Genomic DNA, 144,179 nt, shown 5'->3' on the forward strand with positions numbered 1-144,179 from the left:
CTTGAGGACACGGGGAAGGGGAAGGGTAAGCTGGTATGAAGTGAGAGAGTGGCATGGACTTATATATACTACCAAATGTAAAATAGATAGCTAGTGGGAAGCAGCAGCATAGCACAGGGAGATTAGCTCAATGCTTTGTGACCACCTAGAGGGGTGGGAGAGGAAGGGTGGGAGGGATGCACAAGAAGGATGGGATATGGGGATATATGTATACATATAGCTGATTCACCTTGTACAGCAGAAACAAACACAACATTGTAAAGCAATTATACTCCAATAAAGATGTTGGAAAAAAAAAGATGTTTAAAAAAATGCTGTAATTTTTCACCAACTTACATGAGAAACCATAGTGATGTTTACAAGACCTGTAGTAACTTGAACTACTGAGGATTTCTTGATCTAAGAATAGTACATTCTAGGCTTCCTACCACTGACAAGTCTGATGGTTGTTTATTAGGTTGGCACATGATATACTTTAAAGGGATGATTTTCTCTGCTGTTGAAGTTGAGGTACAAACGATGTAATTTGTTGTAGATTTTTTTGGAGAAAACTTAAAAATTTAGAAATGTAAAAATAATTTAAATGTTCTTACCACACAAAACAAACAAATCTTAATATCTTTTGTTACTGAATTAGGTTATTTGGATCCCCACTTGGGCCCTGTCCCAGCCGAGGCCCCTGCCTTGGCAGGGAAAATTCTTTTCTGTTTGGGTTCAGGCAGCCAAAAACTGAAGCTGAGATGAAAGAAGCACAAGCTTTATTCAATGGTCAGAGAATGGAGAAGTGGGAACTTAGTTCACAAATCAACTTCACACTCAGGGGATGATTAAGGCAAGAAAGGGAGGCATATGCATTGGTTTTCTGGGAATACGTGGGGTTCTACCTGGAGTGCCACCTCTTTTCTGCCCTTATACAAGGTCCTTTGGAATCTGGGTCAGAAGCCAGTCAAACCATCATGGTGTGGACAGGCTGAGATCTTAATCTGATTGGTTGGGGAGTCAACATCATCAACCTTCTAGTTACAGCCGCTCTGCGGTCTATGTGCTTGTGGTCAGCACACAGTTAACTTCTTCCACCTGGTGGGGGTTTCAGTATCTGCAAAACAGCTCAAAGGAGATGGCTCAGGATATTTTCTATAAACCTTGAGGAGGAACTAAAGGTCCTTGACTTTGTTTAATGGCTAAACTATTATTATTTTGTTTTGCTTGACTGTTTTCCTTTATTTCTGTATTTTCTCATTTTTCTGCTTATATGTATTTTTTGTACCTTGGAGGCCACGAGCCACAACTACTGAAGCCTGCATGCCTAGAGCCTGTGCTCTGCAACAAGAGAAGCCACTGCAATGAGAAGCCCGCACACCACAACGAAGAGTAGACCCCGCTCACCACAAGTAGAGAAAGCCCATGTGTAGCAATGAAGACCCAAGGCAGCCAAAAATAAACAAATAAATTTATATTAAAAAAACAGCTGCTATGATTTTGGTGTATAATCCTAGTTTTGTAATTAACCTTTTTAGATTTAGTATCCCAATTATGCTAGCTTGAATAAGTAGGTTTCCCTCTTTCTTCTCTGAAACAGTTTGTGTAAAATAGATAATACCTTTCTTCTTGTTAAGTCTGCAACAACTGGTCCATTAAACTCTATGGGCCTGGTGAACTTTTGGAGTGTCAGGTGAAATATCTGACTACTGATTTCATGATTTTTCATGGTTATAGATCCTACTTAATATGCTTTCTATATCTTCTTAAGTCAATTCTGGCAATTTATTATATTAATAGAAAATTGTCCATAATCTGTTCATAATTTTATTAGTATCACTTATCATTGTATTCTCCTAGATTTTTTCAATTTCTCTCTGATCTATTGTTATGCACCCCCCCTTTAGAACATTTTAAAAATAAAGTAGAAGACATAATATAACAAACCCTAAGTTTTAACAGTTATATTTTGCCCATCTTGTTATATTTATCATTATCTTCCTCACTTTTCCCTTATTTTCTCTTCTTTTTCTTTCCTTATTTCTTCTGGAATATTTTAATGGAAATCCTGGAAATTGTGATCATTTCATATGCATGTTTAATTGATAACTCTGGGTTTTTTTTTCACAGCCACCACATCATTATCATACTTAACAAAGTTAAAAATAATTCCTGAATTTTTTCTTGTTTCTGGTTGAATTATTGTCATCGTTTCTAGGTCTTTTTGTTCCTAGTGTTATTTAGTTTAGCTTTTTTCCCTCTTCTTAATGTATCTTGCTGTTTTATTACTCTGTTTGCTATTTAATTAAATTCTCGTTTAACATTTACTATTTACTTTCTTCTATTTTTCTTTTGATTTATTCCTTGTCCTGTTTCTAGCTTCCTTATTTAAATGCCTAAGAATTTTTTCTTTCCATTTCTTGTTTTAAAATATATGCACTTGAGCCTATAAATCTCCTAAATTCTAATTCAGCTGCTCTCTGTATGTTTCAGTATGATAGCACTTTTGGAATCAGTCAGTTTTAAAGATTTTTCTTTTTCATTAGGCTTTCTTCTTTAACCACAAATTATTTTGAAGTGAGTTATTTTGTGCATCAAATGTATGGATATTTTAGTTCTTTTCTATTGTTTATGTCTAATATTATTTAATTATTGATATGAATTCTCCTAATTTTAAGAGACTGTTTTTGGAGTCTAATAGGAGAAAAGTTCATGTAACTGTTTTCTGTGTGCTTAAAAAAGAATGCATATTCTCTGATTATTAAAAATAATATTAATATATATGTTAGCTCAAACTTGCTATTTATATTTCTCAAAATCCCAATACCCTTACCATTTTTCAGCTACTTAATCCTTTTCTGAGCAAGATCTGCCAAAATCTATCATAATATCTGTAGGTTTGCATTTCCTTCCTTATAATGCTAAATTTTAAAATTTATATATTTTGAGTCTTTCTTGTTATATTATTGCATTTCTAGTGAGATTTTTACCTATTTAAGGCTATTTTTCTACTTTCTTGATGCTTTTAATTTTATATCCTATATTATCTGGTTTAAATAATGCTGTATTAGATGTCTTTTGATTAGTATTCACCTGGTAACTTTTATATTTCTTTATTTTCAACATTTCTATGTAATTTTGTTTCATATGTGTCTCTCTAAATTACATATAGCTAAATTTTAAAAATTTAATATGAGTGTATATCTTTGAATAAGTAGGTTCAACTTATATTTATGAGATTATTCTGAAATATTTATAACATTTTATATTTTCCACATTTTCCCTTACTTTTTTTTCCTTTCCTACCTGTTTTCATAAAGTTGTTCTGTTTTTGTTTCCCTTTTTCCCTCTATTGACTTGGAAATTCTATTGTCTATTTCTGTTCTTTGAAAGATTAACACAATAATCTAAATACATATTTAAACATACATTTTCTATTAAAACCTAAACTTACTCAACATCTCTATCTTCCTTCTAAATAAGAAAAGAACATTACATCCTCTCATTCCCTCTGATATCCTCTAATATCCATGTAATTATTTAGTTCTTTAGTTCTCTGTCAATGGTATTGTTATTATTGTGATTATTATTATTTATACAACCAATGCTTACTTAGATGTATCAAGATATTTTCCAGGGCTTCCCTGGTGGCGCAGTGGTTGAGAATCTGCCTGCCAATGCAGGGGACACGGGTTCGAGCCCTGGTCTGGGAAGATCCCACATGCCGCGGAGCAACTGGGCCCGTGAGCCACAATTACTGAGCCTGCGCGTCTGGAGTCTGTGCTCCGCAACAAGAGAGGCCGTGATAGTGAGAGGCCCACGCACCATGATGAAGAGTGGCCCCCGCTTGCCACAACTAGAGAAAGCCCTCGCACAGAAACGAAGACCCAACACAGCCATAAATAAATAAAAATTAAAAAAAAAAAAAGATATTTTCCAGATTTATTGGCACAACCAGGATTCTTGCATCACACTTCTTCTTTCTAGGTTCCTTTTTCTTTTTGCTGAAATTCATCTCTCAATAATTCTTTCAATAAGAGTCAATTTCAACATTGAATTTTTTCAATAACAATTCTGTTCAATAATATCAGTAGTAAGATTTCTTAGTCCTCAAATAGCTAAAAATGTGCTTTCTTTAGGATTCCCTCTTAAATGATAATTTTTCTGAGTATCAAATTTTATGTTTACATTTATTTTCTCTCAGTACTCTGAAGCAATAATTGCATTGTTGTCTGGCTTCTATTGCTATGGCTGAGGAGTGGGCTATTGATCTGGTTGATATATCCTGCAGGTAATCTGAAATCTTCCATATTTCTCAACTTCTTTTTCATTTTTCACATCTCATTGTCTTTGCATCCTGGGAGATTTCTTTTGTTCTATCTTCCAATTCATAAACTCTCTCTTTGGTTCTTTAAAAATTACTATTTAACCCATCCATTATATTTTTAAGTTTTGTGGCTATATTTTATTCCTAAGATTTCCAATAAGTTCATTTTCATATATGACTCTTCTGCTTTCATTAACTCTTAATCTTGTTTTATGGATGATAATTTTATCTTTCAGGGATTGTTGTTTGGGGGGTAGGGGGTGGTTGGTTGGTTTTTTGACAGTTTTAAACTTTAAGGCCCTTCCAGATTATTTTGTTAGCTCTCTTTCTTTGGTTGTGAATTTTCTTATTTATGGATTCTATTGACTACTTTTTATGACACCAAGTATCCTTGTGTTTTTTTTTGTTTGAGAGATCATCTTCAGTGCAGGGTTTCTCCTATATTTGGCCTGCATGTAGGGCAGAGTCATCCTTGCCTCACCAGTTGTCTGGCCTCAAACCAAGTCACGTATTGCAGTCTTGTCTTGGGATTCCCACTTATTCAGGTGGCCCAGTTATAGCCACTATATATTGTACAAGCTCGAATTCCAGTCTCACACAGAAAGCTGTTTCAACTACCAGGCTTGGGCAGAAGTAAGTTTCAGATGGGTAAGTAAGTGTATTTCCTTTGTCTTTCAACACAGAACACAGGTGATATTTGAAAGCAAAGAAAATAATACTTGTCCTCCATAATGAAGAAGAAAACTTTATCTCCATCCTCATCATGACTGAGGCATATTTACATCTTGTTCTTATGAAGACATTGAAGTCCTCATCCTCTTTCTGATCCCAGCCTCCTGAGAACTACATACCTTCAGGCTCTGATTACCTTTGTAGTTTCCCTGCCTTTGTCCATCGTGGTTGTTTCAGTTATCTTTGAATGTGATTATATATATATATATAATTTAATATATATATTAAATTTAATATTAATTAAATATTTAATATTTCATCTCTCATTCCTGTCCATTTAGAACAGAAAGTGGAGATTTCTGCATGTACTTATTCTGTCATACTGACCCAGAAATGTTGTTTCTATTTTTAAAATTATTACTAAGGTGAACAACAAAAACTAAAAATTTAAGGACTTGAACTCAATTCTCTGACCCTGAGGTAGGAGGGGAAGTTGAATCATTTTTTTCAGTTCTCTCATTATGCTTTATATCATTATATGGACAACTATGATAATAACTGTCATGATAGCAACATCTATTTTCAAAGTATGCAGCTTCTTTAAAGCACTTGAGATTCACCATTCCTGGAGGAATAAATAGAGTTTGTGTTATTATCTCCATTTTTCAAATGAGAAAAATTAACTGAGCCACACAGCTAGTTAAATGCTCAATCCAGGATGGAGTCATACCTTTTATATATGAAAGCAATATTTAAGGTCATTCCAAGATATATATTCCATATCAAGTACTCATTTCACTAGATAAATGATTTCCAAACTTTTAGAAAATATTTATTGACAAAATGCATACTGACAAAATGTTTTAATACCTTTAAATGAATTCACACTATATTAAATACTATAGCATCAACAAATATTTGAAAAATAGTTGTAAATGTTATGCATTCAGTCCATAGGCTGTGCTTGGTATGAATAAGAATTCACAAACCTTGGTGGTAACTGCATAGCACCCAGGATTTGATCCAGTCTATGTCATTCATGGAACATCCTCATTCCCTTAAATTTTCATCAATAATATTATAATACATAATGAAACTCTACCTGAACTTCTCAAAGAGTTAGAAGAGTCCTGATATAATATGATAGTGATGGAATGCCATATGGATCATTCAATGGGAATATATATAGATATATAGATATTTCCTACTGACCTTCTTATAATTCTTAGAAAATAATAAAAACAAAGTAAAACTAAGATAAAAAGAAGAAAAACATTAGACAAGAAAGGAGATAATACAAAATATTCAATCTACCATCACTTTTCTAAAGCTGATAAATTTTCAACTGTACTAATTATTAAAAGATGTTAGAGAAATTTTTCTTTTCAATGAAGCCTGCCCCTGAACTTATCTCACAGAAAGGAAGATCTTGCTGATAAAGGCCAGTACTTCCTTTCGTGAGTATATAACATGGTTATATGGTCTGGCTGTCATATTTTTCTTAACTACTTATAGAATAAATCTTCACAAGCAGTTTGGTTGCAGCAAAATATAATTACTAGCCAGAACTATTTCCACACAAACTTTTAATGAAATGCATAGCTCTCTTCTCTCTTTAAGAATAAAACAGAGATAAAATATTTTTATTATTCATTACAACTAGCATTATTTTATTTAAATAAAATTAACTTTTCTGATTATAAAAATAATACATGCATATTGTGGGAAAAGATAGAAATGATAGGAGGAAAAAATTAAGTAGAAAATAGCAACATTGGGACTTCCCTGGTAGCACAGTTGTTAAGAATCTGCCTACCAATGCAGGTGACACGGGTTCGAGCCCTGGTCTGGGAAGATCTCACATGCTGTGGAGCAACTAAGCCTGTGCACCACAACTACTGAGCCTGCATGCCACAACTACTGAAGACCGTGTGCCTCAAGCCCATGCTCTGCAACAAAAGAAGCCACTGTAATGAGAAGCCAGCACACTGCAAAGAAGAGTAACCCCCACTCTCTGCAACTAGAGGAAAGCCTGTGCACAGCAACAAAGACCCAACATGGCCAAAAATAAATTTATTTTAAAAAAAGAAAATAGCAACATTAACCACTCTCAACATTTTGTTTTTCATATCTGAGAGAATAATATCACATACTCAGAACAAATGAACAGAGGCATGTTACAGGAGAAGATCTAAGTAAACAGTAGTCATCTGTGGAGTCTCTGTGGAGGGGTTGATCGGGAGGGGATTTTTTATTTCTTGCTTTAATCATTTATAAACAATTTTTATGTTTTAATAAGAAAAAAATTAAATTCAGTAATAAAACCATATTGTGAGGACTAAATGGAAAAAAGTATTTTCTCTTTATATATAACCTTATTTACAACATTCTTATATTCTTATATTTTCTGTCCTAAATTCACATAGAATTGTAGAAGCTATGAGTTGAGAGATTATTGTGTCTAATCTTCTTTCTATAGATGAGGAAATTAAGGTAAAGAGAAGTTAAATAACTTGACAGCAAGGTCATATCTCTAATCCCTTTGACCTACATGTTACAAGTTAATATTAATTTACTTTGAATAGTTTAAATGCATGTGCATTTTACTGATCCACTTTGACATTAGTCTGGATATGGCATAAGCAGTATTCTCAGTCATTAAGAGCTTTTCCCAATAGACTAATCCAAAGTAATTCCCCCTTGTTATTCTCTTTCATAGCATTCTGTTCTTTCCCTTTATAGCACTTACTATAAATTTTAATTCTATATTTACTTGTGCTTATTTATTGTTTTTCTCCCCTACCAGACTCTAAACTCCTCAAAGACTAGCCTTAACATTCATTCTATTTTCCATAATAAACCTAGTGCCTAACACAGAATCTGGTATGCAATGGGTGTTCAATAACATAGAGTCCGAAGGTCATGAAGTCATTTACTGTGGTTTCTCTTTGCTGACTCTTTTCATGAGCACTCAAGTTACCTTCAAGTTAATGAGTGCTTGTTAAGTTCTAGAATTTAGACAATGTAAGAAGCATATCATATGTATATGTACTTTAATCTCATAAATTAGTTATATTATTATCTCTATCATACAGATGAAAAAGACTGAGGCTGAGAGAGGTTAGGTAAATGTCAAAAGGTCAAAAACCAAGCAAGTAACAGACACAGGTTCAATCTCAGGTTTGATTCCAGGGTGTAAGTTCTGAACCATTATGCTATCTGCTTACTAATTTCCTGGCTTCAGTTGATGTTCAAGATACAGTAATAGAAATAGCATATCTTTACCTCAATTTAAAATTTTTCTGGGTTTCTGGGTTAAGACAGAAAGATTGAACATATGCATATAATTTTGCTCCCTCTCAAAACGCTACTAAAATGACAGTAGAGAGATTTGTTTAAGGCATAAAGCCATAAGGACCGTGAGAATAAAGGAGGAGAAAGCAGCAAGTAAATTTTGGAAGCTGTACTGCAAAAGGACGGCTGTAACCGATTTAGCAAAACTAAGAAAACTGAATCCTAAACTGGTAGTAGGGAAAGCCAAGAGTCAGTCTGATTTATACTGTACAGATTGGTGGCAGTGGGGATGATGAGAGGGGTGGCTGAAATAAAGATAACTAGTTCAGAGCTTTTCAAGAAATTGCTAGGTCCCAAGATCCCTCCCTCCCCCTAACCTTGACACAGCCAACAACTGCTCTTCCCCCACCTGAGCAGACTGCAGTTTCATTCCCTGGAGAGTCTCTGGACTGGGAAGACTCGGGCACAATTAAAAACAGAAGTATCCTACTGAAAGGGTGGATTTAAATAAACATACATCTGGATGGTGAACCCATCTCCCACCCCAGCCCTCTTCCCCTCCTCAGGTTCCAGAAGAGTGGAACCTTTACATGAAGCTCTGGGCAAAAGATTGGAAGAGCCTTCTCTGAGCAATCTGAGCAGCCCAAGGGGAAAGGATACTGACATGGGAATTCCCCCAGTGAAAGGTTCCCTAACAGCTCGTCTTACATAGACATGCACAGTCAACAAGCTTCAGTCATGTACTCAGAGAGTCTTAGCAGTTTTTAATCCTACATATTTAAAGATTATCAGAAAATGTGGAAGTTAAAGTCCAATACAAACAGAAGAAACGCAATCTGAAGGAAACAGAAATTGTACTGTGAGAAGAAAATTTTCAAAGAAGAAGAAATTGGATTGGTTTCCATCTTCTCATCAGCAATATTGGAAGATAGAAGGTTTCCAATTACTTTAAAATTCTGAAGAAAAACTATATACAACTCAGAATTCTATCCCCAGTCAACTATCAGTCAAGTGAAAAGGGTAAAATAAAGATGTTTTCAGGGGAATTCTCTGGCGGTCCAGTCGTTAGGACTCTGCACTTTCACTGCTGAGGGCCCAGGTTCAATCCCTGGTTGGGGAACTAAGATCCCACAAGCTGCCTGGTGCTGCCAAAAAAAAAAAAAGAAAGATGTTTTCAGACATGCTCGGTTTCAAGCAATTTACCTCCCATAAATTCAGCCCCAGATAATGTACTCCACCAAAATGAGGGGGTTATCCATTAAAAAAAGACATGGGATCCAAAGAAACAGGAGAGGCTAAGGAAATACCAAGATAATCATGAGTGGACAGCTCAAAGTGGCACCTGTGTACCTGGAATGAAGGACAATCAGTTCACCCTGGAGTGTGTCAGATGGCCATGAGAGATGCCTTCAGGAAAATGCAAACCACTAGGAAACTTGATGTATCTGAACATCTTGAAGGGAGTTTTAGAGAATCAAAGTTTGGGGTTTAATAAATGGTAAGTTTTAGAAAAGCAAGCAAACAAAAAAATGACAAGTTTTATCCCCAAGAAAAATTTCAATATTGTGCAGAAAATGAAAAGTAGTCAAAGTTTATTACATGGCTCAACTATGAATAGCATTCTCATAACCCTAGTGTACTGAATATTGAGCTAAATAAAATTAAAATATAACTCTATTGGGACATGGGGGGAGGAGTAGTGAAGAGAAGTAAGTTCTTTCTACCACAGTAAGAAGTCAATATAATGCTTAAGATTTGAAAACTCAAGGAGTAATACAAACACATTATTTTAAAATATGTAAGTAAACATAAAATGAATCAGCAAAAGGGGAAGATCATTGCCTCCAGGGGAAGAACTAGGGTGCAGGACTGCTGTTGTGTGTTGTAGAGCTTTTAGTCACTCTACACTATTGCATATACAACTTAAAAAACAAAAATCAACAAAGCGTTTTTGAATGTAGATAAATGTTTTTAAATAGTAAAATTGATTCATGACCTACCTCCCCCACCCCCCTCTTTCCCTCTCAAATTATGAACCTTATGGCTGCCCATACAGTCAATCACTTGGAGAAGAGGGCTTGTCTATATCAAGTTGAATTACTCTGGTAAATTAGTACAACCCTTTTTGACAATAAAGAAGATAATTTCCTTTCTAGCTCTCTGTATAAATAGGTCCAAACCCTGCTGCAAATGGAAATTCCAGTTTCATCATGAAACAACCTCCTTAATGGTTTATCTTTCACCCCATGTAACCCTGTATTTCTTTTTACTGATTGTTTCCATAAAAGCTCTGTGTAATGGTGTGTTTTGATTTATGAAACTTCTTCTAGCCTTTATTTCATTTATATTTTTTCTTACTTTGTTATTCTCCTTGGCAGATGCTTGTGTTAATATTTCACCCATGCAAGGGTGTTCAGCCAAAGATAGTCCTCAGTCAGACAGTGGCCTGAGACAGATGGTGAGGCCCAATTGGTGCCTTGGAGAACTCAGATTACATTTCCAGGGTGTTCTCATGTAACAGCTTTGATCAAAACACTGAGAAATATAAACCCTCACGTCCTCCTCAGCACAAAAACAGCTAAGACCTTGTTGTCTTGAATCAAAGAAAAACAATTTCCCTGTAAGATTTCATATGCAGTAAATACCTACATTTGCGTGAGAGCTGCAGAGACACAGGATGGCATGGGTCAGACAGAAAGGAGACCTCTGCAGGGGGTGGGAAAGGATTCCAGGGGGGCATGTTTTCCGATGTGCCTGTTATACCTTCCATACCTACAAGAGTGCTTGGCACATAGTAAGGGCTCAATAAATATTTCTTGAATAAATATGCTGATACTCTCTGGCATGTCCTTTGCTTTTCTCAGATTGACACATTCCTGCTCATCCTTAACATCCAGTTTACTTATCTCTTGTACAACTTTCTTTGACCCACTCAAACTCTTTTCTCTATATGCATTTGCATTTTGAACAGATTTCTGTTGCTTGTTCTTATAACGCAGAATTGCAGTTATTTGATTGCCTGTCTATCCCCCCTGCAAGGCTTCTAATTCCTTGAGAGCTTAAAGCTTTGTCTTATTTATCTTTGTATCCATGCTGCCTAGCATGGTGCCTGAATATTTATTCATTCATTCATTCAACAGAATTGGAGTGCCCACTATGTTCCAGGCACTACAATGGGCTCTGGGGATGAAGCAGTGAACAAGACATAGACCTTCCATGCCCCCAGGCTTACATTCTATTAATGGTTGAAGACAATTCGGATCAGGGTGATAAGTGCAATGATGAAGGTCATGAGTGTGTTATGAGAGAACACGGGAAGGGCATCACACTCAAAATTTGAGAGATCAGGAAAAGCCTACAAGAGGAAGCTTCCCAGAAAAACAAAGAATACCTGAAGAATAGATAGAAGTTAGCTAGGAAGGGTGGAAATCAGTGCTTCAGGAAGTATAGCAAGTTTGGGGAATGGAAGAAAGGACAAAGGAACAGAGAAAAATAAGAAAGGAAAGAAGAGAGAAAGGAAGAAACAGATGAAAGAAAAGAAGGGAAGAATGGAAGAAGTGATGAAAGGAGAAAGGAAGGGATACCGTATTATCTCATTTGCTTTGTAATATTTTTTGTTCCAACGGTGGTCACCTGCTACCCTTCTCATTTGGGGGATAAGTTTTTATCCCCAGTCACAGAATAACAGGCTAGTTTAGATGGGAAAAAGGCTTTCAATACCTAGTTCTATCCCTCTTATTCTACAAATATGAAAACTGAGACCTATAGAAGTTAGTAATAGCAATATTCTGCTTTTATCTCTCATCTTACAAAGCATTTTCATCCCTATCCAGTTTGAGCCCAATAGCCCTGTGAAGCAGCATCATTCTTTTTACATATCAGGAAACTGAGGTTCAAGTAGAATTAGTGGTACAGCTGAAAGCAAAGTCTCCTGGTGTCATATCCAGTGCTCATTGCGTCACACCTCAGTTCCTCTACCAAAGTCACACTGTCAGGAACAGAGACAGCAGTAGACTTGACTCCTTATCCAAAACTCCTTCCAGAAAGCAAAAGTGTCCTGACACCTGATGTGGACTGATCGCTGCTAATTATCACAGCATGTCCCAATTACAAGAACACTTGTGCTGAGTGACTCATTCCCCAATAGCCATGGGGACACTGTAATGATGGGGGTTTACTTGCTATACTCACAGAGGTATGTACAAGGATGTTCACTGAATAATTCTGTGCCCTCAAAATTTTTAAAAAGCATATTTCAGAATATTATATACTATGTTAACATTTCTATAAATTAAAATAATTACATAATATTGAATACATATGTATAAGCAAAAGTGTAAAAGTATGGACTGAATAAATACCAAATTCATGATAATGGTTTCCTTTAGGAAAGAAAAGGAATAAGATAAGAGAGGTAACATAGGGACTTCTGTTTTATTGTGATTTTTTTCTTCTTAAAAATTTTTTAAAAAATCTGAATCCAAAACTTAAAAATATTTTATAATTCTTTGTTCATTTCTGCATCAAATTTATTTTTCAAAGCATTTTAATAAGCCTGAAATTTCACATATAAGTTTCAAATACTTCTCCTTCCACTCCAGACAATGCTCCCAGTTTCCTCGTCTGTTAAAGGAAGAAAAGGTAGGTTAGATCACTTCTAAGATCCCTTTCAGCCTTGATACTCGAGCTTCCTTCAAAATCTCAAGGCTTTGAAAAGATTATAGATGAATGACCTTTTGTCTGAGTAAATTCTGGAAAGGGGCTAGGAATATACTGTCAGCTATTTCAAGGGAAGTAAGCCCTGAAACTTTTTTGTTTTAAACTATGAAAGCTTTTTTTCTTTTCACAGTAGCCTTAGACCAGAGGCATTCCCCAGTTAGTGTCTTATCTATTTATATTCTGGGAACCCTGTCTAAATTAAGCTTCCACACAAGGTTTATGTATGATGGGGTCTGGCCATTCTGTTTTTCTCCCCCCATCTCAAGCCAAAAGCCTTGTCATGAAACTTTATTATCACTAATTCTTGTATAAAACACTAGGCTTGAAGGCTTGGTGACCATATATTTACCACAAAAAGAGAACTTGTGATCTGACACAGGTTTGATGATGGGACAGAATGTTTGCAATCAGGATGGTCCCAGCAAATCCTCAGTCTTGTGGGAGAATGAAAGAACCAGTTAATAGGTTGGATGGGAAGACTGGCAGAACCAAGGATTTTATACATAATCATGCTGTCCTTCAAGTGCACACAAACCCTTCCAAAGTAATATGAGGGATGGGCTTCCCTGGTGGCGCAGTGGTTGAGAATCTGCCTGCCAATGCAGGGGACGCGGGTTCGAGCCCTGGTCTGGGAAGATCCCACATGCCACGGAGCAACTAGGCCCGTGAGCCACAATTGCTGAGCCTGCGCGTCTGGAGCCTGTGCTCCGCAATAAGAGAGGCCGTGATGGTGAGAGGCCCGCGCACCGCGATGAAGAGTGGCCCCCGCTTGCCACAACTAGAGAAGGCCCTCGCACAGAAACGAAGACCCAACACAGCCATACATACATACATACATACATAAAAAGAATGTAAGCAGACAAGAATAGCATTAAAAAAAAAATTAAAAAAAACAAAAAAAAAACAAAGTAATATGAGGGAGAAGTTTCAACCAAGAGAGAATACATCAGCAAAAGGACTGATGATGAGTATTCAATATATTTCATTGTAGAGTTAAGAATAAAACAAGGGTTAAGAAATGGATAGAAGAATAGTATGTGAACAAAATAGAAGCAAGGCAACCAAGATAATGGGAGGAGATGAGATAAAGGGGAAAATAGAAAGAAGATTTTGACTCTGAGAAAAAAAGATACCATTTTAAATTGAAAGTATATTATTAGTTTTAAAAAGAGGAATTAAAGGTACTAGAAAAGATTTTAAAATGAAGATAGGAACTTCCCTGGTGGTCCAGTGGTTAAGAATCCACCTTCCAATGCAGGGGATGTGGGTTTGATCCCTGGTCAGGGAACTAGGATCCCACATACCATGGAGCAACTAAGCCCTCACACTCTAGAGCCCATGTGCCACAACTAGAGAAAAACTCATGCACCACAATGAAGAGCCCACACACCACAATGAAAAATCTCACATGCTGCAAAGAAGATCCCACCAACCGCAACTAAGACCCAACGTAGCCAAATAAATAAATATTTTTTTTAAAAAAACAAAGATAACTATTGCATGCACACCCATGTTCATTGCAGCATTATTTACAACAGTCAAGACATGGAAATAACCTAAGTGTCCATCAATGGATGAATGGATAAAGAAGATATGGTATATACATGCAGTGGAATACTACTTGGTCATAAAAAAGGAAGGAAATGTTGCCATTTGCAACAACATGGATGGACCTTAATGACAATATGCTAAGTGAAACAAGTCAGACAAAGAAAGACAAATATTATCTCACTCATGTGTGGAATCTTAAAACAAACAAACTCATATTACAGAGAAAACAGACTGGTGGTTGCCAGAGGTAGGGGATGAGGGGTGGGCAAAATGGGTGAAGCAGGTCAAAATGTACAAACTTCCAGTTATAAAATAAATAAGTCAATGTATGTATAAGTCAATGGGGTGCAATGTACATCATGGTGACTCTAGTTAATAATACTGTATTGGATATTTGAAAGTTGCTGAAAGAGTAAATCTTAAAAGTTCTCATCAGAAGAAAAAAATTGTAACTTTGTGGTGATGAATATTAACTAGACTTATTATGGTGATCATTTCACAATATTTACAAATATTGAATCATTATGTTGTACACCTGAAACTAATATGTTACATGTCAATTTCAAAAAAAAAAGAAACAAAAATAACTATTACAACTAATAATACAAATTTTCCTAAATACCAAAAGAAATGTTTTCAAATAGTAAAGAAACATAGTAAATATAATACATACAATAATTTTAGCATTGAATAACTGGCAGAGTTAAAAAGGAATGATTTCCAGGAAATATTATTAAGTGAAAAAAGCAAAACACTAAAGAGTATGCATATTATGCTACCTTTTGTGTTAGAAGAGGGAGATTAAAAAAAAACACAATTGTTTGCAAAAAGAAATACAGGAAAAATAACCAAAAAACAATGAAATTGATTACAGATCTTCCTCGATTTACAATGGGGTTACATCACAATAAACCCATCATAAATTGCAGTTAACACACCTAAACTACCAAACAAAATAGCTTAGCCTTGCCTACTTTAAACATGCTCAGAACACTTACATTATCCTACAGTTTGGCAAAATCATCTAACACAAAGCTTATTTTGTGTTAGAGCTATTAAATAAAGTTTGAATATCTCATAATTTATTGAATACTGTACTGAAAGTGAAAAACGATAATTGTAAGTGTATCAGTTGTTTCCCCTTGTGATCACAGGGCTGACTGTGAGCTGCAGCTCACTGTCACTGCCCAGAATCATGAGAGTTCATACTGCATATCACTACCTGGAAAAAGATCAAAATTCAAAATTTGAAGTACAGTTTCTACTGAATACATACCGATTTCACACCATCAAAAAGTCTTAAATGGAAAGGTTGTAAATTGGGGACATACAAAGAGTGGAGAGAAATGAGGAGGAATGGATAGGAAGGGGACTGATGCTTCTCTGAGTATGGTTTTGACTTCTGGAAGCATGTTAATCTTCTACATATTCAAATAATGAAATTAAATCAACAAGAACTGGGGGAGACCTAAAACCAGATATGAACAGAAACAAATGAACTCAATTGCATTTCAAATGAATGAGAGAACATGGAAAGCAGATTTCAAACTCTATTTTTAGGTTTGTTTTTCATAGGGATATGGATGCAAGAATTCTGAATCTTATATTTATTGTAGGATTGAGTTGAGAGTCAATGTTAGTATGTTTGAGGAAGCCAGAGTTCTCACTGTGTAAGAAAAGAGGTACAATTACAGATGGGGGAAAGAGAGGAAGATCCCTGGGGTGCTGAATTGTTATAAGCATGAACTCATGATTTCTAAAACATGCCTGTAACACTAAACATCCCTAATGCTCAAATCTTTGTTTATAGTAGCAGCGGTATCACCAAGTTGGAGGGAAAGGTGGATGTTGAAAAGGTGGCTTGTTGTGGTCCAGAGTAGGCTGCCCAGAAATGTGCCTCAATGGCATATTGATTATTTTGAATTAAAGTTATTTAAATGGTCAACACAAGAGGGACACTCTGACCCTCCTACCTTTTTCCCTAAAAGCAGGAGATAAATCTCTCATGTAAAAGGTGCACTCCCAGCGTCTGGAGGTAGAAGGGCACCCTAATCACCAAAGATAGGGAATTAGGGCCAAGAAGCCTATATAAACAAACTTGTTACTTCTCTAGTTTACTACTCCAAGCCCAAACTCTGTTCAGATTCTTCACTTATTGGGCACCCAAAACCTAAGTTTCTTTCTCCTGGCAATTCCTCACAAACTTATTGTTTCTTTGTCTAAAAAGTATAAAAGCTGCCTGCTTTGGCCACTTCTTAGGTCCCATTTCTATAGCACCTCCATGTGCATCAATTAAAATGTGTTTCTTTTTCTCCTATTAATCTGTATTGTGTCAATTTTTTTATTAGTCCAGCCACAAGAACTCAAGAAGGGTAGAGGGGAAAATTTCTCCCTCCCCAACAGGCTTATGATAGGCAAAAAAATTTAACAGGGATCTACATTTCACATTATTAATGTAAATTCCAGAATGTGTTACATATGTGAAAGGTAAATCCATAAAGCAAATAAGAAAAAATTTAAGAAAATATTTTACAAACTTAGTGAAGGATTTTTTAAACAAGAACTAGAAAGCAGGAACTTCCCTGGTGGTGCAGTGGTTAAGAATCCGCCTGCCAATGCAGGGGACACGGGTTCCATCCCTGGTCCAGAAAGATCCCACATGCCACAGAGCAACTAAGCCCCTGCACCACAACTACTGAGCCTGAGCTCTAGAGCCTGTGAGCCACAACTACTGAGCCCACGCACCACAATTACTGAAGCCCACGTGCCTAGAGTCCATGCTCTGCAAAAAGAGAAGCCACCGCAATGAGAAGCCCTCACATTGCAACAAAGAGTAGCCCCCACTCGCCACAACTAGAGAAAGCCCATGCAGAGCAACAAAGACCCAACACCGCCAAAAAAAAAAAAAAAATTAAAAAAAGAAAGAACTAGAAAGCAAAAACCATAAGGAGAAAAGTTGATGAGATTTGACTATATCAAATAAAGGATTTCTGTTCAACAAAGCATACCATACCATGCAGTGGTATGGTGACAGATTAGAAAATGTTTGCAACATATAAAACCAATAAGGAATTAATTTCTAGGTTGTACCAGGAACACCTGAAAACATATAGGAAAAGGAAAAGACATCCATTTTTTAAGGTAAGTAACATAAATAAATAATCTGATTCACAAAATGGAAAAAACAAATGACTAGCAAATATATGCCCCTCAAGACAAGGTCTTTTTCTTCCTTCAACACACAAGATTTTCTTGTTCTGGCCATTGAGTCCCTGCTCCAGTCATTGCCTCAGTCTTTAATGCTTTTCTCCTAAAACTTCCTATGACTGACTCCTTCTTGCTCTTCAGATTTTAGTTTAAATGTTATCTTTTCAGAGAGGTCTTTCTGAAACCAAGAGGGGCCCTGTGAGGCTCCCGGGCATGGAGGCCTTTTTGCCCCCCATTTCTTGTAGGCAAGGCTCCAGCCTCCATGACCTTCTCTGAGTTCCAAAGGGCAGATTCAAACAATTGCTAATGAAGGGAGGATCAGCCACGAAACCACCTGAGGCAAGATTAAAGGGACAAGAGAAGCTCATCAAGATTAAGAGACCCACCACCTGAGACCCTGCACACACCCTAATCTTGTCAGCAACCCCACCCTTTTGAAACTTTGCAGAAGAAAGAAGAATGCAAGACTGTCACTGCTTTGATCCTTATCGAATACCCCTGACCAAGACTATAACACTTCTCCCTATTCCCCAGGGAGGGGGGCAGAGTTCTTGAGGCACTAGCCTACTGGGTTCCCTCTTTGCCTGGCAAAGAAATAAAGCCACTCTTTCTTTCTCCTCCAGAACTCTGTCTCCATATTTCTGTTTGGCACTGGTGCACAGAGAGCCAAGATTTTGGCATCATTTCCATTCTGCTCCACTTACCATAGCCATCCCACTACCTGCCCTATCATTCTTTATTACACCAACCTGTTTTATTTTCATCATATATTTATTATTCAGTGGCATATTCTTCTTTATATTTTAATTCCTCTCTCTAACTCGATAGTAAGACCCATAGAGTAGGAAATTTGTCTGTCTTGTTCAACCTTGTGCCAATATTTAGCACATAGTTGGTGTTCAATTAATATTTGTTGAGTTAATAAATATATTAATATATGAAAAATGTAATGCAATCCCTGTTGCTGGCTTAATGAGTTTTCCAGACAAGAATGTTCAGTCATAATTAAATGACTAATTAATGGAATCTTGCTAAGTAGTGTCAAGCATCAGATGGAGAACTGGACAGGGTGACCATTTAATAGGATCCTTCTAAAAATAATATATTATGAGTCAAAGAAACACAGTTCCCTTGGATACCTTGTTTTGACCACAGTGGCTAGGGCTCATTATTTTAGTCCAATGGATTAAGCCAATTGAAATTCAGTCTTCTTTAGGACTGTGCACTTTCTAAACACCATCAGGCAGAGGGGCCCTGATGTGAATTCCATCAACAGGAGGTGGTGTTTGTGTGGAATATTCCACCAGGCAGAAATACTCTACTCATGAATCTTTGTGACTCAACATCACAGACAGTTGCTTCCCACTTTAAATCCTGGGGAGTGACAGTCACCACACTATAGTGGAAAACCCCTACATTTTGCTAACAAGATCCCATGTGAAAAAATCCAGTCAATTTCTTATGATCATATCTCATGAGGAAGCAAGATCTCATGGTACCACATATGCCATTTCAGTTAAGGCACGGAGACCCTGATTTAACAAATTGTTGAATTTATCTCAACAGAGTAATTACATGCTTGGAAAATCTGTCATATGGCTTCTCAACATGCCATGTGATTTCTAATGATCCAGTTTTGTAATCTTCACTTGCCCAGTATAACATGAGCTTCATCCCTGTGGATTTGCAGGGATGTCTATTTATGAGGTTTGGTTTGGTTTGGTTTGGTTTGACCTTAGGTGAAGAGTTAAATTAAATATAATCCTAATTCTTAACACATTATCATCATCAGTCCAGGCAAAACACCTCTCTTGCTCTATTTTACCTCTTTACTCTTTGCCTTCATTTCTGACCCCCAAAGTCACTAACTATAATGTATTTTATATAATATTCTGAACTAGGGATATATCCTCATGAAATTTGTGGTGTTGTATGTTTATGTACTTTTAATATAATTTCAATCTGTTTCTAATATCACTTCAACACCATTTTAAAGGTATATCTATTTCTGCATGAATATCTAATTCAAAGCTTCTATTTCAGTCTGTACTCACTTATTTTAATTACCCATGCTTTTGTGCAAATGTTACTGCTATTGTCAATGGAATCTTATATTCTACATTATTTTCAAGTTTGTTATTACTAGCCTGGAGAAACAGTGTTGATTTTTTTATAAGTTGACCTTGTAACCAATAATTTTGCTAAATATTATTAGTTCTAATATATTTCCATGTTGAATATGTCAACCAAAAAATTAATCAGTAGTCAATCTAAGAAAGGAATGGAAAATTTTATTTGAACCAACCTGATTATAACCTGAGAGACAGTCTTTCAGAAATCTCTGAGGACTGCTCTACCCATTAGAGGTCAAATCACAGTTATATACATATTTGAGACAAAAGGTTATACATCAAATGTATTGACAGTTTATACAATTCATATCTGCACATACAAAGTGACCCCTTATAAGCTTAAGAAGAAATGTTATCTCCTAAGGCGGTCTGGTTAATGCAGATACACAATACGCACTAAAGGGGAGGAAGGAGGCCCAAAAAAGCAGAGAAAATTTTTATTTAAATTTTTCTTGTCTTGCCATAAAATATGGATTTTATTTCATCAGATAGATTGGTTTTATCTCTTTCTTTTCAGTCCTTATGTCTCTTGTGCCTTTTTCTTGTTTTAGCACTTTTATGCTAAAACATAGTAGTGAACAAGGCTATTCGTTGCAGTAAAAGCCTGGAAAGAATCCAAATATCTATCAATAAGGAACTATTTGGATAAACGATAGCACACCCACACAATTTTATACAGTACTATACAACTATAAAAGGAAATGAGGAAGACCTCTTATTTTGCTATGGAATAATCTCTGAGATATATTGTTGAATGAAAAAACAAGGTTCAGAACAGAGTATATAGAAACACCCTGTTTCTTTTATCTAAGGAATAGAGAAGAGATAGATACAAATGAGAGAGAGAGAATTTGCTCCTATAAATTGTTTAAAAAGATTAAAGAAGACAATTTAGGTGATTTGAAACTTTGAAACTTCAGAAAGTGGGCAGTCTTCATTCCCAAAGGTCCAGAGCACTACGAAATAGAGCAGGAGGCAGGAAGATTTTATAGGATAAAGAATAAGGAGCAAGACAAATAGAAATAGAAAATGAATAAAGAACAAGGAAATAAGTATAGAGCCCAAAGTTGGCTTGGCATTTGGCGATTGGTTGACTAGACATGATGGGTTTCTGGTCAACTGGAGCATTTACAGGGATGTGAAAGTTACCCAAGTTTTGGTTTGCTGATGTGTACCCGCCACCCTGGGCAGGAACGACACTATTTTGGGCCTAGAAATTTATTTCAACCAAACACTCCAGGATTTGGTACAACCTAGAGTAGAGCCAGAGCCTTAACTCTATGCTTCTAGGAGAATTTCTTTTTTTTTTTTTTTATTTTTTTTTTTTATAATTTTTTTTTTTTTTTTTAATGATATTCTTGTCTGCTTACATTCTTTTTATGTATGTATGTATGTATGTATGTATGTATGTATGGCTGTGTTGGGTCTTCGTTTCTGTGCGAGGGCTTTCTCTAGTTGTGGCAAGCGGGGGCCACTCTTCATCGCGGTGCGTGGGCCTCTCACTATCGCGGCCTCTCGTTGCCGCGCACAGGCTCCAGACGCGCAGGCTCAGTAATTGTGGCTCACGGGCCCAGTTGCTCCGCGGCATGTGGGATCTTCCCAGACCAGGGCTCGAACCCGCGTTCTCTGCATTGGCAGGCAGATTCTCAACCACTGCGCCACCAGGGAAGCCCTAGGAGAATTTCTTGACCTGACATCCCAGCTCAGTAATTATTGTCTGTATTCATTCTGGCTAGTGCCATATCTATTGAATCCAGTTTTCAACTATTATATTTTCATACTCAATATTAAAAAGCAAAATTCAACTGAGTAAATCTTAAGATCTAATTAAGCGATTCATGAATTTAGGCAGCATCCCATCTAGCAACTAAAAGGGCACTAGCAACTAGAAGCAGTTGTACAAATGGAAGGTTTTTGTAGGAAGAAGGGTGGGGCAAGGGAGCCATTAGCAAAAGAAAAGAAAGGATTATTTTTAGGCCGGGACATTTTCTTTTTTGTGGGGAGGGAATTTGGCAAAGGTTTTACCCTTCAGACGCCTCTTCTCCCTCTGGGGGATGGAGAGGACCCATGTAGCAGATTACTTCGTTGGTGCTGACCAGAAAATTCCAGACTGATTGGTTAAGATTACATTCCTGGTGAAGGTTGAAACTGCAATTAGGTCAGGTATTAAATCTAGGCTTTAGCACAAGTGGTGCCATTTGGGGCCTGTGGTTTTTCTCTTTAACACCGGCATATCCACTTGGGTCTTCTTCGTTGCTTTCTGTCCCTGCTCAATATTACCAATATCATCTTCTATTTCTTTTAAGAGATTTATTAAGCTTAAATTAAAAGCCTTACTCCAGTCCCCTGGAGGTCCAGTGGTTAAGGACTAGGCGCTTTCACTACCATGGCCCAGGTTCAATTTCTTGTCAGGGAACTAAGATCCCGCAAGCCGCGAGGCACGGCCAAAAATTAAATAAATAAAGCCTTAGTCCATGTTTTACATCAATTCTGTTTTCTCTAGCAAAGGTCATTTGGGTGGTATTCTTTCTCTCAAACAGACTGGACTCCCATTATCTCGATATTTTTGCCTCTGAGTTCATTTTCCCCTGGTGATATACCCAAAGTGAGGCGCTGTGGCCCAGACTCTTGCTTGTACTAACCCTGAGGAGTTGGGGGAAGAATCTATTCCACTTTTTGTACCTTCACCAGGTGACCCTGACCTAACCTCTAGGTTGTTGGAGAGGTTACATAAATCTCTCAAAAATCTCCCCGAAAGATCTTTTTTCTCTCTGCATTGTAATTGTCCAATCCTGGAGGTGTGATTTTGTGATTTATAATAAGAAATACATATTTGGTCTTCATCCTTCTTGGCACAAAGCTCTTAAAATTCTTGGAATTTCCTAAATGAGAAGAGTGATAAAAGTGAAAGGAATGTCTTTTGTTATTCATAACAAGCCCCTTTCAGCCACACCTGAGTTTATCTTAATGTGATGACTCTTGGAGGATGGGGGCTGGTTATCAGAAGAACCAACCAGTGATTAGAGGGATTCAGCCCCATCCCTTGACCTCCGGGGAAAGGAGATGGTATGGAGATTGAGTTCATTCACCAATGGTAAATGATTTAATCATTCATGACTACATAATGAAGCCTCCGCAAAAACTATAACCAAAGTTCAGAGCTTTTGGGTTGGAGAACACGTCGAAGTGCTGGGAAGGCCACCCTGAGTAGGCAATGAAATCTCCATGTCCTTTCCTACAAAACCTTGCCTTATGTACCTCTTCCGTCTGATAGTTGTATCCTTGTATAACAAACCAGTAATCCAATACATAAAATCTTTTCCTGAGTTCTGTGAGCCATTCTAACAAATTATTGAACCTGAGAAGGCTGTCACTATTGAAGGAACTCCTAATTTATAGCTGGTCAGTCAAAAGTACAGGTGACAATCTGGGGCTTGTGATTGGCATCTGAAGGGGGATGAGGGAAGTCTTGTGGGACTGAGCCCTTTAACTTGTAGGACCTGATGTTAACTCTAGGGTAGATAGGGTCATAAGTAAAGCAGCACGAGTATAATAGTAGAGAAAAACAGTGTTGTTTGTTTGTTTGTTCTTTTAGGAGGAGATGGGAGGGAGTAGGGAACAAACAGAGGCTCAATAATCTGACTGCATCATTGTCATCTGCTCCACACCACGGCCAATCACCCTGCTGACTCTTGAAGTCCTGGACTAGAGCTGCTACATTTCTGTTCTATATTACAACAGAGCCATCAGTGATCCACTGTGGGCAATGGATAAAAGAGCATAACTCAAAATTTCCCTCCCCTGTCCTACTGGAGCCTGGTCTTCTACCCCACGCTGAGCTTTCCTTCCCATACCAGGTCATAATCACTTTGTATTTCCCCAAGTGTTTCTCATGGATTTTGCTCCAGTACTTCAAATCCTAGTGCTTTTCTCTCATTTCTGTGATATGACTATGGTTCAGTTAGAAAAAGAGCCAACAGTCCTGTTAATTCACTATCATGTCTAGAACCAAAAGTAGCTTTTGTTCCTTATCAGCACTAGTTGAAGTCTCATTTGACCTTTGATTTTTGGAACATTATAATCCTGTTTCTTCCATCTACTAGCAATTTGATCATGAGCAAATTAACTCTCTACACTCTCTGATTTTTTGTCCCATCTCATGTAAGATAACATGCCAAATCTTCTGTAAAATGTGTTGTACAAAGTAAATAGAGAGTAATTTAGAAGCAGCATAGTGTTAGCCTTTGCTGCTTAACAAACTATCCCAAATCTTAGGGGTTTAAGACAACCTGTTAAAAAAAAATTCAACTGAATAAATTTAAAAGATCTTATTGGCTGTATTCAATGATTCATGAACCAGGCAGCTCTGAGAAGCTGTACAAAATGCAAGACTTCTTTATTTGGAAGGAAGCAGGAACAAGGTAGTTATACTAGGCAAAAAACATATTGGTTGTGGTGATGTCACTTTCCTTTAGGGGATCAGGCAATTCCTGATTAACTGGTTTAAGATTCTATTTCTGGAAGAGCTGAAAATATGTCTCGGTTGGTGACGTGGGGCTTAACATAAGTGACTCCATTTGGGGCCTGTTTTGCTTTTAACAAACCACAATTTATTTAGCTCATGATTTTGTGGGTTGGCAATTTGGGCTGGGCTCAGATGGGTGGTTCTGGGAATTGGCTACTGTCAGCTAGAATAAAGGAGTATGGGGAATTAAACTGCTGGGAATTAAATAGGTACTGCCAGACCCAGCAGCTCTGTGGAACAGCATGGGCCTGTCCTAGAAAACACAGAGACATGTTTGTCTGGGCCAGCAAGTGAGAGAGAGAAGGGGTGGGGGCGGGGAAACAAAACACTGGGACACGTGTTTCTCATCAACCAGCAGGCTAACTCCGGCTTATTCACTTGGCGGCAAGAAAGGTTCTTAGAATGAGAGAGGAAGCATGTGTGGTCTAGGCTTGGAACTGGTACAGTGTTTCTTCTGTTGCATGTGATTGACAGAAGCAAGTCATAAAATCAGTCCAAACTCAAGGGGTAGAGAAGTAGACTCCACCTCTTGACGGGAAGAACCATGAAGTCACAGTCCAAGGCCTTGGACACAGAGAAAAGCAATCTGCACCCACTCTTGCAATTCACCACAATTGGTTAACACAATCTCTGGAGACTAATTGCCTGGGTTTGAATGCTGGCTCTGTCTCTTAGTGGTTGTGTGACCTTGAACATTATTCGACCTCTCTGTGCCTCAGTTCCCTCATCTGTTAGATGAGGATAATTATAACGTGTATCTCATAGGGTTACTGTGAATTAAATGAGTCGATGCTTTTAAAGTGCTTAAAGCAGTGCCTGCCACAGGAGGCCTATATGTGCTTCCTTTTGTTTTGTTTTGAAGTTTGTCTTCCCCTTGTCTCTCTCTACTTCCTTGCCTGTGCTCATCATGTTTCCTCTTAGACAAGAGATCAATCTCTATCACCCTTCTTCCCCCCCATCAAAATTCCACCCATCCCTCAAAGCTCTGCTCAGATACTTCTTTCCCTCAGCACTCTCCCTTTTTCCTTTTAATTGGCATTACTGCTTGCCCCTCTGCATTCCAACATCACTCTTTGATAGCAGTTGTCACATTCTGCCTTGCATGGATTATATGTTTATTCATCCCCCCAAAATAATGAGCTCCTCCATGTTCCAGGAATGGGATAAAGGGTGATGAACAAGATATACAAAGTCCCTGGGCTTACTGGACTACAGTAGAGAAGACAATTGTGTATACGTTTGTGTATTCTAGATTATACCTCCTTATGGTGGGGATGAAGTCAAATTCATTTCTTCATCTTTCACATACTCTAGCTACAGTAGGGACTCAAAAGCTGTTAATTGCATCAAAATATATTGAATTGAATTAAATTGACTCAGATGATATCAAATTGACAATGTTTTATTTGGGTCACTAGTTAACTCTCTTTTTGGTTGCTTGTGCCCAGGTAGCAAGCTAGATTGCATTTAATGTTTCAATAATGTCCTTTCCCAAAACATCTCCTCAAGCTCTCCCTCTTCAGACGCTGAAATCAAGACAGACATTTTCTCCAGCTAAAACCAAAAGGGTTAGCTTCCAGAGCAAGTGTCACTTGTGGCTTTTCATAGAGTCTGTGTGAACAAACCCCTTATGCTACTTCCCTTAAGATGAAATTTTGTCCGTGACTCAGTGCTATAATAGACCGTGTAGTTAGAGCTCTGACTTGGAAAATACCCTTGTGCCCTGAATCACAGAGAATTTTGATGGTACTAAGCTTGTAGGAGCCTCTACTATGGAGTGGTTTGAGAAGTCAGTGTGGTGTAAGATAAAAACAAACTAAATCACAAAATAAATATAAAGAAATTCATAACGTTCTGATTTTTCCTATGACAGCAATTTTTTAAAACAGAAATTATCAAATTCTTTCAGAAGATTTTTTCTCATTTTTTAATGGGTGGGGCTGGGAGGGCCCTAAGCAAACATATGGTCTACATATTTAATACTCCAGAGTGGAGCCAGCTGTTGTTATTACTCATATTTAACAAAACTGAGATGAAGAAATAAGGTAAGGGAGGTAAGGGATTTAACAAAGACCACAAGGTCAGTTATTAGCAGAGCTGAAACTCTAGACTTGCTTCTTGCACACTTCCCAATAGAGCATTCTGCACAAATACCAATGTGTGTGTGTGTGTGTGTGTTTGTGTGTGTGTCTGGGTGGGGGTTATGTGTTGGGATCAGAAGTAGAAAGTATCTGCAAAAAAACAAAGAAAAAATAAAACAAAAGAAACCCAAGGAAGGCTGGAATTCTGAAGGTCTGGGTTGATCTGTTATCTCCCTGTGGACACAGTTGCTATGGGGAATAAAAATTCCCAGGAGAGTTGGATCAAGGTCTCTGGGACTTGGAATCTCAAAGTGAAGCACCATCCAGAGTACCCTGGGCCAGAGAGGGAGCCAGTTCTCGCCTAACCACCATGGAGCAAGAATCAGGGTTGCTTTTTGGGGTGGGGAGGCGGCAAGAGTGTCAATCCATCTGTCGTGTCTGGTAGCGGGGTTGGGGAGAGAGTGTGAAAGAAATAGCAAGTAGAGCAGATTTTCAGTTTCACAGATGGATGGTAAAAGAAATCAGAATGCAGTCTTATAAATCTTAGAAGCTTGATGTCTGCAGCCCAAGCTGGGGGAATATGGATCCGCCAGAGTAATAGTCTTAATCAGAATAATGTCCTTTCACCAGTTATTCATTATCAGGATGTCAGGAACAGGATTCAGCTGAACAAAGTCCCGTACGCCTTTTGTTCCTGCGTACCGTCAGTGTTTATTTTCCAAAATTTTCATTTCAACACCGCCACCTAGTGTCCAGTTATCTCATTTACCAGGCCTCAGGTTATCCGTTGAAGGAAACACTATTCAACTCTTAGAAAGGTTAATATTCTCTGCCTTAGAAAGATGTCTATGACACCTTGTTGAATGAAGAAAAGAAAATTTAAATTGTACTATATAGCTATGTACTATATAGTTCCATACATGTAGATCTGTGTGTATATATGTGTGCAAAGTTTAATTATATATCCATATGCATAAAAATCTAGAAAAATATTCTCCAAATTATTGATGGTATCTCTGGTTGGTAGGATGTGAGGAAAATTTTTGTGATTTCCTTATGTTTACTTCATCAGTTTTCCATACAGTAATAGATCATCTGTGTTAATAAGAGGAAAATTTATTTTAAAAGACCAAATGAGCCCCAGGATGAAAATCCACCCAAAAAAGGTTATTTTCCGGAGTTAAATAAATTCAACAGAATTTACTGAGCAGCAACTACTTACAATGCATACTTTTGATCTGAAAGTATACCTCTAAAGTAAGATAACATCCTTCTACCTTTTAATAAGTGTTTACTATGTGTTAGGCACCATGCTGAGTTTTTCGCATTCTGAATCTTAATCCTGAAGGTGAAACTACTAAAGTGAGAGTGCTGAGGCTCAGAGAGATTAAGTAATTTACCCAAAGTCACAAAAAATATATGAGATTCAAATCCAGGTGTTTCTCCAAAACCTGAATACTGAACCACAGCACAATTCCGTTCCAAGTTTCTAAGGAATTCCCCCACATTATCCAAAAGAGAGGTTTTTTATTTTGTTTTTTTGAATGCTTACTAAGTGTCAGGCACCATTCTTTTTCTTTTTTTAAATATTTATTTATTTATTTGGTTGCGCTGGGTCTTATTTGTGGTAGGCGGACTCCTTAGTTGCAGCACATGGGCTCCTTAGTTGTGGCAGGCAAACTCTTAGTTGCCGCATGCATGTGGGATCTAGTTCCCGAACCAGGGATCGAACACAGGCCCCCTGCACTGGGAGCACAGAGTCTTAACCACTGCGACACCAGGGAAGTCCCTCAGGCACCATTCTTTAACCCTCATAGAAATCTATGAAGTACATATTTTTTAGAGTACAACCACATTATAAGTAAACAAAAGCCCATCTTTATATGATAACTTTACCAAAGGTCACAGAGATAATAAACACAACAAGTAGTGTGCTGAGCACTTGCTATATGCCAGGACTTGTTCTAAGAGCTTAACATGTGTTGACAGTTTAATCCCATGAGGTAACAGGCATGATTATCCTTCTTATTTTGCAGATGAAGAAAAGGCTCAAAGAGGTTAAGTAACTTGCCTACGATTTAAGCCAGTAAATAAGACAGCTGGGATTTGAACACAGGTCTAACTAACTACAAAACCCAGGCCCTTCCCTCAATCTGATTCTTCTCTGGGCTCAGGGTACTGATCAACACATATTTCAGATAAATAATTTGAAGATGAGGCTGCCATCATCCCCATTTTACAGAAGAGGATCAGGGCCCAGAGACCTGAACAGAATAATTGTCCATGGTCACTCAGTTAGTTGATAAGAATGGAACCAGGATACCTGACACTCAGCCCTCTTGTACCCCTATACCACTTGACCCCTGGATGCAAGTGTATATTAACCACAAATTGTTGGTGTATGTTTTCTAGTGCTGTGTAACAAACTACCACAAACCTGGGGACTTAAAACAACACAAACTTACTGTCATATGGTTCTGGAGATCAGAAAGCTGAAATGGTCCTCACTGAACTAAAATTAAGGTATGGGCAGGGCTGTGTTCCTTTGTGGAGTCTCTAGTTTTCTTGGCTTTTTCCAGTATCTAGAATCTACCCACCTTCCTTGTTTCATGGTGCCCCACCATCTTCAAAGTCAGCAATGGCCAGTCAAGTCTTTTTCATGTTGTATCACTCTGATTCTGCTTTCATTGTCACATCTCCTTCTCTGACTCTCCTGCTTCCCCCTTTCACTTATAAGGAGCCCCTGTGATTACACTGGACCCACCCAATAACCCAGGATATTCTCTCCATCTCAAGATCCTTAACTTGATCACATCTGTAAAGTTTCTTTTACTATGTAAGGTCACATATCCATGGGTTCCAAGGATTAGGACTTGGACATCTTTGGGAGGCCATTATTCTGCTTAACATGGCATACTGACCTTTAGGATTTTTACTTATTTAACATTATAATTTAAAAAATTTATACCTATATTAGTTTGTCTTCATTAAGTTAATAATGAGTCCTTGAAGGAGGCTGCTATTTGGAGTGTCAAGTTCTCCTCTCACAAAGAGCAGACAAAAATTTCCTTACTTGTTTGGCAGGAGGCTCCTAACCCTCTAGGAGAATTCTAAAGTTGGAAGGTCCTATCCCACAGCCACACTTCTGGACTGTATGATGTTTACCACCATACCAGTGTCCACAGGGAACTGTCTGTGTCATCCTTGTTGTGCAGCACTTCCTTCACAACCCACTACGGTTTCCCCTTCTGAGAAGTACCAAGACAGGTCACAGCTGGAAGGTGGAAGGTAGAACCCAGGTGGGTCATATAGAATAGGAGCAATGCAAGATGAAATAGATTTGAATAGAAGGAATCAATGGCCATAAAAAGACTATTGGAGAGAGACCTTCGAGATGACAGAGGAGTAAGATGTGGCGATCACCTTCTTCCCCACAAATACATCAGAAATACATCTACATATGGAACAACTCCTACAGAACACCTACCGAATGCTGGCAGAAGACCTCAGACTTCCCAAAAGGCAAGAAACTCCCCACGTACCTGGGTAGGGCAAAAGAAAAAAGAAAAAACAGAGACAAAAGAATAGGGACGGGACCTGCCCCTCTGGGAGGGAACTGTGGAGGAGGAAAAGTCTCCACACACTAGGAAACCCCTTCACTGGTGGAGGCAGGGGGCAGGGGTGGTGGTGGTGGGGAAGCTTCGGAGCCACGGAGGAGAGCACAGCAACAGGGGTGCAGAGGGCAAAGTGGAGAGAGTCCCGCACAGAGGATCGGTGCCAACCAGCACTCACCAGCCTGAGATGCTTGTCTGCTCACCTGCCAGGGTGGGTGGGAGCTGAGAGCTGAGGCTCGGGCTTTGGAGTTCAGATCCCAGGGAGAGGACTGGGGTTGGCTGCATGAACACAGCCTGCAGGGGGCTAGTGTGCCACAGCTAGCCATGAGGGAGCCCGGGAAAAGGTCTGGAACTGCCTAAGAGGCAAGAGACCATTGTTTCAGGGTGCACGAGGAGAACGGATTCAGAGCACCACCTAAACGAGCTTCAGAGATGGTCACGAGCCGTGGCTATAAGCGCAGACACCAGAGACGGGCATGAAATGCTAAGGCTGCTGCTGCAGCCACCAAGAAGCCTCTGTGCAAGCATAGGTCACTATCCACACCTCCCCTCCTGGGAGCCTGTGCAGCCCGCCACTGCCAGCGTCCCATGATCCAGGGACAACTTTCCCAGGAGAACACACAGCACTCCTCAGGCTATTGCAATATTGTGCTGGTTTCTGCCGTCACAGGCTTGCCCCATATTCCATACCCCTCCCTCCCCCCGGCCTGAGTGAGCCAGAGCCCCCGAATCAGCTGCTCCTTTAACCCCATCCTTTCTGGGTGGGAACAGATGCCCTCAGGCGACCTACATGCAGAGGTGGGGCCAAATCCAAAGCTGAACCCCAGGAGCTGTGTGAACAAAGAAGAGAAAGGGAAATTTCTCCCAGCAGCCTCAGGAGCAGCGGATTAAATCTCCACAATCAACTTGATTTACCCTGCATCTATGGGATACCAAAATAGAGAATGAATCATCCCAAAAGTGAGGCAGTGGACTTTGGGAGCAACTGTAGACTTGGAGTTTGCTTTCTGCATCTAATTTGTTTTGGTTTTATGTTTATCTTAGTTTAGTATTTAGAGTTTATTATCATTGGTAGATTTCTTTATTGATTTGGTTGTTCTCTTCCTTTTTCTTTTTTATATATAAATATATATATATTTTCCTTTTTCGCTATTTGTGAATGTGTATATGTACGCTTCTTTGTGTGATTTTGTCTGTATAGCTTTGCTTTTACCATTTGTCCAAGCGTTCTGTCCATTTGGGTTTTTTTTTTTTTAGTATAGTTTTTAGCGCTCGTTATCATGGGTGGATTTGTTTTTTGGTTTGGTTGCTCTCTTCTTTCTTTCTTTCTTTTCTTTTTTCTTTTTTGAATTACTTTTTAATATTTTTATTTTTAATAATTTTTCTTAATTTTTCTTTTAATAATTTTCTTTTCTTTTCTTTCTTTCTCTCCCTCTCTCTCTTTCTCTCTCTCTCTTTCTTTCTCTCCTTCTTTCTTTCTTTTTTTCAGTCTTGGTGTTCCAGCCGGGTGTCAGCCCTGTGCCTCTGAGGTGAGAGAGCCAAGTTCAGGACATTGATCCACCAGAGACCTCCTGGCTCCACGTAATATCAAACAGCAAAAGCTCTCCCAGACATCTCCATCTCAATGCTCAGACCCAGCTCCACTCGACGACCAGCAAGCTACAGTGATGGACACCCTATGCCAAACAACTAGCAAGACAGGAACACAACACCACCCATTAGCAGAGAGGCTGCCTAAAATCATAATAAGGTCACAGAGACCCCAAAACACACCCCCAGATGCGATCCTGCCCACCAGAAAGACAAGATCCAGCCCCACCCACCAGACCACAGGCACTAGCCCCCTCCACCAGGAAGCTACACAACTCACTGAACAACACTTAGCCACCAGGGACAGACACCAAAAACAACAGGAACTATGAACCTGCAGACTGTGAAAAGGAGACCCCAAACACAGTAAGTTAAGCAAAATGAGAAGACAGAGAAACACAGCAGATGATGGAGCAAGGTAAAAACCCACCAGGCCAAACAAATGAAGAGGAAATAGGCAGTCTACCTGTAAAAGAATTCAGAGTAATGATAGTAAAGATGATCCAAAATCTTGGAAATAGAATGGAGAAAATACAAGAAACGTTTAACAAGGACTTTTAGAAGAACTAAAGAGCAAACAAACAATGATGAACAACACAGTAAATGAAATTAAAAATTCTCTAGAAGGAATCAATAGCAGAATAACTGAGGTAGAAGACCGGATAAGTGACCTGGAAGATAAAATAGTGGAAATAACTATCACAGAGCAGAAGAAAGAAAAAAGAATGAAAAGAATTGAGGACAGTCTTAGAGACCTTCTGGGACAACATTAAACACACCAACATTCGAATTACAGGGGTCCCAGAAGAAGAAGAGGAAAAGAAAGGGACTGAGAAAATATTTGAAGAGATTATAGTTGAAAACTTCCCTAATATGGGAAAGGAAATAGTTAATCAAGTCCTGGAAGCACAGAGAGTCCCACACAGGATAAATCCAAGGACAAACATGTCAAGACACATATTAATCAAACTATCAAAAATTAAATACCACGAAAAAATATTAAAAGCAGCAAGGGAAAAACAACAAATAACATACAAGGGAATCCCCATAAGGTTAACAGCTGATCTTTCAGCAGAAACTCTGCAAGCCAGAAGGGAGTGGCAGGACATATTTAAAGTGATGTAAGGGAAAAACCTACAACCAAGATTACTCTATCCAGCGAAGATCTCATTCAGATTTGACAGAGAAATTAAAACCTTTACAGAAAAGCAAAAGCTAAGAGAATTCAGCACCACCAAACCAGCTTTACAACAAATGCTAAAGAAACTTCTCTAGGCAGGAAACATGAGAGAAGCAAAAGACCTACAATAACAAACCCAAAATAACTAAGAAAATGGTAATAGGAACATACATATCGATAATTACCTTAAATGTAAATGGATTAAATGCTCCAACCAAAAGACATAGACTGGCTGAATGGACACAAAAACAAGACCCATATATATGGTGTCTACAAGAGACCCACTTCAGACCTAGGGACACATACAGACTGAAAGTGAGGGGATGGAAAAAGATATTCCATGCAAATGGAAATCAAAAGAAAGCTGGAGTAGCAATTCTCATATCAGAAAAAATAGACTTTAAAACAAAGACTATTACAAGAGACAAAGAAGGACACTACATAATGATCAAGGGATCAATCCAAGAAGAAGATATAACAATTGTAAGTATTTATGTACGCAACATAGGAGTACCTCAATACATAAGGCAAATGTTAATAACCATAAAAGGGGAAATGCACAGTAACACAATCACAGTAGGGGACTTTAACACCCCACTTTCACCAATGGACAGATCATCCAAAATGAAAATAAATAAGGAAACACAAGCTTTAAATGACACATGTGACAAGATGGACTTAACTGATATTTATAGGACATTCCATCCAAAAACAACAGAATACACTTTCTTCTTTAGTGCTCATGGAACATTCTCCAGGACAGTTCATATCTTGGGTCACAAATCAAGCCTCAGTAAATATAAGAAAATTGAAATCATATCAAGCATCTTTTCTGACCACAACAATATGACACTAGATATCAATTACAAGAAAAAAACTGTAAAAGAACCAAACACATGGAGGCCAACAGTACACTACTGAATTACCAAGAGATCACTGAAGAAATCAAAGAGGAAATCAAAAAATACCTAGAAACAAATGACAATGAAAACACGACGACCCAAAACCTGTGGGGTGCAGCAAAAGCAGTTCTAAGGGGGAAGTTTATAGCAATACAATCCTACCTCAAGAAACAAGAAAAATCTCAAATAAACAACCTAACCTTACACCTTAAGCATTTAGAAAAAAAGAAGAAAACAAACCCCAAAGTTAGCAGAAGGAAAGAAATCATAAAGACCAGATCAGAAATAAATGAAAAAGAAATGAAGGAAACAATAGCAAAGATCAATAAAACTAAAAGCTGGTTCTTTGAGAAGTTAAACAAAATTGATAAACCATTAGCCAGACTCATCAAGAAAAAAAGGGAGTAGACTCAACTCAATAGAATTAGAAATGAAAAAGGAGAAGTAACAACTGGCACTGCAGAAATACAAAGGATCAGGAGAGATTACTACAGGCAACTATATGCCAATAAAATGGACAACCTGGAAAAAATGGACAAATTCTTAGAAAAGTACCTTCCAAGACTGAACCAGGAAGAAATAGAAAATATGAACAGACCAATCACAAGCACTGAAATTGAGACTGTGATTAAAAATCTTCTGACAAACTAAAGCCCAGGACCAGATGGCTTCACAGGCAAATTCTATCAAACACTTAGAGAAGAGCTAACACCTATCCTTCTCAAACTTTTCCAAAATATAGCAGAGGGAGGAACACTCCCAAACTCATTCTACAAGGCCTCCATCACCCTGATACCAAAACCAAAGATGTCACAAAGAAAAAAAACTACAGACCAATATCACTGATGAACATAGATACAAATATCCTCAACAAAATACTAGCAAGCAGTATCCAACAGCACATTAAAAGGATCATACACCATGATCAAGTGGGGTTTAGCCCAGGAATGCAAGGATTCTTCAATATACGCAAATCAATCAATGTGATACACCATATTAACAAATTGAATGATAAAAACCATATGATAATCTCAATAGATGCAGAAAAAGCTTTTGACAAAATTCAACACCCATTTTTGATAAAAACTCTCCAGAAAGTAGTCATAGAGGGAACCTACCTCAACATAATAAAGGCCATATATGACAAACCCACAGCCAACATCGTTCTCAACAGTGAAAACCTGAAACCATTTCCTCTAAGATCAGGAACAAGACAAGGTTGTCCACTCTCACCACTAGTATTCAACATAGTTTTGAAAGTTTAACCATGGCAATCAGAGAAGAAAAAGAAATAAAAGTAATCCAAATCGGAAAAGAAGAGTAAAACTGTCACTGTTTGCATCCTAAAGATTTGGTAAAGAAGCAGGATGCAAAATTCGTGCACAGAAATCTCTTGCATACTTATACACTAACGATGAAAAATCTGAAAGAGAAATTAAGGAAACACTCCCATTTACCATTGCAACAAAAAGAATAAAATACCTAGGAATAAACCTACCTAAGGAGACAAAAGACCTGTATGCAGAAAACTATAAGGCACTGATGAAAGAAATTAAAGATGATACAAACAGGTGGAGAGATATACCATATTCTTGGAGTGGAAGAATCAACATTGTGAAAATGACTATACTCCCCAAAGCAATCTACAGATTCAATGCAATCCTTATCAAACTACCAATGGCATTTTTCACAGAAGTAGAACAAAACATTTCACAATTTGTATGGAAACACAAAAGACCCCAAATAGCCAAAGCAATCCTGAGAAAGAAAAACAGCTGGAGGAATCAGGCTCCTGGACTTCAGACTATACTGCAAAGCTACAGTAATCAAGATAGTATGGTACTGGCACAAAACCAGAAATATAGATCAATGGAACAGGATAGAAAGCCCAGAGATAAACCCACACACATATGGTCACCTTATCTTTGATAAAGGAGGCAAGAATATACAATGGAGAAAAGACAGCCTCTTCAATAAGTGGTGCTGGGAAAACTGGACAGCTACATGTAAAAGAATGAAATTAGAACACTCCCTGACACCATACACAAAAATAAACTCAAAATGGATTAAAGACCTAAATGTAAGGCCAGACACTATCAAACTCTTAGAGGAAAACATAGGCAGAACACTCTATGACATAAATCACAGCAAGATCCTTTTTGACCCACCTCCTAGAGAAATGAAAATAAAAACAAAAATAAACAAATTGGATCTAATGAAACTTAAAAGCTTTTGCACAGCAAAGGAAACCATAAACAAGACGAAAAGACAGCCCTCAGAATGGGAGAAAATATATACAAATGAAGCAACTGACAAAGGATTAATCTCCAAAATTTACAAGCAGCTCATGCAGCTCAATACCAAAAAAACAAAGAACCCAATCCAAAAATGGGCAAAAGACCTAAATAGACATTTCTCCAAAGAAGATATACAGATTGCCAACAGACACATGAAAGGATACTCAACATCACTTATTATTAGAGAAATGCAAATCAAAACTACAATGAGGTACCACCTCACACAAGTCAGAATGGCCGTCATCAAAAAATCTACAAACAATAAATGCTGGAGAGGATGTGGAGAAAGGGGAACCCTCTTGCACTGTTGGTGGGAATGTAAATTGATACAGCCACTATGGAGAACAGTATGGAGGTTCCTTAAAAAACTAAAAATAGAACTACCATATGACACAGCAATCCCACTACTGGGCATATACCCTGAGAAAACCATTAATTCGAAAAGAGTCATGTACCACAATGTTCATTGCAGCTCTATTTACAATAGCCAGGACATGGAAGCAACCTAAGTGTCCATCACAGATGAATGGATAAAGAAGATGTGGCACATATATACAATGAAATATTACTCAGCCATAAAAAGAAACGAAATTGAGTTATTTGCCGTGCGGTGGATGGACCTAGAGTCTGTCATACAGAGTGAAGTAAGTCAGAAAGAGAAAAACAAATACCGTATGCTAACACACATATATATGGAATCTAAAACAAAAAAAAAATCTAAACCAAAAAAAATCCTTCTGAAGAACCTAGGGGCAGGACAGGAATAAAGACGCAGATGTAGAGAATGGACTTGAGGACATGGGGAGGGGGAAGGGGAAGCTGGGACGAAGTGAGAGAGTGGCATGGGCTTATATATACTACTAAATGTAAATAGATAGCTAGTGGGAAGCAGCCACATAGCACAGGGAGATCAGCTCGGTGCTTTGTGACCATGTACAGGGTTGGGATAGGGAGGGTGGGAGGGAGACGCAAGAGGGAGGGGATATGGGTATATATATATATATGTATAGCTGATTCACTTTGTTATGAAGCAGAAACTAACACACCATTGTAAAACAATTATACTCCAATAAAAATGTTAAAAAAAAAAAAGACTATTAGACAACCAGGTAATCAATACTCCCTGGCAAGATATAGAGTATTTCCGTTATCCTAGAAAGTTCCTTCATGCCCCTTCCAATAACCCTTGTGCTGCCTTGAGGCAGCCACCGTTCCAATTTCTATTCCCATAAATTAGCTTTTGAACTTCTTATAAATGGAATCATACAATATGTACTCTTTTGTTACTGACTTCTTTCACTCATATAATATTTTTTATTCATGTTATTATATTTATCAGTAGTGTATACTATTTTATTTCTGAGTGGTAGTACATTTGCAAATATATCAAAATTTATGAATCCTTTCTCCTGTTGATGGATCAATTGTTTCCAACATTTTTCTATTATGATTAAAGCTGCAGTAATCATTCTTGTTAATGGAAGGCCACTGGACTGACAATCTCTTATCTCAAAGGGCCCCAGGTAGTAGTACCCCACATTTTAGTTAGCACAGTAGGGAAGTATGTAAGTAATGGGGGAGACCTGGTACATATGCCACTTGAACAGTTGTATCTGAGGTCAGATACTTACAAGAAAACTTCTTGAACTGGTCCTTAGACTTCTTGAAGGTAGGGAAGTAACAGAAATACAGTAGGACATTCTGAATGGAGGAATGCAGTTGCTTGTGCTACACATTTGATAGGTGAATCATTTGCTGTGTTGGTAGGAGATATAGTAATAGAAGAATACTTCCTATACCTGGCGATATTTTCCATTTGCCTGTCAGTCTGGAGACCACTGAATATGGACTTGGAGGGCTTTCGACTCCTCCAAAACCAAAAAACAAACTGAGGGTCAATTGCTAAAATCATGGCATTTAGAGTAAATTATCAATGACAAACAATTTGACAAAAGAAAAGTTGGTTGATGGAGTGCATGAAGTGACACATTGCAAAGGATCTACCATCAGGACAATTTGGAATAGAAATGCAGGATAAGAAGGCTAGCCTACCTGGTACAAAAGTTGAATGAAAGCACCCCTCAACCATTTGGAATTGCTGAAGCCCCTGTGTTTTCAGGTAATTCAGGGAATGGGGAGAGCCCCTAAAAAGAGAACTTCTTACTAATAGGGTTATGAGTTCTAGAATAATTCATTAGTAAAATAAATGAGACATAACTGTGCCCCCATTTTATGGAGCAGTTTATATTTGTGACATTAATAATGACAAGTTACTTTGCACTTCCTTTATTTTTGGATCTTCCTCCTTTACTGTCAACAGCAGAAACAGCTGGGTGTCTTAAGATAACAAAGAAGGTAGTGAGATTATGAAACTTGAAATAGCCAGTGTATGAAGAGAGTGACTGAAAGCCCAGGTAGGCAGAACCAGCCCCCTCAGAGGACAGTGGGCCCCAAATATTGCCAGAGGGGCAGTACCTCATGTGCTCAGCACTTGACGCGCATTCTCTCACCTAATCTTCACATTTTCAGATGAGAAAACAGAGACACACAAATGAAATCACTTGCCTGAGGCTCACTCAGCAATAGGAAGAGCCAGGATTGTACCCAGCTGTGCTCACAATCACTATGCCAGCTGCTTTGTGATCCCAAGGCTGATGGTTTCCTCCAGAAGAGCTCTCTGGTCAGGTTTGCCAATCTATTTGTGAACTCCAATTCACCCAGGAGTTTTTTGGTTTGGTTGCTTTTTGGTTAATGGTTTTTTTAAGCTGTAGATGAAGAACTCCGTCTCTCTCAGGGTTTAATATAGCAGCACATTAACTATTCTGGCTGGCATTTCTAATAGTTCCCTGGGTAGCTAGGCCTGTGTCTGGGAAGCAGCCAAAAACTGAAGCTCAGAACTTATTTTCAAATTCCCAAGGACTAAAAACACTCTCTGGCAGGCTTGAATGCTACCAAATCAAGTACTGTCAAATGGTTGTTCTTGAGTGTCAATGCTTAAAGCTCATAATTCTCCATGTATCTAAATAATAATTATTTAATTATATTAGGGGCAAGTACTTCTTGCACTTCTTCTTTTTGTACTTAACGCTTACTTCATTATCCAAGCTTCAGCTCAAGTCCATCTCCTCCTCCTAGTAGATGGAATCCACAGGGTTCTCTCCCTTCTCGGAGCGCTCGTAGCCCTTCCTCTCTTGTCCCACTCAGTTGAAAACACATGAATTATTCCCAACTGCATTATCTATCACTGTTGAAACAGCAAAATTAGTAACGAGGGAAGAAAATTAAAAGGATAACCAAATTGAAAGGTATTGTTTTCAATTGTTATAAATTGGTCCCCAAATAGGCCTGTGGCCTTAGAATGTTCTTTAACCTTCTAAAAGGGACATTTCTCCACTTGCTACGTTAAAAGGTGAGGCAGATGATGAAGTGAAGGGGATAGAAACTATGATGTGCTTCAGTTCAACTTACTGAGCTTAATGGTAGGATAGTCAGCTGGAGAAATGTACATGTTAGAAGGTTAAAGAACATTCTAAGGCCACAGGCCTATTTGAGGGCCAAATTGATTTGTCTGTCTTTGATGATGCCCCCAGTTACTTTTCTTGAACTCATCCTAGTACCAGGGGCCTAGGACTCACACCTTCCCCAGTTTCTTCTCCCTGCCCCCTGCATCCCTGTTTGGGGGGTCTATGTGAGTGTCCTCCCATAATCTAGCCAGCCTTCCTCTAAAGGATTAGCATGTGGTCACTGAACTCCAGGCAATTTGAGAGTTCCCTGCTCTCTGCAAATAGATCTCCCAGACAGTGTCCTTTGGCCTAGCCTAGATTCCTCCTGCACTGCTCTCCACAAGGAGATGTGGACTTGAACCATGTTTCTACATCATGACCAAAGAGTTCTCAGGACTGTGCTCACCAGCCAAATTTAGCTCTCAACTAAGCCAAATCCCCCTGCTCTGGCATGTCTCACACTTTAGTTATCAGATCAGGTATTAAGACTTGACCCTCCCCCTCCTACTGAATGCTCTAAATTGATGGGAGACCAAATAAATTTTGTATACCAACTGTATCCAAGTAAAGTCACTATATACAGGCATATCTTGGAGATATTACGGATTTGATTCCAGTCCTCTGCAATAGAGCAAATATCACAATAAAGCAAGTCACACAATTTTTTCTGGTTTCCCAGTGCATATAAAAGTTACATGTAGTCAGTTAAGTATGCAATAGTATTGTGTCTAAGAAAACAATGTATATAGCTTAATTTTAAAGTACTTTATTGCTAAAAAGTGCTAAGCATCATCAGAGGCTTCAGCAAGTCTTAATCTGTTTGCTGGTGGAGGGTCTTGCCTCAGTGTTGATGGCTGCCAACTGATCAGGGTGGTGGTTGCTAAAGTTTGGGGTGGCCATGGCAATTTCTTAATGTAAGGCAACAATGAAGTTTGCTGCATCACTTTACTCTTACTTTCATGAATGATTTCTCTGTAGCATGCAATGCTGTTTGATAGCATTTTACCCACAGTAAAACTTGTTTCAAAAAGACCTCTAATAAGAGCGTCAGCCTGTCCTTTGAAGCTTTGAAGCCAGGCAATGATTTCTCCTCTCTAGCTATGGAAAGTCCTAGATGGCATCTTCTTCCAGCAGAAGGCTCTTTCATCTACATTGAAAATCTGTTTAGAGGAGCCACATTCATGAATTATCTTAGCTAATCTTTTGGATAACTTGCTGCAGCTTCTACATCAGCACTTACTGAGTCACCTTGCACTTTCATGTTATGGAGATGGCTTCTTGTCTTAAACCTCATGAACCAACCTCTGTCAACTGCAAACTTTTCTTCTGCAGCTTCCGAACCTGTATCAGCCTTCACAGAATTGAAGAGAGTTAGGGCTTTGCTCTGGATTGGTCTTTGGTTTAAGGGAATGTTGTGACTGGTTTGATCTATCCAGGCCACCAAAATTTTCAGCATATCAGCAATAAGGCTGTTTCGCTTTTTTATCATTCATGTGTTCACTGGAGTAGCACATAATTTCCTTCAAGAACTTTTCCTCTGCAGTCGTGACTTGGCTGTTTGGCTCAAGAAGCTTAGTTTTTTCAGCTTTCAACATGCCTTCCTCACTAAGCTTAATCATTTCTAGCTTTTGATTTAAAGTGAGAGACATGTGACTCTTCCTTTCGCTTGAACACTTAGAGGCCACTGTAGGGTTATTAATAGACCAAATTTCAATATTATTGTGTCTCAGGGAATAGTGAGGCTTAGGGAGAGAGACAGGAGAATGGCTGGTTGGTGGAATAGTCAGAATACTCACAACATTTATCAACTAAATTCACTATCTTATATGGGCACAGTTCATGGCACCTGAAACAATTACAACAGTAATACCAAAGATCACTGATCACAGATCACCATGACAAATATATAATAACAAAAAAATTGAAATATCGTGAGAATTACCAAAATGTGACACAGAAACATGAAGTAAGCAAATGCTGTTGGAAAAAATGGTGCTAATATACTTGCTCAATGTAGGGTTGCCACAAACCTTCAACTTGTAAAAAAACGTGATATCAGCAAAACACAGTAAAGCAAGTACAATAAAATGGGGTATGCCTGTACACTTAATCCAACAGCTGGACTAGGAAACTGAAGTTCTACAGAAATGTCTCTGGATGTGTGTCAGGGGTGAGGGCAGATTCCCTGAAACTGCTGCAATCAATCTTATCAACAACTGCAATTTCTGGAAAAATAAGATGTTGGGGGGAGTGGTCTGCGTAGGAGTTGGTGATGGTGGTGTGTGTGTCTGTGTGTGTCCTATCATGTAAAGGTACCTGTACTGGACTCTTTATGAAGACCAAGGTGGATAAGGTCCCACATGGGACCACAAGACCAAAGTCAGAATATGCATCTGAAAGAATGTGAAACACTCAGGGAAAAGTGGAAAAGCACTGTCACCAAGCAGAAAGAAGGCAACATCTGAGGTCAACGAAAGTGGGACTCCAAGCTCCGGCTACTAGCACTGCAAGTCCTCTACGTCTCACCTGGTAATAGAGTCTGGCCTCCCCATTGGGCAGGCTGTGAAGAATAGCTCACTGAGTGATGATTATATGGCACCAGCTGAATGCTTGTTATGGTAAGTTGGAGCCAATAATTGTTCAAATGGCCCATGTTTTTTATTCGTATCATTTCTCTCCCCTTTCCAATTTTCTTCTCCAGAAGTGTCTGCACTTTAAGATTGCTAAAGAGGGCAATATTTAAACCAGGAATAAAGTGTATGAAGAAAGCATTGGGGGAAGAAACTTTGGGACGTTAAATCCTACAGGTAAAATTTTGCTATCCTAAAGAGGCTTTACTCCTCTCGATATTCCACATATATATAGCCAGACTTCTCAAAACACTCTTTATAAAAATACTATTGAAAAAAAAAATACTATTGAAGAACTGCATGTTCAGCATTACCTAATTTCCTCATAAATCTCTTGTCTTTTAATAAGCTAAGTGGCTATTTGCTGAATTTCCCTGATTTATTGGTATCTTTTGAGGGCTGAGGATATATCCAGATACTAAGTGATTAAATGTGGATGAAAATGGTACATCACCATAATAATGACAGAAAAGAGAATCGTGACTAGGCATACAGAAGACCTCACAGAGATGCATGTCGACAGCTTCTTAAAAGGGCAGGCTCCAGAGCCGCAGAGAAAACTGCACGATCAAGCTAGTTTTTACAGGAAAATCTTCCCAGTTCCTCTCATTGGAGGTGCATTCCACAGGGACTACGGCCCCCTCAGAACTCAGTTTCAAGAAGCAGTGGGAACTTCAGGCCGCCGACTAAACTGAAGGGAATCCTGGATCCTGTATTCACTTTAGCCACCAAACTATGACCTGCAAAGGATATTTCAACTTTTCTGGCACCTGCATTCTTCAACAGTTAATCAAAGGCAATCCCTGCTGAGGACAGTCATCATAATACCCTCTTTTAAAACAAAACACTTTAACAGAACGTTATGGAGGCACTAAAAAATGAAAGATTATGTCACAGGTCTTTTTTATAATTGTTAAAGCGCCACCTGCTGGAAATACTGATCTTACATACCAATTCTCTGTGAGACACTGGTATCAGAAAGATGAGAAATGTTAACTACTCATCCACAAAAGAGAACCTAGATTCAAAATGCAAATAACAAAAATGGCTCCAGCAAAGCCCTCTCTTCTTACAGTGTTACCACAGTCCAATTGCACAATTTATTACCCCTATACAACACTAGGGAATGACCTAGCAACTCTATTATATTATTCAGCAGGATTTTTTTTTTTAATGGCACGAGTATCTACAAAAAATATAGAAAAATCAATATTGCTCTAATAGGCTGAGAAAGAATTTATAGGAGGTTTTCAACTTAAGAACGTGTTGTGTTTCAAAAGCTTGTGTGTCGGGCTTCCCTGGTGGCCAGTGGTTAAGGATCCACCTGCCAATGCAGGGGACATGTGTTTGAGCCCTGGTCCGGGAACCCATATTCCACGGAGCAACTAAGTCCGTGTGCCACAACTACTGAGCCTGTGCTCTAGAGCCCGTGAGCCACAACTACTGAGCCCGTGCACCACAACTACTGAAGCCCACACACCTAGAGCCCGTGCTCCTCAACAAGAGAAGCCACCGCAGTGAGAAGCCTGTGCACCGCAACGAAGAGTGGCCCCCACTCGCCGCAACTAGAGGAAAGCCCGTGTGCAGCAACAAAGACCCAATGCAGCCATAAATAAATAAATAAATAAATAAATAAATAAATAAAAAAGAAGTTTGTGTGTAAGCCAGATGTTTGAAAACATATATTCCGTGAAAGTGGTATTATGCAGGCTGGTTAAACTGACAGTCTTCACAACTTCCTTAAACCTTGCACAGCCTTGCAGTACTATTATTTAGTTACTGAATGTCATTCATAGCATTGCTTGTTTGGAACATTATTCTGAGTTTTAATTTGGGATGCCCAGATTGGAACTCCTCTGCCCCTTTCCAAAGGGAGCAAGCAAGGGGAAACACCAGGATTAAGGGTGATGGGTAGAAAGGGAGCAGGGTAGGACAACTTACTCCCTACAGACATGTATCTGCATAAAAGGCCTTACTTTAGATCAATCTCCCCTTAAACGTTCTGAACTGAGACCAAAGACAAAGTTCATTTAATAATCACTCAAGAAGTAAGATGAGCAAAGGACTAGAAAGATGCTAAAAGGCTGTTGACCTGGAAGAGCTCAACCCGTGGTGAGGAGAGGCAGGTAAACAGCAACACCTCAATTCAATAAGTGCTACGAGGAAGGGCCCTGTGAACCTAGAGGAGGTGGGGGACCCAGCCCAGATGGCCTAAAAAAGGCTTCATAGTAGAGATGACATTTGAGCTTAGCCTTGACAGACATGTGGGATATTGTCACCTGAGATTCTCTACTTCACCACTATCCCTATATATACAAGTTTATTATTAAGCAAGATATTTTAAGAAATAATCAGTGTATTAATCAAACTGGAAGTCTTCCCCAAAAGGCGAAACATTTTAACATAATCTTTTTCCATTCACTGACAGTTGTTAATGGTAAGGAGTGAAAGACAAACATCAGTTTTAATTGGCTGCAGGAAGTGAAAGGTTATTTCACTCAAAAAGGTTTTTTAAAAAACCCATTAATGTAATTCAAAATTTTTAAATGTTTATTCCAGCAAATGATCTGGGAGCTTACTCTGATTTCCCCTCCATTCTGGCAGAGCCCCAAATAGATTGGTTTGCTTCGCCTTAAGAAGACATGATTCTGAAAAGTTGGATATGAGGAAATCTTGAATATATTAAGTCATTTAAAATCCACAAGGGGAATTAAGTAATCAAAAAAAACCACACAGGGCTTCCCTGGTGGCGCAGTGGTTGAGAATCTGCCTGCTAATGCAGGGGACACGGGTTCGAGCCCTGGTCTGGGAGGATCCCACATGCCGCGGAGCGGCTGGGCCCGTGAGCCACAATTGCTGAGCCTGCGCGTCTGGAGCCTGTGCCCCGCAACGGGAGGGGCCGCGATGGAGAGAGGCCCGCGCACCGCGATGAAGAGCGGTCCCCGCACCGCGATGAAGAGTGGCCCCCGCTTGCCGCAACTGGAGAAAGCCCTCGCACGAACCGAAGACCCAATACAGACAAAAATAAATTAATTAATTAATTAAAAAAAAAAAAAAAAACCACACAGTAAATATATTTCCATGAAATCAAAATCTTTTAATAATATGAACACTTATGCTCAATTTCTTTATTATATTTTTACCTAAAAAAGTTTACATACAGAGTTTTTGTAAAGTGTCATACTAGTAGTTGATATCATAATGATGCTACATATTAATACTCTGTATTGAAGAAGTATCATAAAAATCTCATGGCACATTATTTGCTAAGAAGTAGCATAATAACAATTGGGAGAAGGTTCCTAGGTTTACTGTACTCTACGGCTTCTATGGTACTCACAGTTGTATCCCAGGATTTCTCAAGTACTGCCCCACCCATGTTCCCAACATGTGCAATCAGTCACCAGACCTCACCTAGTGGCCTAAAGGCCACGAGGCTTGTACAAGGACAATAACTGCCTCAGCGGGACAAAACTCAGATGCCTCCAAATGAGGAAACCTACTCCAAAACCATCCTGGGCTGCCCCTCCTCCTGACTACCCAGCCCAGCCTGGACAGCCTGCTTTCAGGCTCTGTCCTGAGGCTGGCTCACACCCAGGTATCTATCCAATCCTGCTTTCCTACTTCTACCTCTAAGACCCCAGTGTGGGCCCCACTCCTTGTCTCCCTGACACTAATATGTATTGGCCCTCAAACACACAGAAACACAATTCTGGCCTTGGCTTCTGCCCTATTTTGGAATTTCTATTTTTGATACATTATTTTGTATTCCTTTGTAAAATCTAACCACTGGATCCAATCCAATGTTACTGAGTATTCACTCTGAGTCTGATAATTTTCCAAGTATCCCAAGGCAGTAGGCTCTGCTTTATCCAGGTGACAGCTTCCAGCTTCCCAGGAAACCCCAGGTGTACGTGTGTGCCTTCTTCTCCAGCTACAAGACTGCAGAGTGGGCCTCCTGGAGGTTCTCCTCAAGCTTCAGTCCCAGGTTGTCGATTCCAATGCTGGTGACTGGTGGCATACTGCTTTCAGCCGGCTCTGCAGTGCGTGTCGGGGTGGAGCAGTACAGAATGAACCCCACCATGATGACGGTGAAAGAGAGGATGTAGAGTCCTGAAAACTAGGAGGAGATAATAGGCTATGGACAGTGCTCCCTCACATACACATCTTTGCTGCTGCCTTTTGTCAACGGAGATTTGAGGGTTACCTTCTCATAATTTTTTTTTCTGAAAGTTGCCCAAGGAGGTGCTAATGACCAAAACCGTCCTGTGTGTGTGTACTGGTGAATGTGTGAGCTCTGCCCACATCACCCACCACATTAGCCAACTGGATTCTTGGATGTTTAGGAAATGGACTTTTGCCTTTCTCTGTGATAACCCAGCTGCATCCCACCTCACAACTAGTCCACTTACTTAGTGGAGAGACTAAAATTTTAGCATGGTACCATGAGAGACCCAGATTCAGACCCTAGGCACAGCTTACAACACTGGTGTGAAGCAATAAGAAAACAGAATGGTTTGGAGAAGGAGAAGAGAAAGAAGATGAGAGAGAAGAAAAAGTAAGACACACTCCCAGGCTTCCTTGGTGGTTCAGTGGTTGGGAATCTGCCTGCCAATGCAGGGGACACGGGTTCGAGCCCTGGTTCAGGAGGATCCCACATGCCACAGAGCAACTACACCCGTGCGCCACAAATACTGAGCCTGCGCTCTAGAGCCCGTGAGCCACAACTACTGAGCTCGCGTGCTACAACTACTGAAGCCCACGCTCCTAGAGCCTGTGCTTCGCAACAAGAGAAGCCACCGCAATAAGGAGCCCGCACACCGCAATGAAGAGTAGCCCCCACTGGCCGCAACTAGAGAACAGCCTGCGCACAGCAACGAAGACCCAATGCAGCCAAATATAAGTGAATAAAATAAATTAATTAAAAAAAAAGAGACACACTCCCAAAGGTAGAAGGAAAAAATGAAATGGGTTTTGAAATGAGTATTAAGTAGATTACAGTCATCTCCAGGTATGGGCTTCTATGGGTCACTGTTGGCTTCAACATGTTAATGTTTCATAGATGCTCAATTACTTCTTAACCTTAAACCATTAGAACTTTTTAAGGAATGGAATAGCCACAGCCCTTCTCAAAGCTGGAAGGCCTCCACTGGATTCAGTGATGATGCAAAGCCAGTGATAATGTCAACAGGAGCAGCAGCCAAACTAATTTCCTCCACAGGTTTCATTCTTGGATCCAATCTCAGCACAGCACCCAGCACATAGCTGGTATTGAATAAATGTTTTTTGGGGGGGGAAAATGATTCAGAAAAGATTAAAGGGAGTTAAAGCTATGTAGAGTACCCTAAACTTTTAAAGTCAGTATCATGAAGGTCAATCATGCTCTCCAATAGAATGTTCACTGTTACCTGTGGGAAAACCTAAGTAACTTATTCCAAACATGTCCTGTTTGGTTTGGTGGTTTTAAATGTTTATAAGAAAAAAGTATCTTTTTCCTCTTAAGAAGGCACATGATTAAATGGAGGCACCTTTATTAGAAGAGAGAGACTCTGAGGGAGTGAGATAATAAGTCTCCTGAATCAGAGGCTGTTTTTTAAATTTTACCCTTTGTGTCTGGATCTATACAGGAAATTTCTTGTGGCTACTCTGTTCAGTGAGTATTTACTCAAGATCAATCCAGAGGAGGCAGAGTCTGACACCAATGAATACAGAAATTGTTTTATGTCTTTTTCAACTGTGTTTCAAAATATCAGAGCCAAAGTTATTTTAGATACTATAATTTCTTTAAATTAGTGACATATTGAACTTATGATTCTGTCTTTAAAAATTTCTTCTAAGATCCTAGATATCGTCATTATGCTCTGAATGATTTCCCACCTCTGTAATTTACTCTGAAGATCACAGCAGACCTCCTCTTTGCTCTCCAAGTCTTGAAACAGCCTTTGACCAAAAAGAATAAAATCTGATATGAGTTATGAGTGAGCTGCTAGACATTCAGGGACAAAGAAACATAAAGCAAAAGAACTGCAAAGGAACTTATAGTTTGCATGTTCCACTTTTGAGAATAATAGTATGAGTCATGTGGCCAAAAAAAATGACACAAAAGAAGGCTTTTTCTCATTAAAGTTAATACAGTTAAAAAGCAAATATCTACATTAAGGGCTCTTATAATAGGTAGCGACAAGTGTACTTTCACTTTTATTTCTTTAACCTTACTTCCTCCTTGGACATTATTTTACTAATAAGGGAAAAGTAAAAGTTAAACTACTAAAGCTACCTCAATATGTTTAGTTTAAAAAAAAAAAAAAAAGCACAGGTAAGAGGGGTCAAATGTTATACTGCAGAGCTCTCAAGCTTTCTCTGGGTATGGGTAGCCATCAACTGGCCTTGAACTGCAGAATAAAAACACCGTGGTCCCCTACTGGTGGCCATGTGAAATGCAAGAACAGCACCACAGAACAGCTAACTCACTTTTTTTTAAACTCACTTTTAAGGCCCACTTTGTACCCCTTAATGATTGCTATCATAGAAAAAAAAATCTAGGGCTGTCAGGATCACTTCCCTGATTCACTTTGACATTTGTTACTTTTTAATGATGCCACCAAAAAGCTATAAATACTTCTTCAGTCTTAGTTCAGGAATACCTTAACCAGCAAGTTTGCCAAGATAACAGCTGGTTCCTGTGACATGTAAAAGCAAAAATGGTTTATGTTTCTTAAGCAGAAATTTCTGAGAACACACTGAACTAGGCATTGTGAGTTCCTGGCCAATTCCTGGGAACAGTGTAAATCAGTGCCAAGCAATTTCCACCCAGATACAACATTTTATACAGATAAAGAAATATAGTTGCTATCCCCAGCTAAAACCAAAATTATCAAGCAACAGCCGACATTCTAACTATTTGTTCAAATGACTGTAATAGCAGCCAAGTCAACAAGCTTTATACTATGGAAAGATGGATTTCTTTCTTTTTTTTTTTAAATAAATTTATTTATTTATTTATTTTTGGCTGTTTTGGGTCTTTGTTGCTGCACGCGGGCTTTCTCTAGTTGCAGCAAGCGGGGGCTACTCTTCGTTGTGGCGCACGGGCTTCTCTTGTTGCGGAGCACAGGCTCTAGGTGCACGGGCTTCAGTAGTTGTGGCTCACGGGCTCAGTAGTTGTAGCTCACGGGCTCTAGAGCACAGGCTCAGTAGTTGTGGCACACGGGCTTGGTTGCTCCACGGCATGTGAGATCTTACTGGATCCGGGCTTGAACCCGTGTCACCTGCATTGGCAGGCAGATTCTTAACCACTGTGCCACCAGGGAAGTCCCGGAAAGATGGATTTCTAAGGCAGTAGTTCTCAAAGCAAGACTCTTACAATAACACTAACATGCTATTTGCCTGGAGTGAGAGTGTCCAAAGAAATTCTTGTCAAGAAGATGAGAAGGTTTCATTTTGGGATCTAAAATCTTAAAGAAACCCATTACTTCTTTTAAACCAAACAAGTGTTCTGATTTGAACAAGATCTATTTGCTCACCTTATAGCCAAACAGAAAGAGTCCAAAGAAAAGACTGTAGAGGTCAGCTGTCAGGATGCCCAGGTTGACAGAAGTGGCACTAGTGACTTTAATCACCAGTGGCATGAAGCTGTACAGGCAAAACATACAGAGGGCAAATGCTACAAACAGCAGGGCTGTGAAAAAAATGGAATATCTATTGTTATAGGAAGAAACCAAAAGTTAAAGGTGCTGTGCTTTTAAAGCTTGACTGATATATAAAATTCCCTGATCCTTTAACATACTATCCACAAAGCCCCTTGTTAACAGTAAGCATTGCAAATGAAACATACAAAGCTCTCAGGAAAAAAAAAATAACAAGATATGATGAAGAACTTAAAAAATTCAACAGAGTGTTAGATGATCAAGGCCATAGAATCTTGCTTATGGTGTAAGTCAACAGCTCTTATCACCCCATGTTATCCACCTGCCCAGGGCAGAGAGATGCCAATGATAAAAGGCATCATGGTTGGACATGATTTGTGTGGTTGAATCAAAATAAAGTATTTTTAGGATATCAAAGATAGTCGTTAGGCCCATTATCTTTTGTACATCTCATAAGAGCTAGTCATGTGGGTGCTGAGAGATAACTACTTATAGCAGTTATCTCTGCTTCACAACCACTTCCCCAACCTCGCTCAACACACACACACACACACACACACACACAGAGGCAATCTAAGTTATTTACTTGAATGAAATCATCCAAGCACGGTAAATGAATTTCAATGACACTTCATGTAGTACTTAATTTCTTTCTACGCATCATTAAATAAGGTTCAAATCTTTCTTATCAGATGAGAGTAGCAATGGAACGTGGTGGTGATGACACACCATCAGATTATTCAGGTTAATACTTCACAAATTACATCAAGCAGACAACCTTCACAAGAAGTCTGCGGACTCGAGATACAGATCTAGTTGAAAGTTAGTGTGACCAAAGGTCAGTCTTGTTCAGAATTCCTAGTAAAGAAAGGCTATTCCTGAAGGTAAAGATTAAGGATTAACTTTTATGGGGGGGTTTATTTACAAGTTCTCAGAGAAAACTCAATGTAAACCACTATAGTTCTCTGTGTACTAAATTACTCTGTGATTTTATATAAAAATGTCTAAATAATATTACTAAAATGAAGTACTTATTTCTTGATGTGTGTCAGTTAGGGGAAAGACTAACAAGAATTATTATGTATGTACATACCAATTTTCCAGTCCCAGTGAATGCCGGCAATATCCTTATATTCCACAATCAATCTGTGATTAAAACAAGAGGTCACAGAGAGATCTTTATACTACTTTTCACTATTTTATAAGCAATTAAATTGCTTCAAGCTTTAAGTACTTCAAGGTGATTAATTATGTTGACTTTTGAATTTTTCTTAGAGTATAAAAATAACTATCTTTAATTAAAATGACAAAGAATAAAACCCAGAGGAGTCCATAAACACATGTTTGACACCCTTAGAAGCACTCTACAGGAGGAAAACATGGCACTATGTGTTCCCTTTGAACAAGAAGTTAATATTTTCTAGGAATAATTGAAAAATAGAGTCTTCACTGGTGATATAAAGTCTACCACATTATAAGCAGGAATCAAGCCTCAAACATGTATAAGAAAATGAGGCATAATTCTTAATGTTTCAAAAATCTTCTAATAGATATTTAGCAAGTTACTGATTTCAAATGTGAATTTGGGCCAAATAAACAATGAATATTAGTAGCTGGAACATAATCATCTATGACATATTTGCTTATATTGCTTTTAGGGATAAGTTTAGAATCTTACAGCTGTATGCCACTGATAATTGTTCCAAACAAGCCCACCATTCCTAAAAACTCCTGTCTGCTCAGCTTCTTCACGATGTATTCTTCACACACATTAGAAACAGCATAGAGGGAAGCCCCAAGAAGGACCAAGATGTCACCAATCAGTACATCACTACCTATAAGGAGATAAGCCACAAAAAGGAATACATTTGTCACTAGGAAAAACTTTCCAGCTTGCTTCTAGGAGTTTATCTGGCTCATATTTATTTAAGTAAGATTTTACAGAAGAAGAAACCCTGATTTTTAGAAGTTTAAAGACTCTTGCTCCTCTCACTTTCCGGCACAATTCTGCTTTCATTTTTCTTATTTTGGATCCTCAGGAGACTAACAGGTTGGAAGATGGTGGTGTATACCATAATGTAAGGCCTCAGAAAATGATTTTATGACATGAGAAATTAATGGAAATTATTGATGGGAATTCACTGAAAACTATAGGGAAGGAAGCTAAGTAAGCAAGGTAATTTTCTCAATCAAAGGAGACACTGAAGTCACTTGTATATTGGGTGAAATCATAGACCTTATTTAGATTTTACACTATCAACTATCTGAACCTTGACATAAAGAATATCAAAATGTTCTCATCTACAGAGTAACTGAAAAAAGAGGTCATTCAGTGAACACAAAGTCTCCTTTTTGATGAAAACAAAAACCAAGAATCTACAGTAGGATTTCCAGTAACTAATCGAAATGTATGGGCCAAAAAAAGATTATTGCAAATATATACAGAAACTTCTCTCTCATGACACAAACAAACCATTTAGTGTGACAAAAAACAGCAAGGACTCGGGGCAGGTAGAAACATAAAGACTGCTTTGTGGAAATGGTTATAGTACCAGAAGCAAGCAAATCTAAAAATAAAATTTTAAAGATAGTTAATGAGGACATGTTCTCTGCCTTTTACTTTATCTTTGCACAATAAAAGTGAGGACATAAGCAAAACTTTTTCTGTGACTAAACCAGAAACAAGTAACACAGTCTCACCTGAATTGTCTTCCCTCCCTGCTAATATGTCTGCACCAACCATAGTTCCTACGCCCAACAGACAGACAGCCACAGCGATGAAGTGGATCACTCTGTATCTTGCATAAAGAATAAACCACGAGAGAGCCATCAACACAGGAATCCCAAAGCAATCCAAAAGCTGCATGGAAGGAGAAACAGATGGCTTAAAACATCTCTCATTAGCTAAAAGATGATCAAGTAATAACAGGAGTCAGTGTTTATTGAGCATTTATTATTGCCAGCCCTGTACTAAATGCTTTACCTGGATTAACTCATTTAATCCTCACAACAACTCCATGAGATTAGAACTGCAATCTCCATTTTACACACGAGGAAAACAAAGGCACAGAAAGGTTAAATGAGTTGCCCAAAAATCACATAGTTAAAAGTGGTGGAGGACTTCCCTGGTGGCACAGTGGTTAAGAATCCGCCTGGCAATGCAGGGGACACGGGTTCGAGCCCTGGTCCGGGAAGATCCCAATGCCATGGAGCAACTAAGCCCGTCTGCCACAACTACTGAGCCCGCGTGCCTAGAGCCCGTGCTCTGCAACAAGAGAAGCAACCGCAATGAGAAGCACGTGCACCGCAACGAAGAGTAGCCCCCACTCACCGCAACTAGAGAAAGCCCACGTGCAACAACGAAGACCCAACACAGCCATAAAGAAATAAATTTAAAAAGTGTTGGAGCCAGTTGATGAACCCAGGAATTCTGCCCAACAGCCTATGCAGTTTACCTCTACACTCCCACCTGTGTTTATCCTTAAGTCCAGTAGACATGTGCCCATTCACTCAGTCAACAAATATTTAAGTATGTGATATGTGGGAGACACTATGAGAGGAGCTGGAATATAGAGGAGAACAAGAGAGACACAAAGAGGAGTATACAGAAGGCTAGACAGACACAGAAGAATCACACAACCAATATTTAAATGCAGTTGGGCTAAGAGCTACAAAAAAAGTACAGGTTATTATGAGGGAGCAAACAGACACCATCTCCCTGACAAAGTGTCCAACCCCACCATATAAGACAGATGCTTGCTCACAGCAAATACTCTTGCTCATCTTCATCATATACTCCTCCATCACCTGTTGGTCCTGGTCCAGAAAATACTTGCTACACCCCTGATATTGCCAGTCTGAAAGGCAGGGGGATTAAGAGTGCCAAAATTATAGTAAATCCAAAATCTTTGTAAGATAAAAGAAAAAGAGATTTCATTCACTGGATTCTTAAAGTCACAAATTTGGTAAAGTGCATTCAAGGATAAAATATATTCCTTTTACTAATAATGTTCCTGATGATGGTTTTTGATTGCTCATCCTGTTCTTTTTTTAACCTTGTCCCTGATTTGCTTTGTATCTGTTTAGTCTTGGACAAGGCAGGCCCCTAAATCTCCAACAGCCTGTTTGATCCTGTCCACAGTTGTTTACTGATCGCCTTTCACTGCAATGTCAAGTATAGGAATGGGCACCTTGCCTTGTGTTATTTATTCCAGCTGCAGAACTCCAATCTCTTAAGTGCTTTATTGAGCCTGCCTGAATAACAAACCATTAAACGATGCAAATGATAATAGCTTGTCCTGGAAGACACCACAGAATCCAGCCATAATGAAGTAACAAAGTCTAAACTACATTCCTTAAACAAAAAAAGTGGAAAAAGTCACTCTAAAAACTATTACAGGAGACTCCCTATCCTCAAATTGTGTCTTAAAGTCAAACTTAAATCTGCTCTATTTTTAACAATTTTTGGTGGGCAATGAGTAGCCATATAAGGGAAGCACCTACATTTGGTAAGAGCTCCCTAGGCCTCAGGCCCCAGACCTACCATTGACCAGCTGTGTGATCTCTAGCTAGTCATCCTTTGAGTCAAAATCTGAAATCAAGATGTCAGACCAAATGATCTCACAGGTACCTTCCCACTCTAAAATTCCATGACTTCTAATCTGATATCTATCACATTCAGTCATTTATCTACATTGGATCTTTTCAAAATGTGTTCTTGGTGACAGATGCCTTCTGTTTGATGCTTGTAGTTCTAAGAGGCTCCCTATTTAATTTAATCTTTAAAAATTATTGTACAGTCACAGTAAGCAAGGAACTAAGTAAGAACCTGGAATGAGGAGAAGGCATGGATATAAACATGAATTAGACTTTATTAGAGATACAGTGGAGTATAAAGGAGAAAGTGAAATTGAATTAGGCCTTAGAGAAGGGGCTTCGAAAAGGATTCATTCTAGAAAGAAGAGAGCAACATAAGAGAGAGAAGCCACCTGTGGGTAGGGAATGTGTAGATGTGGCAGTGAAGTGAGAAGAGACATGAGTAGAAACCTAGGCCAGCAATGTCAATGGCCACATCAAGAACTACTACATTACTATTTGCAATTACAGAATCTTTGAAGGAATCCTTAAGAAGGAGTTTCAAAGACCATCCAATCTAAACTTCCACCCTTTTAAGGGGAATTCCCCGGTGGTCCAGTGGTTAGGACTCCAAGCTTCCACTGCAGGGGACACAGGTTCGATCCCTGGTCAGGGAACTAAGATCCCACATGTCATGCGTGGCAAGCAATCAATCAATCAGTAAATAACTTCCACCCTTTCAGATTAACCAGGCCAGAGATTTACTCAAGGAGAGAATCCACTTGAAGAATTACAATGACAGGCACTCTCTACTGCTGGAAGCACCTCTAGTTGTTAGATGTGCTTTTTATAATAGGGCTTGCTAGAACCAGTACATAACTGTACATAAGTACATAACTTTTGACAACCAAATGCTTAGGTTTTTCTAAGAGGCTAAGACGATAGAAATTGTTTGAGATTAGTTTAAGGCATGACCTTTAGTCACAATAACCCAGCTGTAAGTGTTTTGTTTAGCTGTGTTTAGACCTTGTACCAATTCAAAACTTCTAATTGTCATTAGTCAGAGATCAAAGTTTCTGCAAATTGTAATCAAGTAATTAAACTGTGTGTGAGACTATGAGGGTAGATGTGACTAGAAAAATGCCATTTTCTTTACACTTATACTCATTATTCATTGCTAAAAGTACACTTAATACTATTTTGTGATGAACTGCATCTTCTAGGTAACTCCTGGTTTTAATTTTTATGAAATTCTGGGTTTTTCACGTGCCTCCTATGATGTCTGTCTTAACAAATATTTCCTATCTTGGCTTTTTAACCCATGCCAGTCAAAACCCAAGATATTTGCTGAGGACAATGCTTAGCACAATATTAAAAGGCTTTCTGGTAATAATAGAATTTGATGCATATTCACATTGGAAAAATACTGTTTTCATTAATCCTTCTCTTTAAAATAAATCTAATCTCACTTCAATTTTTCCATGTTCCTAAAATTTGGAGATAAGACCATCTCTGTTTTATATAAAAAAGTGATGTATCAGGAATTCCTTGCTGGTCCAGTGGTTAAGACTCCGTGCTTACACTGCTGAGGGTGCAGGTTCAATCTCTCCCTGGTCGGGGAACTAAGATCCCACAAGTCGTGCTGTGCGGCCAAAAAAAAAAAAAAAGTGATGCATCAAAAGTCTTAAATTCAGTAAACTGTGAGGTCTAAACCTGGTATTGGAAACTATCTTACTTTCATCTCCATTTATAACACATTCTGTTGTTAGCAATGGGGAGTCAGTGTTATGATACATCACACAGTTCGCTAACATTAAGACAACTCTTTTCATTTTTTTTTTGGCTGCATGACACGGCTTGTGGGATCTCGGTTCCCCAACCAGGGATGGAACCAGGCTACAGCAGTGAAAGCCCATAATCCTAATCACTAGGCCACCAGGAAACTCCTTAACATTAAGACAACTTAAACAATCTTCCTCAACTCCACCAGGTTGAAAAGTACTGCTATGTAGGAACATTTTTCTTTCAGTCTAGTGAGAATAAACCTAGAAAAGGAATAGAGATATAAGTTTTACTTTTGGCTACCATCTCTACCCAAGATGTCTAATAGGTTCCTTCTAATTGTTCCTTTGTCTTGAATATCCACTTTACTTGCAAACCTCCAACTTTTCTGTAGCACAATGGTATATCCACTTTATATGCCATGTTTAAGCAACACATAAAACAGAACTCTTGCCAACATCACAGCATCCATTGCCAACTAAATATTTATGTTTATTTTGGTAGCAACTGTTCTATTCTGCTATAGCATTAGCAGTTTGGGAACTGATTAACTTGTACACGTTTTCAGTAATTCCAGGAAGCCTTACTCATTAGCACATATGCTCCACTGGAAAACAGATAGCATCCACCTGTGTTTAGGTTTTCTTCAAGTGAACAGGTTCTTAATAAAATTAGGTGAGCACATATGAGTTCAGATTCTTCTCTTAAACCTATAAAACCCAAACTGGTAAGAGGACTCCTTCTTACCTGGACACTGGTTAGAGTTGTGTACTGGTATGCTCTGACAATCAGGTAATTAGCTTCTACATCTGCTAGTCCAAGCAGGATGTACTTCCACCATTTCTTTTTCAAGATGTATAAAAGGTTATCACTACCTGGTTGAAAGAAATCTAGATTAGTACATGTACTTGAAATGATTCCATCCATGTTAATTTAGAGATAAAGAGTCAAAGCAAGGGTTTACTATGTATTCTGAACGTGGACCCTCCTAATTTCCATTACTCATAACCCAAACTCCTGCAACAGCTCAGCAGTCAGATTTTTTTCTAGTATGAGGCCCAAGCGAAGGTGTCATCATAGACCAAGTGTTCAATGAAAACACCAAAGAGAAAGGAAGTAAGAGAAAAGTGGTTAAGTTCCCTTTCCTACTGCAACAGAAATATAACATCCAGATCCCTAGGAAATGAAATGTTTTCTTATGAATTTATTGGTTATTTAACCTCTATTCTTGAGCTTCTTCAAAGAAAACTCTGCATGTGGTCATTCTTTTGGAAAAGATGTGCTTTCAAGAGAAAATTAAGCCAGTGGTAAGTACGGAAAAAAGATTTAGTGGCACCATTGAAGAAACACCTTTTATCCCCTAAATTCTATTTATTCAAGTTAACTGTGATTCATTTCTTTGGAGAATCTAGCATCACAAGGATATATAGAGTTGGCACATATACAAGAAAGCTTTATGGGTAAGATAACCTGCAAGGAAATAAAGGTAGTGAGAATTGTAGCCAAATAATTATCATGAAATCCCAATCAGCAGGAACATCCTGAAAACACAGTTTGTCTTCCTCAAGATGAGATGGCATGGAAGGCATCTAATAACCATCCCTTAGGAGACTTCACTGATATACTTATGAATCACACTGACTTCCTAAAGGCCAATGCTTACATAGAGGGGAAAAGTCTGGGGCTATTAACCACGTACCAGTTCTATTTCCAACTCCTAAAGTTCTTGCCAAATTTGGAGTTTTCCCCTTAAGATATCTCTTTACCCCTTCCCACAACTGGTTTCCATTTTCTTTCAAAATAAGTTATTATTCCTGACACATAGAAATACCATTGATGTATTAAGATTCATATTAAAAGACGATTAGCAAATACCACACTGGTGATTTTATTATATGCCTTAAATGTGATGAAAATGGGAGTATTGCAACCTACCAATCAGTCTGGGTTACCCATTGTCTTTACACTCTTGAATTCAATCTTATTTAATTTATTTTATAATACCATGTTCTTCTTTTGTGGGAAGGATGGCTCTTATCATGACAAGAAGCCCCTTGTGCATGGGCTCTGGGGCAGGCTGCCTAGGTTGAAATGTGGCTCCACCTGCATGACTTATAGCAAGTTATCTAAGTACTACATGCCTCAGATTACTCATCTATAAAGTGGAGATAATAATAATACTCACTTGATTTGTTAGGAGGCTTCAATGAGTTAAGGAATTAAAATGATACCTGGCACAATACTGTTAGCCTAGTTTTTCCCATTTATAAATAGTTAGCTAGAAATGATAATTCTACAATGGTTCTAAAACAACTTAACCAGCCAGTGATAAGATGTTAATTCCTTGCCAATTCCTTGTTTTGTTTCTCTCACAACATAGACTTGATCTATCAATACATGCAATTGGTGGTCCATTTAGCATTCTCCACTTAGCTGGAAATACATATTTTGGACAGTGAGGTTCTTGACTTTTTAAGTGTTTCTAATACTGTCTTTTAAATTTATCAACCATGGGGGGAAAAAAAAGAAGATCTAACTTGTAATGGCATCTACACTTTTTTTTTTTTTTTTTAGACAACTCCTACGTTACAGTTTGGTGCTACTTATTTTAATCAACAATTTCAGAGAGTTATACACAAATCTCTAGTCACCAATTTCATAGAATTCAAAGGTGTCATACTTTTCTAATAACTTTTATAAAAACAGCAGTAGTTTCCTGTTCTTGGTTTTGTCCCATATTTTATTTCTTGACCATCTAGAGCCAAAGATTTTTATAAAGATAATTTGTTGAAAAGGTAATTCCAACATTTGACATACCTGACTGAAATGCCAGCATCACTGTATAAATTAGAAACAGCAAGCAATAGTTGATAAAGCTCTGAAGCATGGGGGTATTCACTTTGTATCTTTCTGCCAAATACTGGCTGGTGATGGCTGTCCCACATATACACAAGGACAACATCTGACCCAGGGCAATTGTTTTCAAAATATTCCTAGAAAATAAAGGAGGAAATCAGAGGAACTGGCAAGTAAGTTATATCTTTCACACACACACACACACACACACACACACACACACACACACACACACACACACACTTTAGGGCTAAACCAAAAGGGAAATGCTAATAATTCCAGGTGGTTCTTTATTTCATTTTACCACTTACTTCATATGCACAAAAATTAAAGTTTTGGATTTTGAGAGACTACAGTTTTATTCTCTTGTACATTTCTAATTTTCCCCTCATTACCACAAAAATACATATTCCCTCAGTTCACTGATGATCTATTTAGAGATCATTTTGATTACTTAGCTATGTCATATTTTATTTGAATTATGTGTGTGTGATTTTTTAAAACTCAACTTTAACTTTAGTTTTAAAGTCTTCCTATTCATTAAATGTTTAACATTTTCTCATCCTTTCATTCTCCCAGAGACTTGGTTCCTTAAACTAGAAGCAGAGGCTTTCAATGTTACCTACATGTTAGAATCAAGGAGCTTTTAAAAATGCTAATAGCCCGGGCTGCACCTGAGACCAATTATATCATCGCCTCTGGGGGTGGGTCCAGGCCTTGGTGGAATTCAAAGGTCCCCAAGTAATTCCAAATGCAGCCAAGATTGTGAATTACTGTTCCAGAGGCTGGCACTTTGGATCCAGAGAAGAATAAGATCTAGACCCTACCCTTTGGCATTTTAAAAGAGAAGTACCTTAACAACCAACTACGAAACTGCAGAAAGCAAACTACACAACAACAGTCTTGTAACAGTGGTGTGATTAAAGGGCTGAGAGAGCACACAGGTACTATTGGTTAATTCTGAGTGAGGGAGTTAGCAGGCAGGGAGAAAACTGAGAAAAGTTTTATGGAAGAGGTGATTTTTCAGTTAGGTTTGGAAGTATGTATATAAGAGATTTCTAGAGGAAGAAGTAGGGAGAAGGGAATCCAGGAAGAAGTAACTGTAGGACCAAATGTAGAGGCACAAACATGCAATGGTGGGTTCAGGAAACATCAAGTGGCCTATGCCTAGGGCATAAGGTCAACAGCAAAGAGTGGAGGGCAAGAAGCCTGGAAAAGTAAGTAGAGGCCAGACTGTAAAAAGGTAACTCTGGTTACTATGAGAAGGACTGAAGGTTAGAAGGTTAATATAATGATCCATGGCTGAACTAAAGCCACATCAATGTGAATGTTAAATAGAGAATGATGTGAAAGACTCACAGAGCCTAGTGATCCATTAAATCTCAGGAGGAGGTATTGAAAATGATCTCTGGGTTTCTGGACTAGATGACTGGATAGATATAAGGCTGCTGACCAAGACACAGAATACAGGATGAGAAGCAGGTTTCAGCAAGGGGAGAGCACTGAGCTCAATCTGAGAGCACTAGAAATTGAGGTGTCTGGAAGGTCTAAGAGAAAAACATTAAGAGGTTTGTGACAAGTGGACTCTAAGACGGCCACCAGTGAATCTCTGTTTCTGGGTAGTTTTGCTCTGTGTAATCTCTTCCACTTGAACATGGGTTGGATCTTTGACTTGATTCTAACCATTAGAATACAAGAAAATTAATGGGATACCATACTGTACAACACAGGGAATATAGCCAATATTTTATAATAACTATAAATAGAGTATAACCTTTAAAAATTGTGCATCACTATATTGTACACCTGTAACTTATATAATATTGTACATCAACTATACTTCAATTTAAAAAAAAAACTAAAAAAAACCAAAACAAAACCAGGATACCACTTCCATGGATACATTACCTGAGGTTATAACTTCCATCTTGCTACCCAACTCTATTGATTCTCTTTCTTGCTGGCTCTGATCAAACAAGCTGCTATATATAGAGAGGCCCACATGGAAAGGAACTAAGGGTGGCCTCTGGCCAACAACCAGCAAGGAACTGAGACCCTGAGTCCAACAGTCTCCAAGGAAATAAATCTTGCCAAAATCAACATGAGCTTGGAAGCAGATTCCCTCCCCAGTCATGACTTCAGATGAGACTCTAGCCCTGGCCGACACCATGACTGCAGCCTTATGAGAGACCCTGAAGCAGAGGGCAGAGTTAAGCCATTCCCAGATGCCTAATTCATAAAAACTATGAGATAACAGATGTGTATTGTTTTAAGCCACTAAATTTGAGGTAATTTGTTACACAGTAGCAACAGATAACAAATACAAGGTTGAAACTCTGGACTTCAGAAAGACCATATCTGTTTTACTCTCCACTACATATCCAGTGCTGGCACTTTGTTGTCACTCAATAAATATTTGTCAAGTGAATGTAAACGGATAAAGAAATTACCAGATATGCCCAAATATATGGTTACCTCAAATATAAGACACTTCCCCACTTACCCAATGAAGTGCAATAGTCAGAGAAAGACAAGAAATTATGACTGCCATGATACAGAAACTAAGAGTAGAAAAACATTTCAAGAAGGATGAGATCATCAATACTACAGTGTCAAAAACTGCAGAGAGAAAAGGTGTCATCGTGGCTAAAGAGACACAGTTGGACTGGCAAGCTGGAAGCTGCTAGATGGCTTGGAAGGAAAGCATTTTGTTAGTGGTAATGACTAAAGTCAGATTCCAGTGGGCTGAGTGAGTAGAATATGAGCAAATTAATGCACCAAACATAAATATCTATTTTTTTCTTTTTAATGATGAAAAGGAGAATAGCGATGGGGAAAGAGTTTGAAGAATAAGCAGCAGTGTTGAGGACAAGTTTTTTGCTTGTTTGTTTGTTTGTTTAATTATTATCTTGTTAAAGGAGCAGGGAAACTTAAACAAGTTTGGGAGATGAGCAGAAGGCAATATGGGTGAAAACTTGAAAGAAACTTAAAAGAAATTAAAAGAGATGATGAAGACATATAGTTCCTGGAAGTTTCAGGGACCAGGATTGAGAATACTGCAACTTTTATTTAAATGTTCTCTACATAAATACTTCCTTCCAGAGTTGCTCTAAGCAAAATAGAAAATACCCAAACTGCAGAAGACAGAGAATATCTGTTCTAAGAGTTTACAATGTATTTTTTCTTTGGAATATTTGCTTCAGTAATTTGCAGCTAATCTCAAACAATCCTAACACAGGCAAAAAGAAAAAGGGGAAATTTGCTGGGTAAGTCAACCCTAAATATATACTTATAGAGCATCTACCATGTGCCAGGCCATGAAGATTCAAAACTGGATAGGCACTCTCTGTGCCTCAGAGGCTCAAAGACCACTGGGGATAAGTAGGCATATAAACTAGTAATTAGGGCACAGACAGACAAGTACAAAAATGGGCTAGTTACAAGAACCTCATGAGTTCACTAGACAGGCACAGTAAGGAAAGGTATTTCAAGCAGAAGGAATAGCAGGTACCAAGGCACAGAGTTCTAAAACAATATGGCACATTCAGGGATTTCAAGTGGGTTGGTGTAGCTATAACCCAGAGTATAAGAGAAAAACAAAAGCAGCAAATGATGGAAAAGTCAATAGAATCGAGATCAAGAAGAGATCTAAAATAGGTTCTAAAGTTGGTATCTTATTTTGCTGGTGGTAAGCTCATTGAAATCTTCTGAATAGGAGGGAGTAAAGAGATTAGCAAGGCAGGAATTGAGCATCCTGGGTCCCTAAATATGTCATAGCACATTATGTCATAACACAGAACACCAAAACCTAACCCTTAATTCCTGCCATGGAAGCCAATTAAAGAGGAAAATTGACAGAGACAGATCTATCTAATATAATACCCAGTTTTCTGGATCAGACACCTGTGTAGATAACAATGTAATTAATCAAGATCCCAAAGACAAAAGGAAAAGGCACATTTGGAAAAGAGATTAACTGCATTTTGGACATGCTGGATTTTGTTTAATTATGAGACAGTCAAGAAGAAATGTCCAGTAGACAGTTTGGAGCTGGGAAAAAGGATTGGATTGGAGAAATAAATTTGGGAATCATGATCATAAAAGTGGTAATCAAAGTTGGGATATAAATGAGGTCACTAAAATATATACCTAAAAATTGAAAAGAAAAGAGGGTAAAAAAGAAACTTTCTGGGGGACTTCCCTGGTGGCTCAGTGGTTAAGAATCCACCTGCCAATGCAGGGGACACGGGTTCAAGTCCTGGTCCGGGAAGATCCCACATGCTGCGGAGCAACTACTGAGCCCGTGTGCCACAACTACTGAAGCCCATGTCCCTAGAGCCTGTGCTCTGCAACAAGAGAAGCCACTGCAATGAGAAGCCCCACTGCAATGATGAGTAGCCCCCGCTCACCACAACTAGAGAAAGCCCGCGTGCAGCAACGAAGACCCAATGCAGCCAATAAATTTAAAAATAAATAAATAAATTTATTTAAAAAAAACACTCTGGGAAACAACAACATTTAAGGGGCAGAGGAGGAAGAGGAATTAGAGATGGGGATGAAAGGGCATGGTCAGAGATACGCAGGGAGAAAACAAGGAAAAACACTCTGGAAGCAAGAGTAAGTGGTATTTCAAGGAGGAAGCGCTCTACAGTTTGAACTGCAGCAAATTGCTCCTAACTGCTCTTCCTGCTCTACTCTCTCTCTCTCCACAAATATTGGCAAAATCAACATATCCCCCTTGTGTTCTCCCCAATCTCTTAGCCCTCCTGAGATAAGTACTTTCTAGAACTTGGTATTTAACATTCAATGCATTTCCATATATTTTCATATTTACAGAAGTATCCTTATGCAATGTATACAATTATTTTGTCTGTTTTAAATTTTTATATAAACAGCATCATACTAAATGTATACTTTTGCAACTTGCTTTTTCGATCAACATTGTTCAACAGAGTCCTCTATATTGATACATTAGTTCTAGTTCATTCCTTTCCACTACTGTATAGTACTTCACTATGTGATTATATCACACTTTATTTATCCATTCCCTTATTGATTATTAGGTTGTATTCCAATTTATTTTTGCACTTATAAACAATGCCTCTACAAACATTCATATGTATGTCCCCGACATACATATCTAAGAGTTTTTCTGGGTTTTAGCAAACTAGTGCAAATGGGTTACTTATGTGCTAACATATAATCTCCTCCGCACTCAGGATGGCCTGATGGGTACCATCTAGACATCTGCTGGAAGCAGTGAACTCAGAGTACTCTACAAATATAATGAGTTTCTATTTGTGTCATGAAGTTTAAAGGAATCATTTGCTCTGGGGATATATTTAAGAGTAGAATCATTGGTTTTAGGGCATGTCTTCAACTTCACTTGTTTTGCTAAAATGCTCTTAAAAGGGTTATATCACTCCATGTAGTTTACTCTGTTACTTTCAAAAGGAAGGAAATGAAGCAACTTCACCCTTCAACAGGCAGAAATTATATCAGGAAATGGCCAGACCCAAAGACATTTTATTAGGCTAATGAAGGAAATTTTCACCCAGGTGAGCAAGAGGTTAAGGACTTGCTCCCACAGAGTAGTATTCTTTTTTTTTTTTTTGAAAGATATCCATTCCCCTATTTCTTTTTTTTTTTTAATTTTTTTAATTAATTTATTTATTTATGGCTGTGTTGGGTCTTCGTTTCTGTGCGAGGGCTTTTTCTAGTTGCGGCGAGCGGGGGCCACTCTTCATCGCGGTGCGCGGGCCTCTCACTGTCGCGGCCTCTCTTGTTGCGGAGCACAGGCTCCAGACGCGCAGGCTCAGTAGTTGTGGCTCACGGGCCCAGTTGCTCCGCAGCATGTGGGATCCTCTCAGCCCAGGGCTCGAACCCGTGTCCCCTGCATTGGCAGGCAGACTCTCAACCACTGCGCCACCGGGGAAGCCCCCGTATTCTTTTTTTTTAAATTTATTTATTTTTGGCTGCGTTGGGTCTTCGTTGCGGTGCGCGAGCTTCTCATCGCAGTGGCTTCTCTTGTGTGGAGCATGGACTCTAGGCGTGCAGGCTTCAGTAGTTGTGGCTTGCAGGCTCTAGAGCACAGGCTCAGTAGTTGTGGCGCACAGGCTTAGTTGCCCCGCGGCATGTGGGATCTTCCCGGACCAGGGCTCTAGCCCGTGTCCCCTGCATTGGCAGGCGGATTCTTAACCACTGCGCCACCAGAGAAGCCCCAGAGCAGTGTTCTTTCTAGGGATGTTCTACCTGTCACAGGCTGATGAGGCAAACCGGATCTGCGGGTTGCTACCTCTTTCTCTTATGCTCATTTCTTCCTGAAGGAAGCATAGTTTGCATCGATTCTGGATGTTATGCTGCCCTATCCTAGGCATAAGAAATTCACCACTGAGTCCTGTATAGTCTACTGGGAACCTACAGAAGTATAGGCCAAAGCCAAAGAGTGAAAAAGTGCATTCATTTTGTGTCATTGTCCCCAGCCACATACTTCCCTCTGGAATCATGTGGGGAAGGGTACATGGCCAAGGAAATGGTTCCAATTTTCTGGTATTTCATTGTTTAATGACCTCCTTTCTTTAAACTTCTCCTCCTCTCTTCCATGGAACAAAGTCTCAGAATTGCTAGATTTTGTTGCTAATGCCCACTTTTTTAAGTTGAGGAGACTGTGGCCCAGAAGAGGGGTGTGTCTTCCCTAAGATCATCTCAGGAGCAGAGTCTGTGCACAAATTGTCTGACCACTGAATATCTGCTGTGCCCGCTACAGAACATGGTCTTAGGATAGTAAGTGAGGTCATCTCTCACAGCTGATATCTTCTTACCTCCTGTGCCTCTTTGTCCTCACTCACCTTTCCCCACATTCCTCTCTTTACCCTCCTTCACTTCTCCACGATTTTATAACAGAGCTTATATTAGAAAACACCTTCTTCAAAGGATCCCTGCACCTCACCTTGCAGTCAGGAAACAAAGGGTCTAGCCTAATTTCCCTGCTACCAGTACTAACAGTGTTTCTCCGTATGTCAGGAGGGCATTGGATGTCCAAAGTACAGGGCACTAGAAAGCTAATCAAGGAGCTGATAACTTTATCAAATTCAGAACATTCTTTGCACACCATAATGGGCTCGAAAGCAATAATAAATGTGAAATATGTGAGAATAAGAAATGTGGAAGCACTAAGCCCTGTTCACAAATTGACAAAATTCCTCTAATAAGCTCACATTTACATTAAAAAATAGCACAATTAAGCAAGCTGTCCTCCAACTATAAAGTATAACCATCTTCTAAAAAAAAAGAGTCATAAATTGAGTATGGAGATTTAAAGTTACAGGAATGCACTTCTCTTGGCTCCAAATCATAATGACCTCATCTATAATGGAAGAGGAAGAGAGCAAGAATGAGAGCAAGTGAGAAAGAGAGAGAGAAAGAAAGAGAAACTGAAGGAGATGGAGGCTGAACAAGGGCGAAAGAAGAGAAAACCACTCAGACTCGTAGAGATACCATAGGCCTCAAAACAATTTTTGTTACTTATGGCTTCCTATTTCAGCATTTGGATTTCACAAGGTCCTAGTGCATATGAATTCTGAATTAAACAAAGGGACTCTCTCTACACCATAATAAAACCTGTTACTCGCTAAGGGAAGCTGCCAGAAGCAACATGCATCTAACCATGGGACATATCCTGCCACTGTTTTTCAAACGGAACCTCCACTGAAGTGAACTTCAATAGCAGGATATGATCCAACTCCAAGACATACTTCCCAAGGCAGCTTCATGCTGTGGGAGCCGGGCCACCAGAAAGCAGGGCAAACAAGTCATGGATCATCAGGGGTAGGGGTGGGAAAACATGTAGAAAATAAACTAAATAGCATCACTTCTGACCACATTACTATTTGGATATATTGTATGAATTTAAGGAATAAAAGAAGAAAAGACTTTAAGGAATTTTATTTCCCCCCTTCTTTCCTCCAGAAAAGCTAAAGTACGTATTTTAACATCCCTTCCATTTCAAAACACATACTCATGCACATGCTTTCCAATGAAACTATAACTTCTTTTATTCATTTATTCAGTCAGTAAACTCTTCAGTCATGTACTTACTAAAGTTTCTTGGGTGCCTAATATGTGCTAAGCACAGGGAATTTAGAAGGCCCATGTATTTCATGGTCCCAGGCCCACTTCTCTCCAGAATAGGTCAGCAGGCTCTTGCTGTGTGCCCTGAAAAAATACCATATCCCTCTATCCTTGCACCTACCATGCTGCTTGTGGTTCTTCTTCCTCCAGGACTCTAAGCTCCAGGAGGACAGGGACATTATATTCTCCATGAGTAACACAGTGCCTGGCACAGAGTAAGTGCTTCAAGGATATTTGCCATTGTTGCGTGGCCAGGGTAAGGAAGAGTCAAGACTGCCTGGAAAACGTTCACAAAGAATGAGACACTTGACCACAGACCAGAAAAGTGAACAATTTCCAGGAAGATTCAGGAATGAAGGAAAGGCTATAATATGGATCTTTGCCTAATTCAAACACTAGCTTTACATAAAATATACACAAGACACAATGACAGGACTGATTCATTTATTTAGCTCTTCTTCATTTGGAACGTCAGCTTAGATTGATAGTCCTCTACCTGGGGGTACATTTAAAAATAATTGGGAGCTTTAAAAAACACCAGAACTAAGACATCAGCCCAAATGAGTTGAATCACATTCTTAGGAGGTGGCATCCAAATATCAGTCTACTTTAAAAGTCCCCTAATGCGTCTAATACACAATGAAGATGACAAACCACTGAATTATTTGAAGAAAAAAAAAGTGTCAAATGACTGATACAATGCATTGTTTGAATGCAAATCACACATTTTTGTTCACTTTATGTCTCAAATCCGTGCTGCTAGGTTGCACATTATCATCTAAAGGCAAGATTTAGTATCAAAGCTAAAAGGCTTCTATGGCGCCGTCTTCTTGGGGAGATTTTTAAATCTATCATACCGCCATCTGTAAATACCCGGGATAGAATAATAACTTGAGCACTTCTATAAAAATCTTATTACAAATCTGAAAAGAATAAATCCTCACATTTAGCACATAGATTATCCAGTGTCTATTAGTAGAGTATTTTAAATTAGACTGGAAGGAAGCTAAAAAATGATAGTTTTTCTTTATATAGTGTGTAGCAGCCTAGATGACCTGTTATATTCTTTCCTTATCTACATTTCTATGATTCAAAAATTTAGCCATTAGTGTATCATCTAATGCTAATAAGCATAAGTAGCTAGCAGTTTTGAAGAACCCACATTCTGATGTAATAAAGGCATATTCAAAACTCAAAGTGGTCAAGCAAGCCAAATTTCAAAGAATAGAAAGGGCAATAGTATATATTATTACCTCAAAAGGAAGGCAGGTAAGGAAAGGTAATTTTCTTTTTCTCCCGTTGGATTATGTCTTACTCATTGTAGATGCTCAGTAAATATATACAGACTATTCACTGCAGCACTATTTATAATAGTAACAGTCTAAAGAAAAAAGCCTATATGTCTAAAAATATTGTTGCAGGAAAGAAAGTGGGCACAAAAGGATGGTCACGTCCCTGGTCTCAGGTGAGTCCCTGGGATGGCTGCCAAGTGTGGGTTCTTAGCTTCACACAGGAAAGAATTCAAGAGTGAGCCGTAGTAAAGTGACAGAAGGTTTATTCAGGGAGATACACCCACCATAGACAGAGTGTGGACCACCTCACAAGATGACAGGCACTAGGGTATGCAGTTGTCATTTTTTATAGGGGTGGATAATTTCATAGGCTAATGAGTGGGAGGATTATTCCAACTATTTTGGGGAAGAGGTGGGGATTTCCATGAATTGGGCCACTGCCCACTTTTTTGCCTTTTATGGTTGGCCTCGGAACTGTCATGGCGCCTGTGGGTGTGTCATTTAGCTTGCTGATGTATTACAATGAACATATACTGAGGTTCAAGGTCTAGTGGAAGTCAATCACCCACCATCTTGGACCCAGTTCGTTCTAAACGGTTTATGTCGTGTCCTCAATGGCTGTCATTCTTTTAAAGGTTGTGTGTACCCTGCCACCTTCCTGTCTCAGGGGACTAGCTTAATAAACACAAAGGAATACCATGCAGCTATAAAAAGCAAAGCAAATATCTCTATACACTCTATAAAATGACGGCCAGGATATACTAAAAAAAGAACAAAATGAGGAGGAAAATGGGTATGGAATGCAAACATTTACATATATTTGTTAGCATTTTTAAATGAAAACAGGTAACCGTTTTTAAAGTTACCTATATAGGTCAGGAGAGAGAGAAAGTAAGAGGTACGTTATGTCTGAATATGCCTTGTTTTATTATTTGTCTTAGGAGCCATGTAAGTATTTTACATAATTATAAAACAAAAATTAAATTTTTTAAAAAGCTACATATAAAATTAAAAACAAAATTTTAAATGAACTTAAGGATGTCTTAAGTTGGTGGCAAAACCAAATAGAAAGGAATTATTTCAAGCAACTTTAAAACACATTAATTTGACAGTACATTCCTAATAGAATATACCATAGAAACAATAAGAACTGTAAAATATCTTAAACTGTTTAGAGGTAGTGTTGATATTATTTTGAGACTGTGTGCTTACTGTGGAATAAAGCAAACAAGAAATGATATTAATGTATTGATTTTTGGTACAGGAAAAAGGAGATGAAGATGTAAGACTGAAGAGGTTATATTAAAAACCCTATGGTTCTGAACTTTATTAAAAGTTAGAATTAACTCAAAGGGCAATCCACCCTTCCTATACAAATTATACCTCAGGGTAATGAGTTGATGACAGGGAGTTTGTAGAAATACTTATATAATAAATAAAAATGGAATGACAGAAATAGAATATCATTTTACAACTCCTAATAAAATAATAATCTAGGCAATAAAACTTGATAGCTTCTAATATAACAACAACAACAACAAAGACAAACAAACGTTATGCATCTCCTGAAGATAATACACAATATCCATGAAATAGTCTTGCCAAAAATGTAGGACCACAGGGTTTTTAACAGGGGTCCACTGATCAGGTCCATGAAAATATTCTGGGAAACATATGAACTTGGATGGGAAAAAAATACATCACAATACATTCCCTTCGATTGTAAACGTGGGTAACAAACTGTAGAAGTATTAGCAGTACCTATGAATTTGCTGCCAAAGAATTCACAGATATTTTCATATCATATGACAACTGTTGCTGAAATTTCAAAATATCATTACTACTCCAAAATCATGTTAAAGACCCATTGTGAGATCTTGTTATTTAATGTGTTTTTTTTTAAAGAAAAGAAGCACATATATTAACATCATAATGTGTTTTTAATAGTTTAATACCTAAACAGATGTAATTTGTTTCCACTATAATCCTATGTATTTTATTTTCTGCATTTAAAAACAGTATTCTGAGAAGGAAATACTGTACACCCACCAGAAAGATACAATCAGAAAAACTGAGAGTGTGGAAAACTGTCCATGACAAATGAACTGTTTCTTCAAAAATAAACTGCAAGAAAAAAAAGAGCCAAGAAAAGAAAAAGACAACAACAACAAAAAAGAGCCAAGAAGAAGAGGAAACGTATAGAAGAAAGAGATGTAGATATAACAACCTGTTGAAATGCGTGGGCCTTATGTGCATCTTGATTTAAAAAGACTATTTTTAAAGTTAAGTTATAATTGGGGAAATCTGAACATGGACAAGATATATGATAGTAAGGAACTATTGTTAATTTTTAGGTGGAATAATGGTACTATGACTATGTTTCTTAAGCCCTTATCTTGCAGAGATTAATACTGAAATATTTATGCATGATATTATATGATGCTTGAGACCTACTTTAGGATAATCCAGAAGGGGTGAAGTGGAGAAGTGCAAATGAAATGAGTTGATAATTATTGGGTGATGAGTACATCACAGCAGGTAATAGTCTCTATTTTTATTTAAACGTTTCCATAATATTTTTTAAGCCTAACAGAACCCCCACATTTACCCATGATAAACCCAAACATCACATTTACTTACATTCAGTTATAAACCCCACATTTACCCATGATAAACCCAAACATCATATTTACTTACTTTCAGTTACCAACTAAGCATGGTAACACTCATTTTCTCTTGCTTATCAGAAGTTTTAGTGTCTGATTAGTTAAAAGAGAGAGAAGGAAAAATAAATTCATTATTACTTAACAAATGCAATTTAGAGGAGTTTCAAAATACATTAATTCCTGACAGAGAAGTAATGAAAAGGGGTTTATAATGGAGGAAAACCCTAAAGATTGCTGATCTAATAAAATGTCTCACATTATACTCTACTTAGTATGTGTTTGGCTCCCCAGGTAGGTTGTAGGCTACTAAAAGGCAGAAACAATGTCTTATTCACCTTTGTTTATCCGGTATGTGAATCAATATGGGCAGGCTGAATTGCTGCAAAGGTAAAACATGCCACCAGAGAAAGAGGCCTTTTGAAGCCTCCATTAGCCTATCTTCAGCAGAGGGAACTATTTATGGGCTACAAAAAGAAATTATTCTACAGTGTAACTTGGAAATGTGTCAACACTAATGCCACCAGAAAGCATTCAACTTCAGAATACTACTACAGCTAATCAATGAATTTGGTAAAGTAGCAGGATACAAAATTAATGCAAAGAAATCTCTTGCATACCTATACACTAACAATGAAAAATCAGAAAGAGAAATTAAGGAAACACTCCCATTTACCATTGCAACAAAAATAATAAAATACCTAAGAATAAACCTACCTAAGGAGGCAAAAGACCTGTATGCAGAAAACTATAAGACACTGATGAAAGATATCAAAGACGATATAAACAGATAGAGAGATATACCATGTTCTTGGATTGGAAGAATCAACATTGTGAAAATGATTATACTATCCAAAGCAATCTACAGATTCAATGCAATCCCTATCAAATTACCAATGGCATTTTTCACAGAACTAGAACAAGAAATTTTATAATTTGTATGGAAACACAAAAGACCCTGGATAGCCAAAGCAATCTTGAGAAAGAAAAACAGAGCTGGAGGAATCAGCCTCCCTGACCTTGGACTACAAAGTTACAGTAATCAAGACAGTATGGTACTGGCACAAAAACAGAAGTATAGACCAATGGAAAAGGATAGAAAGCCCAGAGATAAACCCAGGCACAGATGGTCACCTTATCTTTGACAAAGGAGGCAAGAATATACAATGGAGAAAAGACAGTCTCTTCAATAAGTGGTGCTGGGAAAACTGGACAGCTACATGTAAAAGAATGAAATTAGAACACTTCCTAACACCATACACAAAAATAAACTCAAAATGGATTAAAGACCTAAATGTAAGGCCAGACACTATAAAACTCTTAGAGGAAAACATAGGAAGAACACACTTTGACATAAATCGCAGCAAGATCTTTTTTGACCCACCTCCTAGAGTAATGGAAATAAAAACAAAAATAAACAAATGGGACCTAATGAAACTTAAAAGCTTTTGCACAGCAAAGGAAACCATAAACAAGATGAAAAGACAACCCTCAGAATGGGAGAAAATATTTGCAAATGAATCAACTGACAAAGGATTAATCTCCAAAATATACAAGCAGCTCATGCAGCTCAATATCAAAACAACAAACAACCCAATCCAAAAATGGGCGGAAGACCTAAATAGACATTTCTCCAAAGAAGATATACAGATTGCTAACAAACACATGAAAGGATACTCAACATCACTAATCATTAGAGAAATGCAAATCAAACCACAATGAGGTATCACTTCACACTGGTCAGAATGGCCATCATCAAAAAATCTAGAAACAATAAATGCTGGAGAAGATGTGGAGAGAAGGGAACCCTCCTGCACTGTTGGTGGGAGTGTAAATTGATACAGCCACTATGGAGAACAGTACGGAGTTTTCTTAAAAAACTAAAAATAGAACTACCATATGACACAGCAATACCACTACTGGGCATATACCCTTAGAAAACCATAATTCAAAAAGACACATGTGCCACAATGTTCATTGCAGCACAATTTACAATAGCCAGGACATGGAAGCAAACTAAGTATCCATTGACAGATGAATGGATAAAGAAGATGTGGCACATATATACAATGGAATATTACTCAGCCATAAAAAGGAACGAAATTGAGTTATTTGCAGTGAGATGGATGGACCTAGAGTCTGTCATACAGAGTGAAGTAAGTCAGAAGGAAGAAAACAAATACCGCATGCTAACGCATATATATGTAATCTAAAAAAACAGTACTGATGAACCTAGTGGCAGGGCAGGAATAAAGACGCAGACGTAAAGAACGGACTTGAGGACACGGGGGTGGGGGAAGGGGAAGCTGGGACGAAGTGAGAGAGTAGCACTGACATATACACTTTACCAAATGTCAAATGGATGGCTAGTGGGAAGCTGCTGCATAGCACAGGGAGATCAGCTCGGTGCTTTGTGACGACCTAAAGGGGTGGGTTAGGGAGAATGGGAGGGAGGCTCAAGAGGGAGGGGATATGGGAATATATGTATGCGTGTGATTCACTTTGTTGTACAGCAGAAACTAACACAACAGTGTAAAGCAATTATACTCCAATAAAGAAGTGGAAAAAAAAAAAGCAAGCATTCAACTTCAAAATGAAAATGTAATATAAGTTGCAGTGCATATTGAAATGGGACAAAGTGACTGTTGTCTGACCTGCTGGGCAATATAAATCCTAGAAAAAGGAAACTTGCCAAATTATTACAATTTCTCTAGTTCTATACAGGAACAAGAATCCATTAAAAAGTCAATCTTAACTGCTTGGAAGTCAGATACCAAGAGTGGAAGAAAGGACGTCATGAAGTAAGGGGAGACATGTACTTTCTTTTGTCCTTGTTCTAGATTTACCAAACAACATCAGATCTTGTAATCCCTGCGTAGATTTTTCAGTTGGGATGATTTCACTATAACCAGCTGTCAAATTTAACAGTAACAATTCTCATTATAAATTAATACATTTATTTTCAAATATAAATGTAAGTTTGAACAGCAAGAGCAACCTTATCTAGAGCACAATCACCCCCAAATGAACTGACCATGATATACAGAAGTGGAAAATTCCACCAGGGAACAGGAATCCAGAGTTTCAGATATCAGCTTTCTTATCTACAATGCTAGAAGCATGTTCATAAAATTTTGCCAAAACCACAGTCTATTATTTAATGAAGTAATGAAGCAAGCTTGTCCAAAAATTGTCCCATAAATTATAACACCCATTATATTTTCTTGTATTTATGATTATTATACAGAATAATGGAATAGGACACTTTGAAATTAGCAAAACATTTTTCTCTACTTAACTTCACCGTATGTCGTATGAACTTCTTACACTAGAAGGGGAGGGGAGATGCTAACCAATTTTGCGGTACTCTATGACAATACAACATAGTTTAGAGAAGAGCAAGCTTAGTGTGGGTCTAGATCCAGCAAGTAACCCACTGGATTACATCCAGTCACTTTAGTTGTAACTCAGGATGTTTTCAAACAAAATGAACTTCAACCTCTGGGCCTTAACAACTCTTATAGTTTCTGGAACTCTCATTCTATTCTGACTGCAGAAACAAGAGAGGGCCTAGAGACAAAGGATACTAGTGAAAGAGGTAAGAAATCAATGACTAGATTGGTCGATGAATCAAACTGCCTCATTGAACCTTAAAATTAATGGAGAATTTGGGTGTGATTACAGGACTTCTGTTGTTTTCTTTATCCAGTTTGTACATAGCAAGTTTTCTAACAATGAGAAATCTATTTTTAAAAATCTATTTTCTTTCTATAAAAACCTGTAAAGTGAAGGGACCAGAAGAGAACATAACATTAGAAGACTTCTTTGACTCCTCATTTTGAATCCTTGTGCTAATGTGGATTCACAGCTCACCTTTGTTTCTCCCCCAACCTCCTTATTACCTGCGATTCTCAGCTGACAATTCAAGGTTTCCAAACTGCTGACTTAAAGCTCCCTGGACTCGCCAATGGGGCATCCGTCATCATCAAATATTATTTATTTATTACATTCACACTAATGGGCCCCATCAGAATACCTAACTTTATGTTTTTTATAGTGCCTCACAATTTACAAAAACTTCTCTCTACCCTCTTTGATTTTTGATCCATTTGACAGTGCTGTGGAGTTACAGACGAAGAAACCAAGACTGAGAGAGGTGAAATGGGTCACCTAACCGATCTTGTTCAAAAGCGGCAGATTTAGGTACAAAATACAAACCCCCAACACTAAGTAGAGTGCTTCTGCTAGCCCACCATGTTCCCTCCTACATGATTCTGTTAAAATAATTTCAAAGTAGAGGATTCATCTTTCTTTTTTTTCTATAACCAAATGTTTGATGACAATGGATGAGGCTGCAAAAATACAGGTTGGTGCCATGTCTCTCTATAAATGCTTGACTTCTTATGTGATCATTGAATATGACTTCAATATTATATTTTCCCATATATTTTATAATAGATAAAATATTCCATAATAATTGCAGACTCAGTTTGCATAGAATTAAATCAGTTATCATAGAATTATGATTATTTTACATTTTACTTGGAATTTTGTATATAAATATATCCTAACACACGCCAAGCAATTTAATAAATACTATGCACACTACTGAAGTATATAACCTTCTGCAATACCTGGCAATCATCACAGTATCATCCCACAGCCAATAAAAGAGAAGGCTACCAATATCAAGCCCTCTAGAAAATCAGAGTTAAGCAGAAACACACACACACACACACACATCCTCACACAAATAGAGAAGTGTGGAGAGAGAAAAGCATTTGAGGTATTTGAAGGTAACTGCACCTGTGGAGTAGAAAGCTGCAGCTTGTTCAAGGGAGCTGATCTAGCTCGGGGATGATCAAATCAAGTTAATAACCGTGTCTTTTTTCAGAAGAGGGGTAGCCTTTGCAGTAGTACACCACTCCTACCTAGAAACTGCTTAGTGGAAATAGCCCACCAGGCAGGCAATTGCAATAATCCATGGTGACCTTTATTACCATCTTCTTAATGGTATCCTTTTCAATTCAGCAAATATTTTTTTAGTTCCTGACAGTATGTCAGGCTCTGGGAATATAGAAAAATAATAGATAGAGAGCCTGCCTTCATGAAATTCACAACACAGCAGTGAAGAAAAACAGTAAAGAAACAATTGGGATGGGACCTAACCTAATTTGAGATTTCATGCAAGGCTTTCCTCATGAAGTGATATTTCATCTGACACAAAGAATGAAGTCAAGTTGCTCAGGTTAACAGAAAGGGAATAGGAACTGCTGTTCTGTTACCTGAAAACTGGGTTCGCTTCTTAGTGGGTGTTGAGCTAAAAGACACAGCCAAGCCAAAGAGTGGGAGAAGGAAGGATTTATTACTTGCAGCAAGTAAGAACAACAGGTACCTTTCCCAAAGCAGTGTCTCCCCAACAGCAAAACTGGGGAAGTCTGAAGCTGAGGGTATATGCATATTCATGAAGGGGCTTGAGCAGAGAAGAATTCAGCATAGAATTGGGACAAAGGTTGACAGAGTCCAAGCTTTAGTTGACCAAAATCTCGTGGGTCAGAAAAGCTCAACATCATCATTCCTTAGGTTCCAGCTGCACTGAGCAGGGGGTGGGGTTGGGGGGGCTCAATTCTGTAAAACAGCCCAAGAATGTGCTTCAGGCTATCTTTACCACTGAAACAGAACTGAGAGCCTTTATAACTAATTTATTCTTTGCTACTGTTACTTTTCTTGCCTAAGAACACATTTGTTCTTTTGTTCCCTTAAGATCACTAATTACTGAGACCTGTTCAAGGGCATTGTGTCCAGGCTTAGATTACAAAATGGCTTAGGTCTTTCTCTAATGTCAAGAAAGCCATGCCTGGTTCTCTTTCTCCAGGGACCCCCTACCCTATCTGCTTATAGGGTCTCAGCAGAGAGAATGGTATTGTGAATTCTCCAGCGTGCCTGGAGCCTAGAGATGCAGCTCATCCAAAGAAATTAGCAGCTACCAAATCTCTTTCAAACCTGTGGTACAAACTGAAAAGAGTACCAATTCTTGGTTGATTATTTCAAACACTGACCATGTGCAGAAGGTGTGGGTTAGATGAGCTGAGAAAAGGTTTAAAAAAGGTTTCCTTGACATTTTATGAATTATTGCTTCCATTTTTACCAGCATCCAGGTGGTCTTTGTGCTCTAAAGCTGTTTTTTTTTTTTTTAATTGGAACCAAATGTAGTAGGCAGAATGATGTCTCCCCAAAACTGTCCATGTCCTAGTACCCTGGAACCTGTGAATAGTTCACCTTACATAGTGTGATATTATGATATAAGAAATACATATTTTAGTCTTGGTTTCTGGCCAGATCCTAAAACCCTTGTAATTTTCTAAATGATAAGCGTGAAAGGAGCACCTTTTTTTGTTTGTTTGTTTGTTTGTTCGTCTCCAGTTCCTGAAATAGCTGCAGAGTGATAAAGGTGAAAGAATCATCTTTTGTTATTCATAACAGGCCCTCTTCAACCACATCAGAGTTTATGTTAATAATATGACTTTAAGAAAGCCCCTAAGGATGGGGGACTGGCTGCCAAGGAAACCAGCAAGTGATTAGAGGGCTGGAACTTTCAGCTCCACCCCCAGGGAGGGGAGAGGGGCTGGAGGCTGAGTTACTCACTAATGACCAATGAGTTAATCACTCGTGCCTACATAACGAAGCATTCATAAAAACCCTAAGCAAGGTATTCAGAGATCTTCCAGGTTGGTGAACACTCTGAGGTGCTGGGAGGGTGATGTACCTGGAGAGGGCATGGAAGCTCCATGGCCCCTCCTCCATGGCTTGCCCTACGCATTTCTTCTATCTTACTGTTCCTGAGTTGTATCTTTTTATAATAAACTGGTAATCTAACAAGTAAACTTTTCTTGAGTTCTGTGAACCACTCTAGCAAATTATCAAACCCGAGGAGGAGGTTATGGGAACCTCTGATTTATAGCTGGTTGATCAGAAGTACAAGGTGACAACCTGGGACTCGTGAGTGGTGTCTGAAATGGGAGGTTGGGGGATGGGAGCAATCTTTTGGGACTGAGTCCTTAACCTGCGTCATCTGCACTAACTCCAAATAGTGTCATAACTAAATTGTAGGACACCCAATTTGTGTCTGGAGAGTTGAAGAATCGGTTGATGTGAGAAAACCACGCACCCCCACCCTGACATTTGTTGTCAGAAGTATTGAGTTTAGGAAAATACAGTTTTTTCCTTTTACATGGCAAAAGGGACTTTGCAGATGTGATTATGGTTAAGTACATTGAGATGAGTCCTTAAAAGGAAGAATCTTTCCCATCTGTGGTTGAGGAAGGTATGACTACAGAAGAGTCAGAGAGATGCAAAGTTGCTGGCTTTGAAGATGAGGGAAGGGGCCAAAGGCCAAGGAATTTAGGTATCCTCTAGAAACTGAAAAAGGAAAGGAAATCCACTCTCCCTAGAGCCTCCAGAAAAGAACAAAACGCTGCTCACCCCTTGCTTTTAGCCCAGTGAGACCTGTGTCAGATTTCTGCCCGAAGGAACTGTAAGATAATAAATCTGTGTTGTTTTCAGTTACTAAATTTGTGGTAATTTTTTATGACAGCAATCGAAAACTAATACACCAAGTTAACTTAGTTGCATATGACACTTAAAATAATACTTGAATCATAATATTATTTAACTATTTACATTCATCTCAATGAATGGCCTTAGTAACAAAATAATCACATCAAGTAAAAAGCCTATTAAGTAACTTCAGACAAAGTTGATCAGGAGCCATCCTGGATTAAAACACTTTCATCATTTGCTGGGAAAAAAATGAAACCATTCCATCAAGACAGAAACTACTGAACTAGTTTTATTCAAACCAACAAAAGAAAAATTGGAAATCCAGTGATTTCCTTACATATTATGTCCTGCATGATTCCTAGGTAGTCAAGAATACAAGGGAAACATATTAATACTCACCTTCTATACAATAAAAGGGAGACAAGTGCCAGTCACTGTATTGAGCTTTTACATATATTATCTTACTGGATTTTCATACAAACCTAAAATGTAGGTAATATTTTGCAAAAGTTCAAAGTTTTTTAACCAAGTTGATATGACAAATAGTAACACTAGATTAAAATCCAAACAAGATTCTAAAGCCTGTGTTCTTTCCATTCCTCTATGCTAAGAAAATGAAATAATTGTGGGAAGAAAGATAGCAAGAAGGGTGCCCAGTTCCAGAATGATGTCCTCTCAACTCCTACGGCATTTGCATTGTAACCTTCCTTCCCATTTTCTACATCCTGTCTGTAGTGTTTTATATGCCTGTCGTATTTGTTTTACTAGATTATAAATGCAGAAACTGTCACGGATATTTTTGTGCCTCCCCCTTATATACATATCCACACAATATCTAGTACTGTTATTATTGTTGTTGTTACTATTGTTACCATTACTATTATTACTGTTACCACTGTTATTGTTTACAGTAGTAATAACAATATCTGACACTTGTTGAGTGTACACTATGTACCAAGCACCGTTCTAACAATTTCACAATTTCATAATCCTAATGCATTTAATCCTCCCAACAATCCTAAAGGTAGGTACTATTTTTTTTTTTCTGCCTGTGCCATGCAGCATGTGGGATCTTAGTTGGCTAACCAGGGATCCAACCCGTGCCCCCTGCAGTGGAAACGCGGAGTCTTAACCACTGGACCACCAGGGAAGTCCCAGGTAGGTACTACTTTTATTGCTCTTTATAGATAAAGAAACTGAGGCACAAGACATTAAGTAACTTGCCCAATATCACACAGCTAGTAAGTGGTAGAACCTGGAGAGCAGCCCAAGCAGTGTGGCTCATAATCATTGTTATATTGGAAGTACAGTAGCCCCCTCCCCTTTATCCATGAGGGATACATTCCAAGAACCCCAGTGGAAGCCCGAAAACGTGGATAGTACTAAACCCTATATATGCTATGTTTTTTCCTATACCTACATACCTATGATAAAGTTTAATTTATAAATGAGGTTAACAACAGTAACTAATAGAATAGAGCAATCACAACAATATACTGTTATAAAAGTTATGTGAATGTGATCTCTCTCAGAATATCTTATGGTACAAATTTAATGCCTTTTCCATCTTAACTGAGCATTTATTACACACTGCGGCTGTAACTTTTGCAGTTTGAGGTGCTGCAGCAACACTAGCACACATTTCTTTTTCCTTCTTCACAACTTCACATCTAGAAGATTTGTTCTTACCATATATCTTAGCAACCTCAGTTGACATTTTTTTTTCCTTATTAAGTAGAGAACTTTCACCTTTTCAATTAAAGAAAGCACTTTATGGCTTCTCTGTGGTATATCCAAATTGCCAACATCACTACTCTTTCATTTGCGGGTCATTTTTAAGTAAAATAATGGTGACTTGAACACAAGAACAGTCAATCTGATAACCAAGATGCTACAAGTGACTAATGGGCAGGACATTCAGGACAAAGGGATGATTCAAGTCCCAGGTGGGATGGAGCAGACGGCACAGGATTTCATCATGCTACTCAGAGCAGCACGCAATTTAGAACTTATGAATTGTCTATTTCTGGAATTTCCATTTAATATTTTCAGACCTCAGTTGACCACGTGTAACTGAAACCGAGGACAGTGGGGATACTACTTGCATTTATTATGAACTCAAAAAACCTTTATTGTTATCCTAACAAAAGTGAGGTGGCTTAATAAAAATAACTGTGTCAGGTGCCATACTAAGTGCTGATATATGTTGTTTCATTTAAATCTCACAAAAACTTTTGTAAGAAAGGGATTACAAGTACAATTGAATAGGTGAGAAACTGAGTTTTAGCTGTTCAGTTTGTATTTTCTCATCCTACACACTGCCTCCCTGATAAGAACAAAAATAAAATATACAATATTGAGGATTATAATACCATACAGGGAGACCAATTGATACAAATTACCCTGCATCTCTAACAATGGGCATTAACACACTAGTTTGATTATATGTTCTACAATTAATTATTTTAATAAGGGGTGTTCTAATGAAAATAAGATGACATAAAATCTATTTATGATATCCTCCCTCTGTCCTCCAATTTTTGATTGGCTGAAATGAGAAAGTCTGAAACACATATTCAACTCACCTATTCTCTTTGGACACAGGTCAGAGAAACTTGAGTCCTACAGCCTACAAGGGGGGAGGGGGCAGCACTAAACTGTGGGCAACATGTAGAGGATATGGCCTCTACCTCCAGGATTCTCCCTCTCCCCAGACTCCTGTGTGAGAATTCTAAGAGGGGTACCAATGTGAACACCATCCAAAGGCTAGGAACAGGAGCTCCAGGAGGGCTGACAAGTTGGGCGCAGGGATGGGGGAAGGGTAGATTCAGAAGGATGGGACTAGTATTGGGTAATCAGTGTGCTGCTGTTTCAAGAGTCTAGATGACTAGAGTTTATGACCCTGTGACAGAGGTACAGCCCTCTCTCTACCCAGCCCCGTCTGGCAAAGGCACGGAAGAAAACTGACTAATGCTGTTCTCAATGGGCAGCCAAGAAGCCACGACCCATAAAATTTTAAATTCCTAATACTGCCTGCCCATTGAGGCTGAGGCTGAATAGGAAGTTTGAAGAAGTTTTTTTTTTAACCATTGGAAAATCTAAATGTACATACCTTGTGGATTATCAAACAAAAATACAGATTTCAAAACTTGAGGGTTTTGTTTGTATTTTTTCTGTTTTGTGTGGTTTAAACTGTAAAACGTAATCCTCAAATGAAGATAATCATCTGGTCTGCAGTTAGAAGAATGAAATCAACAGCGAAAGCAAAGCACAAATAAAGAGACAGGCAGACAATCCCACTGTGGTTTGGGTTCCCGCCTCCAGCTGCTTCTCTGCTCTCTGTGGTTTGGCACTTTTACCCTCCTTGAATTCTGTGAAGTCATAAATCCTCTATTTTACCTACAACAGTGGTGAGCTGGATTTCTCTGCTAACAATCAAACTAATACACTATTTAAACACCAGCCAGGCGCCAAAAGAAAACAGGAGTCTAAGCCTGAATTAGAAAGTTCCTGAGGACCGGGCCTGGGAGGCAAACGGAGGTGTAAGGAAGACTTCCTGTGAGTCATTCGAGTCTTTCAACACTCCACAGGCTTCAAACCAGAAAAACTCATTCCCCTCCTTAATCTGCTTCATTTGCTCCTAATTTACACCTCCCAACTCTCAACTACTCTCAGCCTTTTCAACTGAACCACCACTATCAGGCAAGGAGAAGTAAATGAGCATTAGTGGGGAATCTGATACAAGCCCCAATGTTTTCAACTCTCTGGTGGTATCTTTAAAATCTATATAAATTGCATTATGTATAGAGACACCATTTAATATAAAAGTAATGGCAAAATATGGGTATTTCACAGGTAATATGAGTATTTCTCAAAAGTGGAAACAAATAAGGCCAATAAACATACACAGAGACCCAGCTTCATTAGTGATCAGGGATATGCAAATTAAGAGATACTATTTTACATTCATCTGACTGTCAAAAATTTTAAAGTCTGATAATATCAAGTGTTAGAAAGGTTATTTGTTTCACAGGACCTCTCATACTCAGCTAGTGGGAGTGTAAATTGATACAACCACGTTGGAAAAAGTTTGGCATTATTTTATAAAGTTGAACAATCACATACCCTATAATCCAGCAATTCCCCTCCTAGATGTATGTATATGTGCATGTGTGTGTATAAAAGAAGCTCTTACAAGTGATCAATAGGAGCCATGTAGAAGAATGTTCCTAGAAGTCCTGTTCACTATTGCAAAAAACATAGAAAAAAGCCCAAATGCCCATCAACAGAATGAGTAAATAAAGTGTGGTATACTCACAGGAAATAATATTATATGAAGCAAAAGGGAGTGTTTTGCAGCATCAGGCAACAATACGGATGAAATTTAGCAATGCGATATAGGTGGGTAAATAAATCCCAACAGATTATATATAGCATACCATTTTTTTTTCTTTATTTAAAAGATACTTTATTCCTAAAGAAAAAATGCTAACCATCCCCTAAGCCTTCAATGAGTCATAAGTTTTTGCAACAGTAACATCAGAGACCACTGATAAAGATCATAACAAATATAATAATGATGAAAATGTTTGAATTTTTGCAAGAGTTACCAAAATGTGACACAGCCATAAAGTGAGCAAATGCTGTTGGAAAAAAACAGCACCAATAGACTTGCTTGATGCAGAGTTGCGACAAACCTTCAATCTGTAAAAAAAAAAAAAAAACTCGGTATCTGCAAAGCACTAGCATACCATTTTTAAAAAGTAAAAAAAAAAAAAAGATAATAAAAAATAATTTTTTAGAAATACATAGAGGTACCAAACTATATCAAAATGAGAGCAAGGAAATGGTGAAAGGAGGATTCAGGATGGTGATTATCTTTGGTTGGGGAAGAAGGAATATGAAAGAGGAGATGACCAATAGGTCGATGAAAATTACCATCACAATTCCAGTTTTAGGGCTGGTTGTAGGTATACAGGAACTTATTGCACAAAAAAAATTAACTTATTCATGGGCCAACAATGAAAGGGTGTCATGAGCCAGGGATTATGATTAATCCACTTCTGTGCAACTGGAATCTAAAAAATAAATTAAATGATGCCCCAGAAAGAGCATTATATTTATCCTGTGACTTTATATACTCTCTGGCACCCCAAGGCGATACAAATAACCCAGAGCAAAAACCCTAGGGGGTAAATTGTCCAAGGCCTTTTTTTTCTGTTTATTGCCCAGCTCATAGGAGGCAGGGTCACCACACTGGTTAGTAGCACAGGCTCTGTGGCCAGAATGACTTGGTGGAGGAGATGAAACCTAGCTGCTTTCCTTACTACTGTGTGACTAATCCTGTTAGGGAATACGATTTAACCTCTCAGTGCCTCAGCTTCCAAATGTGTCCAGTAGGCTGGCAATGATAGTATAATACTTACTGCAGAGTATTATTGTAAGGATTACATGAGTTAATCCACATGAGGTGCTGGAATAGTGAAGTTGCTCTAGGTATACTAGGTAAACTTTACTCAACAAAGATTGGCTTTTATTATTTTTTTTATCTCTGGCTTGATACCACAGTGAAAAGCTTAAGAAATATTCTAAACTCTTTTGCGCAGTACTCCTCTGGGAAGCTCTAAGCTTCAAGCTCTCAATAATACTAGCCTCAAGCTCTCAGTTGGATTTGTTGGACTGAAAAAACTGAGTTAAAACGTTCCTTAAATACTCTGGTTTCCAAGAAATGACTAGAAAGAAGTTCGGTACCCAAAGGTGGTTTTTCATGGAATCTTTCTCTGCATCATTAGCATAAATAACCAAGTTTTTGTGACATATTACTTATCTGATGACTTTAATTAACATAGACTCCTGTAACCATCCAAAAAAAAGTCCCAAAATTTGTGGACTTAAAGTTTTTATAATTTATTAAAATAAAAACCATTTAAATATTTATACAGGGCCTATTTATACTTTCACTACGAGCAATTCTAAGAAACTGGGTTACCTGGTTTCTACAGCGTTAACAGGTTAGAAGTCATAATTTAGAAAGAATGCAGACTTTCAGAGATATGCTCAGTAATACAGAAAAAAATCATGTGTGACAACTGTCAGAAAGAAGTCAGAAAAAATAAGACAAAAAATTAACCTCTGATCATATTATGGCCACACAGCATAATAATTTTAATCATCATAATCATCATAATGATGATCCTGAATCATGAAGAAAAGGTGATATGTTGAATGCACTTTGTTTATTAAAAGGCAAGTAGTCTCATATATCTGTTTTAAATATACCATGAAGACTTCAAAATAATGGGTTTTTTCCCTTGGTAAAATCTCCAGGATTAGTTGCAAATGGACCCACTAAGTAATTCAATGGGTTGGCCTACCCTAGAAAGTTGTTTGATACAAACCAATTAAATGTTGAAGAACTGCTGCCCAAAATTATGAATAAATTAATTAACAGAAGTGAGTAATCCATTACATAAACAGTGTCATTTTAATTGGGTTTAAAAGTAAATTTTAATACTTTAAAAGAGTGGGTCATAAGTTTTCTGTAAAATTCACCTGCATGAAATGATTCATTTTCTCTGATGTTCCTCAGTAAATAATAATATAAGGAAGTTTTATAACTTTTTAACAAACTTACCAAAACTTATATACACAAGCAGTTACATTGAGAGCCAATTCGCTTCTTCCACAGCTATGGCTAGTGAAAAATTACCTTTTTTGTCACAATATGGTAAATGTAACGAGTTAGGAAACAGGTAACTGAAGGGCATAGAGGAAGGGCATCCAACAGAGAGACAGCAAGGAGCCAGAAGAAGACTGCCTGACTTGATGCTGTCTACAAAGAGTCTTTAAGCAGCCATGAGGTCAGATAGGAAAGCATTCAAGGAAGGAGGTACAGGTGTAAAGATGCAGACTATGATGTGTAACAGCAAGGGGCTCAGAGGCATGCCGTTATTACTGGGCCGCCACATGAGAGATGGATGTTCTGGGAGATAAGCTTGGAGAGGGAAGTGGGCCAGTGATAGGGGGCCTTATAGTTCACGTCAAGAACCTTGAGTTCTCACAAAAGGACAAATATTGCATGATTTCACTTATATAAGGGATCTAGAATAGTCAAATTTGTAGAGACAGAAAGTAGAATGGTGGTTACCAGGGGCTGAGGGGAGAGGGGGATGTAGTTAGTGTTTACACAGGTTCAGAGTTTCTGTTTGGAATAATAAACAAGTTCTGGAAATGGAGAGTGGTGGTGGTTGCAAAAACATTGTGAATGTACTTAATGTCACTTAAAATGGTTAAAATGGTAAATTTTATGTTATATATATTTTACCATAATAAAAACCACTAAAAATATAATAATTGTGTTCAGGTAAAGAAGAAAACGAAGGAGGGAGGAGGGAAGGGGGGAGGAAGGCAAAGAGGGGAACAACAGCCAGAAGCAGTAGCAATAGCCACAGCTTGAGCTCCATCCAGTAACCAGTGGCTCTCAGTCTTGTTTTAGCTGCAGAACCCTTTCTTCAAACATCTTGCACAGAAGCCCAACTATAAACCAGGCAAAGCAACAGACTGGTGGGGGCCAGAGGCCAGCCCAGGAGCCACCAGCTTCTGTTTCCTAACTTGCCCCCATAATGGACCGAGAGGAGCCTCCAGGGAACCCCAAGAGCTCCCTCAATTTGCAAACCACTGGTGCAGGTGATGGGAGGAAGCCAAAAGGTTTCAGCCTGAACATGGTGCAGTGAGATTTCTGAGATAGTACTGTAAAATAGTCTGGTTTGGAATCAAATGAAACTATTTCAACTCTGCCTCTCACTAACCATGTGCCCTCAGGCAAGTTACTTCTATGCTATCAAAGGGACTAAAAAAACTTTTTATAAGGACTGATGAAATGTTAGTAGGATGCCTTGATAGGGGGTAAATTCTCATTTGATGGCAGCTATTGGTACCCTTTAACTTTATTTGACATTACTCTAGTTCCTGTGAAATAAGATGATTTAGGGTAGGTGGAGGCATGGATGGAAGCTACGACAAAAGTCCAAGTAATGATAAAGGCCTAAACTGAAGTAGTGATGATAAGGACTGGAGGGGAAGGTGGACTCCAGAAATATTCTGGAAGTGCTGTCAAGATGGGAAATAAGCACTGGCAGCCATCTCAAATTCCTCCAAATCAACCTGAAGAAAGGACAAGAGATAAGCAGGAATAACCCGAAGGTTATTCCTAGAACTGGTCTGTGGAGGGAGAGGACTATACCCGGGGCACAGAACAGCCAGAGGCCAAGTGGAAGGCTTTTAATGTCAACCCTTACCTCTCCCCTACATTGCATTACTGCTTATCCCTTTAACAACTTCCTGCAGTGTTGAGAAGTTAAAAAGGCTCAGGCTTTCTAACCAGGAGCCATTCCTCCACCCACCTCCCTCCAAGCTCCTAGGGCTAATGGGCTACAACCTAGAGAGACTGCCTCCTCCTTCTTCCAGAGCAGCTGGTGATAAAGCCATGGTCACAGAACAGCCTGATGGAGGGGTGCCAAACAAAAGCAGTCAACAGTGGTTCTGTAATGCCCAAGGAGTCTCCATTCTGGGATTCATCTCCTCCCTTCTACTTAAAGTCACCTGGAGGGACTTGGCCAGGCCTGGCCACTGACTCTTCCCCAGTACACAAGGGGACATGTATGAGAATGCTCATCAGTGTTGTTTGTGGCTGGGAGTTGGAAACTATCTGAGTGTCCATCACTGAAGGACCGTGGAACCACAGATAGTTAGAAACAACAGGCTAGATCAGTGATTCTCAACCAGGGTCATTTTGTCCCCCAGGAAACATCTGACAATGTCTGGAAAGATTTTTGATTATCACAACTCAGAGGTAAGGGGGTGGAGGGAGTGCTATACTAGCATCTAGAGGGTAGAGGCCAGGGATACTGCTACATCCCACAGCGTACAGGCCAGCCCCCAGAGCAAAGAATTATTTGACCCAAAATGTCAATAAGGCTGAGACTGAAAAACAATGGAGTAGAGGAAAAAAACATGACTGGGTCATAAACATATAGTGCTGAATAGAAAAAAAAATTTTTTAAAGAGATGTGATCTATTATAAAATTCCTATTTGGAATTAAGAATTCATATAGTCACATCCGATATTCATTATGTATGTATTTGCAAGGTAAGGGCTACACTTGGCAGAGAATATAATAGTGACCAAAACTAGATTGGATTGCTTACCTGCTGAAGTCTAGTAGAAGAGGCAGATATTAATTAATCTTGCAAATTAAAAGGGGAAGGGAGAAGATATTTTGGAGACTGGTAGGATCTAGAACTCCCTAATCCCCCACTTGCAAAGGCCACAAAAAGTTCTTCAATTTACATTACCTTTCAGGAGGGCTACATACCGGCTTAGGATTGTGTTGTGCACACAGTGAGTGCTCAATAGATGTTTGTTGAGTGAATAGATGAAGGCTGTACAGTTAAACACCACTAAATGACTCCTTCAAAAGTTTCTGCACCTTAACCTTTGAAATGAGGAAACCAAACAGAAAGTCAGAACCAAAGGGCCAGGCCCTTTACTAGACAGTAACAAGGAGTACACGTGTAGACTGACCAACTACTATTGTTCATTCCTCCTCAAGACTGTGCCCCCCTCAAACCAAGCTATTTGCAGTTCCCTGAGCAAAATACTCTTTGGCATCTCTAAGCCTGGACTGTCCTTCCTCACCTAGTCCACCTGGAAAACTCTTATTCATGCTTCAAATTCCCGATCACCTTCTCTGTCGAGCTCCCTCATGCTGGTGGACTTGATCTCTGGCCTCCTTTGTGCCATCTGTACTTTGTGCTCACCTCTACAGTACTTATCATAACTTCTTTTTTTTTTATGATTTTTTAATCATAACTTCTTACCATAATTTGATCATGAGTTCTCTGGGAACAGGAACTATATCCTATTCATCTTAATAGCACAGAGACTAGTCTAGAACCTAGAACATCATAGATGCTCAAGGTTTGTCAAATGAAAGACTGAATGAATGAATACATGTCCTGCACTGTACTACAAAAAGAATGGGACAAAACCTATGCCCTCAAAAAGCTTATCATCTATTTGATGGGAAAAGGATAAATATGTGAAATAATAATCAACAATTTTTGCTAGAGATATAAATTTGATAGTCATTAAAAGAAACATGCATTTTTTCATATTTGAATCAGAGTATACGTTAGGATGTAATCTGCTAGATAGTATACATACGATTAAATAAATATCCTCAGGTATTCCTGGAAATCCATATCCTCCTATCATAGTATTTGTCATTTGAGTTGATAGCAATAAGTGACAAAAGCTGAAATTACAAGCAGAGTCTACTTGGAAACAGAGAGTGCTCATTATCATGAATGCCTGGCATGTAGTGGGTCCTCAATAAATTTTTATTGAACGAGTGACCTGATATTCTTAATCATAGAGAAAAAGTTATCTGTCTACTACTGAGGCAGGCATATCAGGAGTTGGTGTTACCTAGAATATATCCCTCTCATAATGAAAACAGAACCAGCTCAAGGTCCTAAACTTTTCCTCTGTTATTTAGTACCCAGTTGCCAAAAGAGGTATCATTGCCTCCTTTTGGTAAAAGGAGTAGAAAACAGTTGTGTGGTCACAAACTATTCCTTTATATCCTATCCATACGGTGATAACATCTACTCACCAACCTCTCTCCATCCCATAACGGTTAGGGATTCATGGAGCTAAACTCAAATTTGGGGATAAGTTTTAATACTGAGAGTTTAAAATACTGAATATAAGCAGTCCTGGATATTGGGTAAACTGCATTTTTCTGATTGCTGGGTTAGACAAGGAGAAACTGCAAACAAGAATTCGTGTTTGGACGGTTGCCAGAGGTAGGACTGAAAATCTTAATGAACAAAAGAGCTCAGCCAACCAAAGAAAAAAAAAAAAAAAAGCTCCAGCCCAAGACCCTCAGAATAAAGATCAATAAAGGGAAGAGTGTAGGGAGTATGGCAGAATGGAAAGGAAGCCTCAAGAACCTTAGTCATCCCTCATTCATTCATTTATGGGGTTGTGGGAAATACAAAAATTTTAAAGACTTGATTCCTGCTGTTAAGGACTTCGTCCATCAGGAATGCAAGATACACATAAATAGCTATCACACAGGGAAGAAAGTAAAAATCCATAAGGGAGGCACAAAAAAAGCGTGTTCAGAGACAGAAGAAATCTTATATCTAGGAAGCTATCAGATGTTCCTGGTAAAACATACCAGATTTTGAAAATATTAGAGCATTAGGAAAAAACAATTATTGCTTATCCTTGTTATGTCTTGCTCAACTAATCCACCATATTGTCTGTCTCATCATCAGGGTTGCTTGTCATCTCCTGAAGCAACATCACATCTTCCTATCACCCAGGAATGGAGGGCTGATGGTGGGTGTAAACTAACCCATGCATAGTACCATGAACAAGGCTGTCTGCCACTCCTGCGTAATCAGCCACTTAATCTCCACAATAACCCAACAAGGTAGGTGCTGTTATTATCCCCATTCTACAAGTAAGAAAAGTGGGGCACAGAGAAGTTAAGTGACTTGCCCAAGGTCACCCATCTGGTAAGTGGCACAAAAACAGGATTTGGGTCCAGAATCTGTACCCTTAGACATTACACTACACTGCCTCCCAGCTGAGAACTTATGGCTAAATTTATCAGACATACTGTATATAGCTGGATAATACAAGGTGATTTTTGACCCTTTAAACACACACAGCTATTTAAAACTTATTTACATGAAAAAATACATACACCATTATTGATCTAGTTTTGAATATAGTATGACTTTTTAAGACAGTTTTCACAACCTTTAACGGAAAATTCACTTTGTTAATCTTAAAAAAAAAAAAAAAAGTGCCAGCGGCCAGGAGTAGTTAAGCCCAGTTTAGACTGGGGCTGGCAGGCACCACCCCTTACAGGTCATCGCATGGCCTTGGGGGAATTGCTTAGCCTTCTTTGTTTCTCCATCAGCAAAGCAGGGATAACAACAGTGCTATCTCATAAAATGATAAGGATAAATGATAGTATCCATATAAATCGCTAAGCACAGTACGTGACATAGTGAATGCTCAGTGAACGTTGGCTTTCATTATTTAGATCCTGAGTTATCTGTACTTCCAGGATGCGAGTCGTCCAGTAACCACAGAAATGCTTTCCCCGTCCCAGAGTCTCTGCCGATCCCTTGAGCACATTTCTCTCTATTTTCCACGTAACACAGTGACAAGAGAAGCAGGCTTCCCTGGACCCCAGACCCGAAGGTGGCTCCGTCGCCTCGCTCAGCCCGGGAAAGAGGCAGGCTCTGGATTTCCTCGGGCGGCACCACAAAACTCAACCCAGACTTCTCACTTGGGTGAACTCAGCTGTTAGTGAGGGATCACCCGCCCACTCTGCCGGGCTCCGCAGCAGGGAATGTGGGCACCGGTGGCAGGAAGAGGAGCTCACCCACCTACCAAGCCCGAGACTGGGCACCCCTCCTTCACAGCATCCCTGGGGACTTCGTCCCCTCCCCGCTGGGAGGCCACTGGGAATCGACCTAACAATGCCAAGACAGTGAATTTCCCCTCAAATCCTCTGAAATACATCCCCACGATTTCTAAGAGGGAGTCAAGGGACACCAAGAGCTTCATAAAGCCAGTAAACAGCTACACCAAGAGCTTCATAAAGCCAGTAAACAGCTACATCCCTGCAGCACATGTTCAGCCGCCTGAACCAGCTCCCCAGTGCTTGCCGCCGCCACGTGCGAACCCGGGCGCTCCCAGCAGCGCCCGCCGCCCAGCCGGTCGCCGTGCGCGGCCTCCACTCACCAGGTGAAGAGTTTGCCCTTGATCCGGCGCAGCAGGCTGGCGGACTCGCTCGCTGCTCCCTGCGCGTGCGGCTGCGGGCCGGCGGATGCCGCCGGCGAGGTGGCCTCCATGGGAGCCCCGCGGTCTCCGGCGCCCGGAACCCCTAGACGTGCCGGGTCCCGGAAGACGGGAGGCGGTGCCTGTGCTGCCGGTGGGGCTCGGCTCGGCCAGTGAGTCCGCGCTCCCGGGTTCGCTCGCGTCCTTCTCGCACCGCGGCCGGCGGGCTCCTTCTGCGGCAAATCATTAACTGTCAAGCCCCTAGGGCCAGACAATACATTTGCAGATTGCAACCTGGCACCTCGGGGAGCCAGGAGCAGGAGGAGAAAGGGCGCTTTTTTATTCCGCCTTGGCAGTCGAGCTTCCCTGTTGGGTGACACCCAATATGCATTTCAAGTTCTTATGATCCCTTATTTAAAATCAGCAAATGAGGTGAATCGAGGTTATGCCAGCGTGTACTAACCTAAGAAGCAGTGATTTAGCTACTGCCTGACCTTTGCTAACTGGGAAGGTCCGGCTGACCCCTCCCTTGACCTAGTCTCCCTCCCTCTGACTAACTTATAAAAGATATTTCCCATCTAATAGAAATGAAGACGCTTTAGTTCTGTGTTTCTTGTTTTCGCAAAACATAGGTAAAATCCTATGTTTCCTATCCGTAAAAGGATGCCGGAAACATGTCTTCGTGGTCTTTGTGGTGTGTCTTCTTCCTTACAGGTGTGTTCGGTTTGCCTTTCAATAGTCAGAATTGTCTCTGAGGTGCTAGAGAAGAGTGTCAACCCCTGGTGCTCAGCTAGGGTGTCCTGGGCCTGGGTCACGCCTTCCGTTGCTTCTGCGGGCCAAGGAGGGACTAGGAACTGGGGTCCAAAAGTTCCTGACTCACTGACAAAAAGAACGTTTGTGGGTCTGGTAGACTGCTACTTCCGGAAAGGAGATCAGGAAGACAAAAGGAAAGGTGTTGGGACCATTTTTTTCCCTGACCACCTCCTTTCCGGGGCAAGGTCCGGGCGGTGGGAGTGGGGAGCAGGCTGTGAGAAGAGTCTAAGAAAAAAAATAGATTTTGAAAAATGAAATGTAGCTTTAGGAACCCCAAGTTTAGCAACTACAGAAACCCCAAAATTTAAATGAAATGATTTTTTTTTCAATTGTTTAAGAAGAGAGAAGGTGATACGATAATGGAAGCAGAGCTTGGAGTGATAGCTTTGAAGATGGAGGGGTCTCCACAAGCCAAGGAATAAAGGCAGCCAGTAGAAGTTTAGAGCCTTGAGAAGGAAGTAGCCCTGCCGACTTAAGCCTTAACTATAGGCCAGTAAAACTGATTTCGGACTTCTGGCCTCCAGAACTGTAGGAGAATAGACTTGTGTTGTTTTAAGCTACTAAATTGGTGGTGACTTGTTGCAACAGCTGTAAGAAACAAATGCAGATGTAGTATATACACTAACTTGTAAGTGATCATGAGGTACTGTCAGGTGAAAAAAGTAAGTTGCAGAGTTGCAGAATAATTGTATAATATGATTCCTTTTTAGTAAAAAATACCAACTAAGTAACTTAATATTTTTATATATACATATACATCTATATGCATATCTTTATGTTCACTTGTGTTTATATGAGCAAAAGAAGGGTGTGAAAGAATACACACCAGGCTATTGATACTGGTTTAAGTTGTGAGGGTGGTGGGAATGGGAGGGAGTTGAGGAGGGGAATAAGGGAGAATTGTTTTATACATCTTTGTTTAGTGTTTTTACTATGGGCATATACTACTTTTGCAATTTGAAAAATATTCAATTAAGACATTTTTCAATAAGTCATGTTTGGCTCAACATATTACCCCCACAGGAAAATGGGGCAAGGAAACGTAGTCAACCACTAATGTGGATTCTAAAGTTATGAGCAAAGTTATATGTATTTTCTAAACAGAAAATGCTCCTCAAAAAGTAACACTAGTAGTATTGCTCTAGCAATGCTCCAAAATGAGCTCACCCTCTTACTGAGGATTATTGATCAGTCTACATTACATTGGTATCAGGATTAAAATACATTGAGTGGATCTGTGGACACTAATCCACAAGTTTTTGTCAGAGGAAATTTACTGAAAAAAATTGTTTAGGTGTTGGAGATTTTGCACAAAATAGCCTTACTTCTTACAAGTACCAAAAAAGAGCTGCCTCTTATTGAGCACCTACTGTGTGCCAGATAGTATATGTAATTTTCAATCCTTTTCCAGTTATCTATTGTTATGTATCAAATCACCCCCAATCTTAATGGCTTCAAACAATAATCATTTTATTATCTCCTGTGGTTTCTGTGGATAAGAAATTTAGGAAAGTCTGGGCCAGGCAGTTCTGGCTCAAAGTCTTTCATGCAGTTGCAGTCAGAAGGTAGCTGAAGCTGGAAGGCAAGGGGGTGAGGGTGGGGAGGTGTTAGGGCTACAGCATCTAGGGGCTGACCAGCGTCTCTCTCTCTCCACTTAGTTCCATGTGGTCTCTTATTGTGGGCTAATTTGGGCTTCCTCACAACCTGGTGACTTTAGGGTAGTTGGTCTGCTTACATGGCAGCTGGGTTCCCCTCCAAGCAAGTGTCCTAAGAAGAAAAAGCCAAAATATTGTTTACGTTCTCCAGTCAAAGACTACCATGAATATACATGTGGTTAAACAAGTTGAATTTATTACTCCTTGAAGTGAGGGAGAACAAACCCATTGGAGAATTATTGGATGTCTCAGTTAAGAGGATGTTAGAAAGAACCTATTATAGGATTTGGGCTTTGGTTGAGTGGTTTGGGGGAGGGTCTAAGGAAGCAGGGATTGATTCACCCTAGACTGAATGCTGTCAGATTGCATGCAATTCTGATTGGTATCTCAATAAATCAGACGAGGGTGAAGATAAAACTACAATTGATAAGGAAGTAGCAGTCACTCATTTTGACCAAGGGAGAAGGAGAGTTGGTATTTTGGGGGTGCCACAGTGAGTGACCTTGTTTTTGTGTTTAGATAAAATTATGAAGTGGCTTTTTTGGTTTCATTTTATCATGGTCTCAAAGTAGTCTTGTCTAAGAGTGGTACTCTAAGATTGTTCACATCCAATAAAAGAAAAATATGGCCTAGCTATGAGTACCAGGCCAGCTTCCAAATGTTAAAAACTGCTTTTTATTTTCTTTCTCAGTATCTTCTTTCATGAGCTAACCTCAGAAGTCACATAGTATCATCTTCACCATAATTACAAATCCATCCAGATACAAGGGGAGTGAATTTAGACCCTGTTATGGACTGAATGTTTGTGTTCCTCCAAAATTCATATGTTGAAATCTAATTCCCAATGTGATGGTATTTGGAAGTGGGGCCTTTGGGAGGTAATTAGGTCCTCATGAAAGACAAAGAGCTGGCTTGCTCTTTTTCTGCTATGTGAGGACACAGTGAGAAGTTAGCAGGCTGCAACCCAGAAGGGGGCTCTCACCAGAACCCAACCATGATGGCACCCGGATCTTGGACTTCCAGCTTCCAGAACTATGAAAAATAAATGTTTGTTATTTAAGGCATACAGTCAATGGTAATTTGTTAAGGCAACTCAAATAAGAAAACCCCCACCTCTTATTATTATTATTATTATTATTATTATTATTATCTTTTGGCCCCGGCGTGGGGCATGTGGGATCTTATTCCCCATCCAGGGATCGAAGCCGCACCCCCTGCATTGGAACCGCGGAGTCTTAACCACTGGATCACCAGGGAAACTCCCACCTCTTGATGGGAAATGTGTCAAAATCACATGAACGTGAGTGCTTGGAATGGGAGCTATTGTTGCAGCCATCTTTGGAAAATATAGTCTGCCAGAAATGTTTTCCAAAATGCTAGGCTTATTCGCACTGGTTAGCTTATTAGCACTATTTTTTAAGATGAGTAACCTAAAGCTCAGAAAGATTAAGTAACTTGCCCAAGATCTTCAGAATAATAACTGACTGGCTCTGAAATCAGGGTCACCCGGCTGCCTATACGATTTAACTGACAAGCATGCGTAAGCCTCTTTCCCACTAACTTTTCTCCCCTGTATATAAAAATAATTGTAAATAAATATTCTTTTAAATCTCACCAAACACAACATATTATATAATAAAAGCCATTATGGATATTTAAGTGTCATATTAAGATTGTCATCAATCAAAAAACATAAGATTATACTTCTAAGTGTTTATGATTTTGTGTTATGTTCTTTTATAAGGCATATTTTTAAAATATTTATTTATTTATTTGGCTGCATTGAGTCTTAGTTTCAGCACGCAGGATTTTCGTTGCAGCATGTGGAATCTTTTTTTTTTTTTTAATTTATTTTTGGCTGCGTTGTGTGTTCGTTGCTGCACATGGGCTTTCTCTAGTTGCGGTGAGCGGGGGCTACTCTTCATTGTGGTGCATGGGCTTCTCATCATGGTGGCTTCTCTGGTTGCAGAGCACAGGCTCTCGGCACGCAGGTTTCAGTAGTTGTGGCACGCGGACTCAGTAGTTGTGGCTCGTGGGCTCTAGAGCACAGGCTCAGTAGTTGTGGTGCACAGGCTTAGTTGCTCTGCGGCATGTGGGATCTTCCCGGACCAGGGCTCTAACCTGTGTCCCCTGCATTGGCAGGCGGATTCTTAACCACTGCGCCACCAGGAGAGACCCCATGTGGGATCTTTTGTTGCGGCGCTTGGGCTCTTTGTTGCAGTGTACGGGCTTCTCTCTAGTTGTGGCGCGGGGGCTCTACAGTGGGCGGGATTAGTTGCCCTGTGGCATGTGGGATCTTAATTCCCCAACCAGGGATCGAACCGGCATCCCCTGCGTTGGAAGGCGGCTTCTTAGCCACTGGACCACCAGGGAAGTCCCTGTGAGGCATATTTGAATACTAAAAATACCATAATAGTAATGAACTTCAACTTTTTTATTGAAAAGGATCAAAAAGAAGAAAAATTCTAAAGCAGATATCAATGTTTAAGACTCCCTTAAACTGGAACCAACGTTTAAGATAAACTAAAGTCATTTATAAAAATTTGAAATATAGTGGATTTACAATATTGTGTTAGTTTCAGGTGTACAGCAAAGCAATTCGGTTATATATTTTTTCAGACTATATTCCAATACAGATTATAACAAGATATCAAATATCGTTCCCTGTGCTATACAATAAATCCTTGATGCTTATCTATTTTATGTATAGTAGTTTGTATCTGTTAATCCCGTACTCCTCATTTGTCCTTCTCTCCCTCCCTCTCCCCTTTGGTAACCATAAGTTTGTTTTCTATGTCTATGAGTCTGTTTCTGTTTTGTATATAGATTTTTTTTTTTTTTTGGCTGTACCACAAGGTTTGCAGGATCTTAGTTCCCCAACTAGGGATCAAACCTGTGCCCCCTGCAGTGGGAGCATGGAGTCCTAACCACTGGACCACCAGGGAATTCCTTAGATTCATTTGTATTATTTTTTAGATTCCACATATAACTGTTATCTCATAGTATTTGTATTTCTCTGTTTGGCTTACTTCACTGAGTATATCAGTCCATCCATCCATGTTGCTGCACATGGCAATATTTCATTCTTTCTTTACAGCTGAGTAATATTCCATTGTGTGTGTGTGTGTGTGTGTGTGTGTGTGTGTGTGTGTGTGTGTGTATACCACATCTTCTTAAACTGTTGATGGGCACTTGGGTTGTTTCCATGTCTTGGCTATTGTAAATAGTGCTGCTATGAACATTGGGTGCATGTATCTTTTTGAGTTAGACTTTTCACTTTTTCCAGATATATACCCAGGAGTGGAATTGCTGGATCATATGGTAGCTCTATTTTTAGTTTTTTGAGGACACTCCATATTGTTTTCCATAGTGGCTGCACCAATTTACACTCTTACCAACAGTGTAGGAGGATTCCCTTTTCTCTAAATCTTCTCCAGCATTTATTATTTGTAGACTTAGTGATGATAGACATTCTAACCAGTGTGAGGTGATACCTCATTGTGGTTTTGATTTGCATTTCTCTAATAATTAGTGACATTGAGCATCTTTTCATGTGCCTGTTGGCCATCTGTATGTCTTTGGAAATTTTTCTATTTAGGTCTCCTGCTCATTTTTTTATTGGGTTGTTTGGGTTTTCTTTGATCATCATTCACATCATTTGCAAATATTTTCTCCCATTCTGTAGGTTGTTTTTTCTTGTTGATTTCCTTTGCTATGAAAAGCTTTTAAGTTTGATTAGGTCCCATTTATTTTTGTTTTTATTTGTTTTGCCTTGGGAGACTGATCTAAGAAAATATTGCTACAATTATGTCAGAGAAAGTTTTGCGTATGTTCTCTTCCAGAAGTTTTATGGTATCCTGTCTTATATTTAAGTCTTTAAACCATTTTGAGTTTATTTTTGTATATGGTGTGAGGGAGAGTTCTAATTTCATTGATTTACACGTAGCGTCCAGCTTTCCCAACACCACTTGTTGGAGAGGCTATCTTTTCTCCATTGTATATTCTTGCCTCCTTTGTCACAGATTAATTGACCACAGGTGCATGGGTTTATTTCTGGGCTCTATATTCTGTTCCATTGATCTATATGTCTATTTTTGTGCCAATACCATGCTGTTTTTTTAATAAATAAATTTATTTATATATATATTTTTGGCTGCATTGGGTCTTCATTGCTGCGCGTGGGCTTTCTCTAATTGAGGTGAGCGGGGGCTACTCTTCGTTATGGTGTGCAGGCTTCTCATTGTAGTGGCCTCTCTTGTTGCAGAGCACAGCTCTAGGCACACGGGCTCCAGTAGTTGTGGCATGAGAGCTTAGTTGTTTCATGGCAAGTGGGACCTTCCTGGACCAGGGCTTGAACCCATGTCCCCTGCATTAGCAGGCAGATTCTTAACCACTGTGCCACCAGGGAAGTCCCAACATCATGCTGTTTTGATTACTGGAGCTTTGTAATATAGTCTGAAGTCTGGACCTGTTATGCCTCCAACTTTGTTGTTTTTCCTCAGGATTGCTTTGGCAATTCTGGCCCTTTTGTGATTCCATATAAATTTTAGGATTATTTGTTCCAGTTCTGTGAAAATTATCCTGGGTATTTTGATAGGGATTGCATTAAATATGCAGATTGCTTTGAGTAGTATAGCCATTTTAACAATGTTAATTCTTCCAATCCAAGAGCATGGGATATCTTTCCATTCCTCTGAATCATCTTCAATTTCCATAATCAATGTTTTATAGTTTTCAGTGTATAGGTCTTTCATCTCCTTGGTTAAGTTTATTCCTTGGTTTTGTTTTGTTTTGTTTTTGTTTTTGTTTTTGGACACAATTCTAAAAAGGATTGTTTTTTTTACTTTCTCTTTCTGATATTTTGTTATTAGTATAAAGAAATGCAGCAGAGTTCTGTATATTAATCTAGTATCCCACTATCTTGCTGAATTTATTTATTAGTTCTAACTGTTTTTGTGTGGAGAGTTTAGGGTTCTCTATGTGAAGTATCATGTCATCTTCAAATAGTGACATTTTTACCTCTTCCCTTCCAATCTGTATACTATTTATTTGTTTTTCTTGTCTGACTGCTGTGGCTAGGACTTCTAATACTATGTTGAATAGAGGTAGTTAGTTGGTCATCCTTGTCTTGTTCCTGAATTTAGCAGGAAGGCTTTCAGCTTTTCACCATTGAGGATTATATTGGCTGTGGTTTTGCCATAAATGGCTTTTATTATGTTGAGATACGTCCCCTCTATGCCCATTTTGGTGAGAGTTTTTATCATGAATGGATGTTGAATTTTGTCCAGTGCTTTTTTTTTTTTTGCATCTATTGAGATGATCTTGTGGTTTATGTCTTTCCTTTTGCTAATGTGGTGTATCACATTGATTGATTTGCTTATGGCAAACCATTCTTGCATCCCTGGAATGAATCCAAATTGATCATGTTGTATGATCTTTTTAAGTATTGTTGGATTTGATTTGCTACTATTTTGTTAAGGACTTTTTCATCTGTATTCATCAAGGATATTGACCTGTAATTTATATTTTTTTGTAGTGCCTTTGTGTGGTTTTGGTATCAAGGTGATAGTGGTTTCACAGAATGAATTTGGGAGCATTCCCTCCTCTTCAATTTTTTGGAATAGTTGAAGAAGGATAGGTATAACTTTTTCTTTTTATGTTTGGTACAATTCCCCAGTGAAGCTGTCCAGTCCTGGACTTTTGTTTGCAGGGAGTTTTTTATTACAGACTCTATTTCACTGCTAGTGATCAGTCTGTTCAAATTATCTGTTTCTTCTTGACTCAATTTTGGCAGGCCGTATGTTTCTAGAAATTTGTCTATTTCTTGTAGGTAGTCCTATTTGTTGGCATATAACTGTTCATAGTATTCTCTCATTATTTTTTGTATTTCTGTGGCATCAGTTGTTATTTCTCCTCTTTCATTTCTTATTTTGTTTTTGTTTTTGGGTCACCTCTCTTTTCTTCTTGGTGAGCTTAGCTAGAGGTTTGTTGATTTCATTTATCTTTTCAAATAACCAGTTCTTGTTTTTACTGCTATTTTCTATTGTTTTTTAATTTTTATTTTATTTATTTTCTCTCTGATCTTTATTATTTCTTTCCTTCTGATGACTGGGTTTTGTTTGTTCTTTTTCTAATTCTTTTAGGTGGTAAGTTAGGTTGTTTATTTGATATTTTTCTTGTTTCTTCAGGCAGGCCTGTATCACTATGAACTTCCCTCTTAGAATTGCTTTTGCTGCCTCCCATAAATTTTATAAGGTTGTGTTTTCATTTTCATTTGTCTCAAGGTATTTTCTGATTTCTTCTTTGATTTCATCATTGACCCATTGGTAGTAGCATGTTGTTTACTATCCATGTGTTTATTCTAATCCCAGTTTTCTTTCTGTGGTTAATTTCTAGCTTCATACAGTTATGTTCAGAGAAAATGCTTGAAATAATTTCTATCCTTTTAAATTTGTTGAGATTTGTTTTGTGACCTAGTATGTGCTCTATCCTAGAGAAGGTTCCATGCATACCTGAAAAGAATCTGTATTTTTTGTTTGTTTTTTGTTTTGGATGTAGGGTCTTGTAGATATACATTAAGTCCCACTGGTCAATTTTGTCATTTAGGATCTCTGTTGCCTTATGATCTCTCCATTGATGTCAGTAAGGTGTTAAAGTCTCCTGCTATTATTGTATTATGGTCAATTTCTTCCTGTATGTCTGTTAGTATTTGCTTTATATAGTTAGGTGCTCCTATATTGGGTACATATATGTTAATGAGTGTAATAGCCTCTTCTTGTATTGATCCCTTTATCATTAGATAATGCCCTTCTTTGTCTTTTTTTATGGCCTTGGTTTTAAAGTCTATTTTGTCTGATATGTGTATTGCTACACCCACTCTCTTGCCATTTCCATTTGCATGAAATATCTTTTTCCATCCCCTTACTTTCAGTTTGTGTATTTCACCCTGAAGTGAGTCTCTTGTAGTCAGCATATCATAGTTTCTTGTTTTATTATCTAATCTGCCACTCTGTGTCTTTTGATTGGAGCATTTAGTCCATTGACATTTAAAGTAATTATTGATAGGTACGTACTTATTGCTATTTTAATCCTTGTTTTCCGGTTGTTTTTGTAGTTCTCTTTTGTTGTTCTCCTTGTTGTTGTTTTTCCTTTTGTGGTTTGATGATTTTCTTTTGTAGTATGCTTGAGTTCTTTCCTTTTTGTTTTTTGTGAATGTATTGTATATTTTCTATTTGTGCTTACCATGGAGTTCAAGTATGTTGACCCATAACTATATCTATTTTCTTTAAACTGAAAGTCATTCAAGTTAAAACACAGACTAAATGATCTACATTTTTATACTCTTTTCTCCCACATTTTGTGACTTTGATGTCCTATTTTAAACATTCATGCTTATCTTTTTACTATTAATTGTAGTTAAAAGTCATTTTACAATTTTTAAAGTTGTTTTTTAATCTATGTTCTAGCTTATTTAAGTGATTTTCACCTTTTATATGTTTGCCTTTCCTATTGTGATTTCCCCTTTCCTATAGACTCTTGCTTCTTTTCTATTTAGAGAAGACTCTTCAATATTTCTTTTGGGGTAGGTTAAATATTGCTGAATTCTTTTAGTTTTTGCTTCTCTGAGAAATTCTTTCTTTCTCCTTCTATTCTAAATGATAATCTTGCTGGGTAGAGTACCCTAGGTTGCAGGTTTTTCTCTTTCAGGACTTTAAATATATCATGCCACTCCCTCCTGGCCTATAAATTTCCTGCAGAGGAATCAGCTGATAGCCTTATGGAGGTTCCCTTGTAACTGACTCTTTGTTTTTCTTTTGCTAGCTTTATAATCCTCTCTATCTTTAACTTTTGACATTTTAATCATGATATGTCTCAGTGTGAGTCTGTTTAGGTGCATCTGTTTTGGGGTCCTCTGTGCTTCCTATACCTGGATATCTGTTTCCTTCTTCTTTAAGTTTGGGAAGTTTTCAGCTATAATTTCTTCAAATACATTTTCAATCCCCTTCTCTCTCTCTTTTCCTTCTGAAGCCCCTATTATGCATAGGTTGGAATGTTTTATGTTATCCCATAGATCTTGTATGTTACTTTCTTCTTTTTCTTTTTTTTTTTTATTTGTCTTTCTGTGTACTGTTTGGATTGGGTGATTTCCATTATTCTGTATTCCAGATCACTTATTAGTTCTCCAGTGTCATTTAGTCTGCTACTTATTGCTTCTATATTGGTTTTTATCATGACAATTGAATTGTCTGTTTTTGATTGGTTCATTTTTTTTGGTTTCTAATTCCTTGTTAAAGTGATCTGCATTTCCATTGAAAATCTTTTAAATTCATTTAGAATTTTTATTACCTTATTTTTGAACTCAGGGTCTAGTAGACTGGTGAGGTCTGTTTCATTCATTTTTTTTCGGGAGATTTCTCTTATCCTTTTAATTGGGAGTAGTTCCTCTGCCTTTTCATTTTACTTAACTTTTTCTGTCTCTGAATTTAAGAGAACCAGTTATCTACTCTGGTCTTGAAGGGGTGTTTTTATGTGGGGGCCCCCCTATGTAGACTGTGTGTGTCCAGTATTTTTGGTGTGAGGGCTGGTTTTGTTATGGGTGCCATGCAGAATGGGTGTGGTTGGTGTTAGGGGATTTAAACCCTGTGCAGGAATGAGGCAGGGCTTCCTCTGTGCTCTGTTGCTATCACAGCCCTGTCAGGGGCAAGGTCTGCTCCCCAGTTTTTGGAGTAGAAGCCCTGAGGCTCAGGTTCTATCAGGCTCCATTGCCCTTGAGTGCAAGACCTGCCACAAAGGATGTGATTGCTGAAGGAAGTGAAGCCCATGTGATCACAGAGGACCTATGTGCCGCCTGTGTAGGCATCTGTGGTTCCACTCAGAAGCAGCCCAAGGTTGCATCTCTTTTTCTCTTGTGTTCATCCCAGATCTAGTGCAAGGCTATGGTGTGGAGTAGGCTGGGGTTGGGGGTCAGGGCATTGTGATTGCAGGAATTAAGGTGGCTATGCTGCCTCGAGATCTGGGCTGCCTCTGTGGCAGACTTCTCCCAGGACTTGTCTGCTCCAGATCTAGTGTAAGCTGTGGTATGGAGTGGGCAGGGCCTAAGTGCCCTCACTGGAAAACAAACCATTGAGTACTCCTGCCCAGGGCCTGTCTGCCCAAGATGCAGAGCTTAACCACTGTGCCCTCTTGTGGTACTGCCCTGTGCACACACTGAAGATGTTCACTGCAGCCCCTCCCACCACCTTGTGCACATGCTGACAATGGGCTCCAAGGTTCACCTGGATCACACCTCAGGTGCCCTAGTATGTCTCCACATAGCTAGACCAAATCTTCGCCCAGATCTCATGCCAGGCTGGGGTGTGGAGTGAGCAGGGCCAGAGTGTTGTGCCTTGGAATTGATAAGTGCAGCAAAGCAGCAACTGCCAGTGCAAGGCTCTTTCTGCCCTGATTGTTAGCAAGCCAGCATGTGTGCACTCCTCACAAATAAAAACCAGGCTTCTCCAGCCCTTCTGTCTGTCTCAGCAGATTTCCCAGCAGGCAAGAGGCCTTGCAGGCAAGACCCCAGGACTGGGATGCCCAGATTGTGGGTTGACCTGCTCACTTCCCAGAATGAGGGTCCCCCTGTGTGGACCTTCTCTTCCTTACAGATCCCTCCCAGGGGCGCAGGTCCACCCTGATGCCTTTTTTTTCCATCCTATCCAATTATGTGGAGATCTTTCCTGCAGCTTTGGTTGTATAGGAGTTCTGTCAGTTTTTCCAGTTAGTTTTCCATGAGAATTGTTACACATGTAGATGTACTTTTGCTGTGTTTGTGGGGGGAAGGTGAGCTCCATGACCTCCTACTATGCCATCTTGATCCCCCCAATTCCTGAAGTCATTTTTATGAAAAGTAAATGGGAACTTTCCAAGTGTAATCTGTATTTAAGTTCATCTCAAAGCCCATATTTTAAAAGCCTTATTTTAATACAATTGAATATTATTCAGCCATACAAAGAAATACTGCCATTTGCAACAACATGAATGAAATTCGACGGCATTATGATAAGTGAAGTAAGTCAGACAGAGAAAGACAAACTTTGCATGGTCTTAAAATAATTCCACTATGTGAAATCTAAAAAAGTTGAACTAACTCATAGAAACAGAGTAGAATGATTGTTACCAGGTGCTGGGGGAAATGGGGAGACGTTGGTCAAAGAGTACAAACTTTCAGTTATAAGATGAATAAGTTCTGGGGATATAATGTACAGCAAGGTGACAACAGTTACCAATACTTTATTGTAAGCTTAAAATCTGCTAAGAGAGTAGACCTTAAATGTTCTCACCACACACAAAAAATGGTAACTATGTGAGGTGATGGATGTGTTAACTAACCTTAATATGGCAGTCGTTTCAGAATATATACATATATCAAATCATCACACTGTATGCTTTACTCATACAAACTTATTTGTCGATTATATCTCAGTAAAGCTGGGAGAAAACCCTTATTTTAAAAGATCTTGGGACTTCCCTGATGGTCCAGTGGTTAAGATTCCATGCTTCCAATGCAGGGGGCCCAGGTTCGATCCCTGGTCGGGGAACTAAGATCCCACAGGCCACACAGCAAGACCAAAATATTACAAAATTTTTAAAAAGTAAAAGATCTTGTTTGTAGGGTCTACTAAATATATACTATTGCCACTACAGTTGAGGCTTACAAAGACAAATAGCTGTCTTCCATCAGCTAAGCCTCCTTATTTTCTCTCTCAGAGGTGTTCTAAGAATCTTACTGGCAACGTGTCTTTGATTTGAATTACTAAAAGTATACAAGGTACCAAAAATGAAAATGTCAATTATTTGTTGTTAAGCAGAGTGAATCACTAATACTGTGTGCTTAGGTGGCAACTTTGTTTGAAGAATTAACTTTATTACCATTATGTTATTATAGGACGCATTGCAAATCAATCAACCAATATTAGCTGAATGCAAATTATGTGCAGACCACAGTTCTAGATATGATCAGTGATATTAAAGATATGAAAGATACTTTTACCCTTCCTCCTATCCTTCCTTCCTTCCCTCCACAAACATTTTTGTAATACCTACTATGTTTAGGACCCTGTGCTAGGTGGCAGGGAAAATGTAATAATAAATAAGACTTGGTTCTTGCTCTCAAATTGTCTACAATTTAATACAGTAAAGAAGACTTGTACACAACCCTAAAGAAGCTTATTATCTATTAAAGGAGAAGGTATTCTGGGAAATGAGTTTTTCCTGTATTATTCCTTAGTCCGAGTCAGCTCCCACTCTTTCCTGCCCACAGTCCCCAAATATTTCTCTTCCTTTCACCTCTTCCAGATGCTATTGTCTGAATCTTTTTTCCTGAGATAGTCCAACCTCTGAAATAATTAGTTAAGCATCAGTGAAAAGGAAACAGACATGGGGTTGAACAGAAAAAAAATTTTTTAAATAAGGGAATCAAAAAATCATCTGAATATTTATCTCTTGTAAAAATAAAATACAGTGTGTGTGTGTGGAAAAAAAAATCATCTGAAGAAATTTAAAGTATGTAATTAACTATATCTATACCTTATCATTTAGTTCCATGGTTTTAAATACCATCCTTAGGCTGACAACTCCCAAATTTTTAACTCCAGTACAGGCATCCCCAAAGCTCCAGATTCATATATCTAACTGCTTACTTGACATTTCCATGAGGAAATCTTAAAGACATCTCAAACGTGGCCCAAACAAAACTCTTTGTTTCCCCATTTCCTACTCTTTTCCCATTCACCCCCATCCCAGTATAGAGAACCTCAATCAGTTCTCAAGCTAAGAATCCTCCTTTTCTCTTATCCTCCCATTCAATCCAATAGCCAGTCTTTTTCCATTTCCAAGATATATCTTAAATTCACTCACTTTTCTCTATGTCCACCACTGAAGGCCAAACCACTAAAATCTCTAGTCTAGACCACTGCAGTAGACTCCCATATCTTCTTACATATTCTATTCTTGCTTCTGTACAGTTAATGCCAAAATGCCTATGAAATAAGGCCACTCTCCTGCTTACAAGCCTCCAATGCTGCCTGTTATATTTAGAATAAAGTTTAGGCTCCTCACTCTGGTTTACAATACTCCTGGCCTGTCTCTTCAACTTGCACATGGTACTCTTCTTTCTATTTCTCAAATTCCAAGCCTGTCTTATTTCCTCTGCCTGGAAAAATCTGCCTCCAGATTATTGGATTATCTCAGCATAGTCTCAGGTCCAATGTCACATATTCAGACAAGCCTTCCCTGACATAAATTAATCCATTGTCTCCCAGTCTCTCTCTATCAAATTGATTGATTATATTTTTACCATAGAAATTTTTTATGGGCTGAATTGTGTTCCCCCAAAATTTGTACGTTAAAGTCAAACAGGATCAAGAAGGCAGGGCCATCACCCTGGTAAACCAGGAAGGCAGGGCCACCTTGGTTGGCCCAAAGAACAAAGCATCAAGCCAAAGAGGATTATTCTCAAGCCTTAAAGTATAATGGAATTTTCCCCTGCTAGTTTTTGATTTGCTGGGACTTACTTGTGATGCCTTTTTTCTCTCCAGTTTATTCCTTTTGGAATGGAGAATGTCTGTCTTATGCCTGCCCACCACTTGTTCAGTTTGGTTTTTTTTTTTAACATCTTTATTGGAGTATAATTGCTTTGCAATGGTGTGTTAGTTTCTGCGTAAAACAAAGTGAATCAGCTATACATATACATACATCCCCATATCTCCTCCCTCTTGTGTCTCCCTCCCACCCTCTCTACACTTGTTCAGTTTTACAGGTTCACAACTAGAGAGGAATTTTGCCTCAGGATGAGTCATACCCCAAATCTCACCCACACATTATTAAGATAATATTTAGATGAGATTTTTGGACTTAGAGTTGATGCTGGAATGGGTTAACACTTTTGAAGCTGTTGGGATAGGGCAAATATATTTTGCATGTGAGGACATGAATTTGGGGGTGGGCAGAGTGGAGAGTGTTTGGGGCTGAATTGTGTCCCACCAAAATTCATATGGTGGAAGTCCTAATGCCTAGTACCTCAGAATGTGACTATATTTGGAGATAAGATCTTTCAAAGATAATAAAACAAAGTAATTAGGGTAGGCCCTAATCCAATATGACTGGTGACCTTTTAAGAAGGAAATTAGGACATAGACAGTTACAGAAGGAAGACAATGTGAGGATACAGGGAGAAGATGGCCATCCTCAAGCCAAGGAGAGAGGCCTCAGAAGAAACCAACCCCGCCTTGAATTTGTACTTCCAGCCTCCAGAACTGTGAAAAAATAAATTTCTGTTATTTAAGCCACCTAGTATGGTACCTTGTTATGGCAACCCAAGCAAACTAATTCAGAAATTAGTTAAAATTGTCTTGTTTATTTAATTTAGTGTTCCCCTGCCCACAAAGCGAGTCTTGCCCTTCTAGTAGGAATAGCCCCATAAGTGCCTTGATAATCATGTTAGAGCTCAACAAAGAGGTTAAACCATAAAGCATTCAGGTAACCCCCTCCAGAAAGTTTTTTAAATCTCTTCATACATATCTTCTACAAATTTTAATGTATTAATCTCAATTCCCCTCTCACTACCCTTTTCTTTCTTCACTCTCCTGCACTGATTCTCAGCACCCATTCCTTTAGCCATACCAGGTTACTTGAAGTTCATGAAACATGCCATGCCGTTTTGCATGGCTATGCCTTTGCACATGCTTTCCCTTTGTCTAGAATAACCCTCAATATCTGCTTAGGCTAGCTAGTGCCTTCTTATACTTCAAAACTCAGCTCAGGGGTTCCTTCCTCAGGGAAACATTTTTAAAGCCTCCCTGTTTTATATTTATTTTCTATTTCATTAACTTTTGTTCCAATCTATATTGTTTTTTCCTTCTACATTTTTTGGGTTTATTCTTCTTTATCCCTGACTCCTTAAGTTGTATACTAAGCCCATTAATTTTGAGCTGAATCTCACAAGTTGATGATATTTTTGCTATCATTCAATTCTAAGTGTTTTCCAGCTTCCATTATGATTTCTTCTGTTTCTTCTATGAGTTAAAACATTCCTTGATTTCCAAGCATAATAAGCTATTTTTAAGTTATTTTTCTGTAATTGAGTCTTAATTTAATTGCTTAATTAATGATAATGTAGCCTATAGGTTACCAAAACTTTGAAATTTGCCAAGACTAGCTTTAAGACCTATTACATAGTCAGTTTTCATAAATGTTTCATGTGTGTTTAAAATAATGTGTAAAATAATGTGTATTCTCTAATGTTCTAATATGTCTATTAGACCAAACATTAATGGTGCTCTTCAAATATTGCATCTTCTACTGATTTTTTGTCTGTTTGATCTATCAATTATTGAAACATTTGTTAAACCAGTGACTCTCAAAATGTGGTTCCTAAACCAGAAACATCAGCAACACTTAACTTTTTAGAAGTGGAAATTCTCAGACTTTACCCTCAGCCTACTGAATCAGGAACTCTAGAGGTGGGCCCAGCAATCTGTGTTTTAACAAGGCTTCCATGGTTTCTGATGTATGTATACTAAAATTTGAACCAGTGCATTAAACAATCCCTCTATAATGGGAGCTTTGTCAGTTTCTCCTTGTAGATTTGCCAATCTTTGCTTTGGATGTTTTTAATTTTTTTAACAGGTACGTAGTAATTTTAAATTGTTATATATCTCTAGTGAGTTAAATATTTTATCATTATGACATGGTACTCTTTATCTATAGTAATAACTTTTTGTATTAAAGTCAGTTTTTCATGATACTAATATAGTCTCTCCAGCTTCCTTTTGGTTAGTACTGGCCTGGCATTGTTTTTCCATTTTTTGCTTTTCAATATGTCTGCATAATAATGATGTTTATACATCTCTTGAAATAACATATAGCTGGATTTTGTTTTGTTTTTCAATCTGACAATCTTTGTCATTTCATTGGAGTTTAGTCTATTTACATATAGAGTGATTACCAGAATATTTGGATTTATTCAGACCAAATTATTATGTGGTTTCAACTTGTCTCAAAGTGTCATAAGACACTTTTTTTTCCTCTTTCTTGCCTTCTTTTGGATTGGCTATGTTTTTTCTCCTCTACTTATTTGGAAGTTATATACTCTATGCTTATTCTTTTATGGTTGTCCTAGCTATTCTAACTTGCAAAGTTAACAACGTTTAAAATTAATCAGTTTTTATCCTCTTCCCAAAAAATACAAGAAAATTAGAGTACTCTAATAACTCCTCCAATTTATATGATATTGTCTAGTAATTTAATTCTAGCTTGCTTTTTCTCCCTCACAAGTAGATAAATTTATTATTGTTTCACAGACTCATTGATTAGCATCATATTCATGGGTCTGTGACATGTGCAGTCACATAGGGCCCACTGCTCAGAAGGGTCCCATGCTTGATTTCATGTTCTGCTGTTACCATCTTGAAATCCTTAATTTTTTAACAAGGAGCTCTGCATTTTCAGAATCCTTCACTGAGACACCAAAATTATGTGGCCAGATCTTCCATCAAGAATTTATTTTCTTTCTACTTGAGTTATATCTTTAGAACTTCCTTTAGAGGGTGGCTTTGATGATAAAATCTCTCTATTATTGCTTGTCTGAAAATAACTTTATTTTACCCTCTTTGTTTTTAAGATAGTTTTGATGGGTATGGAAGTTTAAATTGACTAATATTTTCTCTCACCACTTTGAATATATTTTCCTGTCTTCACTGTTGCAATTGAGAGCCAGCCAACCATCTAATTTACCTTTTCTTTATAGGTGATCTGATTTTTTTCTTGTTACTTTTTACTACCTTTTCTTTTTCCCTGGGGTTGTGCATTTCACTATGATGTATCTAGATGTAGATTATTTTGCTTGGGATTTGTTTGGCTTTGTTGGGCTTCCTGGACCTGAAAATACCTTTTAATAATTAATTTTTTTTCTGCATTATCTCTTTGGATAATGCCCTTTCCCTATTTATTATCTTCTTCAGAAACTCCTTCTAAATGTGGATCAGACTTTCTTATTCTCTCCTCCATATCTCTTCATTTCTTTCATATTTTCCATATCCTTGTCTCTGAATTTATTCTGGATAATTACTTCAAATCTATCTTCAAGAATGTTAATTCTCTTTTTAATTGCATCTGACTGTGGTTTAAACCAATTTTGAGATTTTCATTTCAATTATTTCTAGAGGTTATTATGCAAATCTATTTGTTTCCTCCTCATATATTCAAGCTTCACTCATTTTTAAAAAACACATTAAATAAAGTTATTTTACATTCTGTCTTAAAATCCCCAAAGCTGGAATTTTTATAGGTGAATGTCTGCTGTTCATTGCTTCTATTATTTCTCATTAATGGTGCCTGATTTCTTTTGAGCTATTCTAGTCTTCAGAATATTATCTGTGAATTTTTAAAAATATTTATTTATTTGGTTGCACCGGGTCTTAGTTGCAGCAGGTGGGCTCCTTAGTTGTGACTAGCCAGCTCCTTAGTTGTGACATGTGAACTCTTAGTTGTGGCATGCATGTGAGATCTAGTTCCCTGACCAGGTATCAAACCCAGGCCCCCTGCATTGGGAGCACGGAGTCTTATCCACTGCGCCACCAGGGAAGTCCCTATCTGTGAATATTTTGATATCTAGATTATAGCTGAATTCCCTCGAAGATGAGTTACTTCTACCTGGGGGAGCTACCAAACTAGGACCATTTTAAATTAAATTCCACACTGGAGGTTTTTTGAGTCACACACAGGTAGCATGAATTCGAATTGCAAAACTCATATTGGCTAGCTTGTGTTATGAATCTTTGAAGGCTATTTTTCATCTCCACCAAGTTTCAAACAGGCAGCTCTCTTTGCTGATCTCTTCTGCATAATGAGATTTATTTTTTATTCACATTTACACTTCAAATATAGGTCTCTGAGCCTCCAGCTTTACTCAGAAGGTTTATGACTGGGTCCTGTCAACAAAAATAAATAATACAGGAGGCTGCAAATAAGAAGAGTTTAGTGACTTCCCTGGCAGTCCAGTGGTTAAGACTTTGTCTACCAATGCAGGGGGTGTGGGTTTGATCCCTGGTCAGAGAGCTAAGGTCCCACATGCCTTGTGGCCAAAAAAACTAAAACATAAAACAGAAGCAATACTGTAACAAATTCAATAAAGACTTTAAAAATGGTCCTCATCAAAAAAACAAAATCTTAAAAAAAAAAAGAAAAGAGTTATTTGGGGTCTTAAGAATTGCAATTTGCATGGAAAAGACTCTGACAAGTACAGGTTTCTGGTAACTGACTATACTGCTGAAATGAATGAATAACCATTTTCAGAACTCTAATGGAAAACTGATGAATTCATAAAAGTGCTAACAAAAGATCAAGATGAAAAAAAAATTCATGAACAAAAAATGAACAAAAAAAAGAATTGCAATTTGAAGGACTTCCCTGATGGTGCAGTGATTAAGACATTGTGCTCCCAATGCAGGGGGCCCAGGTTCAATCTCTGGGCAGGGAACTAGATCCCACATGCATGCCACAACTAAGAGTTCACATGCCACAACTAAGGAGCCCATGTGCCACAACTAAGACCCACAACAACCAAATAAATAAATAAATATTTAAAAATAAAGAAGAATTGCAATTTGAGAGACACAGATTCAGGTAACCCTGAATTACTGCTCCAAGGAAGAGAAAGAGTCAGAAGCTTAAAAAGATAAAAAGCCATGGGAATTCCCCGGCAGTCCAGTGGTTAGGGCTCTGAGCTTCCACTGCAGAGGGCACATGATCGAACCCTGGTGGGGAAACTGAAATCCCACAAACCCGCATAGCCAAAAAAAAAAAAAAAAAAGATAAAAAACAACAGCGTTGTTAAAAGTTGCCTGACAAGAACTGTGATTGACTCTGATGCAAGCTAGAAAATATTTGTCCTTAAGAAATTAGGAGCTGTTTTAGAGTAGGGGTCTGATAAATAGGTAAACTATTAAAAGTTATATTAGTGTAAGGGTCCAATAAGTATCTTGAGTTTCTGGCAGGTGCTCTGGATGACTTCATCAGGTCAAAATGTCAGATTTCATCCAAACTGAGATATGCAGTGCATAAGTCCACTTCCTTAATGGCTTCCTGGTTCCATTTTAGAGATCTCTCTTAAGCAATACTGACTCCATTTTGATTTTCGTTTCGGAGACCCTCACCTTAAGCATGCCCTGAACTTTAACTTTTACACTTAAAGAAGTAGCACCAAGAAGTCTTCAAAGCAGAGGCTCACATTCTTTAAGAGTTAGCAGAAATCTTCAGGGCAAAAACTGGCTTTAGCACATTATTAGTTCCCAGGATATCTGAGTTCACTTCATTTGGAGTTCTCTGCAGAGTTGTTACTTTCCTACTAGCTCAGCAATGGATTTTTTAAAAATTTAATTGAAGTATAGTTGATTTACAGTGTTGTGCCAATCTCTGCTTTACAGCAAAGTGACTCAGTTATACACATATAGACATTCTTTTTTTAAATATTCTTTTCCATTATGGTTTATCACAGGATATTGAATATAGTTCCCTGTGCTATAAAGTAGGACCTTGTTGTTTATCTATCCTATATAAGTTTGCATCTGTTAATCCCAAACTCCCAGTCTTTCTCTCCCCCACCCCTCTCCCCCTTGGCAACCACAAGTTTGTTCTCTATGTCTGTGAGTCTGTTTCTCTTTTGTAGATAGGTTCATTTGTGCCATATTTTAGATTCCATATCATATGGTATTTGTCTTTCTCTTTCTCACTTATTTCCCTTAGTATGATAATCTCTAGATGCATCCACATTGCTGCAAATGGCATTATTTCATTCTTTTTTATGGCTGAGTAGTATTCCATTGTATATATATACATCTTCATTATCCATTCATCTGTCAGTGGACATTTAGTTTGTTTCCACATTTTGGCTATTGTGAATAGTGCTTTAAGTAGCAAGAGTTTTATTAAGCAAAGCAAAAGTACACTCCCAAGAAAGAAATGAGAGTGGGCTGTCTGGAAACCAGAAGCAGCCCCGCAATGGGGGTAGGGTTGGGTTGTTTAGAGGGGTGGTCCCTCCCTGTGTCCTGTGTCATTTGACTGAGAAGTCAATTGACAGCTTTAGGTTATATAACTTTTCTCCTAGTGTGCAGGCACATATCCATAAGCACCCAAGCAAAACCCATGGGGGTGAGGGGGAGGCAAAAAATGCAATGCCAATTTATTCCAAATACAGCATAATGAACCCCGGGTTACTTTGAATCACCTTTTAGGTCTTGGTGCACCTATGCCAACCTGTGCTGGTGGTTTTATCTTGCTTGGTCCTGATAAGGCTGGAAACTTAGTGGTGGTCCTTGACTAAAAGAGGGAAGATCTCTGGGCATTCTCTAATTACCTGTGTAATTAGGTGGGGGAGGGAAAGATGACCCCATCCAGGATGGGGTGGAGACCCACTCATGTCTGACTAACTACCTAACAAATCAGTTAGCAATGGATTTTAAATGATTTTGTATTCTTTATGTTTTATTTGTTTAGTTTGGAGGGTCATTCACAGTATCTAATTGACAACATGCCTGAAATGTAATTCTGCATTTATTTAATCTATAATATAAAAGTTTTGAATCATTAAAATAATTTGAGAAAAAAAGTAGCGACAGACTGGGAGAAGATATTTATAATACATATATATCTGACAAAAGACTCAAATCCACAATACATAAAAAAACTCCTACAAATCAAGAAGAAAAAGACAAACCAAATAAAAAGTGGGCAAAATATTTTTACAGGCACTTCACAAAATAGGATATCCAAATAGCCAATAACTATAAGATACTCACCATTATTAGTCATCAAGGAAATGCAATGACATTCCAATGAAACAGAAAGGAAGGGGGCAGGGCACAACCTTTAAAAGAATGACATAGCCATAGGACATGACAAAAACTGGTTAGAACCAACTAGGTCCAAGATGGCGAATATTTGACTTTCAGTGGACCTTGAGCTTAATTATATGCTTCATTGTAATATATTAGCATAAGCTAAGAAGTGTCACACCCACCAGTGCCATGACAGTTCCAAAGCTGACCATCAAAGATCAAAAAGTGGGCTGTGGCCCAATTCCTGGAAATCTCACCCCTTCCCCCAAAATACTTGGAATAATCCTCATGCTCATTAGCCTATGAAATTACCCAGCCAATAAAAATTAACCACCCCATATTTCGGGACCTCTTGCCTTCTGAGATGGCCCACACTCTGTCTGTGGAGAGTGTTTCTCTCTAAATAAATCCACTTCTTACTTATCACTTTGTCTCTTGCTGAATTCTTTCTGTGATGAGACATCAAGAACCTGAGCTTCATTATGTTCTGAGACAAGGTGTGTGATCTCAATTAAAAGACCGTGGGTTCATCTCCCAATCTGGGTTTTGGCTGGGTTCGAGTCCCAGTGTGTGCATTCAAGTCCCAGTCTGAATTGCACAGTTTCACCACTATACACCCAACAGAACTTCTAAATTCTTAAAATGACAATGCCAAATATTGATGAGGCTGTATAACTACTGGAACTCTCATACACTCCTGGTGGTAATATAAATAAGTACGACCACTTTAGAAAACTGTATACCAGCTAAAGCTGAACATATGCATACCACATGACCCTAATATCCCACTCACAGGTGTATACCCATGAGAAAATTAATACATATTTTCATCAATGACATATACAAAAATGTTCATAGCATCTTAAATAATACCTCTGTGTTATTGTGATATAATAAGAAATACATATTTGTTCTTCATCCCCAGTTCTTGGCACAAAGTTCCTAAAAGGCTTGGAATTTCCTGAGTGATAGGGGTTAGAGAAACATTTTTGTCATTCATAATAAGCCCCTTTCAACCATATCAGAGTTTATGCTAATGTGATGACTCTCAGAAGATACAGTCTTGTCACCAGAGAAACCAGCCATGTGGCTAGAGAGTTGGAACTTTCAGCTCCACCCCCTGACCTCTGGGGAGGAGAAATAAGCTGGAAGTTTAGTTAATCATGAATGGCCAATGAATTAATCGACCATGCTTACATAATGGAACCTTCATAAAAACACTAAACAATGAGGTTCACAGAGTTTCCAGTTTGGTGAACACAAGGAATGCTGGGAGGGTGGTGCACCCAGGCAGAGCATGGAAGCTCTGTGCCCACCCACCCACCTCCCACATCTTGCCCTATGCATCTCCTCCATTTGGCTGTTCTTGATAGTCCTTTATCCTTTTCTAATAAATTTTATTTATTATATCCTTTATAATATATATAATATATCCTTTATAATAAATTGATAATAGTAAATAACTATTTTCCTGAGTCCTGTGAGCCCTTCTGGTAAACTATCACACCTAAGGAGGGGTCATGGGAATCCCCTGATTTTGTAGCTGACTATGCAGAAGTAAGCGAGGCCCAGACTTGCAATTGGCATCTGAAGTGGAAAGTTTCTTGGGGGACTGATCCCTTAACCTGTGAAGTCTGTGCTCACTCCAGATAGTTAGTATCAGTGTTGAACTGAGCTATAGAACACCCAGATGGTGTCTGGAGAGTGGGAGAATTGATTGTTAACGTGGAAAATCCACATATTTGGAGTCAAAAGTGTTTTGTGGGTAAAAACAGATTCTAGTAATCCGTGTTGACAAAAATTAATCAATAGTCGCTCTAAGAAAGAAATGGGAAAATTTATTCAAGCCAACTAGAGGATTATAACCCAGGAGACAGTCTTTCAGAAAGCTCTGAGGATTGTTCTACCCTTAGAGGTCAAAGCACAGTTATATATGTTTTTGAGACAAACAGTTATATGTCAAATGACATACTGACAGTTTACACAATCCAGATCAGCACATACAAGGTGAATAGTGGGTCATCATGACCCTCTTACAAGATTGAAAATGAAGGTTACATCCTAAGGAGTTATCAAATAGTGGATCATCATGACCTTTTACAAGATTAAGAGGAATGTTATCTCCTAAGGAGGTCTAGTTAATGCAGATGCACAATACACACTAAAGGGGAGGGCAGAGGCCCAAATGGCCAGAGAAAATATTATGTTTAATTTTTTCTTGTCTTGCCATAAAATATGGATTTTATTTCATCAATTTCCCCCTTTTGATCATTAATCTTTTGAAAGAAAGCAGTAGGAGACCAAATATTTGGTCCCTTGATGCCACGGTGGTTGCTTACCTGCCCTGCATCCATCATGTTCCTCAATGTCAGGTCTTAATAGCCCAGTGCTTTCTTTCCTTTCAGGGGGTTGTACCAATAAGATGTTTGGCAAGGACTAGCAGTCAATTCCAAGTTGTCCAATAGGACTTATGCTAATTTTACCTTGCATGTGCATTGTGCATGTTCATTGATGTATAGAGAACTACAGATGTGATCAATAGTTTCAAGCTGTTTAGATATTGTCTTGGTAGGAGTAGGTGATATACAGTGTGTAAGGCAAGAATCTATAACTTCATAAGTTACACAAACAGTAATCAAAATTGCCAAAAAGAGTAATAATGTCACTAATAAAGGTTTAAGCCAAGATCCTCCTAAAACAAACCAATTTTCTAGTATTTCCCCTAAACTGGGAAGAGGATCATTTAGAGTGGAAATTGATTCTTCATATGTGTCATAAGATGAGTTACATCAGAAGATATATCAGGTATAAAACCCAACATTCAGCATGGATTATAGCACAAGTTTCCCCTTGGGAAATAGAATATCAAGGGCCATGTGATTCTGTAAGATCACTTTTTCATCATGGAGACTTCCAAACTGAGCAAGCTGATAACTTGATTACTGTCATTCAAAGCTGGCTGAGTACATTTTGTTAAAGCTTCTATGTGAGTAATAATATCTTCTCTTCTGAGTGAAGGAAAAAAATATCATGGCCAAATGATCATAGCATTGGAAAACTGATCAAACCCAGTGTGTTTACATTAAAGTCAGATTGGCAGGCCTACACCTAGGTGACCTTGAGACCAAGGGGAACCAATTGTTCATCTTCCTAACCAACCTGGGGAGAGCCAAGGCCAAAATTTGTTCCATAAGTCCTGGGTCCTAAGAGCCACCCAATATTTAACATCTAGTGAAAAGGAGTATTTATGGCCAGATTCGGAACAGGTGCCATTAACTGGCCAGGTAAGAGGGTCTCACTTAGTGATATTGGTGGCAGCAGTATCTTACAGAGTACTAGAGTTTCTTTCTTCTAAAATAAAATCTCTAAGGGTAATCCAATTAGAGCCTTGAAGAAGAGAAATCCACCAGTAACCAGTAACCCAGGAGTACTGTATGTGGTCCATCTCATCTGATCTTGGAGGCCAAACAGAATTGTGCCTGATTAGTACCTGTATGGGAGACTACCTGGGAACACAGGGTGCTGGATGTAGGCAATTGGCCACAAACCCAGCAACTGGATTGATTTTTTTTTTAATATTTTATTTATTTATTTAGATTTGGCTGGGATGGGTCTTTGTTGCTGCACGTGGGCTTTCTCTAGCTGTGGTGAGCGGGGGCTACTCTTTGTTGCAGTGCACGGGCTTCTCATTGTGGTGGCTTCTCTTGTTGCAAAGCACAGGCTCTAGGTGCATGGGCTTCAGTAGTTGCAGCACGCGGGCTCAGTAGTTGTGGCTCGCAGGCTCTAGAGTGCAGGCTCAGTAGTTGTGGTGCACAGGCTTAGGTGCTCCGTGGCATGTGGGATCTTCCCGGACCAGGGCTCGAACCCATGTGCCCTGCATTGGTAGGCAGATTCTTAACTACTGTGCCACCAGGGAAGTCCAACTGGATTGATTTTTGAAACTCACCTATGATTTCTTCCAAGGAAGAAATACATTTGGTTCATAAACAAAAGTGTGAGCAATTATCAAAGTAATTAGTGTATAGGCCTGATCTAGGATCTTGTGTCAGCTGTCTATTTCAGATGTCCTTGTCTGGTAGTGTTGGTCTTAGTTAGTTGAAGTTGGGTGTCAGAAAAAGGAGTTGCAGTTCAGGAGAGGAGGCCTGATATGGCTCCTTCCAATGTCTCTACAGAGTTCTTTATCTGATATGTTTTCCAGTATGCATAATCTATCTGCAGGTCATGAGACATCTGATATTCATCCAAAGATAGATTGCTGTGATAAGCTTTAGAAACAAACTTAGAATTGCCTTTTAATAATTCAATTAAACTTTACAACAATGTAACGTAGTAACGAGGAGCCAACTGGGAAGTGAGTCTTAGGCAGTAAATACAAAAAACCTCAAAGACAGCAACAGTAGAACTTAATGTCCACTGAAACGTTCATTTTTTTCTCTCTAAAATACCCTCATTTCTACCAACTATGGCCAAATTAAGACTAATTTGTGGACTTCCCTGATGGCACAGTGGTTAAGAATCCACCTGCCAATGCAGAGGACACAGGTTCAAGCCCTGGTCTGGGAAGATCTCACATACCACAGAGCAACTAAGCCTATGCACCACAACTACTGAGCCTGCTCTCTAGAGCCCACGAGCCACAACTACTGAGCCCATGCACCACAACTACTGAAGCCCCCATGCCTAGAGCCTGTGCTCTGCAACAAGAGAAGCCACCACTATGAGAAGCCTGTGCACTACAAAGAGTAGCCCCCGCTCGCCACAACTAGGGAAAGCACGCTTGCAGCAACGAAGACCCAACACAGCCATAAATAAATAAATAAGTAAATTAAAGTACATTTGTTAAAATCTTTTTAAAAAAAAGACTAATTCGTTTGAAAAATATGCCAGACTTCAATAAACTTGGTCTGATTATTTACATAAGTTGATCCTACAGGCTCTTTTAAATTGGTTGCACTGCATGAAAAGATACTCACCATCACTAATTATTAGAGAAATGCAAATCAAAGCAACAATGAGGTACCACCTCACATCAGTCAGAATGGCCATCATTAAAAAATCTATAAATAATAAATGCTGGAGAGAGTGTGGAGAAAAGGGAACCTTCTTACACTGTTGGTGGCAATGTAAATTGGTGCAACCACTATGGAAAACAGTATGGAGGTTTCTCAAAAAACTAAAAATAAAGTTGCCATATGATCCAGCAATTCCACTCCTGGGCATATACCCAGACAAAACTATAGTTCAAAAAGATACATGCACCCTTATGTTCATAGCAGCACTATTCACAATGGCCAAGACATGGAAACAACCTAAATGTCCATCGACAGAAGAATGGATAAAGAAAATGTGATATATATATATATATATATATATATATATATATATATATATATACACAACAATGGAATATTACTCAACCATAAAAAAGAATGAAATAATGCCATTTGCAGCAACATAGATGGACCTAGAGATTATCATACTAAACGAAGTAAGTCAGAAAAAGACAAATAACGTACAATATCATTTATATGTGGAATCTAAAATATGGCACAAATGAACATATGTATGAAACAAAACAAACCAAAAGAAGACTTACAGATATAGAGAACAAACCTGTGGTTGCCAAGGGGAAGGGGAGGGAAAGGATTGGGAGTTTGGGATTAGCAGCTGTAAACTATTATATACAGGGTGGATAAACAGCAAGGTCCTGCTGTATAGCACAGGGAACTATATTCAATATCCTGTGATAAACCAAAAAGGAAAAGAATATGAAAAAAAAAATATATATATATATATATATAATGTGTATAACTGAGTCACTTTGCTATACGGCAGAAATTAAACATGACATTGTAAGTCAACTATACTTCAATAAAATTAAAAAAAATAAATTGGCTGTGCTGGACCTTTTTATAAGGAATCTCAAATTGCATTTTTAAAAAGTCTCTCAAGACCAGGAAAGCCACACCAAGGGCTTGCCATCAGATTCCACCTGTGAAATCTATAGATTTTGGTGGATTCCTCTGCTTGAGGTCCCCAAAATATCTTGAGATTCCTGCAGCTGCTAGGAGGTAGCATTTTTTATTCATCTGATAAGGCTGCTGTTCCCAGAAACCTAAGAGTTTCCAATTTCTGAAGGAATCAGGTAGAAAGAAAAGATAAATGTTTCAATTCTACTTACAAAGATATAACTTACCAAATTGCTGTAAGTCATAATAGCTTGAGGGGAAGGGTTTCCTTATATCTGGAAAACACATATTAAAATGTCATATTTCAGACAAAACAAAAAACAAAAAAATTATAACCATATTTATCAATTCACTCAGTCTTATGTGACTAGTCCTTGATCTTTATCCTTTGTTAACAGCTTCATGAATCCATCAGATTTGCTACTAGAATTCTTTAATTTCTTACCCAGTTCAGTGGTATGATCTGAAAGCTATCAGAAACCTGTACTTGTCAAAAAGTACTTTCTATGAATCTTCTTGAAGATGAAACATTTTTTTTGCAAAAGCATCAAAGTAAAGCAATAACTGTCTGTGAATGACAAAAGACTTTCTGATTACAATGCAATTGACAAAGAAACTTGGTAATTGCTGTGGCATACAATATTTTAAGATAATAACTAGAATCCATAGCATTTTACCAAGACTTATTCAGCTTTTAGAAATTTAACATAATTTCTAGAACATCTATATTAATGACATTTACCCATATCTTAAGAAGGTTTATTACCACACACTTGACAATGCTTACCATGTAATTTAATGTACCAAATAAGCCTAATTAGTTTATCTTTCTTTGATAAGAAGAAAAAAACCAGTTCTCTTGAGGTGTTCCAGGAGGCTTTGGAAAAACCTCGAAGTTAGCTAGAGGTCAAATGAACTTCAGTTAGAATTTGATTTTTAGGAAGTTTGTCAAAAATATCAAAAAAGATTCAGAACACTTGGTTGAATAAGATGATAGATAACTGTGGAACAATATTCACTTAACCAAAGTGACAATAAAATATTTCAAAACAAATACAGAAAGTTACAACAGATTACTTAAAGGGTAAAGAAATTTTACAATCTGTTATCAAAAGCAGATTAATATTCTAAGAAAACTTTGTCCTCTTAACAGAGAGAAAACCAAATTCAGGTTTTATACTACTTTACCTTTAATATTAAATTTTATTTACTCATTTAAATTTATTCTAATCTTAGTCAGTCCTGACCACACATAGGATTCCTTTTTAAAGTTCCTTTTTTTTTTCTCTCATAAACCTAGAACTTTGTAGAACAGCTTTGTATATCCATATAAATTTGGCCCTTATTTTCTTTCCCATTTAGAAATAAACAGCTTTAGGACAAAATTACTTTATTTTCCTTTGAAAAAATGCATTTCTGTTCCTTATACCTTCTTTTTCCTTGCATACAAAGATGTTTTACTTATTAATTTTAGTAGTTTTAATTACATATTTTAATTAGAATTCTTAACCTTAAAACTGAGGTTTTAAGGTTAATTTTCTAGTGAAAACTGAGAAGCAAATAATTATGAACTGTTTGTCATACCAGCATTTCTTGATTGGCAAACCTATGAACATATTCTGTAACATAATTTCTTTCTTCAGTGGGGTACAAGATGTGTCCAATGAACACAAACATCTTTAGTTTTTCTCTAATAAGCAAAAGCGGGTAAACTTAGTCTTGCTTAGCAATTAATGTTCCAGTATCCTATTTGGAAATGATCTGGACATCCAATGAATTCTTATCATTTAACCTAATTTAGCAGTTTCAACTTACCAAAAATCTGGAGAAACTATTTTAAGTAGACAGTCCTAAAACATAATTATTCCCAAAGTGTTCACCTAAAATGTCTTATCTCATTTACATTTAATTTACTTAAAAGTTTCATCATATCAAGTTATTTTTCTTAATGACAAATTTTGTGCCAGCAAAAATAAGATCTTATTTCACTTTTAGTGAAACTAGGTACAATAAAAATATTATACTTCATAATATTATTATTATATTATTATATATTATACTATATAATATTATACAAATATTATACTTTTGATGACTCTAAAGACATGTCTGTATTACTTAAACCAACAAACTTAAAGTTGTTTTCACTCAATAAAAATTAATCCTAGATGAGGAGGAGAGAAGATGGCGGAAAAGACGTGGAGATCACCTTCCTTCCCACAGATACATTAGAAATACATCTACACATGGAACTGCTCCTACAGAACACCCACTGAACGCTGGCAGAAAACGTCAGACCTCCCAAAAGGCAAGAAACTCCCCACGTACTTGGGTAGGGCAAAAGAAAAAAGAAATAACAGAGACAAAAGAATAGGGACGGGACCTGCACCAGTGGGAGGGAGCCGTGAAGCAGGAAAGGTTTCCACGCACTAGGAAGCCCCTTCATGGGTGGAGACTGCGGATAGCAGAGGGGGGGAAGCTTCGGAGCCACGGAGGAGAGCACAGCCACAGGGGTGCGGAGGGCAAAGTGAAGAGACTGCCACACAGAGGCTTGGCACCGAGCAGCACTTAGCAGCCGGAGAGGCTTGTCTGCTCACCCGCCGGGGCGGGCGGGGACTGGGAGCTGAGGCTCAGGCTTCGGTCGGATTGCAGGGACAGGACGGGGGTTGGCAGCGTGAACACAGCCTGAAGGGGTTAGCGCACCACAGCTAGCCGGGAGGGAGCCCGGGAAAATGTCTGCAGCTGCCGAAGAGGCAAGAGACTTTTTCTTGCCTCTTTGTTTCGCGGCGCGCAAGGAGAGGGGATTCAGAGCGCAGCCTAAGTGAACTCCAGAGACGGGCGTCAGCCGCGGCGATCAGCAAGGGCCCCAGAGACTGGCATGAGACGCTAAGGCTGCTGCTGCCGCCACCAAAAAGCCTGTGTGCGAGCACAGGTCACTCTCCACACCGCCCCTCCCGGGAGCTGGTGCAGCCCGCCACTGCCAGGGTCCCATGATCCGGGGACAACTTTCCCGGGAGAACGCACGGTGCGCCTCAGGCTGGTGCAACGTCACGCAGGACTCTGCCGCTGCAGGCTCGCCCCACCTCCTCCGTACCCCTCCCTCCCCCCGGCCTGAGTGAGCCAGAACCCCCGAAGCAGCTGCTCCTTTAACCCCGTTCTGTCTGGGCGGGGAACAGACGCCCTCAGGCGACCTACACGCAGAGGCGGGTCCAAATCCAAAGCTGAACCCCGGGAGCTGTGCGAACAAAGAAGAGAAAGGGAAATCTCTCCCAGCAGCCTCAGAAGCAGTGGATTAAAACTCCGCAAACAACTTGATATGCCTGCATCTGTTGAATACCTGAATAGACAATGAATCATCCCAAACTCAGGAGGTGGACTTTGGGAGCAGGATATATTAATTTTTCCCCTTTTCCTTTTTTTGTGAGTGTATATGTATATGCTTCTGGGTGAGATTTTGTCTGTATAGCTTTGCTTTATAATAGCGTTATTTTACTTCACTATATTATATCCTCTTTCTTTCTTTCTTTCTATTTTTTCCCCTTTTACTCTGAGCCGTGTGGATGAAAGGCTCTTGGTGCTCCAGCCAGGCATCAGGGCTGTGCCTCTGAGGGGGGAGAGCCAACTTCAGGACACTGGTCCACAAGAGACCTCCCAGCTCCACGTAATACCAAACAGCGAAAATCTCTCAGAGATCTCCATCTCAACATCAAGACCCAGCTTCACTCAACGACCAGCAAGCTACAGTGCTGGACACCCTATGCCAAACAACTAGCAAGACAGGAACACAGCCCCATCCATTAGCAGAGAGGCTGCCTAAAATCATAATAAGGCCACAGACACCCCAAAATACACCACTGGACATGGACGTGCCCACCAGAAAGACAAGATCCAGCCTCATACACCAGAACACAGGCACTAGTTCCCTCCACCAGGAAGCCTACACAACCCACTGAACCAACCTTAGCCACTGGGGACAGATACCAAAAACAACGGGAACTACAAACCTGCAGCCTGTGAAAAGGAGACCCCAAACACAGTAAGATTAGCAAAATGAGACGACAGAAAAACACACAGCAGATGAAGGAGCAGGGTCAAAACACACCAGACCTAACAAATGAAGAGGAAATAGGTAGTCTACCTGAAAAACAATTCAGGATAATGATAGTAAGGATGATCCAAAATCATGGAAATAGAATAGACAAAATGCAAGAAACATTTAACAAGGACGTAGAAGAACTAAAGAGCAACCAAGCAATGATGAAAAACACAATAAATGAAATTAAAAATACTCTAGATGGGATCAATAGTAGAATAACTGAGGCAGAAGAACGGATAAGTGACCTGGAAGATAAAATGGTGGAAATAACTACTGCAGAGCAGGATAAAGAAAAAAGAATGAAAAGAACAGAGGACAGTCTCAGAGACCTCTGGGAAAACATTAAATGCACCAACATTCGAATTGTAGGGGTCCCAGAAGAAGAAGAGAAAAAGAAAGGGACTGAGAAAATATTTGAAGAGATTATAGTTGAAAACTTCCCTAATATGGGAAAGGAAATAGTTAATCAAGTCCTGGAAGCACAGAGAGTCCCATACAGGATAAATCCAAGGAGAAACACGCCAAGACACATATTAATCAAACTGTCAAAAATTAAATATAAAGAAAACATATTAAAAGCAGCAAGGGAAAAACAACAAATAACACATAAGGGAATCCCCATAAGGTTAACAGCTGACCTTTCAGCAGAAACACTGCAAGCCAGAAGGGAGTGGCAGAATATACTTAAAGTGATGAAGGAGAAAAACCTACAACCAAGATTAATCTACCCAGCAAGGATCTCATTCAGATTTGATGGAGAAATTAAAACCTTTACAGACAAGCAAAAGCTGAGAGAGTTCAGCACCACCAAACCAGCTTTACAACAAATGCTAAAGGAACTTCTCTAGGCAAGAAACACAAGAGAAGGAAAACACCTACAATAACAAACCCAAAACATTTAAGAAAATGAGAATAGGAACATACATATCGATAATTACCTTAAATGTAAATGGATTAAATGCTCCCACCAAAAGACACAGGCTGGCTGAATGGATACAAAAACAAGACCCATATATATGCTGTCTACAAGAGACACACTTCAGACCTAGAGACACATACAGACTGAAAGTGAGGAGATGGAAAAAGATATTCCATGCAAATGTAAATCAAAAGAAAGCTGGAGTAGCAATTCTCATATCAGACGAAATAAACTTTAAAATAAAGACTATTACAAGAGACAAAGAAGGACACTATATAAGGATCAAGGGATCGATCCAAGAGGAAGGTATAACAATTGTAAATATTTATGCACCCAACATAGGAGCACCTCAATACATAAGGCAAATACTAACAGCCATAGAAGGGGAAATCGACAGCAACACAATCATAGTAGGGGACTTTAACACCCCACTTTCACCAATGGACAGATCATCCAAAATGAAAATAAATAAGGAAACACAAGCTTTAAATGATACATTAAACAAGATGGACTTAATTGATATTTATAGGACATTCCACCCAAAAACAACAGAATACACATTTTTCTCAAGTGCTCATGGAACATTCTCCAGGATAGATCATATCTTGGGTCACAAATCAAGCCTTGGTAAATTTAAGAAAATTGAAATCGTATCAAGTATCTTTTCCGACCACAACGCTATGAGACTAGATATCAATTACAGGAAAAGATCTGTAAAAAATACAAACACATGGAGGCTACACAATACACTACTTAATAATGAAGTGACCACTGAAGAAACCAAAGGGGAAATCAAAAAATACCTAGAAACAAATGACAATGGAGACACGATGACCCAAAACCTATGGGACGCAGCAAAAGCAGTGCTAAGACGGAAGTTTATAGCAATACAAGCCTACCTCAAGAAACAGGAAACATCTCGAATAAACAACCTAACCTTGCACCTGAAGCAATTAGAGAAAGAAGAGCAAAAAAACCCCAAAGCTAGCAGAAGAAAAGAAATCATAAAGATCAGATCAGAAATAAATGAAAAAGAAATGAAGGAAACAATAGCAAAAATCAATGAAACTAAAAGCTGGTTCTTTGAGAAGATAAACAAAATTGATAAACCATTAGCCAGACTCATCAAGAGAAAAAGGGAGAAGACTCAAATCAACAGAATTAGAAATGAAAAAGGAGAAGTAACCACTGACACTGCCGAAATACAAAAGATCATGAGAGATTACTACAAGCAACTCTATGCCAATAAAATGGACAACCTGGAAGAAATGGACAGATTCTTAGAAATGCACAACCTGCCGAGACTGAACCAGGAAGAAATAGAAAATATGAACAGACCAATCACAAGCACTGAAATTGAAACTGTGATTAAAAACCTTCCAACAAACAGAAGCCCAGGTCCAGATGGCTTCACAGGTGAATTCTATCAAACATTTAGAGAAGAGCTAACACTTATCCTTCTCAAAATCTTCCAAAATATTGCAGAGGGAGGAACACTCTCAAACTCATTCTACGAGGCCACCATCACCCTGATACCAAAACCAGACAAAGATGTCACAAAAAAAGAAAACTACAGGCTAATATCACTGATGAACATAGATGCAAAAATCCTCAACAAAATACTAGCAAACAGAATCCAACAGCACATTAAAAGGATCATACACCATGATCAAGTGGGGTTTATCCCAGGAATGCAAGGATTCTTCAATATACGCAAATCAATCAATTGGATACACCATATTAACAAATTGAAGGAGAAAAACCATATGATCATCTCAATAGATGCAGAGAAAACTTTCGACAAAATTCAACACCCATTTATGATAAAATCCCTGCAGAAAGTAGGCATAGAGGGAACTTTCCTCAACATAATAAAGGCCATATATGACAAGCTCACAGCCAACATTGTCCTCAATGGTGAAAAACTGAAACCATTTCCACTAAGATCAGGAACAAGACAAGGTTGCCCACTCTCACCACTATTATTCAACATAGTTTTGGAAGTGTTAGCTACAGCAATCAGAGAAGAAAAAGAAATAAAAGGAATCCAAATCGGAAAAGAAGAAGTAAAGCTGTCACTGTTTGCAGATGACATGATACTATACATAGAGAATCCTAAAGATGCTACCAGAAAACTACTAGAGCTAATCAATGAATTTGGTAAATAGCAGGATACAAAATTAATGCACAGAAATCTCTTGCATTTCTATACACTAATGGCGAAAAATCTGAAAGTGAAATTAAGAAAACACTCCCGTTTACCACTGCAACAAAAAGAATAAAATATCTAGGAATAAACCTACCTAAGGAGACAAAAGACCTGTATGCAGAAAATTATAAGACACTGATGAAAGAAATTAAAGATGATACAAATAGATGGAGAGATATACCATGTTCTTGGATTGGAAGAATCAACATTGTGAAAATGACTCTACTACCCAAAGCAATCTACAGATTCAATGCAATCCCTATCAAACTACCACTGGCATTTTTCACAGAACTAGAACAAAAAATTTCACAAGTTGTATGGAAACACAAAAGACCCCGAATAGCCAAAGCAATCTTGAGAACGAAAAATGGAGCTGGGGGAATCAGGCTCCCTGACTTCAGACTATATTACAAAGCTACAGTAATCAAGACAGTTTGGTACTGGCACAAAAACAGAAATATAGATCAATGGAACAGGATAGAAAGCCCAGAGATAAACCCACGCATATATGGTCACCTTATCTTTGATAAAGGAGGCAAGCATATACAGTGGAGAAAAGACAGCCTCTTCAATAAGTGGTGCTGGGAAAACTGGACAGGTACATGTAAAAGTATGAAATTAGAACACTCCCTGACACCATGCACAAAAATAAACTCAAAATGGATTAAAGACCTAAGTGTAAGGCCAGACACTATCAAACTCTTAGAGGAAAACATAGGCAGAACACTCTATGACATAAATCACAGCAAGATTCTTTTTGACCCAGCTCCTAGAGAAGTGGAAATAAAAACACAAATAAACAAATGGGACTTAATGAAACTTAAAAGCTTTTGCACAGCAAAGGAAACCATAAACAAGACCAAAAGACAACCCTCAGAATGGGAGAAAATATTTGCAAATGAAGCAACTGACAAAGGATTAATCTCCAAGATTTACAAGCAGCACATGCACCTCAATAAAAAAAAAACGAACAACCCAATCCAAAAATGGGCAGAAGACCTAAACAGACATTTCTCCAAAGAAGATATACAGATGGCCAACAGACACATGAAAGAATGCTCAACATCAATAATCATTAGAGAAATGCAAATCAAAACTACAATGAGATATCATCTCACACCAGTCAGAATGGCCATCATCAAAAAATCTAAAAACAATAAATGCTGGAGAGGGTGTGGAGGAAAGGGAACACTCTTGCACTGTTGGTGGGAATGTAAATTGATACAGCCACTATGGAGAACAGTATGGAGGTTCCTTAAAAAACTACAAATAGAACTACCATACGACCCAGCAATCCCACTACTGGGCATATACCCTGAGAAAACCATAGTTCAAAAAAAGTCATGTACCAAAATTTTCGTTGCAGCTCTATTTACAATAGCCAGGACATGGAAGCAACCTAAGTGTCCATCATCGGATGAATGGATAAAGAAGATGTGGCACATATATACAATGGAATATTACTCAGCCATAAAAAGAAATGAAATGGAGGTATTTGTAATGAGGTGGATGGACCTAGAATCTGTCATACAGAGTGAAGTAAGTCAGAAAGAGAAAAACAAATACAGTATGCTAACACATATATATGGAATCTAAGGAAAAAAAAAAAGGTCATGAAAAACCTAGTGGGAAGACGGGCATAAAGACACAGACCTACTAGAGAATGGACTTGATGATATGGGGAGGGGGAGGGGTGAGATGTGACAGGGTGAGAGAGTGTCATGGACATATATACACTACCAAATGTAAAATAGCTAGCTAGTGGGAAGCAGCCGCATAGCACAGGGAGATCAGCTCGGTGCTTTGTGACCACCTAGAGGGGTGTGATGGGGAGGGTGGGAGGGAGGGAGATGCAAGAGGGAAGAGATATGGGAACATATGTGTATGTATAACTGATTCACTTTGTTGTGAAGCAGAAAGTAACACACCATTGTAAAGCAATTATACTTCAATAAAGATGTTTAAAAAAATTAATCCTTGATCATATGATCCTGAAATTCATTTGGGTTGATTTCGTTTGTATTTCTGAGTATTTATATAAATGCTTAATTTCCTTCAAGACCAATTAAATAGAGTTCTTTTTTTTTTAATCAGTCATCAATTTTATACACACCAGTGTATACATGTCAATCCCAATCACCTGGTTCAGCACACCACCATCCCCACCCCACCACGGTTTTCCCTCCTTGGTTGTCCATACGTTTGTTCTCTACATCTGTCTCTCAACTTCTGCCCTGCAAACCGGTTCATCTGTACCATTTGTCTAGGTTCCACATACATGCGTTAATATACGATATTTGTTTTTCTCTTTCTGATTTACTTCACTCTGTATGACAGTCTGTAGATCCATCCACGTCTCAACAAATGACTCAATTTCGTTCCTTTCTATGGCTGAGTAATATTCCATTGTATATATGTACCACATCTTCTTTATCCATTCGTCTGTAGATGGGCATTTAGGTTGCTTCCATGACCTGGCTATTGTAAATAATGCTACAATGAACATTGGGGTGCATGTGTCTTTTTGAATTACGGTTTTCTCTGGGTATGTGCCCAGTAGTGGGATTGCTGGATCATATGGTAATTCTATTTTTTCGTTTTTTAAGGAACCTCCATACTGTTCTCCATAGTGGCTGTATCAATTTACATTCCCACCAACAGTGCAAGAGTGTTCCCTTTCCTCCACACCCTCTCCAGCATTTATTATTTTTAGATTTTCTGATGATGCCCATTCTAACTAGTGTGAGGTGATACCTCATTGTAGTTTTGATTTGCATTTCTCTAATAATTAGTGATGTTGAGCAGATTTTCATGTGCTTCTTGGCCATCTGTATGTCTTCTTTGGAGAAATGTCTATTTAGGTCTTCTGCCCATTTTTGGATTGGGTTTTTTGTTTCTTTAATATTGAGCTGAATGAGCTGTCTATATATTTTGGAGATTAATCCTTTGTCCATTGATTTGTTTGCAAATATTTTCTCCCATTCTAAGGGTTCTTTTCGTCTTGTTTATGGTTTCCTTTGCTGTGCAAAAGATTTGAAGTTTCATTAGGTCCCATTTGTTTATTTTTGTTTTTATTTCTATTACTCTAGGAGGTGGATCAAAAAAGATCTTGCTGTGATTTATGTCTAAGAGTGTTCTTCCGGGCTTCCCTCGTGGCGCAGTGGTTGAGAATCTGCCTGCCAATGCAGGGTACATGGGTTTGAGCCCTGGTCTGGGAAGATCCCACATGCTGCAGAGCAACTAAGCTCATGAGCCACAATTGCTGAGCATTCGTGTCTGGAGCCTGTGCTCTGCAACAAGAGAAGCCACGCACCGCGATGAAGAGTGGCCCCCACTTGCTGCAACTAGAGAAAACCCGTGCACAGAAATGAAGACCAAACATAGCCATAAATAAATAAATAAATAAAAATTTAAAAAAAAAAGAGTGTTCTTCCTATGTTTTCCTCTAAGAGTTTTATAGTGTCTGATCTTCCATTTAGGTCTCAAATCCACTTTGAGTTTATTTTTGTGTGTGGTGTTAGGGAGTATTCTAATTTCACTCTTTTATATGTAGCTGTCCAGTTTCCCCAGCACCACTTATTGAAGAGACTGTCATTTCTCCATTGTATATCTTTGCCTCCTTTGTCATAGATTAGTTGACCATAGGTGCGTGGGTTTATCTCTGGGCTTTCTATCTTGTTCCATTGATCTATGTTTCTGTTTTTGTGCCAGTACCATATTGTCTTGATTACTGTAGCTTTGTAGTATAGTCTGAAGTCAGGGAGTCTGATTCCTCCAGCTCCGTTTTTTTCCCTCAAGACTGCTTTGGCTATTCGGGGTCTTTTGTGTCTCCATACAAATTTTAAGATGACTTGTTCTAGTTCCGTAAAAAATGCCATTGGTAATTTGATAGGGATTGCATTGAATCTGTAGATTGCTTTGGATAGTAGAGTCATTTTCACAATATTGATTCTTCCAATCCAAGAACATGGTATATCTCTCCACCTGTTTGTATTATCTTTAATTTCTTTCATCAGTGTCTTAGAGTTTTCTGCATACAGGTCTTTGGTCTCCCTAGGTAGGTTTATTCCTAGGTATTTTATTCTTTTTGTTGCAATGGTAAATGGGAGTGTTTCCATAATTTCTCTTTCAGAATTTTCATCATTAGTGTATAGGAATGCAAGAGATTTCTGTGCATTAATTTTGTATCCTGCGACTTTACCAAATTCATTGATTAGCTCTAGTAGTTTTCTGGTGGCATTTTAAAGATTCTCTATGTATAGTATCATGTCATCTGCAAACAGTGACAGTTTTACTTCTTCTTTTCCAATTTGTATTCCTTTTATTTCTTTTTCTTCTCTGATTGCCGTGGCTAGGACTTCCAAAACTATGTTGAATAATAGTGGTGAGAGTGGACATCCTTGTCTCATTCCTGATCTTAGAGGAAATGCTTTCAGTTTTTCACCATTGAGAATGATGTTTGCTGTGGGTTTGTCGTATATGGCCTTTATTATGTTGAGGTAGGTTCCCTGTATGCCCACTTTCTGGAGAGTTTTTATCATAAATCGGTGTTGAATTTTGTCAAAAGCTTTTTCTGCATCTATTGAGATGATCATATGGTTCTTATTCTTCAATTTGTTAATATGGTGTATCCCATTGATTGATTTGCGTGTATTGAAGAATCCTTGCATCCCTGGGATAAATCCCACTTGATTGTGGTGTATGGTCCTTTTAATGTGTTGTTGGATTCTGTTTGCTAGTATTTTGTTGAGGATTTTTGAATCTATATTCATCAGTGATATTGGTCTGTAATTTTCTTTTTTTGTAGTATCTTTGTTGGGTTTTGGTATCAGGGTGATGGTGGCCTCGTAGAATGAGTTTGGGAGTGTTCCTTCCTCTGCAATTTTCTGGAAGAGTTTGAGAAGGATAGGTGTTAGCTCTTCTCTAAATGTTTGATAGAATTCACCTGTGAAGCCATCTGGTCCTGGACTTTTGTTTGTTGGAAGATTTTAAATCACACTTTCAATTTCATTCCTTGTGATTGGTCTCTTCATATTTTCTGTTTCTTCCTGGTTCAGTCTTGGAAAGTTATACCTTTCTCAGAATTTGTCCATCTCTTCCAGGTTGTCCATTTTATTGGCATAGAGTTGCTTGTAGTAGTCTCTTAGGATGCTTTGTATTTCTGTGGTGTCTGTTGTAACTTCTCCTTTTTCATTTCTAATTTTATTGATTTGAGTCTTCTCCCTCTTTTTCTTGATGAATCTGGCTAAAGGTTTATCAATTTTGTTTATCTTCTCAAAGAACAAGCTTTTAGTTTTATTGATCTTTGCTATTGTTTTCTTTGTTTCTATTTCATTTATTTCTGCTCTGATCTTTATGATTTCTTTCCTTCTGCTAACTTTGGGTTTTGTTTTTTCTTCTTTCTCTAGTTCCTTTAGGTGTAAGGTTAGATTGTTTACTTCAGACTTTTCTTGTTTCTTGAGGTAGGCTTGTATAGCTATAAACTTCCCTCTTAGAACTGCTTTTGTTGCATCCCATAGGTTTTGGATCATCGTGTTTTCATTGTCATTTGTCTCTAGGTATTTTTTGATCTCCTCTTTGATTTCTTCAGTGATATATTGGTTATTTAGTAACGTATTGTTTAGCCTCCTTGTGTTTGTATTTTTTACGTTTTTTTCCCTGTAATTAATTTCTAATCTCATAGCGTTGTGGTCAGAAAAGATGCTTGATATGATTTCAATTTTCTTAAATTTACTGAGGTCTGATTTGTGACCCAAGATGTGATCTATCCTGGAGAATGTTCCGTGCGCACTTGAGAAGAAAGTGTAATCTGCTGTTTTTGGATGGAATGTGCTATAAATATCAATTAAATCTATCTGGTCTATTGTGTCATTTAAAGCTTGTTTCCTTATTTATTTTCATTTTGGATGATCTGTCCATTGGTGTAAGTGAGGTGTTAAAGTCCCCCACTATTATTGTGTTACTGTCGATTTCCTCTTTTATAGCTGTTAGCAGTTGCCTTATGTATTGAGGTGCTACTATGTTGGGTGCATGTATATTTATAATTGTTATATCTTCTTCTTGGATTGATCCCTTGATCATTATGTAGTGTCCTTCCGTGTCTCTTGTAACATTCTTTATTTTAAAGTCTATTTTATCTGATATGAGTATAGCTACTCCAGCTTTCTTTTGATTTCTATTTGCATGGCATATCTTTTTCCATTCCCTCACTTTCAGTCTGTATGTGTCCCTAGGTCTGAAGTGTGTCTCTTGTAGACAGCATATATATGGGTCTTGTTTTTGTATCCATTCAGCCAGCCTGTGTCTTTTGGTGGGAGCATTTAATCCATTCACCTTTAAGTAATTATTGATATGTATGTTCCTATGACCATTTTCTTAATTGTTTTGGGTTTGTTTTTGTAGGTCTTTTTCTTCTCTTGTGTTTCCCACTTAGAGAAGTTCCTTTAGCATTTGTTGTAGAGCTGGTTTGGTGGTGCTGAATTCTCTTAGCTTTTGCTTGTCTGTAAAGGTTTTAATTTCTCCATCAAATCTGAATGAGATCCTTGCTGGGTAGAGTAATCTTGGTTGTATGTTCTTCCCTTTCATCACTTTAAGTATATCATGCCACTCCCTTCTGGCTTGTAGAATTTCTGCTGAGAAATCAGCTGTTAACCTTATGGGAGTTCCCTTGTACGTTATTTGTCATTTTTCCCTTGCTGCTTTCAATAATTTTTCTTTGTCTTTAATTTTTGCCAACTTGATTAGTATGTGTCTCAGCATGTTTCTCCTTGGATTTATCCTGTATGGGACTCTCTGTGCTTCCTGGACTTGGGTGGCTATTTCCTTTCCCATGTTAGGGAAGTTTTTGACTATAATCTCTTCAAATATTTTCTCTGGTCCTTTCTCTCCCTCTTCTCCTTCTGGGACCCCTATAATGCCAATGTTGTTGCATTTAATGTTGTCCCAGAGGTCTCTTAGGCTGTCTTCATTTCTTTTCATTCTTTTTTCTTTAGTCTGTTCCGCAGCAGTGAATTCCACCATTCTGTCTTCCAGGTCACTTATCCATTCTTCTGCCTCAGTTATTCTGCTATTGATTCCTTCTAGTGTAGTTTTCATTTCAGTTATTGTATTGTTCATCTCTGTTTGTTTCTTCTTTAATTCTTCTAGGTCTTTGTTAAACATTTCTTGCACCTTCTCGATCTTTGCCTCCATTCTTATTCTGAGGTCCTGGATCATCTTCACTATCATTATTCTGAACTCTTTTTCTGGAAGGTTGCCTATCTCCACTTCATTGAGTTGTTTTTCTGGGGTTTTAGCTTGTTCCTTCAACTGGTACATAGACCTCTGCCTTTTCATCTTGTCTATCTTTCTGTGAATGTGGTTTTTGTTCCACAGGCTGCAGGATTATAGTTTTTCTTGCTTCTACTGTCTGCCCTCTGGTGGTTGAGGCTGTCTATGGGGTTTGATGGGAGGCTCTGGTGGTGGGTAGAGCTGACTGTTGCTGTGGTGGTCAGAGCTCAGTAAAACTTTAATCCAGTTGACTGTTGATGGGTGGGGCTGGGTTCCCTCTCTGTTGGTTGTTTTGCCTGAGGCAACCCAATGCTGGAGCCTACCTGGGCTCTTTGGTGGGGCTAATGAAAGACTCCAGGAGGGTTTACGCCAAGGAGTACTTCCCAGAACTTCTGCTGCCAGTGTCCTTGTCCCCACGGTGAAACAGAACCACCGCCCACCTCTGCAGGAGACCTTCCAACACTATCAGGTAGGTCTGGTTCTGTCTCCCCTGGGGTCACTGCTCCTTCCCCTGGGTCCCGACACACACACTATTTTGTGTGTGCCCTCCAAGAGTGGGGTCTCTGTTTCCCCCAGTCCTGTCAAAGTCCTGCAATCAATTCCCACTAGGCTTCAAAGTCTGATTCTCTATGAATTCCTCCTCCCGTTGCTGGACCCCCAGGTTGGGAAGCCTGACATGGGGCTCAGAACCTTCACTCCAGTGGGTGGACTTCTGTGGTATAAGTGTTCACCAGTCTGTGAATCACCCACCCACCAGTTATGGGATTTGATTTTACTCTGATTGCGCCCCTCCTACCATCTCATTGTGGCTTCTCCTTTGTCTTTGGATGTGGGGTATCTTTTTTGGTGAGTTCCAGTGTCTTCCTGTTGATGATTGTCCAGCAGCTAGTTGTGATTCTGGTGTTCTCGCAAGAGGGCTAAATAGAGTTCTTTTACAAATTAATTTTGGCAATACTACACACACACACACACACACACACACACACACACACACACACACAGACTGACACCATAGTTCCCATTGCAAAACTTCAGCCATGAATCAGGTACAATAATACAAAATCCATCAGTTACAAAATAGGTTGAGTTCAAATTGGGTTTCTGGCAGATGGAACAAATCAAAGTCATCTGTTTAGATGGCTAAACCATTTTTTACTAATATTTATGGAGAAGCCACTTAAGATTTGTCCTAGTCCACAGTGAGAGGCCCGCGCACCGCGATGAAGAGTGGCCCCCGCTTGCCACAACTAGAGAAAGCCCTCACACAGAAACGAAGACCCAACACAGCCAAAAATAAATAAATAAATAAATTAATTAATTAAACAAAAAACAAGGACTGGTGCTTCTGATTTAGGATGTCCATTTAAAAAAAAAAAGATTTGTCCTAGTCAAATTACCTTCCTCCCACCTTTTTTTTGGCTGCTTTGGGTCTTCATTGCTGCGTGCAGGCTTTTCTCTAGTTGCAGCGAGTCGGGGCCACTCTTCGTTGCAGTGCTTGGGCTTCTCATTACGGTGGCTTCTCTTGTTGCAGAGCACAGGCTCTAGGGGTGCAGGCTTCAGTAGTTGCAGCACACAGGCTCAGTAGTTGTGGCCCACAGGCTCTAGAGCACAGGCTCAGTAGTTGTGGTGCACGGGCTTAGTTGCTCTGCAGCATGTGGGATCTTCCCAGACCAGGGATTGAACCTGTGTCCCTTGCATTGGCAGGTGGATTCTTAACAACTGCACATGCCAGGAAGTCCCACATTTTCTCCCTTTTATTTTTTCTTTTGATAAGAGTTACCTTCTTGAAATTTGCATTTTAAAAAGATGACCTAGATGAGAGTTCCTGGGGAAGACCAGGTAGAACATCTGCATTCCAAAGGCATAGGAAGAGAAATACAGGTTCCTCCTAGGAAGAACTTTTGTTCTCTTAAGGCCAGATTTATTTTTCAATACTTATAAGCCTCTTAAGATAAATAAGGGAGGTTTGGGGAGTGCTAAAATGATTGTTGGGCTTTGGATTGTTTCTGGAGCCACCCCTCTTGTCCTGTAAAGACTAGATTTGTAGAACCAATGCAACTGTTTTTAATTCCTCAAAGAATCAGGTGGCCACCTCAGTGATATCGAAGGACCAACATACCCATCCACCTACACTGAAAATTTTTTTCCCCACTCATTTAGCCTAGGGGAGGCCAAAAAAAAAAAAATCCTATCAGGCTCTGAATTTCAGGTGTGGTTATGAGTTAAGTCAGACCAGTATCCTCCTATCTTGGTAATCCAATTACAAAAACTTTTTGAGGATCCCCCCTGGGTTTAAGAAATACTTTAACTATTCTTTACCTATGGCCTTTGATCTGAAGAAGCTAGCTTACAGTCTCAGGTGGTCAAAGTTCTAAAGGTAACTTTTTGAAAGTCTCTTCAGAGTGGAAGGGCAACTAAGAGAGGATTGCTAGAATGAGTACTCAAGTAAAGGAGGATAGAGTGGAGCAGGAGTTATGTCAGTCTTAAAGTTTTTTGTTTGTTTTAGGTATCTTTTATATTAGTAATCCTTCATTAGCCTGCTACAATAAATACTTAAATGAAGCTATTTTGGAATTTTGACGCCTTTGGGGGCTTATGCATACAAATTAAAATAGGTACAATAGTTTAACTTGAGAGCTCTCTAAAATTTTAACAATTTAGACGTCTTTCCAAGTCAAAGGGTTCAAGAAGCTAGCCTTACAAATATTTCTTCCTGCTAATCTAATTTTAGAAAAGAGAAAAAAACTCTTACCACTCTTGTTTCCAGTAGACACTGCAGGCAGAGATCCAGGAGATTGACTGACATGGTAAGAACTTAACCTTCTGCTTTAACTTTGCACACAAAAATCAGTTTGGGAATGCCAAAAATAAAAGCCCCACCTTGACCATTTCAAGGCAGGATTTCCTTTAATTCCCAATTAAATAGGCACTTGCAAGCATACATAAACAGCTGGTATCCCCATAGGTGTCTGTCCATCAGTGGACTGTTTGGCTTTTTCTTTTTTTTAAAAAATTATTTATTTATATATATATATTTTTTGGCTGTGTTGGGTCTTCGTTTCTGTGCGAGGGCTTCCTCTAGTTGCGGCAAACGGGGGCCACTCTTCATCGCGGTGCACCGGTCTCTTCACTCTCGCGGCCTCTCTTGTTGCGGAGCACAGGCTCCAGACGCGCAGGCTCAGTAGTTGTGGCTCACAGGCCTAGTTGCTCCGCGGCATGTGGGATCTTCCCAGACCAGGGCTCGAACCCATGTCCCCTGCATTAGCAGGCAGATTCTCAACCACTGCACCACCAGGGAAGCCCAGACTGTTTAGCTTTGAGGCCCAATTTCCCATTATTGGTAGTCTAATTCAGATATGAAATATGATCTGAACAACTTTCTGAGATCAGCGTAGTGTGCTGCTTCTGATTCTATCTCCCCAAGGAGTTAGCCTTAAGTCAGTTTGACTCTTTTATGTGTCTCGGTTTCTCCCTCTGATAGTCTGAAACCGCTGTGGGTGCTCAGAGGACTGGACGATCAGTCCTTATCTCATGCATCCTCAGAAAAGCAATATTATGACATAGTATGAGTGTGTTTCATGTTTGGTAATTGCAATCATTGTTGCTTTTGTTGTGGTCATCCATGTACAATGCTTGGTGTCAGTCTATTTATCTCTTGTAAAAATAAAATACAGTGTGTGTGTGTGAAAAAAAAAAAAAAGAAAAGCAGTATTTGGAACTTCCCTGGTGGTCCAGTGGTTAAGACACCACGCTTCCACTGTAGGTGGCACAGGTTTGACCCCTGGTCAGGGAACTAAGATCCCACTTGCTGCACAGCATGGCCAAAAAATATGGAAAAAAAAAGAAAAAAGAAAAAGAAGAAGAAGAAGAAAATCAGTATTTACTTAATGGTTGTAGTGGAGTTCTCCTGTAGGACAGCTACACATCACAAGGAATAATCATCAGAAAATCCACTAGGTCCTTAGTTGCCTAAGGGCACCCTGTAGCTAGAAGGAGCAAATGTCCCTTGTTCATCAGAGCTGAATATTCAATCTCTCACTTCACTAGCAAATGTTTTATTTAAACCACATGTCAACTTAGTTTTTTTTTTCAATTTAAGCCAAATTTCACAAAAAATCCTGCCACCTATATTTCCCTGGGCCTCCTGCCCAGATCCCCCTAAGTCCCTGCTTAGGAAATGTGCCCCTTAAGACTCCAAGTCTTAAGTAAAAACAGCTCTAATAAAAATTTTTTGGATCATCACTTAAAAGTAATGAGATCCAGATATCAGGAGAATTCATCAGAACACCTGAGGTGTACCAAGAAGCCATTGGGTTTCAATGGGCCTGTGCTGGTACTGAGTGCCAGTTTGGGGAAGACTCCAGGTATCCTCTGGTGGGTATCTCTGATATTCTGCCAGCTACACAATGCTAATGGTGGCAAAAATTAATCAACAGCCAAACTAAGAAACAAATGGAAAATTTTATTCAAGCAAACCTGACAATTATAACCCCAGAGACAGTCTTTCAGAAAGCTCTGAGGACTGTCCATCCTCAGAGGTCAAAGCACAGTTACATAAGTTTTTGAGAAAAAAGGTTATACAACAAATGATGTATTGACAGTTTACATGATCCAGATCTCAAGTAGTGGGTGATCATGACCCCTTACAAGATTAAGAAGGAAGGGTATCAATCTTGAGAAAGAAGAACAGAGCTGGAGGAATCACACTCCCTGACTTTAGACTATACAGACTACAAAGATTCAGTAATCAAAACAGTATGGTATTGGCACAAAAACAGACACATAGATCAATCAAACAGAACAGAAAGCCAGAAATAAACCCAAATACTTATAGTCAATTAATCTATGACAAAGGAAGTAAGAATATACAATGGAGAAAAGACAGTCTCTTCAATAAATGGTGCTGGAAAAACTGGACAGCTACATGTAAAAGAATGAAATTAGAACATTCTCTAACACTGTATACAAAAATAAACTCAAAATGGATTAAAGACCTAAATGTAAGACCCGATACTATAAAACTACTAGAGGAAAACATAGGCAGGACACTCTTTGACATAAATTGTAGCAATATTTTTTTGGATCTGTCCCCTAAAGCAAAGGAAATAAAAGCAAAAATAAACAAATGGGACCTAATTAAACTTAAAAGCTTTTTGCACAGCAAAGGAAACCACTGACAAAACAAAAGGACAACATACTGAATGGGAGAAAACATTTGCAAATGATGTGACCAATAAGGAGTTAATATCCAAAATACATAAACAGCTCATACAACTCAACATCAAAAAAAAAAAAAAAAACCCAAGCAACCCAATTTAAAAATGAGCAGAAGACCTGATAGACTTTTTTCCAAAGAAGATGTACAGATGGCCAGCAGGCACATGAAAATATGTTCAACCACATTAACTGAGAAATGCAAATTAAAACCACCTCAGGTATCACCTCACATCTGTTAGAATGGCTATCATCAAAAAGAACACAAATAAGAAATGCTGGCAAGAAAATGGAACCCTAGTACAGTGTTGGTGGGAAAGTAAATTGGTGCAGCCACTAGGGAAAACAATATGGAGGTTTCTCAAAAAACTTAAAATCAAACTATCATATGACCCAGCAATTCCACTACAGGTTATCTATCCAAAAAATAAAAAATAAAAATAAATCAAAAAGATATATGCACCCCAATATTCATTGCAGCATTATTTATAATTGCCAAGGTATGGAAGCAACCTAAGTGTCCATCAACAGATGAATGGATAAAAAAGATGTGGCATATATACTCAATGGAATACTACTCAGCCATTAAAAAGAACAAAATTTTGCCATTTGCAACAACATGGATGGACTTGAAGGGTATATGCTAAGTGAAATAAGTCAGACAGAGAAAGACAAATACCACTTATACCACAAATATCACTGCATGATACCACTTATATGTGGAATCTAAAGAATACAATAAACTAGTGAATATTTTTTAAAAAGGGACTTCCCTGGCAGTGCAGTGATTAAGACTTCCCCTTCCAATGCAGGGGGTGAGCGTTCAATCCCTGGTCAGAGAGCTAAGATCCCACATGCCGCATGGTCAAAAAACCAAAACATAAAACAGAAGCGATATTGTAACAAATTCAATAAAGACTTAAAAAAAAAAAAGAGGAAGACTCACAGATATAGAGAACAAAACAGTGGTTACCAGCAGTAAGAAGGAAGTGGGGGAGGAGCAAGATAGGGGTAGGGAATTAAGAGGTACAAACTCCTATGTATAAAACAAATAAGGTATAAGGATATATTGTACAGCACAGGGAATATAGCCTATAGTTTATAATAACTATAAATGGAGTATAAATTTTAAAAATGTGAATCACTATGTTGTGCATCAAAACTTATATAATATTGTACATCAACTATACCTCCAAAATGTATTTTAAAAGATTTTTTAAACTACTGAAGAAAAAGAAGGAAGGTTATCTCCTAAGGAAGTCTAGTTAATGCAATGCACAATACACAACAAAGAGGAGGGAGAAGACCCCAACAGTCAGAGAAAAAATATTGTTTAACTTTTTTCTTCTCTTGCCATAAAATACAAATTTTATTTCATCACCCCAAACTGGAAAACACATAAATGTCCATCAATAATAGAGTAGATAAATTTCTACAATGGAATACTATAATGCATCAGTAAAAAAAACCAAAGTACTGATACATGAAATAACATGGGATGAATCTTACAGATGTATATTAAGTGAAAAAAGCCAGAATTACTGTACGCTTCCATTTATATTAATTTCAAGAAGTTCAAAAAATTGAAACGAATCTTTTAGGATTGGAATCTTAATAATGGTTACTTTTGGTGTTATGAGTTGAATTGTGTCCCCTAAAAAGATATGTTGATGTCTTAACTCCAGCACCTGTGAATGTGACCTTATTTGGAAATAGGGTCTTTAAAGATGTAATCAAGTAGGATGAGATCATACTGGATTAGGGTGGACCCTAATACAGTGACTGATGTCCTTATAAGAAGAGGGAAATTTGGACACAGAGACATAGAGACATAGAGGAAGAATGCCATGTGATGAGGAAGGCAGAGATAGGAGTGATGCAGCTGTAGGACAAGGACCTTCAAGGATTGCTGGAAACCAGCAGAAGCTAGGAGAGAGACATAGAACAGATTCTCCTCAAGAGCCTCTAGAACAGAGAAAGAATAAATTTCTATTTTTTAAGCCACCTAATTTGTGGTAATCTGTTATGGCAGCTCTAGAAAACTAATATGCTATGGGGGGATATAAACTAGGAGATAACTTGAAGGAAACTTCTGGGGTACTAAAAATGTTTTGTATCTTGATCTGGGTAGTGGTTATGATATATACATATGTAAAAATTCACTGAACTACACTTTTATATGCACTTAAATTTATACCTAATTTAAAATTAAATAAGAAATTAACAGAAAAAAATGCATAAAGTAAAATGAGGTTTCTGAAAGATATCTTTTATATGCCTCTAGACCTAAACATTCTTGAAAAGAGCTTTTGTTTTAGTAGAGAACACAAGTCATAAAGGGAGTCACAGAATGACATCACTGTGGTGAGGCAAGAGTACTTCAGGTCCAGACCCTCAGCTCTGCTGATCCAGAAGCTCCATCTGGTAATAAACCCTGAGATGACACAGCACAGAGATATGTCTCATTCTAATTTTTTCAGTCAGGGTCCAGATGCAGAAAACAACAATGAGGAACTATTTTAAACATAAAACAATATAAACCAGGGAATTAGGTGCTTACAAAAAACCCTTTGGAATGCCTGGAGAAGCTGACTCTAGTCTACTCTCCAGAGATGATTTCTAGATAGAACAGAATCACAAAACTAGCCCACCCGAGGAGTTTCAGCCTCTGCAACAGGCAGGAAGGTGGAGAATCAGAGGCTGTGTCTAAAACACAATGTAGAAGCTCCAATTCACAGATCAGGAAGTCACTGCTGCCACAAATGGTGTTTCTGAGCTCACTCCATGCCTGCCAGGTGTCCCATGCCTTGTCTCTTGCTACCAGCAAAGCTAGAAACTGGACAGTGATGTCCTTATAAGAATAAAACAACATCCCCATGACTATACTTGGTAGAGGAAAATACTAGTGAGGCCTTTCCCTCACTTCCACCTTTAAATCATAATAAATGCATCTAATTAGTGGAACTTATATCACAACAATGATCATAAATACAAGACAGTCCTAAAAGTGCAGTTTGTAGATTTTCAGACTCAAAGTATAGGAAGAGAAAGTAGAAGGAGTTGGAAATGGAGGCTGAATTATTAATTGTTTCCCATAATTCAGCTCTTTGGCTACCCAATATCCATGCACACTTCTACTTCTGCTTAAACTTCTAAACAATGTCAAGAGCAAAACCAGCCTGCTCCTGTCTAACATAATGCAATTATCCTTACTAATAAAAAGACATGCAAAATCTCTCACAAGAAAAGTACATCCAAATTCTCAAGAATCACTGCATCCATTCCTGGGTGATGTTCATTCCTATTCTTGTTTAGTCACAATCCTGCCATCATATACTATAACCAGTGGACTAAATTATGAAGTTAACCACCAACAACACACCCTGCAAGGAGAACGGAAGAGGGGAAGATGAAGGAAATTGGTTCAAGTACCTAACTACAATACCCAAGACAAGGACTTGAGTGCCCACATTTATTTGGGAGGTGACCCCACAAAGGAGGAATAAAAGAATGGGGTGATTTAGACAGGAAAGAAAGAAAGACAACAAAACCTCTATTACTGAGCCAGCACAGTTACCACTGTGGGCAACTGGAGCTGTCCTCACTGGTAATCCTGAGGAAGAGATCGAATGCAATCATGAATTGCTCCTCAAGGATGGAGGTGGGCATTTATCCAACAACATCAATCCCTGATGGTAGAGAGTTGCTCCTGGGCAGTAACTCCTCTTCGTTTCTAGGCTGCCATTTGCATGGGATGAACAGATCCCCACAACTTCAGAGAAAGCCCTGAGCAGGAAAACAGAGAAACCCTTGAAGTCACACACAGCATGCAAAGGAATCGTCCACCAGGGAAACTACTCAAAATAACTGCAACTAAAATCAGATTCAGCACCAAAGATGTCTGCTATAATATATAACACAGACAGGAAAAATATCTGAGTTGTTACTGCAGGTCTCATTTCTGCTACCAGTCATAAAACCATATTGATATTTATAATTTCCTTCTTCATTACACATTCTATGTTCCCTTTGCTCTCAGTTAGCACATTAACTGATTTGGATTTTACCTAATAGGATGATCCAAACTAAGAACCAGTAAAATGCAGTTATTACGAGCATGGCTTCTGGAATTATGTTATCTGGGTTTGAAGCCCAGCTCTGCCACTTATTAACTCTGTGAACTTTGGTCAAGTTATTTTAATCTCTCTGTGCCTCAGTACGCTCATCTGTAAAACAGAGATAATGAAAGTGTCCACATCATAGGATTATTGTGAGAATTAGAAGAGTTGATATATGTGAAATGTGAAATGCTTAGAACAGTATATGACACATAGTTGGTACTATATAAGCACAAGCTGTTGTTTACTTCCCGAGAAGTCCTGCCTGTACTGGGTAGCTTAGTTTTCCATTAACTTTTATCACTGGCTTGGCACATAAGAGGCAACCCAGAGGATACCCTAGATTCCAGAAAAACTCTCTCTTTTTTTTTTTTTTGTCTCCTTGTATAGCAGCAACGCTATTTCTCCTTGATGATTGAGATCAATCATTCCAGTAATGTAGTGACGCTTTATTTGCCAATAGTGAACAACTGG

General features: G+C 38.6%; 1 protein-coding gene and 1 non-coding gene across 5 annotated transcripts; one reads left to right on the forward strand and one right to left on the reverse strand.

Moving 5' to 3' along the window:
* Nucleotides 1-29,978: 29,978 nt before the first annotated feature.
* SLC35F2 (solute carrier family 35 member F2) lies at nt 29,979-91,793 on the reverse strand. Of its 4 annotated transcripts, none has more exons than XM_057552661.1 (9): nt 91,537-91,793; nt 59,021-59,196; nt 56,951-57,078; nt 52,547-52,706; nt 51,525-51,681; nt 50,940-50,992; nt 49,724-49,878; nt 30,305-30,457; nt 29,979-30,029 (listed from the first exon to the last, which is right to left on the reverse strand). In XM_057552661.1, exons 1-9 carry the CDS (start codon nt 91,644-91,646, stop codon nt 29,994-29,996), a joined length of 1,128 nt encoding a protein of 375 aa, XP_057408644.1. In that variant the 5' UTR covers nt 91,647-91,793; the 3' UTR covers nt 29,979-29,993. The 4 variants fall into 4 exon arrangements, with proteins under 4 accessions (XP_057408644.1, XP_007184690.1, XP_057408645.1 ...); XM_057552662.1 differs by lacking the exons at nt 29,979-30,029; nt 30,305-30,457 and adding exons at nt 46,188-46,323; nt 48,081-48,143 and having other exon boundaries at nt 91,537-91,784; XM_007184628.2 differs by lacking the exons at nt 29,979-30,029; nt 30,305-30,457 and adding an exon at nt 45,276-46,323 and having other exon boundaries at nt 91,537-91,774.
* A 12,751-nt stretch (nt 91,794-104,544) lies between these two features.
* Nucleotides 104,545-104,617, forward strand: TRNAW-CCA (transfer RNA tryptophan (anticodon CCA)). The gene has a single exon. It is a non-coding gene; the product is annotated as a tRNA-Trp (tRNA).
* Nucleotides 104,618-144,179: the final 39,562 nt, after the last annotated feature.

Source organism: Balaenoptera acutorostrata, chromosome 9, assembly GCF_949987535.1.
Source record: "Balaenoptera acutorostrata chromosome 9, mBalAcu1.1, whole genome shotgun sequence".
Taxonomy (NCBI): domain Eukaryota; kingdom Metazoa; phylum Chordata; class Mammalia; order Artiodactyla; family Balaenopteridae; genus Balaenoptera; species Balaenoptera acutorostrata.

Excerpts from the sequence above, each read along its gene's own strand:
- SLC35F2 (XM_057552661.1), bottom strand. The coding sequence starts at position 91,646 with ATGGAGGCCACCTCGCCGGCGGCATCCGCCGGCCCGCAGCCGCACGCG. Across the intron at positions 57,079-59,020 it reads GATGCTGGCATTTCAGTCAG|GTAGTGATAACCTTTTATAC; the intron begins GTATGTCAAATG and ends TCTTTCAACCAG. Across the intron at positions 51,682-52,546 it reads AGGGAGGGAAGACAATTCAG|GTAGTGATGTACTGATTGGT; the intron begins GTGAGACTGTGT and ends ATCTCCTTATAG.